General features: G+C 43.9%; 2 protein-coding genes across 5 annotated transcripts; one reads left to right on the top strand and one right to left on the bottom strand.

Moving 5' to 3' along the window:
- Positions 1-45768: 45768 nt before the first annotated feature.
- On the top strand, positions 45769-82709 carry TWF1 (twinfilin actin binding protein 1). 3 transcript variants are annotated; one of them, XR_014175710.1, is made up of 10 exons: positions 45769-45890; positions 48252-48329; positions 49985-50163; positions 51335-51430; positions 51895-51999; positions 52377-52502; positions 53850-54000; positions 56822-56943; positions 77532-80486; positions 80598-82709. XR_014175710.1 is itself a non-coding variant. In XM_081957091.1 (9 exons), exons 1-9 carry the CDS (start codon positions 45866-45868, stop codon positions 77700-77702), a joined length of 1053 nt encoding a protein of 350 aa, XP_081813217.1. In that variant the 5' UTR covers positions 45769-45865; the 3' UTR covers positions 77703-82709. The 3 variants fall into 3 exon arrangements, 2 of the variants coding, with proteins under 2 accessions (XP_081813217.1, XP_081813218.1); XM_081957091.1 differs by having other exon boundaries at positions 77532-82709; XM_081957092.1 differs by lacking the exon at positions 49985-50163 and having other exon boundaries at positions 45864-45890; positions 77532-82709.
- Positions 82710-84197: 1488 nt separating this feature from the next.
- On the bottom strand, positions 84198-114336 carry IRAK4 (interleukin 1 receptor associated kinase 4). 2 transcript variants are annotated; one of them, XM_081957089.1, is made up of 12 exons: positions 114200-114336; positions 112104-112273; positions 111282-111427; positions 109000-109149; positions 106420-106580; positions 95436-95500; positions 94027-94141; positions 92298-92407; positions 91894-92077; positions 90784-90846; positions 89746-89945; positions 84198-84589 (listed from the first exon to the last, which is right to left on the bottom strand). In XM_081957089.1, the coding sequence occupies exons 2-12, from the start codon at positions 112262-112264 to the stop codon at positions 84574-84576; spliced, it is 1371 nt and encodes a 456-aa protein (XP_081813215.1). In that variant the 5' UTR covers positions 112265-112273; positions 114200-114336; the 3' UTR covers positions 84198-84573. The 2 variants fall into 2 exon arrangements, with proteins under 2 accessions (XP_081813215.1, XP_081813216.1); XM_081957090.1 differs by having other exon boundaries at positions 89787-89945.
- Positions 114337-144179: the final 29843 nt, after the last annotated feature.

The raw sequence follows: 144179 nt of genomic DNA, 5'->3' as shown, positions 1-144179 counted from the left end.
CCTCTGATTGGTGATCAGAGTGTTCCCATGTCTTCCATATTTTTGACACCACATATGACAGTATTCTCAACCTTGGCAACTTGAAGATGTGTAGACTTCAACTCCCAGAATTCCACAGCCATCTTTGAGTTGAAGTCCACACATCTTCAAGCTGCCAAGGTTGAGAAACACTGACATATGTAAATACCTGCCTTCATCTCTATGATAATGAGTGGCACAGTGTAAAATGTTTTATGTAAAGGTAGTCCTTGACTTACAAGTGTGAGCCCACAGTTACAGTCAGAAGTTGTACAGTCATAAATTTTGCAACCTTTTTTGCAGCAGTCCTTAAGTGAATGTGCTGTCAAAAAGCAAACATGGTTGTAAAGTGAAGCTATTGTCCTCTCTGGATATTTTTTGCCAGAAACAAAAAATAAACATTGGTTTTCAGCAAAAAAAAAAAATCATAAATTGCAGATACATGACTGTAGAAAGCTGCAAATGGCTGTAAATATGGGCCAGTTATCCAGCCACGTAACCATGGGAAGAAGCCATTGGAACTTTAAATTAGGTTATAAGTTTTTCAGGGTCTTTGAATGATCACTAAGCTACTGGTCATAAACTGAGAACTATCTGTGATTCTTCACTATTTAGAATAAGGGTTATTAAGCCACTACTAGCTGTCTTGCTATAAAAATGCCAAATTGTAAAGGTTCTTTTAAAACCAGTGGTGAAAAAGGTTCTTTTTCTAGAAAACGAATTCTAGAATGATGAGACCATCACGGCTTTTCACCATGTATTCAGTACTCACTGTTTCTAAACCTCAACAACTTGACGATGTGCAGATTTGGAGTCCCAGCATTCTCCAGCCAACATGTAGTGTAGTATCCATTGAAGCTTTCCTTAATTCCTACTAGCCTCCTATTAGGCTTTGTGCCAGACTTGACTTGCAAACTTTTAAAAAGATTCTTTTGCTTAAAAATAATAACATGGAACTCTGAATATCGCAATGCAATAAGTCATCCTTCAGCAGCCTCTTTATTTAATGTCTCTGGGTTATGTTTGACTGGAACATATTCTTAGAAAATAAAACTGGTTTGGGGATGCAAGCCAGTTCACTTGTTTGAAAAATGCATTCTACCTCTTAGGAGAAAATAAAAGACTAGAAAGTGACAAACAATCCTAGAGGCTGACTGGAAGCCATCTAACTTGTTTGTTTCTGGTAAATGTTTTAGTACTAGCAGTACTTGGCCTGTCAGCCATTTTGTGCCTTGAAGTTCATTTAGAAGTTGTAAGTGATTCACATCTGCTCATTTGATTAATGCAGAAAAATGACAACAATCTTGCTGATCTGCATTGGGTATCACTAGCATCTGAGCCAAATTTGGTAGTAATCACCAATAAAACCTAGTTTGATTTTGTTCAGGACCAGCTAGCTCGGGACAGCTTCTATGTCAATTTTGAATAGAACCTGGCAGAAGCCATTTTTCTATTCCTCAGTTGCCACACAGAGGGGGAAAGGGGAGGAAGATGAAATACGTTGCTCGACAAAACACATAACTTTCTCATGGGAACCAAGGTCATCTCTACAGGTGGTGGATAAAGACAGGGAGGAGTGCCTGGAGAGCCCGCCAATTAACCTAATTGGCCAATATTACCTGAGTTATTTCCTGTTTTAATTACACTGAAACTGAGGGAAACATTTAGAGTTGGATTTCCATTTGAATGTGCTAATATGATGTACCCAGTAAAGACGTTCTTAGAGAAAGACCTGAGCCTCAGAGTTCTGATTTGCTTGAGTTCATTAGTTGGGATCTTGATATCCTACTCATGCTGTATTGATCTGTAAAGTGGCTTCTTGGTGACAGCCTCTTCACTTTGGAATAGTTATCATCTCTTTCATCTTCCTCCCAGAAGTTTACATTGACTTATTATCTGTTAGCTTTTTCTAAACTAGTTTAGGGCAAGAAGTATAATTTAACTGGGAGCAGCAAGCCCAGAGAAAAAAATAGTTGTCTTATTCAAAGGCCATATCGTACATTTTATTCTATTAATTCACAGTAATGGAATATATGGATGACCTCGAGGAATGAGCGAAAGACATACTGTCCAAGAAATAGACAACAGAGGCAGGAGCCCCCAGCGTCTTAAAGGTCAGAGAAAAAAAACTTAGGAAGGACCCACCCTAATGGCACAAGCAGTTATAAATTGCTAACACGGACAGTAGGAAATTTGTAGTTTTAGTTTGGCAAGATTCTTTTCCAGCCTTACAATAGTTCTGCTGTAGCTTTACAATAAAGTTAGAATAGGTTTATATTATCATGTTTTCTATCTGGTTTAACTGTGTGGACTGACATCCATTTATAAAGACCACTAGGAGACAGTACCTGGCAGTTTCATCCTAAACTGAGAGTCATCAAATGTTTATGGTCAAGTAGCCTTCGGCTTATAAGAGTTCATTTATGACCATTTTTCACCCTTACAACCATTGCAGCTTTCCCATAGTCGTATGATCAAATTTCAGCTGCTAGGCAACTGACTCATTTTTATGACAGCTGCATTATCCTGGATCATGTGATCATCTTTTGTGATCTTCTCACAAATAAAGTCAATGGAGAAGCCAGATTCACTTAAGAACTGTGTTACTAAGTGAACAACTGCAGCAATTCACTTAACTGTGGCAAGAAAGGTTGTAAAATGGAGCAAAATTCACTTAACAAATATCTTGCTTAGCAACAGGAATGTTGGGGTCAATTGTACGGTAGTTGTAAGTCAAGGACTATGTGTATAGATCAAACTTGAACATGTACTGTGTCCTTATAGTCGATAGATGCATTGCACTACATACACATGTGATATACACTGTAATACTAGAAAATTCCTTCTCCTCCAAGGGAGAGATTAGAAATAATTTGAAGCCTTCTGTATGGAGACTGGGATATATATATTTATATATAAATATATTTATATATAAATATATAAATATAAATATAAATATAAATATATATATATATATATATATATATATATATATATATATATATATATATATATATATATATATATATATATATATATATATATATATATATATATATATATATATATATATATATATATATATAAATAATTTGTTTGCAACGTTTCGGCAGGATCACACCTGCCATCTTCAAGCTGTGGGCTTAAAATGTGATCGGAGCTGCCGTCTTTCTGTAAGTCTTGGTGGGAGGGGATGGGGTGCTGGCTTTGTTTCAGTAAGTGGAATGATTGGTTGTGTGGTTGCATCATGATTGGTAGATTGGTGCTGATTGGTGCAGGTTGTGTGTGCATTGTTGTTTTGTATTTTAACGGCTTGGGTGGTGGGTGGTGTTCGTTTGTTGGCTAGGGCTGGTTTCCAGATGTTTGGTAGGCGGGAGGTATCATCACGTTTGTTCATGCTGTGGGGGTGTTTCTCTATTTCGATGGCTTCCATGATTATTCTCTTGTGGAGGTGTTCTGTTTTGGAGATGAACCTGGCTCCTTCAAAGTTGATTTCGTGTCCTGTAGCTTTAAGGTGCTGGAAAAGGGAAGAAGTTTTTTCTTTTTTTCTTACTGCATTTTTGTGTTCTGTGATGCGTGCATTTATTCTCCTGTTTGTTTGTCCTATGTATATTGCTGGGCAGATTTTGCATGGTATTTCGTAGACTCCTTGGTTTTCTAGCTGGATTTTGTCTTTGGGGTTTCTTAAGATGTTGGCTATTTTTTGGTCAGTGGTGAAGGATGTCCTGATATTGTGCTTGTGGAGAATTTTGCTGATTTTATCTGTGGTGCCTTTGATGTAAGGGAGGAGGGCGATGCCATTTTCCTGTTCTGTATCTTGGTTTTTTGGGGGAGTCTCCTTTTGGATTAGGTTGGTGATTGTTTTTCTTTGGAATCCATTGGAGATTAATACATTTGTGAGTTTGTGTAATTCAGTTTTCAGGTGGTCTTTGTCGGCTAGGCGTTTGGTTCTGGAGATGAGGGTCATGGCTACAGAGTTGATCTGTGCAGGGTGGTGATGGGATTGTGCATTTAAGTAGCGGTTGGTGTGTGTTTTTTTCTGGTAGATGGTGTGTCCTAGGAAGCCATTGGGTTTTTTGTAGATTAGGACATCCAGAAAGGGAAGTTGGTTGTTTGCTTCTATTTCCATGGTGAATTGTATTTTGGGGTGTATATATATGATTTAATGCAATTTATGTATCCCTCTCTGAGTGCTTAAAGGTAGGCAAACTGTATGTACCCTTCTAATAGATTCTGGTAGTAACATTTAATTGTTGCATTGAGTTCACTTTTATTGAACCAGGAAACTTAGAAGAAAATAACATTAAAATTAATGTGTGTGGAAAAAATGTGATCAAACTTGCTTACTGCCTGCAACCTTAGTCAGAGTCTACTCTAGATAGAATAGTTCTTTCTGACTATCATAAATGCCATATCAATTTTAAATATCTAAATTAGACAATAAATTTCAAAATAAATCTAAATACAATTGAATTACTTTTTTTCTAATTAAAGTTTTTTTTATTGTTTTAATTAAACACACACACACACACACAAAACATTCTTCATTACTCTTCCAGAAAGCATGTTGATTGGTTACAAATAAATTTCGTGCGTTACTACCACAATCATTCTTTATACTTCATTCATATTGGATTATATATTTTAAATGAAAAATCTTTATATACCATCAATGTACCATCACTCTCATTTAACTATATTTGTTTAAACGTGGTTTTATCTAGAATCATTTGTATTTAAGGAAACAACCACATACTGGCATTCGTTAGCTATTTCTGTAAATTTCAGGCTTATATCAAATTGCTTTCACCAATGCCAACCCATATAAAATCATTAAACATTATCCATTAACATTTCGTTATTATTATTGTAGTTATCTAACATCTTTATAATAAATCTAGACAAAAATTTATTACTAGAATTTATAAGTACCCAGGAAAGATTACATCTTTATAACAAAATCTAAACAAATATAATTAATGAATATTTTCCCCAGGTCCCATATTATAGTTTATATCTAAATTGTAGTAAAATTTATAGGTACCCAGAAAGAATTACATCTTCATAACAAAATCCAAACTAAAAAGTATTAATAAAATTGATAAGTCTTTTTCCCAGGTCCCAATTTACAGTTTATATCCAAATTGTTTTCACTAATTAGAGTTGTTATTTCACTATTATTATCATAATGAATTATCTGTTAATGAATAAACATTTTAAAAAGAACAAGAACATTCTATAAGCATCTACAAAATCCTACTTATTAATCACAAAAGATTAACTAAGTTTTTAATTATCAGCATTCATTGTCAACCTGTGTCTATCCAGTAACAAAACACTCTTATCTCTTTAGCCAGTCGTTGCGTCAATTCCCTTATTAATTTCTTTATAGAGTTCTTAAAGACTTCTCTCCACACTTTTTTGCTCAAAAAATCTCTCAAGTAGTCTCATTGCCCTTCAACTGGAATTGACATTAACATATCTTTGATTATCAGACGTCTTTCCAAAGCTGCTTCTCCTCCTAGTTCCATCATCAAATCCATATATTGAGAAGAGGGATAGAGCTCCAAATAATCAAATTCACTTTTCCATATCTTTCCATTTTCACTCATAGGTGCTTCATTAGTAAGTTCATCTATTATCTTGCCTTTATCTTCTATATCTTTATTCTCTTCTTTAGTTTTGGGAGCTCCAATCTCTTCCACTTTTTCTGCGCATAGCAATAATTTATCCAGCTTCTTTCCAAATCTCTCGAATCCTTCCAATATATTTTGAAGTCCATCCCAAACATCTTGTAAGCTTGGGGTTTTCTCATCTGTATATGGATACATATTTCCAAAAGGAAAAAAAAAGATCTAAACTCCACTGCCACTCTCGCCTTCAATATCTCTTTAATGTATAAAAATGCCTTTATTTTGGATTTACTTAAGCACAAGTTTCTTCTAGTTTTTTCAGAAGAGGGGGGTTCTATCTTTTCTTTGCCTTTCCTTGCCCAAAATATTTCTCACAGATACTGTAGAGAGACAGTCCATGTCCTTGAGTTGTTATCAGTTTCCATAAACAAGCTGCGTTCCAACTTCAGTAAAATCAAAAAAAGTAAGACAAGGTATACATTGTTTCAGAAGAAGAAAAAAAACCAAGTTCTGGCTTCCGAGTGGCAGATTCAACTTTTTCTTATTTATTTCAGGCTTAAGAACAAAACAAAAATCTCTAAGTGTCTTTAATAGAATTTAATAAACAGTAGGAGGAAGAGTTGTTAAGATAAAAAAAGGGTTTTAGTTCAGCCAAAAAATAAAGTAACAAGAAGTAGAAAAAACATCAATTCATTCACTTGAGAGGAGAAACAGGAAGCAAACAATCACTTCAATCCACAAAACGTTGTTACATAGAAAAAGAAGAAGAAAAACTTTCTAAGGCAGTCCAATTAAGATAAATTTCGCCGCTTTGTTCTTAGCTTAAAGGACTAATTTATCTTAAAAAATAGTTTTTTCCCTTGGGCAGTCATTCTCAAAGAAAAAAAAATCTCACCCGATCGACTCACTTTCATTTTCACTGCCTTTCCTCCGGAGCCGTCTCCGACTTTGTCAGCCCGGGGGCTGTCCATTTACCGCCGATTTGGAGAGCTTCCCTTGGGTCAAACAGGGACTTTGCGATATCCCTGTGACCACCAAGGATTTGTCTCCCTTTCACCGTCTCTTCGGGACGGCTTGGTCCATACGGACCGTTACAGCGGCAAAAGAATCAACGGCGGTCTCGGACTATCGAGACCGCACATTGTGTCGTCGCGACGCCTGGCTCACGAATCCATGAATTGAATTACTTCTGAGGAAACATAATTAGGATTACATTGGTGTGACAAACTTATTTTTCAAGTTTAAGATTTTTTTTATTGTTTAAGTGGAAAAAAGAACATTGTCAATTCTCAGTTTCACAAAACACTAGATTTCAATTTAAATTATTTTGTTATTTTTGCTATCTCTCTTGCTTTTATCTGAACCAAACAATAACTATGGAATACTTGGCATCTTAATTTATTCAAAGTTTTATGGCTGAGGCTGAAGGAAGGAGAGATTAATAATACCTATCTACTATTGACGATTGCAATTTCCCAGGGTCACGTGATTAGTTTTTGTGAAGCAAACCCAATGGGGAAGCCAGATTCACTTAACAACCATGTTACTAACTTAACAACTGCAGTGATTCACTTAACAACTGCAAAGTCCTTGACTTGCAACCGGCACAAAGTCCTATGGCCAGGTGCCAGGTCCTCGACTTACAACCTGACAGCCTGGTAACTGGAGGACAGCGCCCATTGGCTAAAACGCGCCTGGCTGAAGTGGGACTTTTGCTGGACTCTGATTGGTTTTTCTGCTTGACCGCTTTGGTATAAATAGCTGTCAAGCAGAGCATGGTGCTGAAGTTGTTCTGACTTAGTTCTGTTGCTGTTAAAAGTAAATAAACAGGTTTTTGTATTACCTCAGCATCGCCACCTTCAGTTGTCGGCTAGTATTCAGCACTGGCGATGAGGATGGGATGTGAGGAACCTTAGACAACTTCTGGAGGAGAAAGGATTTTCCCCCCTTTCCTCATCCACCAGCAAGCAGACTAGCTCCTCAGGCGAGGCTCTGAGGATGGCAGCTATTCCACACTTCGCTCCCTTCTGCCCAGCCACTGAGGCATGGGAAGCTTTCCTGGAGCATTTTGAAGACTTCCTGCTCGCAAACGACTTCCACGAACTCTCCACAGATTGGAAAAGATGATTTTTCCTCAGCTCCTGTGGCCCCGAAATGTTTAGCACGGCACACGCCTTGTCTGCTCCCCTGCCTGTGTATTCAATACCATGGGACACACTGCTGCTCAAACTGAGGAGCCATTATTCCACAGTTCCCACCTACATTGCCAGGTGACACTCTTTCCAGCAATTCCTTCAGAAGGGTGGGGAATCTGTGAGCCAATATATGGCGTCCCTTCGTGCGGCAGCTATTCATTGCGAATTCCACAACCTCGACGACATTCTCCTGGAGCAGTTTGTCTGTGGCGTTAAGGACAATTGCCTTCAGCGGCGGCGGCTGGCATGCTTGAAATTGACACTGCAAATAGCCATGGATGAAGCCATGGCATCTGATATGTCAGACAAGTCCACAGCTAAAATCCAAAAATGACAGCAATCCTTAGCACTGACAGCCAAAAGCGTTCCAGGTGGCCCAACAAGAACTGCCCAAACCTCAAGAAGATTCCGACAAAGGTCAAATCAACGCCAGCCCGGTGCGGCTCTTTTCCCACCAGATCACCTCAGACAGGGTGCCTGGGTTGCGGTGATGCCCACTACTGGTCTACCTGCCAGTTTAAGATTGCTACCTGCTGGTGCTGCGGCAAGAAAGGGCATCTGGCCCACGTTTGCCATGCTATCCTGCCCGAGATGATCCCCACAATGACCCATCCTGCAGGGGCACGCCCAGACCGCAGGGGAACCAAACAGTGGGAAGATTGCTTCGCTGTCAGCCATGGCCAACAGTGTCCTGCTGCCTCGGTTAGCAGCACGTCGTCCCATTCCTCTGGCAGAGCCAAGATGCACCTTACTCTCCGTATTGAAGGGCTCCCTGCTGCATGACAATTGATACTGGCTCATCCAGATCTATCATCTCCTGGAGCACCTTCCATTGCCTCATCCCTGGTTTCACCAGAGCCAGCTGCTGGAAGCCAACACCAGCCTCGGTTATTACCAGGGCCACTCCATCCCCATCATAGGCAGTGGCACTTTCCTGGTAGAGCATGCAGCTTTCTGCGGGCAATTACCGTTAGTCATCATGTCCAACCCCTCGCTTAGCCTTCTGGGGTTGGACTGGCTTGCCGCGTTGGGACTTTCAGTCTCTGGCATCTACGCTACCTCCACGTCTACCAACAGTTTTGATAATGTGACAAGGGAATTCTCTGACTTTTTTATGGATCCCTGGGTAAATATAGGGGGTGCCCCATCTCCCTCAATCTAGACCCCCAGGTCACCCCAGTCCTCCCCAAAGCCCACTGTATGCCCTTCGCACTGCGCACCAAAGTCAATGCGGAGATGGACAAACTAATAGCTCAGAACTCATCGACCAGTCCAAATGGGAGACCCCCATTGTCATCCCTATAAAGGCCAACAAGTCCATTAGGATCTGTGCAGACTATAAGTCTACTATTAACAAGGGTTTGCAAGTAAACCCCTACCCTGTCCCTGTGGTCCAACACTTGCTCCACTCTCTGGGGCAAGGATCCATATTTGCTAAGTTGGATTTGATGCAAACCTACCAGAAGCTCCCGGTAGATGATGAATCAGCTGAAGCAAGGGTGCTTTCCACTGCCAAAGGCTCCAATTTGGCCACTGGGAATCCGTGGCCACTGGGATCTTCCAAAGTCTAATGGAGCAGTTGCTCCATGGACTCCCAAGGGTCGTCCCATATTTCTATGATATCCCATATTGCTGCGGGCAGCAGGTCAGAACTCATTGAAATGCTCTGGGCCATCCTCTCCCGTTTCCGAGAGGCGGGCCTCAAATTAAAGAGCAGCAAATGTCGCATAGGGATTCCCCAGGTAAAATTTCTAGGGTACCTTATTGACGCTAAGGGGTTGCATCCAACCCCTTCTAAGATTGTAGCCATCAGGAACTTCCTCCAATAAAATGGACTTGCAGGAGTTCCTGGGCCTTCTCAACTTTTATGCCACCTTTCTGTCACACAAGGCCTTGCTAGCAAGCCTTTGCATCGATTGCTTGACCACTTGGCAACCTGGCATTGGGGCAGCCACGAAGCGCATGTATTCGCGGCTGTCAAATCCATGCTGTCAGCGGCAGTCCTTGTTCAATACAATGACAGCCTGCCACTGACGTTAGCATGCAACGTCTCCCCCTATGGCATTGGGGTGGTCCTCAGCCATGTCTTCCCCAATGGCACCGAGGCTCCCATCGCCTACTTCTCCTCTACCCCCTCAAAGACGGAGAGAAACTACAGCCAGAATGACAAGGAGGCTCTGGCTGTAGTTCCTGGAATCAAACAATTCCATGACTACCTTTATGGTAGATCCTTCCAGCTAATAACTGACCATAAGCTGCTTCTTGGGATTTTGGCTGGCAACCGCCAACCCCCCCCCCCCCCAAATACTGTCTCTATGTATGTTGTGTTGGGCAGTTTTCCTGGCAGCTTATTCCTATCATCTCATCTACCGCCCCGGTAAACAGCTTGGCCATGTGGCCACTGTCCCTTGCCCACTGTAGATCAAGACCCCGCCCCCTCTTCCTCAGTCCTCCTAATTGACCTCAACCTGGCCACCTCGGCATCCGACATAGTGCACCATTCAAGGACTGATCCCATTACCGCCCAAGTCTTGGACTGGGTGCACAGGGGGTGGCCACTAGGTAAAGTAGCTACCGAGTTCCAGCCGTATAAACAATGACAGATGGAACTGTCAGTCCTGCATGGGTATTTGTTATGGGGGCCTGAGTGGTTGTTCCCCCTCCTTATGCACCCAAGTCCTAGGCCGCCTGTACAAGGACCACCCAGGCATAGTGCGGATGAAGGCATTCGCCCGCAGCTATGTCTGGTGGCCTAAGCTGGATGACACCATTGCAGCGTGGATAGGCAATTGCCGCCCCTGCCAAGAGTCCCAGCTGGTGCCTCACGCCAGTTCGGGAATGGGAAATGCCCCTGGTCCAGGGTCCATGTGGACTTTGCTGGTCCCTTCCATGGGCAAACCATAATGGTGGTGGTGGATGCCTTCTCTAAGTGGGTGGAGCTGGTTCTCATGATGTACACCATCACCGAGGCTACCATCAGGGGGTTGGAAAGCATCTTTACCACCCACGGCCTACTGGACATACTGGCATCCAACAATGGTCCTCAATTCAAGGTGGCCAGTTTTCAGGCATACCTGGACAGCCTGGGAACCCGGCATGCGCTAACGGCCCCTTATCTCTCTGCTTGCAATGGGCAAGTGGAACGAGCTGTCCACTCAGCCAGAGGCCCTGGGGAGAATGGGCCCGGGCAGCTGGAATGATAAATTGGCATCCTACTGCTGGAGCAACAACCAACAAAAGTCCAGCCAAGCTATTAATGGGCCAGCAGCTCCACACAACGATAGATCGGCTGCACCCAAATTATGCAGCCAATCCCTCCTATAACAGGGCATCTGACACCTGGGAATTCCAGGTGGGGTACTGGGTATACGCCCAAAGTTATTCAGGGGACCCAAGGTGGGTGCCGGCCCAGGTCACCCACGTAACAGGGTTCTGCTCTTACAGGGTCCTCCTCCAAGATAGCCGACAATGGCGGCGCTATGTCAATCAATTAAGACGCTGTGAACCCAGCGATGCCTTCTCTAAATCAGGCCTCTCCTCACCTACACGTCCGGCAGACGCCGCCTACCGGCAACCCGACCAGTTACCAGCAGACACTCCTCCACTAATGCAACCCGCAGCATTCTCAGTGGAGGACTTACCTGGAGAACTGGGTCAGCCTCCTGGGGTGGCATGCAGTCCCAGGCCGGGGAGGAGCAAGAGGCAGTATGTCCTGCCCCTTCACTCTCCACTCCTGAACTGAGGTGCTTGGAGCGGAGCCGGCATCACCCCGCCTATCTGAGCAACTATGCATCCAGGAGGGAAGGGGTGCAAAGTCCTTGACTTGCGACTGGCACAAAGTCCTCGACCTACGACCAGGTGCAGGTCCTCAACTTATGACACCGACAGCCTGGTAACTGGTGGACAGTGCCCATTGGCTAAAACGCGCCTGGCTGAAGTGGGACTTTTGCTGGACTCTGATTGGTTTTTCTGCTTGACAGCTTTAGTATAAATAGCTGTCAAGCAGAGCGTGGTGCTGAAGTTGTTCTGACTTAGTTCTGTTGTTAGAAGTTAATAAACGGGTTTTTGTGTTACCTCAGCGTGTTCTCCTTCAATTGTCAGCTAGTATTTAGCAGCAACTGTAGCAAGAAAAGTCATAAAATGGGGAAAAACTAACTTAAAAAATGTTTCCCTTAGCAATGTAAAGTTTGGGCTCAATTATTGTAAGTTGAGGACTACCTGTGCTTTCTCATTAGTTTTTTATAATGTCCTTGGGACACGTCTTTTCGCTCCCATGGGGAGAGAAAACACCCTGAATCTTTGAAATTTCTGTCAAGTCTCTGTTAATGTCTCTGTCCTTGCCCTCCTTGATCTCTTAAGAATAGGGGAGATCTTAGCCTTAGATCAAACTTCAGGGAACCATAAGATATGATTTCTCCCCATGTCTATTTAACATCTATATAAAGCCATAGAATGAGGCCATTCTCAGAAGTATGCTACTTACATACAGTATTTCTGTCCTCACCACCTAAATAATGCTGTTCCTTCCCAGTGGGAGTCTGGTTGAAGTTCTGGATGAGAAAGAACAGATGACATCAAAGTTCTAGCAAGATGGCGTGGCTATGGGTTTTACTTTCCTGACAAATGTGGAGAGCTTCCATTGTTAATTCTTGACGGTATGCTATTCCCCCAGATCAAGTTGATACATAATTTGCAGTCTTATTCTAGAGTAATAACTCCTGCTCAAGGAGCTAGCTGATGGCAGTCATGACCAAGAGCACATCTTCAGAATTCCTTTTGTGCACCAGTTGCTCCTGTTTCTGAATTGGGAAGCTCAGGCCTTATTCACTTCTCAGTTGGACTATTGCAATATGGTGTACGTGGGGTTCCCATTGAGTAGTGTTGAGAATCTATTGCTGCTCCAGAATACAATGGCAGTGAGTTTTAGATGAATCATACAATACTTCTGGTACATGAGCTGCACTGATTTCCAAGCAGGTTTCCAGATACAATTCAAGGTGTTGTCAATAAAGCCACGCCTGGCATTGGGCAGGATATTTGAGACAGTGCCTGTTTCTGATGCTTATGCCTGTCCAATCAGATTCTAGCAAAGTGGACATGTTCCATTTATCATTTTATGGACCTAAAAACAAGTTTTATCTGTTATAGCACCTGCTTTGTAAACTAGTCTCTCCTGATGATAAGATGGACCCAACACAATTGGCCTTTTGGAAGACCTTAAAAGTTCTTTCTTCAGGCTTCAGAAGTTAGTGAAACCTGATGTGTGCTTCATAATCAAGAAATCTTGAAGAAACCACATGTTTTTGCTAATCAGTACCCTTGCTGTTGCTGTCCCCAGTTGCTGTTGGACAGGGTTCTTTGATCTTAGTTACAACATTTTGCTTATAGTCATGCAAGGGTTTCAACCATCACTCCATCCCTTCTGTGCAACATATTTTTTAATTGCTCTATCATGTACTGTATGCACAGGATGGAATGTCCCCAGTCTTCCATAGCTAAATCATTTTTTTCTTATTTTTTTAATTAATTACATTAAGGTTCCTTATGAGAGAACTTAATTTTACAATCCCATAAGCAGTTTAATTGAAACTAATTGAAAATTCTGTAACTTGATTTTCTATTACCATAAAAGCAGCATATGCCTATGTCTACCAACTTCCCATAGGCAAGAGTGATATCATCTTTAAAACAGATTATATTCAGTACATGAAACCAAAATTGTCTGTTTTTTCTAGGTGTATTTTGTTTTTTTCCATAAAGGCCTGTGCCTCTATGGGTGTGTTAATTCTAATTCTTGTCTCCTCCCAGAATATTAACATACCTTCAGGCATCAACCATCTGAACCACACCCCCTTCTGGTATAATTTATTCGCTAATTGCGAATAATTTTTCCTTTTTTCCCTAAGTTTCTTGGGGATCTGCTTCAAGATAGTTATTTCCCTATCATGGTATGTCAGGGCTTGCCCCCTTTGTACACCCAGAATTTCGTCTGTGCTTTTTCTAAGAAATTTAATATGTACCTCCCTGGGTACATTGTGTGTTCTGGCATAAGCTGAATTCACTCTATAAACCAGATCTATCTCCCATTCCATCTGTTGTTTTTCTTTGTGGGTATATTCAGCCAAGATGTTTATCATGATGTCCCTTATGTTTTCATCATCTGCTTCCATCACGTTTTGAAATCTAAGATAAAAGGACATTCTCTCAAATTCTGTTTTCATTTGTTGGGTATCAAGTTCTTTGTTTCCTTTCTGCACCGCCTCAACCCCCCCCCTCATCTCCGCCACCCCACCCTCCACAAGGTCCAGTCTCTGTGAGTTCTTATGAATTTGGGCTTGGTTCTCTTTAATTTCTTCTTTCATTTCCTTTAATTGTTTCTTAATTTCCTCTTGTCCCTGTAAGAGTTGCTGATCCATCTCTGTACTTTTAGGTTGCATCAGGTCTGTTATCTTTGATTGTGTAGCAGGACTGGAAGTTGCTGATGTCGGGGCAGAGGTAGCAAAGCCAGGCTTTCCAGGAGGTGGTCTTTTAGGAGACATTGTTTATAGAGTAAAGAGATCAGTCAGTGTAGAGAGTGGACAGCTAGAGCGGCAGAGCAGCCAGATGAGTCCAGGAGGCAGAGGATCCAAGCAGGAGAGAGTTTCTCTAATCAGCCTGGCAATAGAGTAAAGTTTTTCATCCCAGAGAGTTCAAAGAGTAGCAATCCACAAGAGATTCATCTGGGTAGCACGGAGACAAAGACCGGAAGCCTGAATTTTTAAAGGTGGAGTCAGGTTTCACAGTTCATGAAGACAACGGAACTGTGCCATCTTGCCCTGCCAGCTTCGGGTTTAGAGGCATAACAAAGTTTTCAAAGTTCCCAAAGTCCTCAGATCATCAATAAATTATGGAGTTAAGTTCAATGAAAGTCACTTTAAGCAAGGGTGTGGCATCATTGGTTGGCTCTCCCCCCTCCTCCTTCCCCTGGGGCTGAGAGCAAAATTGTTCCAAGCCGCCTGTCCGAGGGGGGGGAAATCCCCCTCCCTCCAGCCGCGCCTCCCAAATTAGCCGAAAGAGAAAGTTTTAAGCTGCTGAAAAGTTCTTCAAATCAACAAAGGGAGTGAAGGGGGGTATGCGCCTCACCACACCGCCGCTGTTTCCTTCTATTTTTTCATTCTCCGTGCAGCCTGTCCGCGAAGACGCCTTACGCGCGAACACAAACAAGACTACCTAAATCTTTTTTTGATATGATGGATGACTTTGAACTGAGGGATATTTGGAGAGAACGGAATGTTAAAGAACGGGACTTTACCTTTTTTTCCGATAGGCACCAATCCTTTTCCAGAATTGACTTTATACTAATTACAAATGATCTTTTTTCCAGGATAAAGAAGACTAAGATATGTCCAAGAACCTTAACAGATCACAACCCGGTATGGATGAAATTTGAATATGGAGACTGACCCAGGAGGTCTTGGAGATTAAATGAAAATTTATTTAGACATGAAAAAAATGTTACGGAATGTAAAAAACTATTGAAAGAATATTTTGCTTTTAATAATGCATAAGGGGATATCAATGGGGTTTGGGACACAAGTAAAGCATACATGAGTGGTGTTTTAATAAATTTGAATAATGTTCATAAGTGTAGACAAAGGGAAAAACAAAGGGAATTAGAGGAAGAGATTTAAAAAAAAGAGCAGGAGTTAATGTCTAAACCAGACGATAAGAAGACAAAAGAGATAATTACTTTACTGCGAGGACAGTTTAATATGTTAATGTCGGACCAGATAGCCACTAATCTTTTATATGCTAAACATAATACTTTTTGTAATGCCAATAAACCGGGTCGATGGTTAGCATACATGCTAAGGAAAAAACAAAGATCCCGTAATATAGAGAAAGTAGAATATAAAGGGAAGGAAGTTTTCCAACAGGATATGATTAAAAAGACTTTTTTAGAATTTTACACCAGATTGTATGCTGGTGATAAAATACAAGGGTCAGATATAGACCGATATCTGGAGAGAGAGAAAATTCTTATACTTTCAGATGAGCAAAGGGGAAGATTGAATCAACTTGTAACTGTAGAGGAAATCCTCCTGGCAATTAAGCAGTTAAAAGTCAGTAAAGCGCCTGGCACAGATGGCCTGACAGCGGTTTATTATAAAAAGCTACAACTAGAAATGTTGGAACCTCTTAGGGAGCTATTTAATAAAATTCAAATGGAAGGCAGGGCTCCACCATCATGGAAAACAGCTTTTATTTCATTGATTCCAAAAGAGGAACAGGATCCTACCCAGCCAAAAAACTATAGGCCTATCTCACTACTTAACACAGACTACAAAATTTTTGCTAAAATATTGGTGAATAGATTGATGCCAATTGCGCAACAAACAATTCACAATGACCAGTCTGGTTTTATACAGGGAAGGCAAATGAAAAGTAATGTAAGACAGATTATCAATATAATGGAATACTTGGGAAAATATAACCAGGTCCCGGCAGTGCTTCTATTCCTAGATGCAGAGAAAGCATTCGATCAAGTTAATTGGCAATTTTGGGAATCTGCTTCAGAATGGTTATCTCCCTGTCATGGTCAGTGTTTGCCCCCTTTGTACACCCAGAATTTCATCTCTTGTGCTTTTCCTAAGGAATTTAATATGAACCTCCCTGGGTACATTGTGTGTTCTGGCATATGCTGAATTCACTCTATAGACCAGATCTATCTCCCATTCCATCTGCTGTTTATCTTTGTGTATGTATTCAGCTAAAATATTAGTCATAATGTCCCTTATGTTTTCCCCATCTGTTTCTATTACATTTTGAAATCTAAGATAAAAGGACATTCTCTCAAACTCTGTTTTCATTTGTTGGATATCAAGTTCTTTGTTTCCCTTCTGTAAAGCCTCTACCCCCCCTCTCGCCTCCGCCACCCCACCCTCCACAAGGTCCAGTCTCTGTGAGTTCTTATAAATTTGAACTTGATTTTCTTTAATTTCATCTTTCATTTCCCTTAGCTGTTTCTTGATTTCCTCCTGGCCCTGTAAAATTTGTTGAAGCATTTGTTGAAGGTCTATCTCTGTAGTCTTAGGTTGCATCAGTTCTGTTATCTTTGACTGTGTAGCTGGACTGGATGTTGCAGATGTTGGAGCAGAAGTGGCAAAGCCAGGTTTTCCAGGAGGTGGTCTTTTTGGAGACATGGTTTAAAAAGCAAAGAGATCAGTCAGTGTAGAAACTGGGCAGCTGATTCCCAAAAAAATTAGGGAGAAAAGGAAAAACTATTCGCAATTGGCGAATAAACTATACCAGAAGGGGGTGTGGTTTAGATGGTTGATGCCTGAAGGTATGCTGATATTCTGGGAGGAGACAAGAATCAGAATCAACACACCCATAGAGGCACAGGCCTTTATGGAAAAAAATAAAGCGAACCTAGAAAAAACAGAAGATACCACAATGGTCACACAGGACACGGGAGGGGCCGGAGCTCTGCCAGCGGGGGGTGAAGGGGCAACACCAAGAAAGCTCAGATCACAAAAATGAATAAGAAAACCACAATGTTATAAACAGACCAAAAGTAATAATGAAATTATATCTAGACTATATATCATAACTATATAAACCGATTGAAAATTATTTTTTCTAGAATTAATATGCTGATTTTTTATGATTATGTATTAATGTTTGATATTTAGATGTAACCTATGAGTTTGGAGGGAGGGGGCGTCTGCCACACTTGCAACTGCCAAAATTTGTAACAATTCCACTTACCCTTTTCCTTATAAATGTTTTAAAAAACCAATAAAACTTTTTGAAAAAAAAAAGTTAACTGGCAATTTTTAATAAAAGCATTACAAAGGATGCAGTTCGGAGAGTATTTCATGCAGTCTATCAAAACAATATACCAGAAACAGACAGCACAAATTATAGTTAATGGAAGCTTAACAGAATCTTTTAAGATTGAAAAAGGTACAAGACAGGGGTGTCCCCTATCTCTATTATTGTTTATTTTAACTCTGGAATTGTTATTGAATAGAATACGTGGGTCTGATGAACTACAAGGAATTAAGATTAGGAACTACGAATATAGAGTGAGAGTATTTGCGGATGACTTGGTTGTAACTTTAACTCAGCCCGGGGAATCAGTTATAGGTCTAATGAATATAATTAATCAATATGGTCAAGTATCTGGGTTTAAAGTAAATCTAGGGAAGACAAAGATGATAGCTAAAAATATGACTACGAAAACAAAAAAAGAATTAGAAAGAGTAACAGGATGTGAGATAGTAAAAAAGTTTAAATACTTAGGAATTTGTATTACAACTTCAAATGGGAAACTATATAAGTATAACTATGAACTATTATGGCATAAAATACAGGGAGAATTGAGTAAATGGAAAAAACTACAATTGTCTTTGCTGGGAAGGTTAGCAGTGGTTAAAATGAATGTCTTGCCCAAGTTTCTATTTCTTTTTCAAATGATACCAATACTTTAAAAAGACACAAATTTGGAAGAATGGCAAAAAGGCATTAACAGTTTTGTCTGGGCTGGAAAGAAACCGAGAGTAAAACTTAAAATAATGCAAGATATACGTGAAAGAGGAGGCCTAAAAATGCCCAATTTAAAATTATACTATGAAGCAGCAGTTTTAGCAACAATCAGCGATTGGATCAACCTAACAGAGGATAGAATATTGAATATTGAGGGTTATGATTTGATATATGGCTGGCATGTCTACTTAATATATGACAAGAAGGTTGATAAGATCTTTAAAAGTCATATTTTAAGGAATGCCTTATTGCATGTTTGGAAAAAATATCAATATAGGTTAAACCAGTGACGTGCAGTCAGGTGAGGCAAGTGAGGCACAGCCTCACCACTCTCATCATGAAAAAAAAAAGTAAAAGGAAAAAGCTGAGCTAGTTACTGCCTCACCGTGGATGACTCTGCTTAACTGTTAAAAAAAGCTGGAAAAGGTACGTGTGGGTTGGAGGGAGGGGGAGGAATTCAAACTTCATCCTCCTGGTGCTGTGCAGGGCGTTGGGCAAAGGCTGGAGGGAAGGACCCTGGCTCGCTTGTGCTCTCCCTCCCCAAGAGTAGTTTGATTGCAGGCAGAGCCACGTTGTGGGGCCGGTGTGTGTGCTACAGCATGGCTCTTTGCCTGGCTTCCTGCCTCCTCCTGTGGTCTCCCTCCCCAAGTGTAGTGACTTCCTCCCCAGGCCCCCATTCATTTCTCTCTCTCACACACAGCTGGATAAAACTATATAAAAATCTAGCCCAGCTTCACTGATTACAAGTTTGAAAAGGCAACGTGGCTCCACCTGCAATCAAACTACACTTGGGGAGGGAGAGCACAAGCGAGCACTGAGGAGACCACAGGAGGAGGCAGGAAGCCAGGCAAAGAGCCATGCTGTAGTACACACACTTCCCCCCAGCCTCTTTCTTTTCGAAGGCTCGGATCGACTCCCCTCCGGCTTCTCTGCCTCTCCTCTCACCCCAGCCTGCCAGCAGGAGGTGGTGGGTGGGCTTTATTGTGTTCCAGGCATTTCCCACCCAGACAGCAGGCTGCATTTGCAATGGTGGAGGTGTTTGGGAAAGGCAGCAGGGGAATGGGGGGGATGGCAGAGGAGCTGCTTTCAAACCACTGGAAAAGATATCCAATCCAACTTTTGTGTGTGGGGGGGTTTGTTTGAGAGTGAGTGAGAGAGGGAAGGGGTAGGAGAGATAGTCCAATCCAACTTGTGTGTGTGTGTGTGTGTGTGTGTGTGTGTGTTTGAGAGAGGGGGAGGAAGGGAGAGAGGGAGGAAGGAGGGGAAGGAGAAGAAAAAGAAAGAGCAAAGGAGAAAAAGAAATGCTGTCGCTTTAAATTGGAACTGAGCATGCCTGGCTGTGGAATTCTGGGAGTTGAAGTCCACAAGTCTAAAAATATTTGAAACCCAGCACTGTGTCAGTGCCTCACCAGTCATAAACCTCACCGCACGTCACTGGGTTAAACAACAAAATACCTATGTGGGGAGTGCCTAGACATGCTATAGAGAATATAAGTATAGAACAAAAACAAGATCTAACTACATATGCAGAACTCCTTAGTATGGACAGAGGTGTGCCGCAGCTGAAATCTCTGAATGTATTAAGAGACAAAAGGATAATTCAAACTTGGTTCCAGTATGGTCAGTTACAGGCTAGATGGAAAAAAGACCAGAAACTCGGTATTATCCAAAGTGAGGATAACTTGATAAAACAAATTAGGGATCAGGGCCCAATGCATATAAAAAGGTTGTATAATGTATTGATAGAAATAGATTCAGAAACAGAACTAGTTAAAGATTGTATGATAAAATGGGCACAAAATTTCGAGGAACCAATAATGATGGAAACACGGGAGGAGATTTGGGTAAGAAATGTAAAATTTACACAAGCCCAGAACTTGAGAGAGAATTTCTATAAGATGTTGTACAGATGGCATCTGGATCCAAAAAGGCTAGCCTGCATGTATCCGAACTTACAATCTAAATGTTGGAGATGTGATTGTGTTAATGCCACGTACTACCATATCTGGTGGACTTGTAAAAAAGTTAAAGCATTTTGGATAAAAATATGGTGGGTTATTCAAAATATGTTGAAAAAGAGGATAAAGTTTACACCCAGTTGTTCTTGTTAGGCATAGTTTCAGACTGTACTGTTATAGAGACTAACCTGATTTTGAACCTAACGACGGCAGCAAGATTGTTGGTGGCACAATACTGGAAGAAGGAAGAGTTGCCTACCATCCAAGAATGGACATTAAAAGTAGCAAACTTAGCTGAGATGTCCAAAATTTCAGCGTATTTGAAAGATCACTCGGATGAGAAGTACAAGCTGGATTGGATAAGATGGATTGACTACATTCAAAATAAATACTGGACTAAAAAATTTCAGTTAGCATATGAATGAAGGCATAAAGGACATTACAATTTATTTAAAACTAGTTTAATAAAGAGGGAGTTAAAGCACAAGTATAGTAATAGGTTAAAATTAGTTAGCTTATCTTAGCGTATGGTTGTTAAATGTTTATACCCTGTACTTTGCTCTGGGAGGTTGGAGGGAGGGAGGGCGGGAAGAGGGAAGGGGTGATAATTGTAAAACTTATTGAAAATTTTAATTTTAAAAAAAATCATGCAGAGAGCCAATACAGGTGCAGCAGTCTTAAGCTCATGGAGCGCAATAAAATAACAAGCAGAACAGGGGCTGCATGGTTTCTTTCAAGCAATTTTGGCCAAACTTTTAGCAGTATCATTTAATATGAAAGATATTTATATGTTCATTTATTTATTTATTTTATTACATTTATATGTTGCCCACTTGCCATCAAGTGTCTCTACATATAATGGAATATATCTTGAATGTTATCAAGATAAACAGTATTCCCATCTTTACATTTATGCATATGCCTAGTTGTTCTGACCCCCCGTCTTCATACACCAAACATACCGAGACAAAGATACACGATGATTTATTAACACACAGACTAGACCTTGGCAGCAATCCAGCACAGACGAGACCTTGGGAGCAATCCAGCACAGACGAGACCTTGGGAGCAATCCAGCACCGACTAGACTAGTGATGGCGAACCTTTTTTTTACGGCGTGCCAGAATTGCGCGCATGCTCGCTACTGCACCACCACCCCGCGTGCCCACTCAATTCCCCATCCAACTGTGCATGCGCACGTGACACACACACACATGCATACACTGCATGCACTCCCTCCCCCATGCACCGGAGGCTTTCCTGAAGCCTGGGGAGGGCAAAAATGGCCTCCCCCACCCTCCTAGATGCCCTCTGAAACCCAGAAACAGATCCTTTGGGGTCCTTTGTCCTCTCCAGTCTCCGGAGGCTTTCTTAAAGCCCGGCTCCTCTTCCTTCCTCGGCTGTTGGAAGAGCGCTGCGCCCGTTTCATTTTCTTTGGGAGCCACCATGCTTGGCCTGGCGTGAGTCTAGCGCTGCCGGGGAGAAATCAGCAGGAGGGGGAGAACAACACAAACTTCTGCTAGGGATGCCTTCTCCCCACTCTCCCCCTGATCTCCCCCCAAAAGTGCTCGCCTCACATGGCAGTAAAGTGTGTGGGTCCCATCCAGCCCATTACACAGACACATACACCACTTGTTGCCGCGCGAGACGAGCGCTGCTGGGGAGAAATCTGGGAGGGGGAGAAGAAAACAAACTTCTGCTAGGGATGGCCTTCTCCCCCCTCTCCCCGATTTCTCCCCAGCAGCGCTCACCTTGCACGGCAACAAGCAGTGTGTGTGTGTGTGTGTGTAACAGGGGCTGGATAAGATCGATCACCTGAGAGGCTGGCAAAGAAGTCTTCCCCACTGCCGCGAAAAGGCAGGGATAGTGGCCGGCGCTCATTTCCCTTACTGCTCATCACGGCTTGCAACCTCGCCACTTTCAGCTAAGCAGGGCAGGCGGGGCCTGGACTGCAACCAGCAGGGAGGGGTGGTATGATCCGTCCTGCCAGGGCAGCGGCAGCGAACAGTAAGGGGAGCGAATGCCAGCCAGCATCCCTGCCTTCTTCCTCTGAGAGCCGCTTCTTTGCCAGCCTCTCAGCTGATCAGTCCCAGCCAGCCCCCGTTACACACACGCACGCACACACTTTGCTGCCACATGAAGCGAGCATTGCCAAGGCGTCCCGGTACTGGGGCCGAAGGGGTGGCAGTGGCGAGGATGGGTGGGCAAGGGCTTCCCTCCCTCCCCACCCAAGCGGGCTTCTTGCACAGCTCCAGCCTGCAGCTCTGATGAGGATCCGTGGTCTGGAGTGCTGCCGCTTCCAGCGGTATATATTCTGCGAGGCCCTTGGCGGCGTCTTTATGTGGTTAGCTCGCCTCCCCACCAGCAACTCCTCCGCCAGCATCCCGGCTGGAAGCGGAAGCGCAACAGCCGCTGTTGGGGAAGGGAGGAAGGGGTGGCGGTCGCCACCGCCACCCCTTTGCCCTTGGTAATGGCAACTGTTGCACTGCTGCTTCCAGCCGGGACGCTGGAGGAGCTGCTGGTGGGGAAGCGAGCTACCTGCATAAAGATGCCGCCGAGGGCCTGGCAGAATATATTCCGCTGGAAACGGCAGAACTCTGGACCGCGGATCCTCATCAGAGCCGCAGCCTGGAGCCATGCAAGAAGCCCACTTGGGTGGGGAGGGAGGGAAGCCCTTGCCCGTCCTTGCCACCACCGCCCCCTCGTCCCTGGTGGCTATCACAGTGCTGCTTCTAACTGGTGTGGGAGTGGCTGCAGGGGCCGGCTGGCCGCTCCTGCCCTTCACTTTGTGGCTGCCACTGCTTTTCTGGGGTGCCCGAGCTGGCCAAGCCCTTCGGACTGCAGATGAGCCATGGGCTGGAGGGCGAGGGCCACGCAAGAAGCCCATTCGGGTGGGGAGGGAGGGCAACCCCGACCACAGCTCTGCTCTACTAAGCGATGGCCGGGATCCCCTCTCCACGTCTTTTTAACGCGCGGCCCTTGCTCTTCCTGTTTGTGTTTTTTGCGTGCGCATGTGCGCCAGGAACCAGATCACCAAACGGCTAACGCACATGTGCACACTGAAAACAAGATCATTTTCCTGGCATGCGCATGCGCACTGGGCGGCTCCTCTTCTGTTTTCTGGCATGCCAATGTACGTAAACACCAGGTGGCTGCTGCGCCCAAATCTGGAAGTGCAACTGGTGATGGCTCTGCATGCCAGGAGAAACGGCTCTGCGTGCCACTTCTGGCACACATGCCATAGGTTCGCCATCACAGGACTAGACCTTGGCAGCAATCCAGCCCACTAAGAGGACAAGACCCGACAGCTTCTCCAGCTCTGGTAAATATGTTGATTCCTGCAAACAGCTTGTGGAAAGTCCCTCCTTAAATACAGTCTTGAGAGGAGCCTAATTACAACCACCTGAGTTCAATTATCTCCTGTAACTGCGTAGCTGTTCTTTAGGTTTATTAGCCCTTCATTGCTGGGCATCCAGAACCACCTCCCTTGTCTCCTCCCCACTGCTCCAATGCATGATGTCAGGAGCACACTCCCTTGTCTCCTCCCCACTGCTCCAAGGCATGACTTCAGGTGCACACTCCCTTTGGCTTTCACTGCTGCTCCTCAGGCGCCTCCTGGTAGCCAACCAGCCTCTCTGATCCCTGCTCGGAGTTGGAACCCTGTCCAGGGTCCTCCACATCTTCCAGAGCCGACTCATAAGGTCCCTCACTGTCGGAGTCTGGTTGCAGCTCCAACAGCTCCTGATGGCCCACAACACTATCCCTCACCGCAGGGCCCTTATCCCGGCTCTGACGCTCGGGGTGCGGCCTCAAGGGATATTGCGCATGATAGGCGTGCACCAAAGCAGGGGCATGCACGTCAGTCGCATCAGTCCAGGTCCCCCCATCTGATCCCTCGTTTTTCCAGTCGACCAAGTACTGAAAACGTCCCTTCAGCCATCTCGAGTCTCGGATCCGGGCCACTTCGTGCAGTAGCCGCATCTCCACCTCATGCAATGACGGCTGGGGGGGAGAGGGTTGGTGGAGAGGACAAGCCGACCACTCAGGGATCAGGAGCGAGCAATGGAACACTGGGTGCACTCGCATGGTAGGGTCAGGTGATAGGCCACCGGGTTGATGATAGCCTCCACGGGGAACGGCCCAAGATACCGGTGGTCCAACTTCTTAGTCGGACGGTGGGACGGAAGATGCCGCGTGGACAGCCACAAGCGTTCTCCCACAGCCAACTCCGGCACCGCATGTCAAGACTTATCTGCCACTCTTTTGTAGTCCTCCTTTGCCTGATTCAGATAGCGGCGCACCACTTGGTGGACTGCCTGGAGCTCAGAGAGGAAGTCCTGCACTGCGGGGACCGGGGAGTCCACTGGGGTGAGAGGGAAAAAGCGAGGGTGATACCCGATGTTAGCCATGAAAGGCATCGTCCGTGTGGAGGTATGCTGTGAGTTGTTAAACGCGAATTCCACCACGGCCAGGTACTCAACCCAGTTGTTCTCCTGCTGATTCACAAAGCAGTGCAGGTACTGTTCCAGAATCCCAGCCACTGCCTCTGTCCCCCCATCGGTTTGGGGATGGTGCGCCGAGGACAAAGAAACCTGGACCTCTAGAGCCGCCATCAGCCCTTTCCAAAATTGGGCCATGAATTGTGTCCCACGGTCCAACACGACCCGGTTGAGTAGGCCGTGCAACCGGAAGACGTGCTGGCTGATCATGCGGGCAGCGGCGTGGGCTGTCAGCAATTTCCGACGGGATGAAATGTGCCATCTTGGTGAGCATGTCCACCACCACGAGGACCCTGGTAAAACCTGACAATGGAGGCAGCTCTGTCAGGAAGTCCATGGATACGGCCCTCCAGGGTCTGTCCGGGGTTGGCAATGGCTGCAACAAGCCTGGAGGAGCTTCCATAGCTGACTTGGCCTGTCGACACTGCACACACGATGTGACGTACATCTGCACATCGTGTCGCAAGCGGGGCCACCAGAAAGTACGGGAGACCAGATTCAAAGTCTTGAAAAGGTCAAAATGTCCCACCACTGGATTGTCGTGACATTGGGAGAGCACAAGTCCACAGAGAAACTCTGTGGGCACAAAGAGCCGGTCCCAGTATCTTAAAAGGTCCTTGTCGAAGGTCCACGGGGAAGCCGGCCCTACATCTGCTCTCCGTTGCTCTACCCACTCGTTGCCCCGCTGCGCATCTCGTATCAGAGACCGTAAGTCCATGGGCTCGTGAACTGCAGCGGGCAGAAGGGTCCAGGGTGGAAGTGAGTCTGCAGGGTCAGAGTACTCCGGTTTTCTAGACAGGGCATCTGCCCTTTGATTGTTCGCACTAAGAATGTAAGTCCCTTTAAAGTTGAACCGGGCGAAGAACAGAGACCACCGGATCTGGCAATGGTTCAGCTTATGCGCCGTTGTCAAAAACTCTAAATTCTTATGGTCTGTCCGGACCAGTGGTGGGTTTCTGCCGGTCCACACCAGTTCGGGCGAACCGATTGGTAACTGGACCCGGAAATAACTTCTGGGAACCGGCACCAGCCCTGTCGCTCGATTGCCCATGCCATCCCATTGCAATTCGCTTGGTCCCCCACCCGACCTCAGTAAACTAGGCTAGCCCAGCCCGCCGCACACTGATTGGCTGGAGTCCTTCTGGACTTCCCTAGCAAAAGCCATGGGCTGGCACAGGCGGGGGCGGTGGGAGGGTAGCTTTCGCAAGAGAAGGCCTTCAGGACTCCATCACAGCATTGTGGGAAATTATAAAGGACAGTGCCAGGAAGCTCACAGAACCAGAAACCAGCTCAGAATTACCTAAACAACGAGGGTGAAGCACACAAAATCTGGCAAAGCTGCCTTGCACCAACCTGGCCTGCCCATAGAAAAGCAGCCACTTTCAGACACATAAACCTGGTCTGAACACTTAAAAGCAACCTATTGCATCACAAGGAAAAGATTTGCAAAAAGGAATAATATTTCTTGTAGTAAATATATTTTATAAACAATTAAAAAATAAAAATGCCCTAAAAATAATTTAGAAAATATTCTATAAATGAAAAAAACATCAAAAACCATTGTTAAGTATTCCACCAGCAATAATTTATACTGTAACCATTTTAAGGTATTGTACCAGTAATAGTATACTGTAACCATTATTCCACCAGCAATAATTTATACTGTAACCATTTTAAGGGTACAGCAATAATTTATACTGTAACCATTTTAAGGTATTGTACCAGCAATAGTATACTGTAACCACTATTCCACACACAATAATTTAAAATGAAACCATTAAAATATTTCATACACAATAAATTACAATCAAACAATTTAAAACAATTCTATGCACAATACATTTTAAAGTATTGAGTATAGAATTTTTAAAAATGGTTTATTTTAATTTATTTTTGATTGAGTCTTTTTTAAAATAGTCTAAGACAATTTAAAAAAAGAATCCACAGACAATAAATTGAAGTAAACCATTTTAAAATATTCTATACTCAATACTTTTAAATGTTTTACAGATGGTATTTAGATCCTAAAAAATTATCATGCATGTACCCAAATGTTCAACCAAAATGTTGGAGATGTGGGTGTCTAGATGCTACCTTTTTTCATGTATGGTGGACTTGTAACAAGGTGAAAGCTTTTTGGATAAAAATATGGTGGGTTATGCAGAATGTATTTAAGAAAAGAATACAATTCACTCCGCAAATGTTTTTATTGGGTATAGCTAAGGATTTTACCAAAGGGGAAACAAAATTGGCCTTGTATATGGTCACAGCAGCTAGGTTGTTGATTGCGCAACATTGGAAAAAAGATTTTTTACCGACAATTGATCAATGGATTCAGAAGGTGGCGGGGTTCGCTGAAATGGCAAAAATTTCAGCTTTCTTAAAAGCTCAGAAACAGGAGGATTACACACAGGAATGGGCAAAATGGATTGATTATATACAGAATAAATACCAGACTAGGAGTTATTATGTAGCCTTTAGGTAAGAATGTTTAGACCGATAGATGATCAGAGTAAATAGTATATGGGATGTTTGGAATTGTTAGAGTGGTATACAGCGGAAGTCAGGGGGGTGGGTTTGTGTGGGAGGTGGGGGAGGGTTAGGGTGGAGGGTGGGGCAATATATATGTATGAATAAATTAGAAGATGGGATTAATGAAACATTGTTATGCTAGGAGAAATTTATATTAAGAGTTATAGATGTTTGTTGGGAGGAGAGGGGTTACGAGTAATCTATTTTAAGATGGGGGGAGGGGAGGGGGCAAAGTATTTGGTATAATATTTGAAAGTGAATTTTTGTGGGGGGGTTGGGGGGGTATAGCATTTGTATGAGATTTATATTGTATGGCGGGGGGGTGAAAAGGGGGAAAATCTGTTTGTACAAAACTCTTTTAATAAAAAAAAATACTTTTAAGTAAAATTATTTTTAAAAATTCTATGCACAATAAATAAAATATTATTTTAAAATACATTAAAAAATAAAAGAAAAAAAAACCCGTGTCACTTACCAGCAGGCAGAATCAGCAGCATTCTGATGCGATGGATAGATGCAACAGGGAGCAGGCAGGCAGAGAGGCAGCAGGACAGGTAAGACACTGGACTGGAGGGACAAGGCCAGGGCTGTCACTAAGCAAGTTGACTGGCAGGCTTAGCCAGCCAGGCGAGGCTGGAGAGTGGGGTGGGGGGCTTTCGGCTGCATGTCGTACGCCAGCCCGTGGCTTTCGCTAGGCCTTCCCTTCAGGCCTTCCCTCACGAAAGCTACCCTCCCGCCGTCCCTGCCAGACCGCTGCTTTTGCTAGGGAAGTCCTGAAAGCCTTCCCTCACAAAAGCTATCCTCCTGCCGCCCCCGCCACCTGCGCCAACCCATGGCTTTTGCTAGGGAAGTCCTGAAGGCTTTCCTTCGCGAAAGGGAGCCTCCTCCCATCCCCGCCGCCCCAGCCAGTCTGCGGCTTTTGCTAGGGAAGTCCTAAAGGCATTCCTTCGCGAAAGCTACCCTCCCGCCGCCGCCGCCCGCGCCAACCCGCGGCTTTTGCTAGGGAAGTCCGGAAGGCCTTCCCTTGCGAAAGCTACCCTCCCGCCACCGCCACCCGCTAGCCTGCAGCTTTTGCTAGGGAAGTCCTGAAGGCCTTCCCTTGCGAAAGCTACCCTCCCACCGCCCCCGCCTGTGCCAGCCCACGGCTTTTGCTAGGGAAGTCCAGAAGGACTCCAGCCAATCAGTGTGCGGCGGGCTGGGCTAGCCTAGTTTACTGAGGTCGGGTGGGGGACCGAGCGAATTGCAATGGGATGGCATGGGCAATCGAGCGACAGGGCTGGTGCCGGTTCCCAGAAGTTACTTCCGGGTCCGGTCACCAATCGGTTCGCCCGAACAGGTGCGGACCGGCAGAAACCCACCACTGGTCCGGACAGACCGTAAGAATTTAGAGTTTTTGACAACGGCGCATAAGCTGAACCATACCACCATACCTTGTAGCAAACACCGCACCCATAAAGTTCATGGTAGCCCCGGAATCGACCAAAGCATGGGCCGTAATTCCCTGCGGACTACCCGACAAGAGGATGTGTGCTGCCAAGACCATGTGCCGTAGAGGCCCGTCCACCTCTGTTTCGGCCTGTGCCCAACCTAAGGTCCCCCTCAGATCGGGCCCCGCCCGTTTCCCGACACGTTCCTGAATTGAGGCAGAGGCTGCAGGCTGCGCAGCCTCCCTACCCTTTTGGGGGCAAACCAAAGCCAGGTGTTTAGGAACCCCACAGTAGAAACACAACCCCCCTACACGCCATCTATCCATCTCCGTGCACGACAAGTGGGGTTTGGCAGCACCCAACTCCATGGGCTCCTCCCATGCAACTCTAGTCTTCTGAGGGACCAGCACCCTAGTGGTCTCCTGGGATGCGCAGCAAGGCCTCCGCCTCTGCAGCCAGGCATCTATCCGGAGGCACAAGTGGACCAACGCATCGAACGTCGGTGGCCTGTCCACCCTCACCAGCTCATTCTGCAGGTTGTCTGACAGCCCGTCCTGAAAAGTGTCCATGAGGGCTGGCTCATTCCAAGCTGAGTCCTGACTAAGCAGCTGGAATTCGCTAACATAATCCTGCAAGGAGCCACGGCCCTGCTGCAGTGACTTGAGTAGTGTGGTGGCTGTTTCCCCCTTAATGGGATCATCATACATCAGCCTGAGATGGTCACAAAAGCCCTGGAAATCATCCAGCAGAGGGCTAGGCTGAGATAGCAATGGAGTAGCCCAACGAGCTGCTGTGCCTGAGAGCAAGCTGATAATAAATCCCACTTTTGTCCGGTCGGTGGGAAAGTCCTCCGCTCTCAAGCTGATAAACAGCTGGCATTGGCCCAAGAACACTGCAAACATAGCTTGTTTGCCATCAAACTTGTCTGGTGTAGCCACTGGGCATTTCCTCCATGGCTGGGGAGGGGGTAGCAGGCCCCTGGAGCTGATCTACTTGCCCAGCCAGCAAAGCCAACTGTTGAGCCAAGTGGGCATTCTCAGCATGTAGTTGTTCCATTGTAGCTGAATGGAGCTTTGTTTGGCGCAGGAATCAATCTGTTCTGACCCCCCTCTTCATACACCAAACACGCTGAGACAAAGATACTGCACAACGATTTATTAACACACAGACTAGACCTTGGCAGCAATCCAGCACAGATGAGACCTTGGCAGCAATCCAGCACAGACTAGACCTTGGCAGCAATCCAGCACAGACTAGACCTTGGCAGCAATCCAGCCTGCCAAGAGGACAAGAGCCGAAAGCTTCTCCAGCTCTGGTAAATATGTTGATTCCTGCAAACAGCTTGTGAAAAGTCCCTCCTTAAATACAGTCTTGAGAGGAGCCTAATTACAAATACCTGAGTTCAATTATCTCCCGTAACTGCGTAGCTGTTCTTTACGTCTATTAGCCCTTCATTGCCGGGCATCTAGAACCACCTCCCTTGTCTCCTCCCCACTGCTCCAAGGCATGACTTCAGGAGCACACTCCCTTTGGCTTTCACCGCTGCTCCATGCCTCAGGCGTCTCCTGGTAGCCAACCAGCCTCTCTGATCTCTGCTCAGAGTCGGAACCCTGTCCAGGGTCCTCCACATCTTCCAGAGCCAACTCATAATGCCCCTCACTGTCGGAGTCTGGTTGCAGCTCCAACAGCTCCTGCTGGCCCACAACACCTTGTGATATAAGATCTAACAGAATTCTTTAATTTCATTCTGTATGTAGTATTTATATGAAACCACTGTGAACTTATTTCAGGGATTCAGTCTCGGGTGCTGCTGGTATATAAATAGCATTCAGATCTTCCTTCCTTTTGTCTAATCTAAGAATGGAAGTGGATGCCCTTGATAGGTGCTTCGGTTAAAAATGAACTGAATAGGAATTAATAAACTGAAATTCAATTTTTAAAAAAGGTAATGACCCCAAAACCAAATTATAATTTAGAATAGAATAGAGCAGAGCAGAACAGAATAGAAAGAGACCTTGGAGGTCTTCTAGTGCAGCCCCCCCTGCTCAAGCAGAAGAACCTATACTATTTCAGATAAGTGGCTGTCTAGTTTCTTTTTAAAAACCTCCAGTGATGGAGCACCCACGATTTCTGAAGGCAAGCTATTCCACTGGTTAATTGTCCTCATGGTTAGGAAGTTTCTCCTTAATTCCAGGTATCTTCTCTTTGGTTAGTTTCCAACCATAGTTTCTTGTCCTGCCCTCCAGTGCTTTGGAGAATAATTTGACCCCCTCTTCTTTGTGGCAGCCCCTCAAATACTGGACTATTGCTATAATGTCATTCCTAATTCTTCTTTTCTTTAAACTAGCCAAACACAAAACCTGCAACCATTCTTCATGTTTTAGTCTCCAGTCCTTTGATCATCTTAGTTGCTGTCGGGTCCCAAATATTTCTACAGAGACTCTGGCATTTCGATGAGAGGAAGGGGGGAGGAATGAAGTGATCTATAAATAAAGATATATAAAGTTTCTGTTTCTTGCATTCCTGTGTTAATCTCTAAATGAAGTTTCTGTTTCTCTGCAATGATGTAGTGTGGGAGGGGTTTGGTTATCATTGCTTTAAATAATTGGTTTTAAGTGAGAAGCTTCAGTTCTTGCCTAGATCTCGTTATCACAAACTTTCAATAAAAACTCCTTTTGGAACAACTGCATTTTCAAGAGGCCTGCTTTCTTGGGAAGATTGGAGAGGCAAGATCTTAGTTGCTCTTCTCTGAACTTTTTCCAAGGACTCAACATATTTTTTGTAGCATGGTGACCAAAATTGTTTTCAGTATTCCAAGTGTGGTCTTACTAGGGTTTTATAAAGTGGTACTAGTACTTCACGTGATCTTGATTCTATGCCTCTGTTTATACAACCCAGGATTGTATTAGCTTTTTTGGTGGCAACTACACATGACTGGCTCATATTCAAGATCATCCAATAGGACTCCAAAGTCCCTCTCACAGTTACTGTTTTGAACCAGGTCTCGCTTAATCTACACTTATGCCTTGGAGTTTTTTCTGCCTAAATATAAAACTTTGCTTTTCTCCACATTAAAATTCCTTTTGTTGGACAGGGCTCATTGTTCAAGTTGTCAAGATCTTTTTGGATCCTGAGCTTGTCTTGTGGGGTGTTGGCTATTTCTGCCAGTTTAGTGTCATCTGCAAGTTTGATGAGTTCCCCTTCTATTCCATCTAAGTCATTTATGAAAATTTCACAATCCATTATAGATCAGGTGCACAACTTAGACAATGTGATCTTTAATACGTTCATATTACATTTGTGCATAGAATCTATTTTCCTAAAGCTCAACTGAATGGAGAAGTCCTAGGCAAAATTGCCAACAACCCTAAATCTGAACAAAGAGCTTATCATAATTATAATAGAAATCTGCCAATGAGGAGTTTACCTTTGTAATATTTATAGGAATGACCTGGGAGACAGGAGGAAGAGTGCAGACTAGATAACTGATATGTTAAAGATTTCTGAGTTTGCAGAAGGGGAGGTCGATATGGGAAGCATCTCAGAAAGGACCCTCCCTAGTTTCCAGAGAGTGAAAGGAACAAGGAAGAAAAATACAGTACAGAGAGTCTTAAAATATACTGTTAATGTAATATTACAATGAAGACAAGGTTAGTGGTTATATTGTGTTCTTCTCTGGAGTATCTCAATGGGTTAACACCTTATACATTGTAAACAATAATGCCACAGGATGACTTTGAGAGAGAGGATCTCTCCCCAAAGCTTTTGTTTCCACCATTTTAAAAAATTGTGTTCAACTTCAATTGGCTGTTGGCTATTACTCAGTTCCCCAAACCTATAGTCTCCTAACCCATTGCCAAGCTTCAAGATGAGTCACAATTACAAAGATACCATCTACAAGACTAGACCAGTTCTCTAACTCTAATCATAACATCAATTAAAAATGTATAGAAAAAGTAATTTTAACCCTTAAGTAAAAAAATGAAGATTAAACTATGTTCTGCAGAGTTATAGCTGAAGCAACATGCTGTATACTGCTGAGACAAAATTGAATAACATTATTCATAAAATTTAATAACCAATGTTATTTTGTAGATTCTCATCTTCCTGGTTTAAATTGTCAAATCAAAAGGCAAAGAAAGTGCTGGTCTGCAGCCACTTGCCATTTTTGTTTCTAAAAATACAAGAGACTCAGACACAATTCAGAGGTATTTATGGAAATAAAAACAACGCTGGAGGCTGATGTATTTGTAGTTGGCCAGCTTCCCATATAATAGGGTCATTCCATATCAAGTGGTCTGGGGCTCCCAGGTCGACCATCACAGATTTTGATGAAATTTGGTGTGAACATGCATGCACATCCCCAATGAACATTGGATAAGTGTTACATTTGCCGATGCAATGCTTGCAGAGATATAGTCATTTGTTTGACCCCATACAACAGCCTTCAACAGTATAACTCTGAGATTTCAGCAAATTTGAGACATAATATCTCCAGCAATATTTTGTCGAGAGAAACAAAACTTGGTCATCTTGCACAACTTGTTGTGCTCTATTAAACAAAATAATAAAAACATTCTCGTGAATGATCTCCATCTAGATAATCTGGAGCAAAGTTGGCCAAAAATGACTGTGGCGCAAAAAAAGGGTAAAGTTTGGCTTCGTATCTCTCTGGAAGGAAAAGTATGAGAAATGTGAAACTTTGTGCGTAATAACTTAGCAACACAAAGTTTTTGAATATAAAATTTCAATCTCCTACTGTTTTCAGTAGTTTCCAAATTGAGTTTAAAGTTGATGGTTTTTGTAAAAACGTCAAAAATAGGGTATTTTCAGCCCACTTTACAAAAAAAGATCTTTCAGAAACTCTGTTAAATCATTCTCATTAGAAAGAGCATCTTTCAAACCCTCTAAAAAAGTAGAGATGGTGTTTAATCACTGATGCATAAAGCCCTAAAAATAGAGACAAAGTGGAGGACGGTGCTATGGCAGTGTCACATGCATTCTATTATTGTTTCTTCTTGTTTGTTTCATATAGACAATCATTACTATTATTATATTGCATTGGTCCATGGTGACATTGTAACTACCAGTTGACGCACTTGACTCAGCAACCCCATTGCCATATGGAACACATCTGCTAGCTTTGCAATACCAGCCATGGGTGGGTTTCTTGGTTCAAGATCCCAAGCCTGTAGTTTGGCTTCTTCCTCAAGGTTCCTTCTGTGGGTATCTGTCTGGTTCGCAAGCCGACAATTGGGTAGCTTATCCTAGGTTCCCAAGCCTAAAGTGGGTATCTTATATGGTTCCCAAGCCAAAGTCCGTACTGTTAGTATGAACTGCCAAATTCCAACAATCACTTATTTATTATTGAATTTACATGCCATGTTCTTTAGCGTTGCTTCTGGGAATTGATAGTGTCGACCTGACAGTACTAGGTACTGAGGTACTAGAAGTCCGCAAATAAGATGTGGTTTTGGAACCCAGCAACATCTTGTCTTTCAGGCCAATAAAATGAATGAGCAGCGCCTCAGGGATGCATAAATGTTGCCAGCATCATTTTGTTCGATCAAAATTTCCACGACATTGTCTACTCACCATTTTTTGTCATAAATGCAGGCAACATAACAACCAGGAAATTTTAAATTTGGATCGACAGTATTGGACATTTTGGCCACAAAGTTAATCATGTCATTTGAAACTTTGCTGACAGAAATCAAATTTGAATCAACTGGCACAAGCTGGTGATGATCTCTTGTGCCAGCTATTGTACTGCTAACTTTCCATCTCTTTTATTGCAGCATCCTGCTTTCTTCGATTTCTTTTTTCAGAATGTATATATATTTAAGTCTGTGAATGTTTCTGTCACAAAAGTTGAACAGATCTGTCGGCATCAGTATTTTGTTGGTTGATGGTCACTGGAGGCTAACTCGAGCAGCCAAATGTTTAGTTGTGCTGCCAACTCCATCGCATGATGATTTGAAATCAATCAAATTCGCATGAAATCAAATCACATGGTGAAACATTCATAGTATTAAATATATATACGTTCCGAAGGAAGAAACAGAAGAAAGCAGGATGCTGCAAGAAGAAAGATGGAAAGTTAGCAGCACAATAGCTGGCACAAGAGATCATCATCAGCTTGTGCCAGTTGATTCAAATTTGATTTCTGTCAGCAAAGTTTCAAATGACACAATTAACTTGGTGGCCAAAATGCCCTATACCAGTGATGGCGAACCTATGGCACGCGTGCCACAGGTGGCACGCGGAGCCATTTGTCAGGGCACGTGAGGCACTGCCCTGTCAGCTGAGTTCACCTCTTTTTAAAGCCATTTTTTGCCCTCCCCAGGCTCCTGAGGCTTTATAGGAGCCTGGGGAGGGCAAAAAGAGCCTCCCCCGCCTCCCCGGAGGCTTCATGAACTTCTCTGAAGCCTCCGGAGTGCAAAAAACCAGCCCTATGGGCAAACCGAAAGTTTGGGAACAGACTGCCGGTTTGCTCAGAGGTTCGTTTTGACTGCTCCAGAGGTTTCAGGGAAGCGTCCTGAAGGTCCCTGAAGCCTCCGGAGGGCTTCCGGGGGGAAGGGGGAGACTATTTTCACCCTCCCCAGGCTCCTATAAAGCCTCTGAAGCCTGGGGAGGGTGAAAAAAGCATGCAAAAAATGGACCGTGCCTGTAGTGCGCGCATGCGCACTGGGGGGGGCATACATTGCATTATGGGTGTGGCATGCCAACACATGACCCCCCTGCGCTCCCCCCACTTATGGCACGTGAGCCAAAAGGTTCGCCATCGCTGTCCTATACCATCGATCCAATGGTATAGGGCCTGTTGTGACCGTGGCTCTCAGGAGTGCTCTGGGTCAAAGGCAGAGATGGGACCAGGGCCATCTGACAGTTGTCAGCTGCCTTCGGAGTTGGAGATTAAAGGGGCAAAAGAACAGCTGGAGCCTGTTCCCAATGTGGGCATGAACAGAGCTGCCAGGAGAATGGAACAGTTGAGGAACAAGAGCCAACTCGGGAGTAAAGGCACAGGCGGATGGTGAATGGCCCCTCCCATAGGAAATAAAGATTGAAAGGGGAATGGAGTTTGCAGGAGATAATTAGTTCCTTTTATGAATGTGAAGATTTGTTTGTGACTCCCAGAGATTCCTTGCAAAGTATTTTCTGATACAGAGTTGCTTTTGGAAGCTATTGGCCTGGCAACTCTCCAAGCTTGATAAGGTCAAGTTTGTAAATTCAACCTTGAAAAACTGTTTGCTGGGACTGTGCTAGATGTGAATGAAATCAGACCACTTGACATGGAATGACCCAATATGTTTAAAAATTACCTGTGCTTGCTTGATATGTACCAAGCTAGGTTTTCCCAGGCATCAAACTGGGAACTCCAAATCAACAGGAACGGAAAAGAGTTACATTGGTCAATTTTATTTTTTTGTCCATGCATTTAATTCTACTATCTTCATCATTACAGAAGCTATCTAAAGTGATAGTTAGAATCAATAGACTCTCATCCCAGCTAGTCTTCAATCAATCAATAGAATATAACCCCCATAGTCTTGGGATTAGATCTGTCACTGCAACTTAGGCAGCAGGATAGCTCAAATTGCTTTGGGACAAGCCATATTGCTTATAAAACATGTCCTCTCATTCAGGACATGGAGGAGGAGGTGAAGAAATAAGCTGAAGAAGTTGGTGTGACTTCCTCTGTCACAACACTTCAATTGCTATTGCTTTCTATGAATGTTACATTTTACTTTAGCCCCAGTACATTTGCTTTTAATGACAAATTCTATAGTTCCTATAGGTTGAATCCTACAGATCGGGGGTGTCAAACTTTAAGATGTATGGACTTCAATTCCCAGAATCCCCCAATCAGGAATTAAAGGAAGAAGTTTAAAAGATGAAGATTTTTCTCTTTGAGGTGATTTACTAAAAATGAAAGACAACCTTTGAAGCCCTCTCAGTTGCAAAGGCATCAAATCCTTGATAGAAGAGATGAGAGGTGGCAAATCTTCATTAGAGTCTAAGTAAGGAAATCAGTTTTTTACAATAATTCTGCAGACATGCAAATATTGGCAAAAATCTAAGAGAAAAAAATGTAGCTACAGAATGTAGTATGAGTCAGGAAAAGGGAATGGAAAAATAGGCTTCTGTATGCAGTACATAATGTAGGAATAATAGCCATATTAATAATATAGAGGAATATTAATAATAGCTTAAGCAAGAATTTTTAGCACATTTCTCATAACAAAGCAAGGGGTTTTTTCAGCACAGAAAGATCTTAAGATATTCAACAATATGCGATCAGCAGTGCCCTTGAGGATTATTTTAATTATAAGCTTCTTGCTTTTATTCTTTTTATCCAAGTTAGGTTAGCTTGGCTCATAAACACTAAAATGGCTGATTTGTGGTTCACTCTATTGCATATGCAAACCTATTTCATGTGATTAGTTTTGGGTTTAGAGAGAATCCCCCCTTTTTAATATAAGAAAGGCTCCATGTTAACAAAAAATGCCTCCCACCTTTGGAAGAGAAAAAGCTTCCCTGAAGTAAAACCACTCAAGCGGCTGGCCCCTGTGAATTTAGTTTCACAAACTATTCCATTCATAAACAAAAAGCCTTCAACTATAGCCTCCACAGAAAGTTGGAAGTGATCAGATTAAAAAGCAGAGAGACAAAGACACCTAAAATCTACATTCCCCACCCAGCTGCAAGGACAGGGCACAACCTCTCAACCACAATCAGGCAATAACAATTAGAATATTAAAAAGGCACACTCAAGCAGAGATTAAAATACATTTCACAATAAAATCACAAAGCCCTAGAACCGTGATGGTGAACATATGGCACGTGTGCCACAGGTGGCATGTGGAGCCATATCTGAGGGCACATCCCTATGTCAGCTCCAGCACACATGTGCATGCTGGCCAGCTGATTTTCGGCCTGGGGAAGCCTTTTTCGCCCACCCCAGGCTTCAGGAAAGCCTCCGTAGCCTGGGGAGGGTGAAAAATGGCCCAACACACCTACCGAAAGTTTGGAAACTAACTTCCTGAAGCTTGGGGAGGGTGAAAAACAGCCCAACAGGCCTATCGGAAGTCCGTTTCCGAACTTCCAGTAGGCCCGTTGGGCTGTTTTGCGCCATCCACAGGCTCCGGAGGCTTTACTGAAGCATGGGAGGGTAGAAACGGTCCAATGGGCCTACCAGAAGGCTGGAGGCTTCAGTGAGGCCTGCGCACATGCGTGGGGGAGTGCGGGGTGCTGTGCGTGCAGGCAAGGTGTTTTGCGCATGGCTGTGTGGGAGGATGGCATTGCATTATGGGTGTGAGCATACATACACACGCTGTTGCATGCACACTCTTTTGGTACGCAGAGCCATATCTGAGGGCACGCGAGGTGTTGCCTTATGTCATCTCCAGCCCGCATGGGTGTGCTGGCCAACTGATTTTCGGCCTTTTGAAGGTGGAGGAGGCCTTTTTCAACCTCCCCAGGCTTCAGGAAAGCCTCTGGAGGCTGTGGATGGTGAAAAACAAGCCCAATGGGCCTACCGGAAGATAGTACCAGAAGTTCAGAAACAAACTTCCGGTAGGCCCGTTGGCCTGTTTTTTGCACTCCCCAGGCTCCAGAGGCTTTCCTAAAGCCTGGCGAGGGCGAAAAACGGCCCAACAGGCCTTTCTGAACTTCTGGAAAGCCTGTTGGGCCTGTTTTTCGCCATCCACAGGCTCCGGAGGCCTTCCTCAATGAGGCCTGCAAGCATGCGTTGGGGGGGGAGCACAGGGGGTTGTGCGCGCATGTGGGGGGGTTGTGTGCGCATGCAGGGAGAGGGCATTGCATCATGGGCGTGGGCACACACGGACACGCTATTGCACGTGCATACTTTTGGCACACACAGCTGAGGGCACATGAGGTTTTGTCCTATATCAGCTCCAGCACAGATACACGTGCTGGCCAACTAATTTTTGGTCTTCCAGAGGGTGGGGGAGGCCTTTTTTGCCCTCCCTAGGCTTCAGGAAAGCCTCCAGAGCCTGTGGATAGGTTGTGCGTGCATGTGTGGGGGGAGGACATTGCATTATTGGGTGTGGGCACGCACACAATATCGCGCATGCACTTTTGGCACCTGAGCAGAAAAACGTTTGTCATCACTGCCCTAGAACCACATAAAAAGCCATCCACTCACCAGACTGCTTTGTCAGCTATCCCAGAACCAATTGCTGTGTCACTTCACTTCTGATTCTAAATAAATTGAGACCTCCTTTCCAGTGGTGGGTTGTGTTCTGTCCTGGCAGCCAGCAACAGCCAAGCCGCGCCTGATTGGCTAAGACGCGGCTTGGCTGAGTCAAGGACTTGGTCAAGGACAGCTGATTGGTTAGCCTGCCTGACAGCTCCATATAAATAGCTGTCAGGCAGGAGAGAGCTGTTCCTTTGCTTGTACATAGTTGGTTGTTACGTTAATAAAAGCAGTTGCAGTTTCCCTCAGAACGCATCCTGCCTCCTTCTTCGACCAATATTCTACACTGGCGACGAGGGTGGGATTCTGAGGCCACGCTGACATCGCTGACATCGCTAACAACCAGCACTATCACAACCGGACGAAATTCCGCCATTCCCTCCTCAGACCGGCGATTTTCTCCTGACGGCCATGGCGTCCATGCCACCTTTCGCTCCCTACGGGACAGCCGGCGAATCGTGGGCCGGCTTCCTCGAGCGCTTTGAGTGCTTTCTCATTGCTAATGGCAATCGCAATTTGCCAATGGATGAGAAATGTAGTTTTTTCCTCAGTTGCTGCGGGCCAGCCATGATCAACGCCGCTAGGGCGCTGGCCGCCCCCCGACCAGTCCACTCCTTAGACTGGGACACTTTAATCGCTAAGCTCCGCAACCACTACGCGCCCACACCATCGAAAATAGCGAGGCGCTACGCCTTTAGGTAGTGTGTGCAGAAGCCGGAGGAATCTGTAAGCCAGTTCCTCCAATTCCTCCGCACAACGGCCATCCCCTGCGAATTCCTGGACTTAGACGACTCACTGGTCGAGCAATTCGTCTGTGGGGTGAAGGATCCTCGCCTCAAGAGGTGCCTCCTGGCCAGACCTGAGGTTACCCTGGCCGAAGCCATCGCCGAGGCTAGGGCGGCTGAACTGTCAGAGCAGTCCACAGCCGAGATGGTCCGTTTCCAGGTTCCTCCGCCTCCTGGCCGCACTTGCCTCATCGACCAGCTGGTGCCCATGACGGACCAGGAGGAAGAAGAGCTGGTGGCCCGACTGGCAGCAATCTCGAGACAGCGTCCCCAGCAGCAGCAGCAGCGTTCCCGGCAGCCGGCAACCCCGTGCCTGGGTTGTGGAGACGATCACAACCGCGCAGATTGCCCCTTTAAGGCAGCTATCTGCCGCCACTGTCAGAGGAAGGGGCATCTGGCGCAGGTCTGCAGGGCTTCCGTGCCCCAACGTACCAACACCAGCGGGCAAGCGACCAGGTCGTTCCAGCAAGCCAACCCTCCACACCGGCAGCAGAAACCGCAGGGCGCCTTCTTCGCCGCTGACCAGCCGCAACTTCCACCTGCCACCCCTGCAGAGCAGGTCTTCACCGCGGCTGCAGGTGTGCCGAGAATCCGAATTTCCCTCTTAATCGAGGGCTCGCCTTGCTCAATGGAAGTTGACTCTGGCTCTTCCTGTTCCCTCCTCTCCTGGGCTGAATTTCAACACCTTTGCCTAGCGGTTAAGAAAATCCAGCTATCTACCCCGGACACTTCCCTGCGGGACTATCATGGGGCGGTCATCCCTATCCTCGGGTGTTTCCCTGTGGCGGTGGAGTATGGGGGTTTTAAAGGCCAACTGCCTGTCCTCATAGTGGAAAAACCCCTTCCTGCCCTTTTAGGGCTAGACTGGTTCCCTGCGTTGGGGCTCTATGTGCACGGGGTCCATTTCGCAATGGACACCCCCCCTGATACTGCCAGCTTACTAACTACCTATGCTGACGTATTCAGTGGGGAATTGGGAAGGTATAAGGGCACCCCCATCTCGCTAAATCTCGACGCCCAGGTTGCACCAATCAGGCTGAAGGCCCGCAGGGTGCCTTTTGCCTTGAGGGCCAAGGTTGACGCCGAGTTAGACAAATTACTGGCGCAGGGCGTAATAGAGCCCGTCGACCATTCCAGATGGGAGATCCCAATTGTGATCCCTGTCAAGGCCGATGGGTCTATTCGTCTCTGCGCCGACTATAAGTCGACGATCAACCTTGCCCTCCAGGCAAACCCCTATCCGGTCCCTGTCGTACAGCACCTGCTCCATTCCCTGGGGCAGGGCTGTATTTTTGCGAAACTGGATATGGCGCAGGCCTACCAGCAGCTCCCGGTGGATGACGAGTCGACGGCTGCTCAAACCATCATCACCCACCGAGGGGCTTTCCGTTGCCGCCGCCTCCAATTCGGCGTTTCCATAGCCCCGGGGATCTTCCAGAGCCTCATGGAGCACTTGCTCCATGGGCTCCCTGGCGTGGTTCCGTACTTTCATGACGTCCTGATCGCTGCCTCCAGTCGCTCAGGGCTCATCGAAGTACTCAGGAAGGTCCTCGACCGTTTTAGGGGCGCGGGTCTCAAATTAAAGCCCAGCAAATGTGTATTTGCTGTGCCTAGGGTGGAATTCTTGGGCTTCTTAATAGATGCCCAAAGCATCCACCCTACTCCTGCAAAGGTTTTGGCCATCAGGAACGCCCCCACGCCGGCCTCCAAGGCGGAGCTCCAGGCGTTCCTGGGCCTTTTAAACTTCTACGCGCCATTTCTCCCTCACAAGGCGTCACTAGCCGAGCCGCTGCATCGGTTGCTCGACCGATCCGCGGCCTGGCGCTGGGGCAGCCGTGAAGCGCATGCGTTCGCGGCTTTCAAAGACATGCTTACGTCAGCGGCTGTCCTAGTCCAATATAGTGATAGGCTGCCGCTGACTCTTGCTTGTGACGCCTCCCCCGTAGGTCTGGCGGCGGTTCTGAGCCATGTCCTCCCAAATGGTTCAGAAGCCCCCGTGGCTTTTTACTCTCGGACTCTCTCCCTGGCGGAGAGAAACTACAGCCAGATCGACAAGGAGGCTCTGGCTGCAGTGTCCGGGATTAAAAAGTTTCACGATTACCTATACGGTCGGCATTTTACCTTGTACACGGACCACAAGCCTCTCCTTGGGCTTCTGGCTGGTGACCGACCTACCCCTCCCATCCTCTCCCCCAGGATGACCCGCTGGACGGAGTTCCTGGCAGCGTATTCCTATACGCTGTCCTACCGTCCAGGCAAGCAGCTAGGGCATGCAGATGCCCTTAGCCGCTGCCCCCTACCGGGCGGAGACCCCACCCCGGTTCCATCTACTTCTATTCTCTCTATTGCCTCCTTAGACCTGCCCCTGACTGCGTCAGACGTGGCTACCCATACCAAGGCTGACCCTATCTTGTCCCAAGTGGTCTCTTGGGTTTTGAGGGGCTGGCCCCTGGGCAAAGTCCATGAGGATTTCCGCCCCTTTAAATCTCGCCAGCTGGAACTGGCTATCCATAGTGGATGCCTCTTATGGGGGGACAGGGTCATCATTCCCTACCCACTCCGCCACCAGGTGCTTTCTCGTTTCCACGTGGACCACCCTGGCATAGCGCGCATGAAGGCTTTAGCGTGCAGCTATGTCTGGTGGCCGCACTTGGACGACAACATCGCCGCCTGGGTGGCCCGTTGCCACTCCTGCCAGATGTCCAGACCTGCCCCGCCCGCTGTTCCTGCGCGGTGCTGGGAAACTCCGAGGGGGCCTGGTCCCGGCTCCACGTCGACTTCGCGGGCCCCTTTCATGGCCAGGTTTTCCTGGTCGCCGTGGATGCATACTCCCGTTGGGTGGAAATCGTCCTCATGACGTCCACCACAGCGGAGAGCACTATTCGGGCGTTGCAGCGGTTGTTTGCCACTCACGGGTTGCCGGACATCTTAGTGTCCGACAACGGACCGCAATTTGTATCCACGGCGTTCCAACAGTACCTGGCCATGCAGGGCATCCGCCACACGCCCACCGCTCCTTATCACCCTGCCTGCAATGGCCGGGCGGAACGTGCTGTCCGCTCGGCCAAAGAGGCTCTTGGCAGGATGGCTCGGGGCGATTGGCCGGCAAGGGTGGCGGCTTACCTGTTAAGCCAGCACTCCACCCCTTGCCCCAGTGACAACAAAAGCCCCGCTGAGCTGCTGATGGGCAGGCGCCTGCGGACACCCCTGGATAGAATGCACCCACTCTATTCAGGGGAGCAGCCTCGCAACCTGGGGGCCCCTCCCCGTTCGTTTGGGGTGGGGGACTTGATTTGGGCGAGAAATTTCTCTGGGGACCCTAAATGGGCGCCGACTGTTATCAAGGTCCCTGTTCCTACAGGGTCCTCCTTCCCAATGGATCCAAGTGGCGGCGCCACGTGGATCAGCTAAGGCGCTGCCACCCAACCGAGGGTCCACTCCACCCTGACCCGCATCCAGCCGACGTTCCACCACAACCGACAGAGGTGGTCCTTAATGAGGCCTTCCCCCAGTCAGGCCTCTCCTACCCAGGGCCTGCCGACGGGCTGCCGCTACAATGGCCGTCTCAATCCGCGCATGCTCCTCCAGTTTTGGATTTCAACCAGGCCTTTCCCCAGTCAGGCCTCACCTGCCAAGACGCCGCCTACCGGCCACCGTGTTCTGTTCCGTTTCCCACGGCCGCGCCCCCTCACCCCGGCCTACCTGAGACTGTGTTTCCTCCCTCTGTGGCGGGCCTGGACGACGTCACCTGGAGCTACACTCCCTCCCGGGAGGAGCTTCCACGGGTGCCTCCTCCCTCTGTGACAACTCCGCCTGCACTGACGCGCTCTGGGCGGGTCCGGCGCCGCCCCGCCTATTTAAGCGAGTACGCTTGCGCGACGTTCGCACCTGCGTCCTCGCTGGGGGGGAAGGAGTGTTCTGTCCTGGCAGCCAGCAACAGCCAAGCCGCGCCTGATTGGCTAAGATGCGGCTTGGCTGAGCGCGGGCTGTCAAGGACAGCTGATTGGTTAGCCTGCCTGACAACTCCATATAAATAGCTGTCAGGAAGGAGAGAGCTGTTCCTTTGCTTGTACATAGTTGGTTGTTACATTAATAAAAGCAGTTGCAGTTTCCCTCAGAACACGTCCTGCCTCCTTCTTCGACCAATATTCTACAGGTTGCCAATTTTTTCACAACCATTCGGGCTCGCTCCTTCACCCGCATGCACAGAAGCATCTGGGCAGGTGGGCAGAACCTCCCGCTGCTGCTATTACTGGTTCGGCCAAACTGGGCTGAACTGGGAGTAACCCACCATTGTTCCTTTCCAATTGCAACGTGCCTCCTGTATCTTTCTCTGGGTTTGGAACTGGACCAGATTTTGTTTCCAACAGTACAAATCCAGGCAATTGGGTTAATTTATGATTCAGTTAACCATGTACTAGTATGTTGGGCCAAGCCAGCTAGTGTTAAAGTTTTATTGGTTTTACATCATGTATAAGTTAACCAATAGCAAATATTGTGCAACTAATTTAAATTTAAACTGATAGCATGCTAATAATTTAACATAATGAAATAGTTGAAGTGTCTCGGCTGAAGATTTGAATTGGAACATTTCATGCCATTGTTTGCTTCTCTAATTAAATCATAGGGTCTACTTTACTTTTTTTTAATGGCTAAATTTAAATTTGTTTTTCTTATTTTCTTATATGCTATATCTGGGCTACAAAACCTCAGGAGACTGCTATACAGCAGGAAAGCAAGAATTAATGTTGGTACTATTGAGTTATTCCAAGTAAACAAAACAGCATTTATTGTGTCTTGTAAAACTTAAATTTTGGAATAATAGTGTGATAGTTATATTTATTACATTCCAACCCAACATAGTATTTTTTTCTCTAAAATTAAAACATTTTATTTCAGAAACACTCATTTTCAGGTTGCGGTACTATGAATGTTTGTTTAGAAACCAGTCTCTTAGAAATTAATTAGCTTTTCTTCCAGATAAATTGGAATGACAGGGTTCAGTTAAATGATGTTTAAAAATTTCTATACTATATTTACTCATCTCATTTCTATGCATATTTACTCAAACTCGCCAGAAAACAATTAATGGCAAACAACCTTATGTTCCACTTGAGGGCTTCTTTGCCTTTTCTAGTATACAATTTTGAAAGCTATATTTGTGAGTAAATCTTATGACTGCAGTCTTATTAACTGGGTGAGATTATTTTATAAGTGAATATATAACTGACTCAGGCTATTTCATACAGATTGTCAGGACTGTAATCTTTCTCTCAAATTTTCCTGGAAGAAAAACCTTCCAAGAGATTCAGGGTTAGTGTTTGGACCTACAGTCAACATTATACAGTATTTAGGTAAATAATAAGTCTTGGTGCCATTCAAATGCCTCTAGTTCAAAAATGAAGTATTGCAACAATAAAAACACAGTCCAGTAACACCTTAAGAACTAGCCAATTGATTATTCTAAAAGGAATATTTTGGGGCTGAATTCAAAGTTTTTTGCTTTTAAGCAAAGTGTTCATAGGATTTGTTTTTTGTTAAGTTCTTAGATGAAACGTTTAATATGGCCAGGTCACAAACAAGGACAAGAGCATAAACTAAGTTTCTCATTCTTATGGCTCTATGGATGTTTTTTTTTTTCAAATGACATACAGTTGTAGTAAAGAGGGAGTACTCTGTTCTAGACTAGGATTACGTTGAAAACAAGACTCTGGTGCAATTCTACGAAGAGGTCTTGGGGATGACATGAATCAAAGCTAGTAGGGTTGACTTGGACCTCAAGCGCGTCCGAGATCGCCCGTTAAATGTTGCAAGATGGGTCTCGGATCTCCCTTTTCCCCAGCGAGCGGCACTGCGATGCAGTGTAGTGCACAGGAGGGTAGCGCTTCCCGTGACTCCCGGTGCAATTCCAGCCGGAAGGAGCTGCCGGCTGGGCGAAGGCGGGCGAGTGGCTGAGTGGTAGCAAAGCGTCACGTGAGCGTCCCGCGCCGGTCTGGGCTCTTGGTGGTGTCTCCTACCTTTGCCTGCTGACCAGAGTTGCAAGTGCGAATAGCTGCTATTGTTGAAGTCATGTCCCACCAGACTGGCATCCAAGGTACAGTACAATACAGTACAGTACAGTATCTTTCAGGGCAATCTGTGGTTTCGGATTTCTTCCTTTTATTTGTTTTTGGATTTCATGCTGGGGCGTTGACACCACTAACCCTACCCCCGTGAACCAGGGGGGTTCTGCTAGGGGCCACTGGGGGAGGGACAATTTCTGGCATTTAGATTTAATTCATTCGCCCAATACGCAGATTTGCGGCTCCCGTGTGTGGAATTTACGCCTAATTTTAGAAGAAAGCGAGGGATTCCTCTGAGTGCTTCACTGCTCGGTTGAGGAGTAATTGAGGAAGGGAAGTCTGGGTGAGCAACTTAATTCTGGACAAGGGAAGCGGAGATCTAGCTGATAGGCTTTCAATGTCCTCTCTTTTCTCAGTTCTTCTCACTGGCTATTGAAGCCATAATATGATAGAGTCGTTCCAAAGTCTTCCAAAAAAGGATTTTGTTATTGTATCATAGCAAACACGCAAAACACCGTGCAGCGAAGGGCTTGTAGAGAGGCTCGTTTTTACATTGTCACTAGGTGACGTTGCGAAGGAGTTTAAGAGGAGGAGGAGGGAAAAGAGTGGAGGAGAAGGCTTGCGGTTCCCTCTTGGGAGTCGCACCTGCTTCGGAAGCTTCCGAGCCAAACGATTAGTGCTGGAAACACAAGTGGCGGAGGTTATTTGAACGACGCTTAGTTCAACTCTCGCGGCCTCGCATTTGACTACAGCTCCTTACATGGCAAATGCTAACTTTATCCTCATTTTTTCTATGTGAGGAAATTCAAAGCAAACTCACCTCCGGGATTTACCGTCCGATTGCTCTGCAACGGGAAAGAAACCTTGCTGAAATCCTAATAGCTGGCGAGAGGCTGAAACACCCGCTAGCCAGTCATAATTTAGCTTACAGGATCTTACGAATCGAGTCTGTGTAGTCAATTGATGGCTGAGGTTCCCAAAACCCTTCAGCTCATGCGGTTTTTGATTATTCATCGACCCCGAACATTTATTATATGAAAATAATGTAACAAATACTACTTTAATAGTACTACTTACAAATATTTACCCCTTGGATAGTCCCAACCACCCCAATGGACCACTTTGGAGGCCCTGCTTTATAACCAAGATGTGAGCAAACATTGGGAAATGGATTAATTTCAATAACCCTGCGGAGAGAGGGGGGCAGTATATAAATTTAATAATAAAACTCAAACCATAGTTAACAGCTGGTAAGGCAGTTAGATTGACAAGGCCAATGGCAGGAATTTAAGTGAAGTTTCTTGCTATATGAGAAAGGAATAGAAAGGCCACAATGGAAAAATAGAAATCCATTGAATTAATTGATATCATGTGTAAATTGAAAATTCCAACCAGAATAGAAAAATGAGGGTTGACAAACAACCCTCTGTCCTAAATATACATTTTGTCACTCTCATCTGGAGAAAGTGTTTTAGCTATGAGGAGTAGAAAAGATGTACCAGAACGGATAAATAGATAAGCAAAAATATCTGCAAACCAAAGTTCATTCAATAATTTTTGCTGTCTACAACTGACAACTTCTAGAAACTGAATAAGAATTTAGGATTTTTAATAGGCTTCCCAGAAAAATAAATTATTTTCCCTGATTTTTTTGTCTTTCTTGAAGAAAAGGAGAATTTCTTCCACACTTGTGTTCAGGCTTCCGCTGCTTTCTAAAACTGCTTCTGCTATTGCTTTTCATGTGCCTGTAGAAACTAAATCAGATTGGATTGCCCTCATTGTAACTTAGCATTTATGTGACTCTATGCTAATTTCTGTAGGAAAATGTGTTTTTGTCTTGCTATGTTGACTTATTGTCAATGCCAACAGCTGAAGGCATATGCAGTTTATTTAAATGTTATTTACTTTGTGGATTTGATTTATTACATGTACAGGTAAATTATACAACATAAAATGAAATTTCTAATCATGCTAGTTTATTTATTTTTGTATTCATGAGTAAACAGCTCATCATTTGTGATATTAAATATCTAACAATGCTGGTCATGTGAACATATGTTTCAGTCATAACTGATGTAGTAAAAACTGATGTAGAGCCACAGTGGCACAGTGGTTAGAGTGCAGTACTGCCGGCTATTTCTGCTGCCTGCCGGCTGCCTGCAACTTGGCAGTTCAAATCTCACAAGGCTCAAGGTTGACTCAGCCTTCCATCTTTCTGAGGTGGGTAAAATGAGGATCCAGATTGTTGGGGGCAATATGCTGACTCTGTAAACCACTTGGAGAGGGCTGTAAAAGCACTGTGCAGCGGTATATAAGTCTAAGTGCTATTGCGAAATGGTTAGGTATAAACCAGAATGAAATCCATTGTTCTTTTTCTTTGTTTTGTCTTTCAGCTAGTGAAGAAGTCAAAGAAACTTTTGCCAGAGCTAGGAATGGCCAATACAGGTTTTTAAAAATAGCTATTGAAAATGGTATGTATCATTTCCTTTTCTGATACTTTCTCACAGTTTTGCCTAGATGAATAAGGGAAAATCAGTAAAGTGATTGATGAATGTATTGTTTCTGAGTACTTGGAACAAGGCAGTGCTTGTCAATAGAAATTGCCTATGTCCTAGATGATGTTTTGCTTAAGTCAGGCTTGACTCCTGGTGATAAGGTCCAGCTGAGGAAAGGTGGAGTAGAAGACTTCTAAGCTCCTTTTGAACCCTATGGTTTTATCATTAGTGACAGACTTGCATCAGGATTTTTCAAACTATGTTCCACAGCAGCAGTCCCCAACTTTTCCAATTTCCATGCGAGCAGCAGGTGCACATGTGAGCATGCACAGCTCCATTTGCATAAGCATCTGTTGCTAGCACAAATGGAGCTTCATGCATGAGTGCCCACCATTCATGCAAATGGAGGTGCTTGTACGTGAGTGCCCTTGTGTCCACCACTCACTCAAGTGGAACAGTGCACGCATAAGCACCCGCCATTTGCACAGCCCAGTTCCGGGTAAAAGTCTGAAGGTTGGGGACCCCTGTTCTACAGAATATTAAATTTCACAAGAGATTTCATGAAAGGCTAAGGACAAAAAAAGCAAGGAAAGGTCTTGAACAGAACTAATCTTCTGTTACTAGAGTTTTTTTAAAAAAATCTCAGACCTCTTGATCCAAACTAGCAGGTTCCATATCTTGAACTACTTTGAAAATTCCCGATCTATGTTGCTTTGTAGCAATAGTATTTAGATTTTCTACTGCATTTTTTAACTTTCCAATCTAGACTACAGATTTAGAAACTTGCATCTTATTTTAATATTAAGTGAATTGTTATCTACAAAGAAAGTGAAAGGAGGAGGGCAGAACTAGAAAAAGAAGAAGAGCCAGTTTGGTGTATTGATTAAACTAGTAGCCTAAAAACCAGGAGCCTGAGACTTCTAGTTGTGCCCTAGACTGCTAGGTGTTTGGGGCCAGTCACTTTCTCTCAGCTGACCCCATTTCACAGGGTTGTTGTAGTAGTGAAAATAGGATGAGGAAGGGGAATTATGTATGTTCACTGTTTTGAGTTACTTATAAAGTAATAAAAGACTGCATAACAATATAATTAATCATATTGTATATTTAGTAATTAATAAAAACCATAGTCCCAGTGTCTTCTGTAATTTTAATACCAGGCAATAAAATAGCTGTTCATATGACACATTAATAACGAACCATATTTTAGTTTAAGGTATATAAGTAGTTCATGGTGCAGTTGGTTGAGTAAAGTCGATTAGGCTAATTGTAAGTCATGGCTAAGTTAATAGCATTTCATTCCAATATAGCCACAATTCTAAACTATACATTCTCTTAAATCTTTTCCGTTGTCTTATTGTCCCATTTCAAAAAGGGCTAGAAATTGAAGTCTCTTAACTAACTTTAATTGCCTTTTGTAAGGAATTTTTAATAGCATATTTTGGTTTTAATGAATTCAGCATGACTCCTGGATATTTTTCCTGGCCTGATGCCTTTTGGATATGTTGGGAATGATAGATGCCAACTCTACAGTAGATCTTTAAGTAGTCTTCTGGGAAACATAAATATGTTTCTTTAATATAAATGTTGCTATCATTAATAGTTTGTCATTCATGTTTAATGTATTTTTACAGAGCAGCTTGTTGTGGGATGTGCTAAACAACCTGGTTCAACCTGGGAAAAGGATTATGATTCCTTTATTCTCCCTCTGCTTGAAGACAGACAACCATGTTATCTCCTGTACAGATTAGATTCTCAGAATGCTCAAGGATATGAATGGATCTTTATTGCATGGTCACCAGATCATTCTCCTGTATGTAATAGAATTAAATTGTTGACGACAAACCATACATTAAACTCTTTTAAATACATCTTTTACTTCAAATTATTATTTGATCATTCCCATAGTTCACAGATCCATGTGCTTGTCTTCCACCTTCTCACCCCTAAATCATATCTTTCTTGGCTAACAGGGACCCATTGGAAAGGATAGCACCAATTGAAAAAGAAATAAAATCTGTTCATGTGAATTTGTTATATTTGTTTTACTAGCCTGGCATTCTGATATCCCTCCAGATGTTTTGGACTTTAATTCTGAAGTGCTGTTGTCAGCATAGGCAGTACCACTGAATTCTGTAACTAATAATTCATAAATTTGTGAAGAACAGTGATTCTTATTCTTACATTATGAGGAGCCCATCCATCTGACCTATAAGCGACTTTCAGCCCTCCCAGGTAGACCAGACAGATGAGCTAATTCTACTTTAGCCTAAGGTTATGTTAACAGAATCTTGCAAGTTTGAAAGTATAAATCTCCTGCTGTCTCTCATACAGTCTGAGAACTGGAAGGGGTCTCTTATTAGCCTCTTTCTTGGCCTATTATGCAGTAGTGGGCTGTCTCTTATCTGACCATTTCCTAGGCAGCATCTCTCCCTTCCCTCCCATTTTCCCATAGAATTGCAGAGACTTGTTTCAAGTGTGAGAATATGAAATTTTCCATCTGGGATTGTTGTGTTCCAGACATTTTGCATTATAATTTCCAGCAAGATCAGTAGCTAAAGAATATTGAATCATATTACCTATCTATTTTAATGAAGAATGTATTTAGGAAGTAGTGGATATTGTACCCAAAGTTTTAAACCTTTGTTGGGAGTAATATAACGTCAATAATGTTGTTTTATAAATGATAAATTATACTTTTTGATAAATCAGTAATTTAGTTGTTCATGTTTGCACCTAGCTCAACTTAACATTTTACTATTATGTCTTTCTTCCTATTATCATAATTTGCAATAATTGTGTACCTTTATCATATATACACTAATAAAAAGGAAAATTTAAATAGCAATTTTAAAAATTAAACAATTCTGTAGGAATAGAAGGATGGAAGAATTGTAAATCTATATGAAAAGTAGTTTTAGCATTTAATTTTCATTTAATTCAATTTTTAAAAATCCAAATTTATCCCTTTTATGACCAATCAGGTTCGACAAAAAATGTTATATGCAGCTACTCGGGCAACTATAAAGAAAGAATTTGGAGGTGGACATATTAAAGATGAAGTATTTGGAACAAACAAGGTATGCATTCTATAGAAGCTAACTTAGCCATTTATTTGTAAGTGATAATCTTAAGAAGAAATCAGTTGTATTTTCATGTGTTAATTTGATATTTTGGGGAGGAGCAGGGAAACTTAAAGTGGTTGAAATATTTTTGTTTGGGGAGTATTTTGTTGTTCGTTTCTTGGTTTGTTTTATCTCAGAGCAATTTGAGTTTTCCTTATTTCCTTTCTTGCCACATTGCGTTTTAAATGTTAAACATTAGTAAAGCTGTTTTTGTATTCTGAGAAAGAATGTAAGACACTTGCTCCTCTGAGGCTGGAGCGTTTCTGAATTTGGTGATCTGGAAACATTGTTGTAAGCGCTATAGAACTGCATCTTTAATTAATTGTAAAGCAATATGATTCTGAACTGAACTGCTTCAGAAGAAAATGTTGCAATTGGAAATTACTAGTCATGCAAAACTGATGGCTCTGTTTTTTCAGGATGATGTTTCATTAAACGGTTATCATAAATATTTGATTATTCAGTCATCTCCTGTTCCTCTGACAACAGCTGAAGAAGAACTTCGACAAATCAAGATTAGTGAGGTATTGCATCTTAGTTTGGAAGCCAAACTCTGTTTAGAAGGTTTAAAACAAAGCATGGATGTCAAATTTCCTACAGCCTGAAATATTTTTTCTTAACCGTTAAACTCTTGTGTTTCCTTCCATTAAATAAGATTTATTTCTGATCAAATTTTCTTTGAATAGAAGCAAACCCCCTTTTCTTTTACGATCCAGTTTAGTGACTTTTTAAAAAAAAATTATGAAGATTCTTTCAAACATGAAGCAGATAGAAGGAACATACCATTCAAAATTATGACTATAATTGAGGATTCTAATTTCTTCTCTCGTGCTTTGGATGAAGCACAAATATGCATTACGCAATTGCCTTTCTTTAATCTGTTTTAAATTTTGTGTTTCAGGTACAAACTGAAGTCAGTGTTGATACTAAACATCAGACTTTGCAAGGAGTTGCATTTCCAGTAGCTCAGGATGCCCTTCAGGCACTAAAAAAATTGAAAAGCAAAGAGCTTAATTATGTACAGTTGGTAAGATAAATTAATTCCTTAACATAATACATTTATCAGCATTGCATATTGAATTATAAGATCAATACAGAACACAGACATTGTACTCCAATGAAAGAAAACCAATTCCGCTTACGTCTTATTATTTAAGTGTGTATTAATCATAAAAAAAATGTTGAGGCTCTAGAAGTAGTACATAAAAGACCAGCAAAGATGACTAGAGGCTAAAACATATGAAGATCAATTGTAGGAATTGGGTATGTCTAGTCCAGGAGTGTCAAACACCAGGGGTGTTTAGATCTGGCCCATGGGGCTGACCTGGAAACAGCAAAGGACAAGCCCGCAGTGCCTCCGCCAGCAGAAATGGAGCTCTGTTTTCGCTCGCAGTGGATTACAGGAAGCCGTCACAGTCAAAAATGGGAGCTCGGGAGCCCATTTTCGCTTTTAGTGCACTCAGGCAAACATTGGCACCCCCGACACAAGTGAGGTCAAGCTGGCCATGCCCATCCTGGCCCCCTGAGGTCAAACACAACCATCATGTGCCCCTCAATGAAATCAAGTTTGACACCCCTAGTCTAGTCTAATGAAAATAAAGACGAGGTGACATCATAGCAGTGCTCCAATATTTGAGGAGCTGCACAAAAAATAGGGGTCAACATGTTTTCCAAAGCACCAAAAGGCAAGACAAAAAACAATGGATGGAAATTATCAAGGCGAGAAACAATTTAGAACTAAGGAGAAATTTCCTAATAGTGAGAAAAATTAACCAGTGGAATGGGTTGCATTCAGAAATTGTGGGTGCTTCATCACTGGAGACTTTTAAGGAAAGATTGAACAGCTACTTCTTTGGAATGGTAAAGGGTCTCCTGCCAGAGCAGACTAGAGGACTAGAAGACCTCTAAGGTCCCTTCCAAATCTCTTATTCTGAAATTAAAATAACAATTACAATTAAGTATTGTATCCAGTACAAAAAGAGTATTTGATTCATTAGAGAGTGGACTTTTTATTTTTACTAGAAGTTAATATCCACAAAGCTTGACGTCAAAATCTGTTTCTGCTGGCTGAGAATCTTTCAAACAGGGAAAACACAATAAAGATGGAAAAAGCAACAAAAACTGTTCATGCTTCATTCTACCTTAAACCCTCCTTTGGATCCAACTACCCTCTTGTCAGCAGAGTGAAAATTTGAATTCCACACCTCATTATTTTAAATTTCATTCAACAAGAATATATTGTAGGGGTATTCAACATTAGCAGCTTTAAAACTTGTAGACTTCAACTCCCAGAATTCCCAGGCAACATTTCCAAGGTTGAACACCCCTGATATATTGTATACTTTTTTATAATTAGTATTACATATGTTCACAGCAAATTGATATGAACAATGAAATTATTGTCCTGGCCAGTATACTTCCAACTGAATTAAAGGACTTGCCAAGACGAATTCCTAAGAATTCTGCACGATACCATTTCTTCCTCTACAAGCATTCATATGAAGGAGACTACTTAGAATCCATAGGTAAGTAAATACTTTCAGGCTGTCATGTACCTTATTTTTCAGAGTATAAGACACACTCCCCCCTCCCAAAAAGGTGAAAATTTGGGTCCATCTTATACACCATATGTAGCCCCGCACACCTGCTGGCCATTTTCAGCCTCCACACATCGCGGTATAGACCTGTTCCTGGCTGCAGAATCCCTGCAATCCGCCACAGACCATTGCTGCCTCCATGTCTCGCGCTTTTGGCCTCTGTGCCTTGCGTTTTTGACCTCCACGTATCACGTTTTCAGCCTCCGAATGCTCCATTTTAGACCCCTTCCAACCTGAGGAGATTGCCACAGCACAATTGCCACTTCTGCAGATCACATTTTCGGCCTCCGCACACCCCATTTTTTGGCTCTGCGCATCGCATATTTGGGCAGTTCCACGCAGTGGGGATCGGAGGGGTGGCGATCCCCACCACCTGGAAATATGACGCACAGAGGCAAAAAATGGGGTGTGCTTAGGCCGAAAACGTGATGTGTGGAGGCCGAAAATGCAATGTGCAGAGGCAGTGATCAGCAACGATGTGCTGTGGCAATCTCCGCAGCCTTGAACAGATCTAAAACACAGCGTTTGGAGGGTGAAAATGCAAGGCACAGAGACGGAAATGGTCTATGGCAGTGATGGCGAACCTATGGCATGCGTGCCACAGGTAGCACGCGGAGCCATTTGTCAGGACGCATGAGGCGCTGCCCTGTCAGCTGGCCAGCATGCATGCGCGCGCTGGCCAGCTCATTTCACCCTTTTTTAAAGCCATTTTTCGCCCTCCACAGGCTCCAGAGGCTTTATAGGAGCCTGGGGAGGGCGAAAAGAGCCTCCCCCACCCCCTGGAGGCCCTCCGGAGGCTTCATGAGCTTCCCTGAAGCCTCCGGAGTGCAAAAAAACAGCCCTACGGGCAAACCGGAAGTTCAGAAATAGATTTCCTGTTTGCTCGGAGGGTCGTTTTGAGGGTTCCGAAGGCTTCAGGGAAGCCTCTTGAAGGTCCCTGAAGCCTTCGGAGCGCCTAAAACCACCTTCCGAGCAAACCGGAAGTGACTTCCAGTTTGCTCGGAAGGTCGTTTTGACTGCTTCGGAGGCTTCAGGGAAGCCTCCTGAAGGTCCCTGAAGCCTCCGGAGGGCTTCCAGGGGGGTGGGGGAGGCTGTTTTCACCCTTCCCATGCTCCTATAAAGCCTCTGGATCATGGGGAGGGCAAAAAAAGCATGCAAAAAATGGGGGGGTTTGCACCTGTACTGCGTGCATGCGCACTGGGGAGGTCGCGCATTGCATTATGGGTGCGGCACATCTGCACACAACCCTCTTGTGCTTCCCCCACTTATGGCACGCGAGCCAAAAAAGGTTCGCCATCGCTGGTCTATGGCAATCCCTGGAACATTCTGAAACAGCTGATTGGGGGTATTCCGGAAGGCCAATCCACCTGTCAATCAGCTGCTCATGCTGAATCAGGCTGCGATAATATGCTGAAGCTGACCTTGCCGTTTGCTGCAAGATCACTAGCCAGATGCATACCGATGGATGCTGGTAGACAGAGGCAGATTTTTTCGTTTTCCTCCTCAAAATCTAAGGTGGGTCTTATACTCCAGAGCGTCTTATACTCCAAAAAATATGGTAGATGGACAACTGAGTGATTAGAAGTTTTTTGGCTAGGTCTTTGAGCCAGTAATTTACATCTGTGTAACAGATGTGTTTTCTGATAACAGCAACCTGCACTATCCTACACCTTACTGCTTTGGACAGAGGTGGGGAACTATAGTTCCTTTATGACTTGTGGACTTCAACTCCCAGAATTGAAGCCCTAAGAATTCTGGGAATTTAAGTCCACAAGTCAAAAAAGGCCATCATTCCCCACCCCTGGCTTAGGAAAAAGAATAAGAAGCTATGTCTTTCCCTGTCCTGCATGATAGCCAAATGATCCCGTTCCATAACTCAGAAGTACTACAACAGAAGCACATAGCTACTAAGCACACCCAAGGTAAAGATTCTTCAGAAGGTGCCAGCAAGATTGATGTGCATGTCTACTCCTGCTGTGAAATATCTTTTGAGCTTCCAGGCCAAAATTCTGTACAGGTAATCATTGAATTATGAATCTTTGAATTACAACATCCCCGCCAAAAGTACTTACGTCTGGGTCCCAAAGTTATGTATTTTGGAGCATCACAGTGGTCATTTGTACTTACAAACAATCACAGAGATGCTGCAACATGCTCCTTTGGTGCCATACCTGAGAGCTCTGTGCTGCCCATGCTCGCCTCCTGCGTGGCCTTGGGTGCCAGAACCCTTGTCTACCAAATGGAGAAGTGCTGGGTCGGCCTCTCCCTTTCACTGTTGATCCCCAGCCCCTCTCAAAAGCAGGCACGGCCATGCCACTTGCTGGAGTCCTGAACCTGCCTGGATTTCACAAGTTGCACTGCCGCAGGCTACCTGGATATATTTTGCTTCCATACACATTTCATTTTGCCCTATCTACAGCTTCATTTACCTCCAGTCAAATTGCAGGCCTCAAAATATTGATATACTCATCCCCATCTTTTAATTATATTTTATCTTGATTGGGATTTCAATTCTAATATATTTATTTGTTAGGATTTTAATATTTTAATGCTGGAAGCCACCCAGAGTCATTCATTACAAGATGAGAAAGAAAAAAGAAAAGAAAAGAAAGAGAAATACCTTGAAAAAGTTGGTGTCTGCTACCTGTTTTGAGTTTGGCTACTTAGCAAGTCCTAATCTTGTGATAGATATTTACAAGTTTTATTTTTAAAAATGGAATAACAAATCACTACTTGAAATACTTTGCAGTTTTTATCTACTCTATGCCTGGTTATATGTGCAGTATACGAGAAAGGATGCTTTATTCTAGCTGCAAGAATCCTCTCCTAGAAATTGCTGAAAGACAGCTGTGGATACAGATCATTAGAAAGGTAAGACCGCAATTCCAGACACTACTTCTTGGCAGACCCCTGAGATAAAGATCTCTGCAGATGATATCTTTTTTTCACAAAAAGAGGAACAATTTGAAACAATATTCAGTAGATTTATTACTGAATCCAAATGACTTTTGAAGAGAATAAATATGGTTACTACAATGTGCCACAAACTTTTGCCCAGGAATATTACGCTGCTACATTCACGTCACTGTGAGATAACATTTTCAGTATATGGTATCAAATTATTAAACAATTCAGACAATAGTAGGATAATTCAACAATGCTATATTTGATACCATTCTCAAATTTTGTTCCATTATCTGATGCAATACATTAGGGCAGTGATGGCGAACCTTTTTTGGCTCGCGTGCCACAAGTGGGGGGAGCGCAGGGAGGTCAAGTGCGGGCGTGCCGCACCCATAATGCAACATGCGACCCCCCCAGTGCGCATGCGCGCACAACGCGCGACCCCCCCATTTTTACATGTTTCTTTTGCCCTCCCCAGGCTCCAGGGGCTTTATAGGAACCTGGGGAGGGCGAAAAGAGCCTCCCCCGATCCTCCGGAGGCCCTCCAGAGGCTTCAGGGACTGTCTGGAGGCTTCCCTGAAGCCTTCGGAGAGCTTAAAACCACCCTCCAAGCAAACCGGAAGTGACTTCCGGGTTGCTTGGAGGATCGTTTTAAGCGCTCCGAAGGCATCAGGGAAGCCTCGGACGGTCCCTGAAGCCTCGGACGGTCCCTGAAGCCTTCGGAACGCTTAAAACGACCCTCCGAGCACTTCCGGTTTGCTCGGAGGGTGGCTTTAAGCGTTCCGAAGGCTTCAGGGACGGTCCCTGAAGCCTCCAGGGGGGGAGGCTCTTTTCGCCCTCCCCAGGCTCCTATAAAGCCTCTGGAGCCTGGGGAAGGCGAAAAATAGCTTTTAAAAAGGTGAACTCAGCTGGCCAGCGTGCGCATGCGCGCTGGCCAACTGACAGGGCAGCGCCTCGCGTGCCCTGACAAATGGCTCTGCGTGCCACTTGTGGCACGCGTGCCATAGGTTCGCCATCACGGCATTAGGGTAAGAGATGCAGGGGAAAAAACTTTTAAGCATATAAAATATTGTCCCTGATGTCATCCATGTTCATGTAAAAAAACAAATCAGAAACAGCAATGATGGTCTGTGATTTATCAATACATTTTGAAAATGTGGAGGTGAGGGTCCTCTAATATAGAAAAAGTTTGGAGACCATGAGTAACCCAATATAAATCAGATAAGTAAGTCTGACTGGAGTAGTTTTTAGTCATCAATGTTGGTCAGAGTTTGACAGATAGTACATGCCTAATGTATATTAAGTTCATACAGCTTTCTGAAAGAAGTTTGCCACTACCATAACCATAGCCTTTTTTCCCCCGAATTCCTAATCCAGCCTACATATCCTACCAAGTTTCTGCTAATGGCTCATTCAATAACCTGATCTATACCTGTTAGCTTTTGGGTATCAGTTGAACTAGACATTATTTGACAACACGACAGGGGGTTAAGTGACAGGATTAGGGACAAGGGTCTAAACTTTCTCTAACCACCTCTTCCCCCCATGGGGCCCCTTTGGCTTATCAGAGATTTTTTTGTGAAACTGCTTCACCAATCTATCTGCTTTCATACCCCAGCTTTTCACCCAAGTGGCCTCAGACAAAGGGTACCACTTCCAATGGATAACCTGTGCATTCTAGAGTCCAATATTATCTTCACTTCATAATGTGTTTCCCCTTGTACTACAATTGGCCTGGGAGCTGGTTCATATTTTGGTCTTACCTGTGAGCTAGGTGCTGGTTTCAGCAAGCTGCTATAAAACACCGGATGCACTTTCCCTAATAAGCAGGGAAGGTTAAACTGTAGTTACTGGATTTACTATGGGGAACGGTCCTAGGAATTTTGGACCTACTTTCTTGGTAGGTAATCTTAGCCTAAGATACATGGTGGATAGAGTGACCCGGTCTCCCACTTTAAAGGGAGCTTGAAGAGATTGATATTTGTCTGCCTGCCATTTGTATTTCTCTGCAGCTTGGGTGAGGGCTCGTTTGGTATTTTCCCATCATTGTTTTAACAAGTCTATCCTTTCAGTTAGGGTCATTGAGGATGGAGGCTCTCTGGGTAATTCAGGCATGGACACAAAGTCCATTCCGCTAGTGATTTGGAAAGGGATTAGCCCGGTGCTACTTTGGACCACATTGTTGTACGCTACTTCCGTGAACAGCAGCACCAGTTGTCTTGTTGATAATCCACATAGCATCTCAAGTACTGCTCCACCATTGGGTTCACTCGTTCCGCGGCTCCATTCATGCTCGGTTGAAAAGCCGAGCTCAGTCCTTGAGAGGTGCCAATGGATCATAGGAACTCCTTCCAGAACTTTGCTGTGAATTGGACTCCACAGTTGGAAATGACTCGGCGAGGCACTCCATGCAGTCTATAGATATGCTTGATGAACATTCTCACCAGTTTTTTAGCCAAAGGTAATCCGGAGCAAGCAATGAAATGAGCTTGCTTAGGGAATAGATATATCACTGTCCAAATGACGGTGTTCCCTTTGCTCTCAGGAGTTCAGCTATAAAATCCATGGCAATCTCCCATGGTTGGTTGAGGTCAGCTACCGATTGAAGTAAACCAGGGTTTTTTTCTGGTCTTGTTTTTATGGTCGCACAAGTGGAGCAGCTTTTTTTTTTTATAGTCCTCCACATCTGCTTTCATTTTTGGTCACCAAAATTGTCTCCTTGCTAAGTTAAGGGTTTTCAAAAACCCAAAGTGACCAGCCAACCGGGACTCATGACTGCATTGTAGTACATGTAGTTTTAGGCTGGCTGGGACATATAGTTTAGATTCCTTCCAAGCTAACACATCTGCCTTGGTTGCCCTTAATCCATTGGTCAGCGGAGAATGCAGACTTAAGGTCTCCTTTTGGGTCGTCTCGATTCCGGGCATGGCTTCTAGTAGTCACTTGAGCTGCTGGTTGCGAAGGGGATATGACTGCATGCACTATTTCCTCCCGTTGGCTGTTGAACTGGGATTTTCTTGATCTAGCTTGTTTTTTTCTCCAGCAATCCGTTTTAGCACAAAGTTGAACTGCTTGAAGTATTGCACCCAGAGGACTTGTTAAGGGGACAACTTCCTAGGAGTCTTTAATGCCTCTAGGTCAGTGATGGCAAACCCTTTTGGCACAGAGTGCCCAAGACAAATGCATGTGCATGTGTGTGCCAGAAACCCAAAGACCAGCTGGCTGGTGTGCACATGCCTATTTTGGGGCATTTTCCAGGCTGTTTCCAGGCAGTTTTTCCAGCTGTTTTCAGGCCATTTTCGGCCGTTTTTGAGCTATTTCTGGGCTGTTTTTCAGGCCATTTTCCAGGCAGTTTTCAGGTCATTTGGGGTGGGTGGGGATTTTTCGGGCTGTTTTCAGGCCATTTCACAGAACTCCAGCACCCACAAAGACTAGCTGGCCAGCACGCATGTGTGTACTAGAAACTAGAAGAACAGCTGGCAATGGTGTGTGTGCTCACAGAGAGGGCTTTATGTGCCACCTCTGGCACTCGTGCCATAGGTTTGCCATCATGGCTCTAGGTTCTTGTGGTCTGTCCAGATCTCAAAGGGCATGCTGCTGCTTTCTAAAAAGTGTCGCCAAGAGACCCCATCTGACCTCTTTCTCCCATATGGTCCATCATCATTCTGTGGCTATGAGTTTTTTGGACATGTAGGTGCAAGCCTGCAGTTGGCCGAGGATTTTCTTGTACAAGCACTATGACGACTGCGACATCACTGGCATTGCCCTACACTGCAGATGGCCATTCGGAGTCAGGGTGTCATAGGATTGGTCCCTTTAAATAGTCCCTTTAACTTTTCAAATGCCTGTTGACAGTCAAGGGTCCAGTTTAAGTGTTGATTGAGCTGGGGCTTTGGGCCAATTCCCTTCATCTTTAATAGCTCCATAAGCAGCTATCTCAGTGAACGTGGGAATGAATTGCTGGTAAAAATTTGCAAAGCCTAAGAAGCTTTGAAGTTGCTTGTGGGAACGAGGAGGCTGCCAATCCAGTACTGCCTTAACTTTTCCTCGGTCCATTTCAACCCCCTTGTTTGACACAGTAGCCCAGGTAGTTTATTAACCCAGAGAGGTGGAGGAAGCGGGGGATTAGGGGTTTTTTAATAAAATGTTTTTTAAAGGTTTTAAGGGGTTCCAGGGAGGGGGGGAGAGCTACTTTGCCTTGGGATATGGACATTGCCAGGTCAACAGGTGGGGTCAGGACGGAAGGGAGCGGAGTGAGGGGGGTGGGAGGAAACACCATTCCTACAAGGGGAATTCCAATTGCGACGGTCGTAGGGAGGGGTGGGCGCGAGGACACTAGAAGAACATATAATCGGTTGGGAGACCGGGGCCGCTGGATACGCCCGGTCGCTTGTACCAACCCCCGCAGGCTAGGTGGACAGGATCGGCAGAACCTGGGCCTTAGGCTGATGTTATGTAATGCGAGGTCCGTGATTAATAAGGCCCCCCTCATCAGTGACTTGATCACAGAGGGGGAGCCGGACCTCGCAGGAATAACGGAAACCTGGCTGGGCCCAGAGGGGGGGTTGCCCCTCAGGGAAATGTGCCCTCCAGGTTACCGTGTATTCCACCAGCCACGGGCCCAAGGTAGGGGTGGTGGGGTAGCGATAATCATCCGGGAAGATTTGGCACCGAGGGAATTCACTGTGTCGCAGATTTCTGGTTGTGAGTCTCTGGGTGTGAAATGGGGCCCAGGGAGTCAGCTGGGCCTGTTGATAGTATACCTGGCTCCCCGCCATACATCAGCGGCCCTGCCCGGGCTCCTCGAGCGGATCACGGAGATGGCGGTTGAAACCCCCAAGCTATTAGTGATGGGGGACTTTAACCTGCCATCGACGGGAGAGGCATCCGGGGCAGCCCGGGAATTCATGGCCTCCATGACAGCCATGGATCTGACTCAAGTAGTTCAGGACCCCACACACGAGAGAGGCCATATACTTGATCTTGTGTTTGTCTCCGACCAGTGGACGAGTGATCTGGGAAGAGGGAATTTAGTCATCACGCCCCTGTCATGGTCAGATCACTCACTTCTCCAGCTGGACTTCCCTGGCGCTGCTCCCCACCGCGGGGAGGCGGAACCAGACTATCCCAGATGGTTCCGCCCCAGGCGTCTGATGGAGCCAGATAGGTTCCAGGCAGAGCTTGGGCCACCTCCTGCAGACCTGCCCCACCCCCGGGCAGAGGACCTGGTAGCCGCTTGGAATAATGCGGCCGCCGGTGCCTTAGACCGGGTGGCGCCTTTGCGGCCTCTTCGACGGCCACGTTCTACCCGGGCCCCCTGGTTTAACGGGGAGCTAAGGGCAATGAAACGCCTTAGGAGACGCCTAGAGAGCAAGTGGAGGTCCTCCCGCTCCGAATCCGACCGAGCACAAGTAAGAGCCTACGTAAGGACTTACCTTGTGGCAATAAGAGTGGCCAAACGTCAGTATTGTGCCACCCTTATAGCGTCCGCGGAGAACCGCCCTGCCGCCCTGTTTCGGGTGACCCGCTCCCTTTTGTCACAGGGGCAGCGGGACCCCCCATTACTGGGCCGGGCAGAGGAATTTGGAGAGTTCCTGCAGGATAAAATCGATCGGATCCGAAGGGGATGGACCCACCTCAGTGCTCCAGTGGGGACGTCTGAAGCTAGTCTTGAGAGACCATGCTGGGAGGAGTTTGACCCTGTTGTCACCGAAGATTTAGACAGGTTGCGCGGGCGACTGCGAGCCACTACATGTTTATTGGACCCGTGTCCCTCCTGGTTGGTACTGGCCTCCTGGGAGGGCTCACGAGGCTGGCTACTGGAGCTGGTGAACGCTTCGCTGGGTGAGGGCCTTTTACCAGCCGCCTTGAAAGAGGCGGTGGTGAGGCCCCTGCTCAAGAAGCCTTCTCTGGACTCAACGGAGCTAGCAAATTACCGTCCTGTCTCCAACCTTCCTTTCTTAGCGAAGGTTGTTGAGAGTGTGGTGGCTCAGCAGTTTCCGCGTCACCTAGAAGAAGCTGATTATCTAGACCCGCGCCAGTCTGGCTTCCGGCCCGGTCACAGCACGGAGACAGCCTTGGTCGCGTTGGTGGATGATCTCTGGAGGGCAAAGGATGGGGGTTGTTCCTCCATCCTTGTCCTATTAGACCTCTCGGCGGCCTTCGATACCATCGACCATGGTATCCTATTGCGCCGTCTGGAGGGGTTGGGGGTCGGGGGCACCGTATTACGATGGTTCCGCTCCTACCTCTCTGGCCGGACGCAATGTGTGTTGGCAGGAGAGGAGAGGTCGACCGCGAGGCCCCTTATCTGTGGGGTCCCACAGGGCTCGATCCTCTCGCCTCTCCTGTTCAACATATATATGAAGCCGCTGGGTGAGATCATCCGTGGTTTTGGGGTGGGATACCATCTGTATGCTGATGACACTCAGCTGTACATTTCCACCCCAAACCACCCCAACGAGGCTGTTGAAGTGATGTCCCGATGTCTGGAAGCCGTACGGGTCTGGATGGATGACAACAGGCTCAGGCTCAACCCCTCCAAGACAGAGTGGCTGTGGCTTCCGGCTTCCCGGTTCAACCAGCATATGCCATCGCTGACCATCGGAGATGATCAATTAGCCCCGGTGGAAGGGGCACGCAATTTGGGCGTCCTCCTTGATGCCCGGCTGTCTATGGAAGATCATGTGACAGCCGTGGCGAGAGGGGCGTTCCACCAGGTTCGCCTGGTGCGCCAGTTGCGGCCCCTTTTGGACCGGGAGGCCTTGCGTACAGTCACTCACGCGCTGGTGACGTCTCGCCTGGACTACTGTAATGCTCTCTACATGGGGCTCCCCTTGAGGTGCACCCGGAGACTGCAGTTGGTCCAGAATGCAGCCGCGCGGGTAATTATGGGGAGATCGAGGTTCTCCCATATAACACCTATCCTGCGCGAGCTGCACTGGCTTCCTGTGGTCTACCGGGTGCGCTTCAAGGTACTGGTTACCACCTTCAAAGCGCTCCATGGCACAGGGCCTAGTTACCTGCGGGATCGCGTCCTGCCCCATACATCCCTGCGACCCGTCCACTCACACAGAGAGGGACTACTCCGGGTGCCGTCCTCCAGAGAGTGCCAGAGGGCAGCGCCCAGAAGTAGGGCCTTCTCTGTAGTGGGCCCCACCCTTTGGAATGACCTCCCCCCAGACATCAGAACTACAACCGACCTTCGCTCCTTCCGTATGAAGCTGAAAACCTACCTGTTTCGACTAGCTGACCTGGCATAACTCTACAACCTCCCCAGCCCAGGGCATTTTTAATTGTAATTTTAGTTTTTAAGGGTTAATTTCACTGGGGTTTTAACTTTTTAAGTATTGTAACTTATTTATTTATTCTTACCTCCTCTATACGCTATATAATACCTTTGTACGTCGCCCCGAGTCCCTGTGGGGAGAGGGGGCGACTAATAAGTTCAAGTAATAAATAAATAAATAAATAATATAGAGGTCTTTTGGAACTTGCATTTTGACAGCTTAGCATAGAGCTTAAAACTTGCTGTACTAGTTTGACATGTTTCTCCAATTTTGCTAAAGATAAAAATATCGGTCAAATACACTAAAACTCCTTTGCATAGGTGCTCATGCAGCACCTTATTAATGAGTTGGATGAACACTGCAGGGGCTCCCTGTTGTCCAAACGACATGACTTTAAACTGGAAACTGCCTAATGGGCAATTGAATGCTGTTTTCCATTCATCACCCTCCTTGATTAACACACGGTGGTAGGCTTATCTGAGGTCTAGCTTGTAAACATCTTTCCCTTTGCCAGGTAGTTGAGCGTGTCATTCATGAGGGGGAGGGGATAGGTGTTTTCCACACACACAGTATTTATTCCACAGAAATCAACACAAAGCCTCACACTCCAACCCAGTCTTTTTTCTCTTTAAAAAGTATGGGAGCTGCAATCCTAGATTTAGCGGGCTGGATAATTCCTTTTGCTAATTTTGCGTAAATGTATTTCCTCAATTCGCCCATCTCCTTAGGGGTCATGGAATACATTTTTTGGCTTAGGCAGCTTTGCCCCCTGGCATAAGTTCTATTGCGCAGCATGTGGGCCGATGTGCGAGGAGCACATTGCATTCGTCTTCGCTGAAAACTCATGCTAAGTCTCTGTACTCTTTGGGTATTCTCAAGCAGCCAGGCCTCTGACAGAGGCTACTCCTTCTCTTTGGCTCAGGTTGCATGCTCCTAAAGAGGGCCGATTCTTGGTTTGCGGGAGTGTGGCAGCGGTCCAATACCCACTTTTAGCTTCCAATAGCCATCTTTCCATGTGATGGTCAGGGCCCACTTGTCTAGCCAGGATAGACCGAGGATGAGTGACTCGGTCATTTTTGAGGCAACTATGAATTGTATGATTTCCCAGTGGCACCCCATTTCCAGTCTTACAGGTTCGGTGACTAAGGTTGTGGGTCCACCACCCACTAGTGATCCTCCACCTGCTCCAACTGGATAGGATGGCTTAAAGTTTTCATCTCTAGACCTAGATCCTGCACGGTCTGGGAGCTAATCAAGCACCTGGTGCAACCAGTATCTAGTACGGCCTCTAGGTTCCCGTGGGCGCCTGTCTGGGTACTACTATGCGAGACTTTATGGCGAAGGGACGGATGGCTTCACTTACCATCGGGTCCAGCTCACCACTTCCACTGGTATCTGTGGCCTCTGGAGCCAGAGTTCCTCCCTCCTGGTACAGTGGGGGGGGGGGGGTTCCACGGCTTGCCAAATGAATTTGCCTTTGTCTTGTGGCTTTCTGGGAGTTTTCATTTTTGCCGCCACTGACATCCGTGCCAGAGGGACCTGAGCCAGTGTGAGGTATTCAGAGACTCGGTATCCCAGGTGGTCACATCTGAAGCACTTTATATTGGGTGTGGCTACCAATCTCGTCTCCACTGCTTGCTTAGTGGCAACTTGACATCCCAATAGTTGTTTGGGAGCCTTTTCTGTCATGGATCTTTGGTGGGGGTGAATCTCTAAGTCCATAATCACCGCCTTGGATACCAGTCTTGGATCCAGTTTCCCCTGAAGGCACATGCTTGCCTAAGGTCCTGATCCCTGGATCAGGCCTCTTTGAAATAATGGATGAAGTGTTATTCACACCAGTCCGTAGTTTGCCAGCTACTCTTCTAAACTCCCACACAAATTCTTTGGGGAGGCTGGCTGCGGTGCTTCAATCCCTTGATTTCCACTTTAGTTTCCTCTTGGTTGACTGTGTTCTCATACCAGGCTCTGAGTTTGCCTACACAAACTCATCCGCATCTTCTAAATCTGGTGCTCCTTCATCATGGAGCTAGGCAATGTAGTCTACTGCTTCCCCTCCCTCATATTGTCTGCAATGGCCGAGATCATCTCCTGGTCTGATCGGTATTGAGCTCCATAACAATGTATGTGGGCCAGATGCACTTTAGAAAGTAAGCTAGTTTAGAGAGGCGGGGCTGACGTCGCAACGGTACGATGTGCGATCTTAAAGCTCCAAGATCCCCATCGATATCTCTGCCGCTAGACAGTCCGTGTGGACCTAAACCGTCCCATAGAGATGGTGATAGAGAAGGGCATATCCTGCTGATCCCAGGGACATCACAAAGTCCCTGGTAGATCCAGGAGAAGCCCTTTTTTCCGGCGACAGAGAAGCAGCCATTAAAGCTGCTGAAAGTTGGGCAGCTCCAGAACAGAAGGAAAGCTGGAGAGAAAGTGTGTCGAATTGGTGAGATAATTTTTATTATTAGAGAACACCCTAAAAGTTCAAAAGTAAAGTTAAAATTAAAGACAGAAGAGGTCAAGTGGCGAGATTAAGCCTGAGTCAAACTTAGTGTGTTATTTTTTTTTAATCCTTTTATTGCTGGAATTTTTACAAATGCTTATTTTTTAAACGAGTGGTTTTTTTTCTTTTATTTTTCTTTTTTTAATACTTATTGTTTAAGACTCTTTTTCTTTTTTTCAACACTCAATTGCTTTTTAAAAAAAATTCTTTTTTCTTTAAGTTTGGAATATAAAGAGGGAAGTAAAAGTAGAGGAAAAGAAGTAACACTGCCACTTAGAGGTTGGAGGCTTGTAAACATTGTTTTTCTTTTCCTTCTTTGAGCATGTGATAATCTTGTGCAAAGTAAGAGCTTGTTGTAGGAAAAGGAAGGGACTAGGCCGAGCTCTTCAGTGCAGGAAGGAATTTATTATACATAGGTTCAAACAGCCATAACATAGCAAATCGTTTGAACCCCGAAGGGTTTACAAAAGCAGGTTCTTATACTCCAAATTACGTATACATTAACTGGGTGTTACATTTGACATACATGGTCCTGAAAGGAACTAGAAAATGCCTCGTACAGACATTTGGTTACCGATAACAGAAGAAAAGGGAGTTACACGGATCTCAAGAATTGTGCAGACCTTATCATATTCTAACTATTGCATTTAGGGAGAAAAGCAGAAGTGAACAACAGGATACATCCGTCTGGGTCAGTCTGCACTGCTACAGATAAAAATAGTCATTTGTCATCTTAGCAACTCCTTCCCAGCAGAAGGAGGAACTTAGCCTTAACCAACGTTCTGGGCCCTTAATATGAAAGCTATTTAGCCTGAACCAAAGTTTTAGCCGAGCTCAAGCTGGTGTTACATTTCAAGGAGTCTGAGCTTATTTATTGAAAATGATAGCGGGTTGAGCATGGATTGTTTATACAGGTGCTCTTCCAGGGTACTATCAGTAGCTGGACTGGAGTGAAAAGAAAGCTTGGCGTTGAAAGAAAGAAGATTGCAGTGAACTTGTTTGGAACTTAAGAAAAAAGCCTTGGATTCTATATAGTGGCAGTGTTTACTATCTGGAGAAAATATCAATACAGATGATGTTGCAGCATGAAAAAGAAAAGGAAGTGACATTGCAGATGATTATGCAAGAAATTCAAAAAATACAAGTAAGAACAGAACATTGAAAAGAAAACAGAGAATATTGAACAAAGAACAGGAAAGAACCGATGAAAAAATTGAGAATATCCACCAAACGATGATGAAATATGAGGACAGATTTCAAAAAATTGAAGAAAAAGATGAACAAAGAGATAAGAAAATTGGAGATATTGACAGCAGATTGAGCGTGGTTGAAAAAAACAAGAGTGGAATATTGGAATGGGAGATCGACGGAACAGAATTTTACGTCAGATTCCAGTATATAGAAGAAAAGGGAGAAAATTTGGCAGAAGTAATGATAGAAATTCTGGCAGAAGCATTGGTGATAACCAAAGGGAAGTTGATGGAAGGAACAGACAAGTGGTTTCGAATCTTTACAAGATATGCAGTGAAAAACAAGTTGCCAAGAGAAGTCCATATAAAGTCTACCAAGAAAGCAATTAGAACCCAAATACTACAAATGGCAAGAGATAAAAGATTGCATCACTATTGGATGGATACAGGATGATGTAATGAAATGCTATAAAAAAAAATTAATTTAAATTAATTTAAATTTAGAATATTATGCATAAAATGAAGTAATAGTTATAGTCAAATGATTAACAATGATAATAATGTATACATATATACTAGATTGATAATATGAGATTTTATATAAATTGTTAGTGAGGACTATGGAGAGGATGCACAAAAGTTTTGTAACCAAAGATAAACAATTTTATACAGAATATAATATAAAGATGTACTACTACTGGATGGTGTTAGGATGATGTAATGAAATGCCATAATATAAATTTATTCCAAATTTAGAATATCTCACATAAAAGGAAGTAATAATAGTTATACTCAAATAAATGTTTAACAATAATAATAATTGTATACATATATATCAGATTGATAATATGAGATTCTATATAAATTGTAAGTGAAGATTATGGTGAGGAAGCACAAAAGTTTTGTAACCAATCGACATACTGTATGTAACTGGAAGATGGTTTTATGTTTGTGTTTGTTTAAAAAAAAATTGAAAAAAAGAAAGTAAGCTAGTTTCCCCGCCATACTATCGAAGTAGCCAGGAATGGTATTTGGGCAGCTGTGGGCGGTGCCACTGCAGTCAATGAAACTGGTGGTTGGGCCAGAGCCAGAATCCACTGGCATTGAATCCACCCCTGACCTGGGTAGAAGGCCCATCCCGGAGAGATTTGGTTGACTGGCAGCAGTCCGGGGGGAATACTAGTGGACGTGGACGGGTGGGCCTCAGTAATCTCATTGTTCCTCCCCAATTGTATGGGCTTGAGTCTCCCAGGGGTCCAGGATCAGTCACTGCACCCTGCTGGGCTGCCGTACCGATGGATCAGATTCGAGGGGGAAAGCCAAGGTCCCACTTTGAACCACCATGTTCCCTTGCCCTAGAAAGTGGAACGTAGGCTGGGCTAGGCTCCAACATGGCTCAATGAACTCCATGGGCATTATTGTCCTCCACTCCAAGGTTGTTACACATTGAGGATGATTTAACGTCCCTGGAGGCAGTCAGGTCTGTCAGGCCTGTAGTTATGTTCTTTTTAGGATCTTTGGCCTGCCACACTTTCTTATAATTTTCTATGCTGTTTCATTAGTGTAGTAGTTGGGAGGGGGGAATAGAAAGGAGTAGGATTGTGGAATGTATGTTGTCATTCTTTTATAGAAGCTCAAGGTCATCTTTTGTCTCCGCACCTCGACACCTGACCGGAAGCAGAGGGGTGTAGATGCCAGCGTGGAAGATGATGATTGGAACATGTGATGGATTTGTGGGTGTGGGGATAGATCATGAACTTTCAACTGGGTGGAATTCCAGGATGCAAATCAGAGTTGGAATTCCATAGAGGTGCTAACTTGCCTGTAGAATAAATTGGACTTTTAAAGATGTTTTTGCCTTGGACAATGATTTAATTCTGCATGGTATTTAGAACCCTAACAAGGTCATCACTGCAGCTTCCAATCATAGTGGAGTTGCTGATCCAGTTCCCTCATCCATCAGGACCAGGCCAGTTTGTTAGGACTGCCACAGCCCTGGCTCCTTGGGCCGGGCGCAACTCCGGAGCTCGGTCTCCGCTGCTTCAGCTTTGGCGACCCCCGCCGTAGATAGATAGCAGATGGCCCCATAAATATCCTCTGGAATGGACCCGGTGGCTCCCTCGGGGGTTGCCATTCTTGGCTCCATCTTTCCTTTGCGCTCCACAGTAGATGAGGGTGCCGCGGGGCTCAGGACCCCAGACAGTGGCACTGTTAGCGTTTCAAATACCATGCAAAAGTAAATCAGAGTCCAGAACAGAATCATCCTTAAAGTTCCAATTTAATAATACAGGCATGTTGGCATTGTGCTATGAAATTCCAACTCTGATTTACTTCCTGAGAGTTCACCCACTTGAAAGTTCATGATCTATCACCACCCCCATAAATCAATCACATGCCCCAATCCTTTTCTTCCACGCTGGCATCTCCACCCAGCTTCTTCCGGTCACATGTCGAAGTGCGGAGACAAAAGATGACCTTAGCTTCTAGAAAAGAATCACAACAACACATTCCACAATCCTACTCCTTTCTATTCCCCCCTCCCAATTACTACACTAATGAAACAGCGTAGGAAATTATAAGAAAGTGTGGCAGGCCAAAGATTCTTAAAGAAACCTCTGCAGGTCTGACAGGTGGCCTCTCTTCAAAAAAACCACATCTGCAAAAGAAGTAAAAGTAGAAATTACTATACAAAATTAACCACCTCTGCTTCCCCCAGGGGGACCCTTTGGCTTATCAGGGAACTTCTCATGGAATTGTTTCACTAAATTATCCGCTTTCAGATCCCAACTTTTCACCCACATAGCTTCAGACAAAGGGTACCCCTTCCAATGCACTAAATATTGTAAGCGACCTCTATACAGCCTGGAATCTAAGATTTTTTTCACCTCATAATGTGTTTCCCCTTCTACCACTACAGGAGGAGGTGGAGCTTGGGTGGATGGCCTTATGCTAGACCCCATTACTGGCTTCAGTAAGCTACAATGGAATACCGAGTAAATTTTCCCTAGGAGTCTGGGTAGGCTGAGTCGAACTGTAACTGGGTTAATTATCTTTTCTATTGGGAAAGGACCTAGAAATGTTGGACCTAATTTCTTACTAGGCATCCTTAATCTTATGTATTTAGTAGACACAAAAACTTTGTCCCCCACTCGAAAGGGGGGTTGTAGGGAGCGATGTTTATCAACTTGCTTCTTGTAGGCTTCTGCCGCATCTGCTAGGGCCTTTTTCGTATTTTCCCATCCCTTCTTTAGTGCCTCCAGCCTTTCATTCAGAGACATGGAGGAGGGAGGTTCTTTAGGTAGTTCAGGCATGGACCGCATTATTATATGCTACTTCGGTGAAGGGTAGCAAGTCCGACCAATTGTCCTGCTGATAGTCCACATAACAGCGGATGTACTGTTCCACCATCGCATTGGACTTCTCTGCTGCCCCATTTGTACTGGGATGAAATGCTGAGTCCCTGTGTGGACCCGATCGATTTTAGAAATTCTCTCCAGAACTTGGCAGTGAATTCAACTCCGCGATCTGAAATGATCCTTTTTGGTACCCCATGCAGGCGATAAATGTGTTTCACAAACATTTCCGCTAATTTCTTTGCGGATGGTAGGCCTGAACAAGCGATAGTGTGCTTGCTTGGAAAACAAATCAATAACCGTCCAGATTACTCTATTACCATTGCTATCTGGAAGCTCAACAATGAAGTCCATTGCTATCTCTTCCCATGGTCGGCTAGGGTTAGCAAACTTGTAGTAGTCCAGGGGGGTTTCCTGGCCGGGTTTACATTGTGGCGCAAGTAGCACAGCTTTTTACATAATCTTCCACTTCCGATCTCATCTTTGGCCACCAAAATTGATGCCTGGCGAGATGGAGATTTTTCAGGAATCCGAAATGACCTCCTAGTTTCGCATCATGACTCCGCTGTAGTACTTGCAGTCTCAGCTCTGCAGGGACGTACAGTTTGGACCCCTTCCAGGCTACGCCATCATTCATCGTTAGGATGTCCTTGTTGAACCATGGGTCTGTCCGGAGGGCCGCTTTCAGCTCGGTTTTCAGCTTATCTTGGCTTCGAGTGGTGACTTGAGCTGCCTTTTGGTGAGGAGATATGATGGGGTGTACAACTTCTTCCTTCTTACTGTCAAACTGGGGTTTTCTCGACAGCGCATCTGTTAACAAGTTCTTTCCTGCGGGGATGGGTTTAATTTAAAATTTGAACCTTTGGAAATATTGGGCCCAATGAACTTGTTTGGGGGATAACTTTCGATGGGCAAGGAGAGCTTCGAGGTTTTTATGATCAGTCCATACCTTGAATGGTATATCCCCCCCTTCCAGGAGATGTCTCCAGGTGAGCATACTCCACCTGATCGCGAATGCCTCCTTCTCCCAAATGGCCCACCTTCTTTCCGTAGCGGTGAGTTTCTTGGAGATGTAAGCGCATGGCAAGAGGTGGCCTTCTTTACTCTTTTGCAGTAGCACCGCGGCTATCGTGACATCACTGGCATCCGTTTGGATTATGAAAGGTCGCTCTGGATCAGGGTGTTGCAATATGGGTTCTTGGGCAAAGAGGCGTTTTAATTTCTCAAAGGCCTTTTGACAGTCCATTGTCCATTTTAATGGTTGGTTTGCTTTCGGTTTAGTTGGGGAAGGTCCCGTCTTTAATACTTCAGTCAATGGTAGGGCAATTTCAGCGAATGTCAGAATAAACTGCCTATAAAAATTTGCAAATCCAAGGAAGCTTTGTAATTGTTTGCGAGTGCTTGGAGGTTTCCAATCTAACACTGCTTTCACTTTTTCTGGATCCATTTCTACTCCTCCATTGGAGATACGATACCCCAGGTAATCTAGCGAGGTCTTGTGGAACTCACACTTTGACAATTTTGCGTATAGTTTGGCAGCTAGAATTTTTTTCAGGACTTGCCGTACCAGTTTCACATGTTCTTCCATGGTCTCAGAGAAGATCAAGATGTCATCTAAATAAACGAGTACTCTGCGGTACAGGTGGTCGTGTAGCACTTCATTTATGTACTGCATGAATACTGCGGGTGCTCCTTGTAGTCCGAAAGGCATGACTTTATATTGGAAGCTGCCTAAGGGAATGTTAAAAGCGGCCTTCCACTCATCCCCTTTCCGGATTCGTATACGGTAATACGCCTCTCTCAAGTCCAGCTTGGTGAAGATCTTGCCTTTAGCCAAGTGGTTCAACATATCTTTCATGAGAGGGAGGGGATAGTTATTCTTTTCGCATACCGCATTCAAAGCTCGTAAATCCACACAGAGGCGAAACCCACCATCTTTCTTTTCTCTGAAGAGCACTGGGGCCGCTACTTTCGATTTTGCTGGTTCAATAAAATCTCTTTTTAAATTGGTGTCGATGTAGTTCCTTAATTCTATCATCTCCTTAGGAATCATAGAGTACATTTTGGGCTTTGGTAACGTTGCCCCAGGTTTGAAGTCTATTGCACAGTCTGTGGGGCAGTGAGGTGGAAGATAGTTTCCGTCTTCCTCACTGAATACCTCCGCCAGATCCCAATAGATCTTTGGGACTCGTTGGATTCCCGGAGGTTTAGTGTTTGCTGCGGTTGCTGCAGGTTCTGGATGGGTTGGGTTGTTGGGTTCAACCGTTCCTGGGTGGTTCCATCAGTGGTAACGGGCCAAACCCAATAATCACCTTTCTAACGCCGTCCTCCCACTTTATAGTAGGTTCCCACTTATCCAACCATGCAAGTCCCAGGATAATTGACTCTTGCATTCCAGGGGCCACGATGAATCTGAGGAACTCATAGTGGCGGCCTATCACTAGCTTTACTAACTCAGTGATCTTTGTAGCCGGAGCTCCCCCAATTAGGGTTCCATCTATTTGTTCAAATGGAATGGGATGTTTTAGGGGTCTGGTGCGTATACCTAGTTGCTCCACTATTGACATGCTGATTAAGCATCGGGTGCAGCCAGTATCTATAATCTCCCCAACTTCCCCTTCTATCCCCGTTTTTGGTATTTGGAGTTTGGCTTTTGTCTGGAAGGGGCGGATAGGTGTACTCACCATTGGGTCTTCTTCTGGATTTCCTTCCTCCTCCTCCTCTGAGGTGGCAGAGGCATTTTCAGTGGCTTTGCTCTCTGCTTCTGCTTGCTGTTGTACCAGACGACCCTTTTCTGGGGGTTTTCTGGGGGTTTTCTTGATTGTGCTGGCAGGTGGTTGGTGCGGTTGTGAAACTGGGGCTGGAGCTCGGTATGTTGATGTCCGGTGGCCAAGCTGACCACATTGGTAGCACTTTATTTTGGGGTCCCAGGAACGAGGAGTTGGTGGGGGCTTTTCAGTTTGCTGCCTCTGCGTTCGGTGGGCCAACGTTCTTTTGGCAGGGGTTCTGGTACCAGGCTTTGGATAAGTGTTAATCTTGTGGTTCAGTATGATTGCAGTGATGTACCAATCTTGGAGACGATCTGGGGTCCCTCTTACGGCACAAACTTCTTTCAGTTTGGGATCTAAGGCCTTTTTGAACGTATCGACCAATAGTCTTTCTGGCCACTATCATAGTCTCCCAGCTATTCTCCGGAACCCCCAAACTAATTCTTTGACCGGACGACCACCCTGTCGTAATTCCTGGATCTGGTCTTCAGCATCCACCTGTTGGGCCACATCGTAAAATCGGGCACGCATCAGTTGGATGAACCCCGTTACATCATCTAACTCAGGAGCTGCTTCTTCATGGAGTTCCGCTATCCATTGTGCAGCCTCTCCTTCATTCATCCCCTCTGCTATTTTTTGGATCAATTCTCGATCCGTCGGGTATTGTGGGCCTACTTGGTCAACGTATGCCATTACTCGATTCATAAAGTAAGCTAGCTTGTCTCGGGTCCCATTGTACGTTGCACGAAAACGTGGGGGTATTGGAGGAGGAGGCGGTGCTGGTGGTTGAACCGGAGCAACCTGTTGGCCTGCTGCTTGGGGTGGTAAGCCCCTTTGTTGGGCCACACCCATCGGTTGGGCAAAAGCCTGCTGAGGCATTGGTGGGGGGGCTGGACCCGGTGGTGGTCCCAGTCCCTGGTTCTGCCTAGGGGCAGCTATCTGGGATGGCGCCATTTGTTGGGAAGGGGCAGGCATCCATTGGCATTGAGCCCATCCATGACCCAGGAAGAAAGCCCAACCTGGAGTGGCTTGATTCATGGGTTCAGAACCACCACTTTGCAGAGGTGGGGGGAGGTGAAAGTGCTCCAGGCCCCTTTTGACTGGCTGGCTTTAACTTCCCAACTTTGTTGCACTCCAGGAGGGGGGGGTGCTGATTCACTGGTGGCTGTGTGGAAAGAACCAAGTTCTCCACTCCACTGCGCAGCAGTTTCTCTGCTGGGAAAGGATAATGTGGGCTTTGCCAGGCTCCACCTGGGTGGTCCTGGGGGGCCGAGAAGTTTGATTTCACTCACATTTAGGCGTCTGAATTGGTCTTGAAGGCCCATCAAAGAATGGCTGCGTGAGGGCGGCTGAGACCTCCATTCATTAGATCTTCTCCCCATCTTCCAATCGTCTGTCGGAGTTCCCTTGGGGGGGGGGCTCTCCTTCTAGCAGGCATTCCTGAGAAGCTATAAATCCTGAAGCTTCATCTCGCAGGTCTAATTCCGTCTACGAGGAAAGTGGGTTTCGGTTCCTTTCACCGGGCGCCCAGCTGAAGTTCCCTTTCCCTCGCCTCTGCAAGTTCAACTATTTCTTTAGAAGGTGCATAGATAGTATCGACAAATATAAGCGATCCGTTATCCTTAGCCTTCTCTGCTGCATTCTTTCCTTCCTCCATCTTCACTGAAATTTTGTCCTGCCCAGGATTGGGTCAGAACTGGGATTCAGTACCCCTATGAAAGTAAATTTTTTTATGGGACAGTTGGAATAATGTTAGCGTTCCAAATACCATGCAAAAGTAAATCAGAGTCCAGAACAGAATCATCCTTAAAGTTCCAATTTAATAATACAGGCATGTTGGCATTGTGCTATGAAATTCCAACTCTGATTTACATCCTGAGAGTTCACCCACTTGAAAGTTCATGATCTATCACCACCCCCATAAATTAATCACATGCCCCAATCCTTTTCTTCCACGCTGGCATCTCCACCCAGCTTCTTCCGGTCACATGTCGAGGTGCGGAGACAAAAGATGACCTTGGCTTCTAGAAAAGAATCACAACACATTCCACAATCCTACTCCTTTCTATTCCCCCCTCCCAATTACTACACTAATGAAACAGCGTAGGAAATTATAAGAAAGTGTGGCAGGCCAAAGATTCTTAAAGGAACCTCTGCAGGCCTGACAGGCACCACTTTGTAGGAAGCTGCTGGAAATTTTTTTTTAAAAAAGAAGATTCGGGTTAATGACAATGTTAATTAGTTCCAATTAACTCCTCACTGCAATTCAGAACTCTGAGACAAAGTCCATCAAAGGGACTTCTTTTCAGGGAAACACAGTAGGTGACAGATTTTATAAGATTTTTAAAATCTATAAAATGGTCAGTTCAAGATTTATATCTTTAATAGTGTGTGTGTATGTATATCAGTGACGTAGAGGCAGGGGAGGCACAGCCTCACCAATCATCATGAAAAGAAAAAAAATGTAAAAGGAAAAAAGCGAGAGCTTAGGTCAGGCTGAGCTACTTGCTGCCTCAGCAGGATGACTCTGCTTAACTGTTTAAAAAAGCCTCTAAAAAGTGCCCTCTACTATGAGGCACAAGAACTGCATGCCTCATCTAGTCTGACTTTAGGCATTTTATGATCACTCGAGCAGAGTTAAGCAAGGGTTAAAAGCCTAAAAGTTCCTGACGTAGGTGAGGCACGCTGTTCTCCTGCCTCATAGTAGAGGTCGCTCATTTGGGCGGGGCTTCTTCAGAGGACCCGAGGCAAGAGCAGAGTTGAAATCCTCTCTGAAACAGCTGGAAAATGTACGTGTGGGTCGGAGGGAGGGGGAGGAATTCAAACTTCATTCTCCCGGGGCTTTGGGCAAAGGCTGGAGGGAAGGACTCCGGCTCGCTTGTGCTCTCCCTGGGATGTAGTTTGATTGCAGGCAGAGCCACGTGCCTTTTCAAACTTGTAATCAGTCAAGCTGGGCTGGATCCTTCTGGGGCTGGGGGAAAGTGTGTGTGATCCAGTATGGCTCTTTGACTGGCTTCCTGTCTCCTCCTGTGGTCTCCTCGCTGGTGCTCTTCCCTCCAATCCAACTTTGTGTGTGTGTGTGTTTGTTTGAGACAGAGTGAGTGAGTGAGAGGGAAGGGGGGTAGGAGAGATAGTCCAATCCAACTTCTGTGTGTGTGGGGGGGGGTGTATTTGTTTGTGAGAGGGGGGAGGGAGGGAGAGAGGGAGGAAGGAGGGAAAGGGAGAAGAAAAAGAAAGAATGAATCTTCTTTCGCAAAGGAGAAAAACAAATGCTGTTGCTTTAAATTGGAACTGAGCATGCCTGGCTGTGGAATTCTGGGAGTTGAAGTCCACAAGTCTAAAAAAATTTGAAACCCACCACTGTCAGTGCCTCACCAGCCATAAACCTCACCGCATATATATGCATGCTGGATGGAACCTTTTTCAAAATTACTTATCTCCTCCTTTCATGACAGATTGAAATAAATGATGGAGATGAACTAACTGCTGAATTTCTCTATGAAGAAGTCCATCCCAAACAACATGCACACAAAGAAAGTTTTGCTAAGCCAAAAGGGCCTATGGGAAAAAGAGGAATCCGAAGGTTGATCCGAGATCCAGTTGAAACTGAAACACCTACTGACTAGACATCTATTGGGTAGAAAAGCAAAGCATTATAATACGAGTGGAAGAGTATAAATGTGTATAAATATAACAAACTGCAAGCATTCTGCATTTTCCACTGGAAAATAAGTTACTTTCTATTGCACTTATCTGGTTATACCACTGCACATCTTATAAGGTCCGAAAACTGTGCTTGTAGCGTATTTGTTCAAAACAAAATACAACCTTGAAGAATATTCTGCCCAAGCAACATTAAAAGTAATAAAGAGGTGGAAAAGGAATCAGAAAAATTATTGAAAGTGGAGACAGGAAGGGAACAGATATGCAATGTAAATGAACAAGGAATTAACAAGGTAGAAATGGAAAATAACACTCAATGGGGTAAAGGCACAAAGAGGAAAAAAGGGAAATGGCATCTGAAAAAGAAATTAGCAAAAATAAAGAGAGAAATAAAGGGAGATGGGAAAGAGAAACTTGGGGGAGAGATACTCAAAAAATATATTGAAAAGTGAGAGGAAAGGTACAGAAGAAAAGATACAAGGCATATAAAAAGAAGAAAAAGAAAAAGGAAAATTTAGAAATAGGTAATACGGCTAAAATTGGAAATAATGGAAATATAGTGTAAAATGAATTATGTTTTTTGGGGGAATGTTAAAGCAGGAATTCAGACAACACTGTTCACAAAAGAATTTTTATTATGTAACAAAAATAAATAAACTTTTTTAAAAAAAGAATATTCTGTCCTAAAAATCAATGGTTACTTTTATAATAAACACATGGCTATTCTTCAATCTCTCTTAGTGACTTCATAAAATGTACTTTAATCATTTACCTTGTGTTTATTAAGTAGCCTATGTCTCTAAAAATGGTAAAGACTAAGCCTTGCTTCTTTTCATAATTTCTTTGCTCCTATTTTGTAGGCTTGTATGTATGTTTTGTTACCACATCCTAAAATGCTTAGAGCAAGTTCCAGTTAATTAGAATGTACAAGACTAGTTGATTTGCTATAGGAATGCAACTCTAATTTTCATATAACTGAGTAACACTGCATTTAATATTTCTTCTGAAAGAGCATTTTTTTTCAAAAATTCTGACCCACAAATTTTATTTCTACTTGAGGAAGAAAATGCTATTCATTAGGATGATTCTGTCACTAATGTGCTATTAAAGAACACAGTACAGACTTTCCTATTCTCAGTAAATGAATTTAATTTCTTTACAAAAATTGCTACTTTGTCACTGTTAGTACCAATACTATTAAGAAGCAGGAAAAAATGTGAGTCCTAATTAGGGGTGAAATTTGTTCATTTATTTATTTTTATTTATTTATTTATTTGTCAACATGTACAAGGAAATGTATGAAAACACATGAAAAAATGGCACAAATAAATGGATATAAATAAGCAAAACATAGCCATAAATACATAAAAGGAGTACATATAAATGGGTACAGTAGGACAGCGATGGTAGGCACTCTGGTGCGCTTATGCACCCCCCCCCCCTTAGGGACCTCTTATGAAATGCATTAAGGTCCACGGTAGACAGCTTAATTTAAAAGGTATAGGGGTTTGAGGAACTAACAACAGGATCTGATAGGGTGTTCCACACATTTACTACTCTATTGCTGAAATGGTTTTTCCTGCAATTAAGATTAGAATGGATTACATTTAGTTTGTATCTATTAATAGCCCTTATGTTATTGCAGTTGAAGTAAAAGTAGTCATTAACGGGTAGGACATTATGGCAGATTATCTTGTGCACTAAGCTCAGGTTGAAATGTAGACGGCATAGTTCAAGGTTATCCAGGCCTAAAATTTCAAGCCTGGTGGTATGCGGAATTTTCTTATGAGCAGAAGAGTTGAGTACTCTTCTTGTAAAATACCTCTGGACCAGTGGTGGGTTACGACTGGTACACTCCGTACAGGCATACTGGTGCCTGCTGGGAGCACCACGTACCATTCCGGTATGGTGCTCTGGAGGGCCTGCCCGCCTGCCCGCACTCTTTACCGGTATTTGAGGTTTGGGGGCTTCCACACATGCACACGGTATCTGCGTGACACTCTTTTGAGCTGGAGTGTCGCAGAGGCATTGTGGAGTGTCACGGGCAGTAAATAAGAATGCTGCACACATTCATGTGGTGGGTGCCTGGCCCCGTTGCACCGTACGGGGCCCTCTAATGTTTTCATGTCCAAAATGCAATGTGGGTTCCAGACTGTGAGCAGAATTCAAGTATAGTTTTGTATGCCCTAGTTAGCAACATAGTGTTACCAAAGAGAAAACTACGTGAAATAAGGTTGACAACTCTGAATGCCTTTTTGGCAATGTTGTTACAGTGAGGCTTAGGTCTTTTGAAATGAGTACTCCTAGATCAATTTGACCGGATCAGACTGGATTGGGTGAATTGGTAGGGACAATTTGAATCAGTTCGCCAAACTGGTAAAAACGACTCCTGGTTGGTCCCGCCCATGGTCACCTGTCACCTCTTTTGGCCGCTTGCTCAGCTGCTCAACCTGCCCACCCAATCCGAATGGCAGCAGCTATGCTGTGAATGGAGGGAGAAACATTCGGATTCTCTCTGCCACAAAATTAAACATTAAATGCAGCAGAGAATCCGAACGTTTCTCCCTCCATTCACAGTGGAGCTGCTGCAGCCTGTCCCTTTAAGGTAGTCCCAGGAGGGAGGGGGCCGGGGGGACCATAAAGGGAGCAGCAGTGAATGGAGAGAGAAAAGTTCGGCTTCACTCTGCCACAGCATTCACTTTGAGCCCTTTTCGTGCTTCTACACACATTTTTTCCTATCAGGTTCTGTGGGCGTGGCTTTGGGGGGGCTCCTGTGACTGCATGGGCATGAGTGCAATTGAATTGGCCACACCCACTCAGTCATAGGGCCCCACCACCAAGCCACGCCCACAGAACAGGTAGGGAAAAAATGTGAATGTCACTCCCGGTCCTAATACAGTTCTAGTATCTTAAGAAAATTAAAATATTCCCATTGTTTCCAAGCATCTTAAATTGTGAAACTGTAATTACTTTCTGAGTTCAAACAAATCATTTGATTCTATAGAACATTGTTCCTGTGAGTTGACCTAAGCAATCTTGTTAGTGTCTTCCAGATGAAGGAACATACAGTCAGGTCCAGAAATATTGGGACATCGACACAATTCTAACATTTTTGGCTCTATACACCACCACAATGGAGTTGGAATGAAACAAACACAATGTCATCTTTAATTTGAGGGTATGTACATCCAACTCAAGTGAACAGTGTAGGACTTACAGCAGTTTGCATATGTGCCTCCCACTTGTTAAGGGACTAAAGGTAATGGGACAATTGGCTTCTCAGCTGTTCCATGGCCAGGTGTGTGATATTCCCTCATTACCACAATTACAATGTGCAGATAAAAGGCCCAGAGTTCATTTCAAGTGTGCTATTTGCATTTGGAATCTGTTGCTGTCAACTCTCAAGATGAGATCCAAAGAGCTGTCACTATCAGTGAAGCAAGCCATCATTAGGCTGAAGAAACAAAACAAACCCATCAGAGAGATAGCAAGAACATTAGGCGTGGCCAAAACAACTGTTTGGAACATTCTCAAAAAGAAGGAATGCACCGGTGAGCTCAGCAACACCAAAAGACCCGGGAGACCATGGAAAACAACTGTGGTGGATGACCGAAGAATTCTTTCCCTGGTGAAGAAAACACCCTTCACAACAGTTGGCCAGATCAAGAACACTCTCCAAGAGGTAGGTGTATGTGTGTCAAAGTCAACAATCAAGAAAAGACTTCACCAGAGTGAATACAGAGGGTTCACCACAAGATGTAAACCATTGGGGAGCCTCAAAAACAGGAAGGCCAGATTAGAGCTTGCCAAACAACATCTAACAAAGCCTTCACAGTTCCGGAACAAGATCCTATGGACAGATGAGACCAAGATCAACTTGTACCAGAGTGATGGGAAGAGAAGAGAAGGAAAGGAACTGCTCATGATCCTAAGCATACCACCTCATCAGTGAAGCATGGTAGTGGTAGTGTCATGGCTTGGGCATGTATGGCTGCCAATGGAACTGGTTCTCTTGTATTTATTGATGATGTGGCTGCTGACAAAAGCAGCAGGATGAATTCTGAAGTGTTTCGGGCAATATTATCTGCTCACATTCAGCCAAATGCTGCAGAACTCATTGGACGGCGCTTCACAGTGCAGATGGACAATGACCCAAAGCATACTGCAAAAGCAACCAAAGAGTTTTTGAAGGGACAGAAGTGGAATGTTATGCAATGGCCAAGTCAATCACCTGACCTGAATCCCATTGAGCATGCATTTCACTTGCTGAAGACAAAACTGAAGGGAAAATGCCCCAAGAACAAGCAGGAACTGGAGACAGTTGGTGATGTCTATGTGTTCCAGACTTCAGGCTGTGATTAACTGCAAAGGATTTGCAACCAATTATTAAGAAGGGAAAGTTTGATTTATGATTATTATTCTGTCCCATTACCTTTGGTCCCTTAACAAGTGGGAGGCACATATGCTTTAAGTCCTACACTGTTCACCTGAGTTGGATGTACATACCCTCAAATTAAAGCTGACAGTCTGCAGTTGAAGCACATTGTGTTTGTTTCATTCCACTCCATTGTGGTGGTGTATAGAGCCAAAGATGTTAGAATTGTGTCGATGTCCCAATATTTCTGGACTTGACTGTACATGCCAATTAGAAATTGTAGTCCCAAACGTATTAAAGAGGACAAATTCACAAAATATCCATTCAAAATAAAAACACTGATTAATGTAGTCTTGATGTATGGGTCATTTATAGGAAGTAATATTTCTACATCCATTGGCTTCTGCTTCCTTATAAATATGCAGGTTTTATATTTATTAAATAAGCATTTTATATGCAATGAACGTGGGAAATGTGTAAACTATATGTTTCTAGAGATTAATTTGTTAATTTCAATTTCTTTTCTCCTTGTCTCTATATAAAATGTATATCAATACATTCAGGAAACTGATTAATAAATAAGATTTAATTTGAATGAATAGAGAATCATTTGTGAATCACCACGTTGCTATCCTTAATTTTAAACACATGCTTGGCAATAAAATAGATTTTTAGTTAATTTATAAAACCATGTATTTCTGTAGAAAGCAAACTGCCATTATTTCTGCAGTTTTTCACATTATATGCTGTGGATTGCAACACTATAGTTTCAATGACAATAAGGTCGATTATTACTTAATAATAGTGACAGGATTGTTTATTTTTCTTATAACATACTTTAGGGATTTTTGCCCATAATAATTATTCAAAACCAGCATCAACTGGAACAAGGGGAAGTGTAGTAACTGATCCAAAGTAAATAAAGATTGCCTTGCAAAGCAAAAATACTCGTCTACCTGAAAATAAGCAGTTTTGAATTCATTACAGTGGCAGGGTTCCGACCGATGCCCTAATTAAATCATGAGCTTCCCCATCCCCTTTGCCTATGACAACTTGAGAGAAGGTCAGGGATGCTTCGTGAGTTGACATTCAGTTTATTTCCTAATAATTGTGCATTCACCACTAAACTGATGAATTAGTGACTGAAAAGGTGCTTTCTATTGTATACTTTAAAAATGCATAAGGTGGTATAAGAAGGAAGATGATTGTGTAATCATTATGAATACTGTTAAATAATTAAATAGATGCGTGCTTAAGGATGTGAATGAGGAAAACAATACCTGCCTGTTACATTAATATATCCAATATTAATCATGTGAAATCTATAAATACAAGATTTTTTGATGTGGTATGCTTATAGATATTGTAAGAAGATACTTAATTCATAAGAAAAATTAAAACTCTTCTAAGATCTATAAATACGGTTTGAGACCTCTCAGAACTAGAGCTTTTTCCTCAAAACAGACAGCATGCATCGAATACTTAAACTTTCGCAATTTTCTCACTTTTCTTGACTTTTACTTAGTTCAAATGGTGAGGATAATAATCCTTGCATTAGTCCTTATAATAAACCTTTACTTGGATCCTTTTAATAAATTTTGAGATAATCCATAAATAACAAAGTTCTCTCCTACTTTAGCATCAAATTTAAATGAAACTTTTGCTAGGCTAAAATGAAGCAAATAGAGTTTCCTCCCAGCTATCCATTCAAAGCAAATCTTGCAATACTGAAGAGTATTCATAGATTCTCCAGCTTCACCATTTTTTTCATAGCAATGAGAAATTAAGTTACATAAGCTTATAGCAGAGGTGGGGTCCTACTGATACGGTACGGTTTGGCTGAATAGGTAGTAACTCTGGCAGACGTGACCGTACCGGTTCTATCCTCGGCGGCGCCATCTTGATTTTTTTTTCTGCACATGCACAGAACAATCTTCATTGAAAAAATGTATTTTCCCCCTATTTAAATGATGTGCGCATGTGCAAAATTTTTCGGCCGTCAAATCAGTAGTAATGGTGGCAGGAACCCACCCCTGGATTATAGTATTATTCTCTTAACAAGAATAAAACTCTCAAGGTGACATTAATTTAGGATACGCTCAGTTTAAGAAATTTGCTAAGGGAAAAGAAGCCTACTAGAAAAGAGACATTGTTTTTGAAAATAAAATAAATTTTGTTTAGAAGGTATAATAGAAGCATATATGATTTTTAAAAAGACAAGATTACATGACCTTTGTTGCAGATTTCACTTGGTATTACTGAATACATTTTTATGACTATATTTATGAATAGACCCTAATTTTTTAAATAGATAAATGGGCACAAATCTTATTGTGTTCATTTAAAAACACTGAATAACCATCATAGAGGAACACAAATATTCAAGGCAGATATAAGAACAAGTTTGTTTAAACACCAAGTTAAGATACAGAACTGATCTTATTCAATCAACATTTCTTTTAAATGTTCTTTGACCTGAAACAGAAGAAATATAAAATTCATGCTCACAAAATTAAAAAGTGGGTATATACATATTTACAAAGACATACATACATATCATACATACACATACACACACACATACTGTGTTTCCCCCAAAAATATGACCTCCGAAAGTAGCTTGATTTTTATATGTGAGCCCAATATAAGCCCTACCTCCCTAAATCTGATTCTGAAAGTTTCCAGGTTTTCCCCACCCAAAAGAAAGCTCAAACCCCTGCCCAGCACCCACATGTCAATTACATGATCCAATCAGGCACTATCCAAAACTGGAGATGCCTCCCAGTCACCTCATCACAGCTTCAGGGCAAGATGACCTTGACTTTCTCAGAAATAATGTTATTTTGATTATATATCACCCACACTCTATATAATCCCCCCCCCCCCAGTAGTATATGTGGCAAGCCTGAAAGCCCAAATGTAAAATATGGCTTCCAGGTCTGACAGGCTGCCCCCCTCAGCAGAAAAACGTATATTGTAACGAGAGTAATGCAGGTTAATATCATACAACTAACCACTTCTCCCCTCCATCCAGGGGGACCCTTTGCTTTGTCATGATATTTTTCGTGGAATTGCTTAACCAATTTGTCTGCTTTCACAACCCAACTACCCAGGTAGCTTCAGACAAAGGGTACCCTTTCCAATGAACTAAATATTGTAAATGGCCCCTTTAGTTTGGAACAGTCGTTCTCAACCTTCCTAATGCCGCAACCCTTTAATACAGTTCCTCATGTTGTGGTGACCCCCAACCATAAAAATGTTCTATGTTTTCCGTATTTTTTCAAAAATATGTGTTTTCCAATGGTCTTAGGTGACCCCCTGTGAAAGGGTCGTTCGACCCCCAAAGGGGTCCCGACCCACAGGCTGAGAACCACTGGTCTAGAATCTAAAATTTTCTTCACTTCATAATGAGTTTCTCCTTGTACCACTATAGGAAGAAGAGGTGGCTGGGTCTGAGGTCTTAATCCAGATCCAATGGCTGGCTTTAGCAGGCTACAATGAAAAACAGGATGTACTTTCCCTAGAATGCTGGGGAGACTAAGTTGAACTGTCACTGGGTTAATTATTTTCACTATTGGGAAACGACCCAAAAACTTAGGTCCTAGTTTTTTGCTAGGCAGCCTCAACTGTATATATTTGGTTGATAAGAAACTCCCACAAAGTGAAGCGAGGGGTACTTGTCTGCCTGCTTTTTATACTCTTCAGCAGCTTCTGCCAGCGTTTTCTTAGTATTTTCCCACCCCTTTTTCAGAGAATCCATCCACTCTGTTAAAGACATTGAAGAGGGGGGTTCTCTAGGTAGTTCAGGCTGATAACTTGGAAAGGAGTCAATCTGGTGCTGCTATGCTAGACCTTGTTGTAAGCCACTTCTGCAAAGGGTAACAGGTCCGACCTATTTTCTTGACAAGGCATCTGTAACAGTTTTTTTCCTGCTGGGATGTACTTTAGTTTGAATTTGAACCGTCTGAAGTACTGTGCCCAGCGGACTTGTTTTCTGGGGGTTTGCAGAGCTTTGAGATTTTTGTGATCAGTCTAGACCGCGAAAGGCACCTCCCCCCCTCAGGAAATGTCTCCATGAGAGCAGGGCCCAGCGGACTGTGTAGGCTTTCTTCTCCCAAATGGCCCATCGTCTATCGGTGTCAGTGAACTTTTTGAACACGTAGGCACAAGGCCGGAGTTGTCCCTTTGGATCCCTTTGCAGGAGCAATGCTGCCACGGCTATGTCACTGGCATCTGCTTGTATTATGAATTGTTGCTGTGGATCCAGGTACTGCAAAATCAGCTCAAAAAATATCCTTTTTAACTTTTCAAAGGCTTTTTGACAGTCCATTGTCCAAGCAAGCGGCTACGTTGGCTTCAGCTTCATCAGCAGGGATCCTGTCTTCAACAGTTCTGTTAGGGGCAGGGCGACCTCCACAAAAGCTGGGATAAATTGCCTGTCAAAGTTAGCAAACCCCAGGAAGCTCTGAAGTTGTCTGTGAGTCCATGGGGGCTGCCAGTTGAGCACTGCTCTTACTTTTCCCAGGTCGATTTCCACCCTTCCGCTGGATATCCGATAGCCTAGGTAATCTAGGGAAGTCTTGTGGAATTCACACTTTGACAGCTTTGCGTAAAGCTTGGTGGTGAGTTTTTTCATACTTGCCATACCAGATTTACGTGTTCTTCAAAGGTTTTGCTGAATATAAGAATGTAATCTAGGTAAACGAGGACCCCCTTTGTAAAGGTGCTCATGCAGCACTTCATTGATTAGTTGCATAAAGACTACGGGGGCTCCTTGCAAACCGAAAGGCATGACTTTAAATTGGAAGCTATCGAGCAGGCAATTGAATACAGTTTTCCATTCATCTCCTTCTCAGATTCTTATGGGGTAATATGTTTCTCTTAAATCCAACTTGGTGAACACCTTGCCCTTGGACAAGTGATTCAGCATGTCCTTCATGAGGGGTAGTAGATGTTCGCCATGCACATGGCATTAATTCCACGAAAATCAATGCAAAGTCTCATTCCCCCATCTTTTTTTCTTTGAAGAGTACTAGGGCTGCTACTTTGCGGGCTGGATGAAGCCCCACACTAGGTTGGCATGATGTATTTTCTCAGTTCCTCTATTTCTTTAGGGGTTATGGAATACATCTTAGATTTGGGTAGTTTAGTCACTGATATAAATTCTATCATGCAATTGGTCGGGCGGTGAGGGGAGAGGAAGTTGTAGTCTTCTGCGGGTGAAAACCCCTGATAGGTCTTGGTACTCTTTTGGTACTTGCTGACTGCCAGGTAGCTCATCAGGGGCTGCAGGCTCAGGCCCGTTGGCACTGCTAAGGATCATGGTCTCTAGATAATGGTTCAGTTTTATGGGTGGCAGCAGTCCAATGCCATTAGTTAATTTTCTATAACCATCCTCCCATTTGATGGTTGGACCCCACTTGTCTAGCCACGCAAGCCCTAATATGATCGACAATCATTTTGGGAGCTATGACAAATTGGATGAGGTCTCAGTGGCAACCCATCTCCAGCCTGATGAGTTTCGTGACTAAAGTAACGGGCCCTGCCAATTACCATCCCATCAATTTGCTCAAAGCAGATGGGGCGAGCTAGGGTCTCATACGTATGCTTAACTGCTCAACTATGGAGAGGCTGATTACGCACTGAGTGCAGCCTGTGTCAATAGCAGCCTCTACTTCCCCTTGGAACCCCGTCTCTGGTACTACTATTTTGGTTTTGATAGTGAAGGGCAGATGGCTGCACTTACCATTGGGTTGTCATCACCACTATTTTCACCCGCAGGGGCTGGAGGAGCTTCACCAGCTAGAGTTCCCTCGACTTCATTGGGTAGGAGGGGAACTTCTTCAGCCTGTTTGGCAAGTCGTCCTTTATCAGACGGCTTCCACGGGGTCCCGGCCGTGGCTGGAGGCTGACCTTGGGGAACCAGGGCCGTGTCCAACCACTCTGAAGCCCAGTACCTGCGTTGGTCACACCAGTAGCATTTGACAGTCCCGGATGGTGTGGGGGTCAGCACCTCAGCTTTCTTTACCTGGGCCCAGCGTCCCAGGGGTCTCCTGGCTGGCATTTCCATGGTTGCTTTCCTGTTGGGGAAAGATTTCCAGGTCTAAAATGACAGCTGTGTTGTACCACATCTGTATGCTGTCCAGTATTCCCCTGATGCCACAGGCTTGTCCGAGATCCGGATCCAGGGCCTCCTTAAAAGTATGCAATTGGAGGTGTTCTGGCCAGTCTCTTAGTTTTCCGCCCAGCCTCTGAAATTCCCAAATTAGTTCTTTTACGGGTCAGCTGGCTTGTTTCAATTCCTTAATCTGAGCCTCAGATTGCTAAATCTACTTTGCATCAGCTGGACAAACTTGTCGGTATCTTCTACCTCATCGTGGAGCTCAGCTATCCATTCTGACACCTTCCCTTCGTTCACGCCGTCCGAGATGGCAGAAATCAATTATCGAAGAGTATTGATTCCCAGATTGGTCGATTTAGGACCAGACTCGGTTGAGAAAGTAGGCTAGTTTCCCAGGGGCCCCCGTGAAACGTCACCCAGAACCATGGAGGAGGAACAGCTGGTGGGGCCTGCTGCTGGGCTTGCACAGGTTGCTGACCAGGCACCTGCTGCTGGACTGGCACTTGCTGTGGGACCACCAGCACTTGTTGTGGGCCCAGGACCTACTGAGGGATCACGACCTGGGCTGGAGCCTTCTGTGCAGCAACAACTGGTGGCTGGAAAGGGCCAAGTGGTTGGAAAGGCAATGGTTGCTGGATTGGAGCCAGCGTCCACTGGAACTGCACCCATCCTTGGCCTGGTTGGAATGCCCACCCAGGTGGGATATTGCTTGCTGGCGGTAGTCCAAAGACGGGTTACGGGGATGGGGTAGGGAGACCCCAGAAGCCCTGTTGTGGACCCAGCATCCCCTGGACAGGCTGATTTAGCAAGCCCAGTAGTTGGGTCCCAGTGGTTGCATCCCAGTAGTGACTGGAGCCATGGCTGGTCTAGTATAAGGCTGTGGACCAAGCCACTCTTTGCGGAGTGGAAAGAAGCTGAGGCTCCACTCCATTATGCTGCAATTTCTTGGCGGAAATGTGAACATAGGCGATGCCAAGGTCCACGTGGACTGCTTGGTGCTGAGGGATTGAGTAATGCGTTCATGCCAAGTTGGCCAAACTGCTCCAGGAGACCCACCAGCAAATTCTCCAAAACGCTTGCTGCGTGTCTGCTTTGGCACTCTCCACTTGAAGGTCAAGGCTTGTCCCACACCCATTTGTGGTTCCAACAGCTTCTCCTGGAGGGGGGTAATTCCCGTGACTTCGCTTTGCAGGCTGCAAACTCCACTCAGGTGCTGGCTCCTTGCATCGGGCTCCTAGCTGGAGTTCATTTTCTGTGGCTCCTGCTGCCTCTACCACAGCTTGGGAAGGGTAGTACATTGTCTCAACATGAGTCGCTGAATCTGATGGCTTCCAGGTCTCACAGAACTTTCTGAAGGCCTCTTACAGTGAAAAGGAGGCCAAGTGAGGTGAGTCAGTGGACAACATCTTTCTCCCCAAAAATAAGACCAGGTGCTTTTTTGGGTGGCAAAAAAAATATAAGACAGGGTCTTATTTTGGGGGAAAGACGATATACATACATTCATACTTACATACATACGTAGGTGTGTTGCATCACATTTAAAATTAGTACCCTTTCAATATCTGGCCTCCTGTTCTTCTTCTCATGCAGACATGGGGCAGCAATTGAATACATATGTTCAATTGAGGTGATGTTCCAATTGCTGATTTTTTTATCAACATAATCTTCAATAGTTTTTTCTTCATCTTCAATTTCCTCTTTGATGGACAACTGAATGGAGCAGCAAAGTATTAAAATAATATTACTTAATAATATAATAAATCCATAAGAAAGGAAGAAAAATAGATTGTTCTTGTGAATTGATTTAAATGGAATAAAGCAAGCTTGGATTTTATGGTAGGATGGGGCAATAGGAGAGGTCATATGTTTGTTCCCATCTTCTGGAGGTATATTTTTAAGTTAAATGGACAGTTATATTTCAATCACATTAAACATTTGCTTATTTGAACTTGCATATTTTTATCTTAGTTAGAATAGAATAAGCTGGAAGGGACCTTGGAGGTCTTCTACTCCAGCCCCCTGCCCAAGTAGGAGAACCTATACCAATTTAGATAAGCGACTGCTAGACTCTTCTTAAAAACCTCTAGACAGGAAGCACCCACAATTTCTGAAGGCAAGCTTTTCCACTGGTTAATTGTGCTCATTGTTAGAAAGTTTCTCCTTAATTCCAGGTTGCTTCTCCTTGATTAGTTTCCAACCATTTAATATCTTAATTTTTATTGATAAGAAATTATTATCTTCAGTTAAGATAATGCCCAATTTCCTTGATTCATATTCAGATACTTCTTTCTTCAGTTTCCAAAAGGAATCAAGAAACTGCTTTATTTTAACTACAATTTGTTAAATAAGCCACAAGCAAATCATAATAAAACTTAGGGCAATATGTGAATTTGGCAAATGTTAGCTTCTACCAGAATCTGCCAAAACCATTGAAGCAATAGACCAGCTTTTCTTAGCCTTGTGCCCTCCAAAGATGCTGAACTTCAGCTGGCATGGCACTGGCATAGCACTGAAACTGACACATGAAACTATATATATATAAGCATACCAGTAACTGGGGGTCCCGATTTTCATCCATAGGACTAAGTCCAGTTATTATTTCGAGTAATACCTGGAAACAGGTAAAAATTAATAAGTGAAATAGATGTCACAGGTTTTCATCAAATATCACTATACAACAATGAAAAAAAGTTACTATTTTATTTCACTGAGAGACACTCAATTACCTTAGCAATAAAGTGAGTGAACTTTGATACAATTCCATAAAGACTTAGTTTATAACTACTGATCAAAAGTGTATATATAAATCAGTGGTGGCTTCCGGATCCCGTTGCAACCAGTATGGTGGAACGGGGCCTGGCGTCCCCTACATGCATGCGCACAGGCGTCCTTACCTCTGCAAAGCCTCTGCAAAGCCTCTGCAATGCTCCAGCTGCTCGGCGGAGGGTCATGCAGGTGTCATAAGCTCCGTGCGCATGCGCGGAAGCGCCAAAGAGCTCAAATACAGGTGAGGAGCTTGGATGAGGGGGTGGGCCCTCCGAAGCACCGTACCGGAACAATACCCGGTGCTCCTGGCAGGCACAGGTGCGCCCGTATCAGGGTGTACCGCCTGCAACCCACCACTGATATGAATATATGAACAAACTGCATTTTCAAAATCTGTATGGCTATCAATAGACCCAGGAATACATCAGAAACTTTTTCAAATTCTACATTTCATAGAGGGGGCTCTATAAAGGCTTCATTTGAAGCCTTTTCATAATAAACCAAAATTTAAATATGATACCTGCCTGAAAAAGAAATATTACCTGACTACTGTATTCCCTCTGACCACTAGGAGTCAGCCTCTTAGGAAAAACTGGCTTGTGATAAAATAATGGGCAATTCCCACTAAATCCCATTCATGACATTCTTAGTCATTAAGAAAAATGAAATCTGTCTTCAAAAGCAGACAATTCAGCAACAGTTCAGACACTGGTATTACAGAAAACCTGGAGTTAAATTTAGTTGTGCATTGGACCATCCCAAAGTTGGAAAACAAGGTGCAGTTTATAAGCTAACAATATTTTTTTATTATGCAAGATGGTTTAAGAAACAAAGGGAAAGGAAAGGAAAACAACCCTCATTTACTGACTTATTTTAAAAAATAGCAACTTACCACGCCAAAACTGAAGATATCTGATTTAGGAGTTATCTCCCCTCTTAATGCCTCTGGAGCCATATAAGCTGCTGTCCCAACTATTCTATCTGTTAGAATAGTGTGTGTAAATCTTACCGATGCTCTTGCAAGCCCAAAGTCAGAAAGTTTTGGTACAAATGTTTCTGTTAGTAAGATATTTGCACTGAGGAAAAAATAGTAAGCTAAGTTATTTTTTGTCCTCTCCCTGAAAGAGAGCCAATATATCAAACAGAAATAACAGCTGGTTGAATCCAAATGGTGGGGAACCTTTCTGGAATTCATTTCACAAGGAACTCAAAGGAGAGGGTTGGATCTTATAGCCTTTTTTTCCTATTTCCACCCTCTAGAATACTTTTCACAGAAATTAATTTTACGGGTTTTACCTTTTAACATCTCGATGAATGTGGTTATTTTCATGCAAGAAGGCGATTCCATTTGATGTCCCAAATGCAATGTTGCATCTTGTGTCCCATGGTATTGGTGAAGAGTTGTCCTTTATAAACAGGGAGAGTAGAAAAATCTCAGTACTTTATTGGGATCACTTATTTTATTCAATAAAATTAAACTAACAAAAGAAGAAAAACAAAGTTGAGAGCATTCCATTCCCAAGAACAAGCAGCACTGACCAATTAAAGCTACAATAACCTCTGATATTTTTTTTCAAGATAAGTTGCTACTTACAAATTTGGATCTTATTTTTTCATGTCAGTGATTCCATGAATTGAAAGGCCATATTTGGCAATTTGGAAAAGAAGTATATTTCTATCTCATGTTTATGTATTATATAAATTATATAATTTAATATATATAATAAATAATATAATTATATATTATAAACTCCAATATTTGGAGACTAGTCACTAGTCAAAGAAAACTGGTCATGTTGTAATGAACTTTTTGACTACATAATTTATGAATTACAATACAGGTAGTCCTCAAGTTACAACTACAATTGAGCCCAAAGTTTATGTTGATAAGTGAGATATTTGTTAAGTTTGCCCCATTTTACAACCTTTCTTGCCTCAGTTGTTAAGTGAATCACGGAAGTTGATAAGTGAGAAACCCGGTAGTTAAATGAATCTGGCTTTCCCATTGACTTTGCTTGTCAGAAGGTCAAAAAAGTTGATCACACGATCTTGGGACACAGCAACGGTCATAAATATGAACCAATGGTCATAACTGTGAGAAAAAGTAATGTCACTTTTTTCAGTGCCATTGTAACCAGCGGTGGGATTCACTTACTTTCCCTACTGGTTCACAAATGTGTGTGCATGCACTACATCTGTGCACCACCTTCTGCGCATGCGCAGTGCTTGTGCATTACATTGGGGCAGGTGTGCGGAGCAGCTGCCGCTACCGGTTCACCCGAACCGGAGACAACCAGCTGAGTACCACCTCTCATTTTAACTTTGAACAGTCACTAAACAAACTGTTTTAAGTTGAGGACTACCTGTATTTTATATCCAGTAAAAGAAAATTTAGAAATACATTAATAAGTCTACTTTAGGAAAAACAGTAAAATATACTTTAGCATTACATGAATAATATGGCTAATATATATACCTTTCCCACTAATTCCAATAACACTAAATAAAGAGCAGAATTCTAGTTTTTTATGCCTTAACTCATTAAAGTACCATGTTTTGAAAAATAAAAGCTAAATTCACCATGGATTATGAACCAACAGATACTATACTTTAAGCTAAGAACATTTTGCTCCTATCCAAGCATAACAATCTCTAATTAATTTTTAAAATAGTGAAACATCTGATATACTCATCCTAACTGTACTAAATGAAGAGTAATAGTTTAACATGTCTGCAAAGGCTACAGATTTTTCTGAAATCTTGAACTGATTCATAAAACATTTATTAGGAATTCAAACAGGAATTACTCTTATGTAGAGAAATGTTATAATATTAAACAAGTTTTCCTCCAAAATAATTAATCAAGAAATAGTTAACAATGTATTAGAAAAGCAATCTTAATGAGCAGAAATATGATTTCTGGTTTTAATGTTAAGTTTTAAACAGTTAAATATTTAAAAAGCATGATCCTTCATGAATGGTAAGTTTCATACCTTTAGACCTGAATACTAAAGAAACAACTTACCAGGCAAGCTAATCTATCAAGCAAGGAGCCGTTGGGCATATAATCATATACTAAGCAAGGCTGATTAAAATCATTTGAGAAACCAAGCAATTCTACTAAGTTCTCATGTTGACACCTGTAGACAAAAGTAGATAGTTTTACATTGTTGGGGCTTTTCTGTTTTTCAATATGTACCATTCTGAAAAACATAAAGGATTTAAGCTACTGTATTTTTCAGAGTATAAGACACACCTTTTTCCCTCAAAAAAGAGGGTGAAAAACTGGATGAGTCTTATATACTGAATACAGCATTTTTTGCCTCCTGAAACCCCACCCCCTTTGCAAAAATGGTCGTACATAGCCTTTAGGAGGCTTCCAAAGTGCTCCTGGGGGCTGAGGAGGGCAAAAATGAGCAAAAAACAGACCGTTTTTTTGCTCATTCCACACACCCCCAGTCCCCAGGAGCACTCTATAAGCCTCCTAAAGGCTATGCATGCCCTTTCTTTGACAAAAAATGGGCTATGTCCGCATCTTGTTTCTACTTTGGGCCTTCCAATTTTGAGAGCAAATTATTTTTAAATCTTGCATGACAGTTGTAAAGATATGAATGCCACCTGTCCATCTGGCCTGAGTTAGGGCAATAACTGATCTAACTAGATACAAAGTAATACGTTTTTTAAAAAAAACAATCCTAAAAATTGAAATCTCAACATTATTTGTATATATAAAATAAAAAAACAAATGTTTAACACGACTGACCTAAAAATGCCACAAAACTACAAAGGTTTAAAGAGAGTAAATTTCATTGCAATTAGTGGAAACTACTTTTTAGTTCATATATCCAGAATAGATCACAGTAATTATTCAAAGAAATCTCCCTAAACATCAACAATTTGTATGTAAAAATAATTGGGAAATATGTTTTTTGCAAATGAACAGTTCAGATCATCAAAATAGATGACTTCCAGAGGTCATGAGCACAAATTATGTTCATTTCCACAGAAATTTTCTCTCATGTTAAAACTGAAACTAAAATTCCCTTAATCTACCATGTCTAATTTTTTAAAAAATTCTAAAAATGTTAAAAGCTACTAGTTCCTTTCCCAAAAGGGATGGCCATTCTATGTATATAACTGTACTAGTGATATTAAAGTACGTGGAAATGAAAAAGGAATTTTAAAATTACAACTTAATTATTTTGATTGCTAGAACAACATTTTCCTGTTACTTATATGCAGTAATATTATCAGTAATTATTTCCCTAGTTTCTAATGTACCTTCTTAAATTTTACAATTTGCAATTAGAAGAAATATCTTAATATTTTTTACATATTTTCTACTGAGATTTCAACTTTAGCACTAAGACCAAATTTAAATATCTACCAATTTATTGCAGATAGATATTGCAACAATATTTTAACAACACTTACTTTGACATAATCTTTATTTCCTGCTCAAATTGCTTTTTTAGGTCTTCGATACTTATATCAGCCAACTGCAATAAAATAAAAATAAATGTATATGTGGTTGATAGAAAATATATATACTTATTTTTGCAGAGCCCTATTATGGTTGTTCACACATGCTATGCCTTGATTTCATTACCTAAGAAAAAGTAAATAAACTGCAATTACCTGGGTTCATATCCTATATTGGCCCGAAACATGGCCTATTATCTATGATATCTTGTTGGAATAATTGATCAAACTGGCACCGTCTCGAGTACGTGCAGGCTGACATGTCAGCTGAAACATGTACAAGGACGAAGGGAGTTTCAAAGACAACATTCCATCCCTGGCCGCGATAAAGGGAGTTTCAAAGAAAACATTTCATCCCTGGCCGCGATATCTCCGACTGTACAACACATGGAAGGTATGATTCGGAATAACCCACTACAAACTGATGGCCCTGGAGCCATTGACGTATGGGGAGCTTTATGGTCCTGGTTACCTGATGGATTTTTGCTTCGCAAGTTGATTCCTACTATTGTAATCATTATTGTTTTGTTCATTTCTTTTTGTTGTTGTATTCAATGTATCCCGTCCTTAATTGCTATGGCTAGGAGTTTTTTCCCAAAAAATCAGCAAATCAATGTTATTACTTCAGTTAATAACGGAGAACAAACCCAGCTGCTGCAGAAACCACATTTCGTGCTCAGCAGTGATGAGGAATTGGAAGAGAAAAACTCTGAACGCCGTAGGTATATGCAAATGCCATTGGACGAAGAAGAAGACGTGCTTTAAAACACAAAAACAGAGGAGATGTTGGAATAATTGATCAAACTGGTGCCGTCTCGAGTACATGCAGGTTGACACGTCAGCTGAAACATGTACAAGGACGAAGGGAGTTTCAAAGACAACATTCCATGCCTGGCCGCAATAAAGGGAGTTTCAAAGAAAACATTTCATCCCTGGCCGCGATATCTCCGACTGTGTAACCAATGATATAGTCACGTGTAAGGTTTTATAATATATGGAAATGTATTTTTCCCTACGTTGTTCCCTTGTTTGTCTTTTGTATCCACCCATTTTTATAACCAATAAAAGGGACGTTCAGAGTCAGATCTGGGCGCTCCCATCCCGAGAAAACTCCTGTGTGTATTCTCTGATTCGGCCAGTCTCATGGGAGGCCCGCCAGATGTTCCTGACAACTGGTGACCCCGACGTGATAGTTCCGAGACTATACGTCCCTTGGACCTCCTGTACTCATCGCCTGGAAGAGGCCGTGCACACGATTTCGTCCGCCACGATAATCCCCTCGTGTGTATGGGAGGAAGGTTAACCAAGCAGCTGGCTGCGTGAACTAATCAAGGTTTCAATTATTATTTTGAAAAATAATGGAAAAATTTTACCCATTTAATCTAAGAAAGAATTGGTCAGTTTCTTAGAATACATTTGGAAAAACTGCCCTGCCTACCCAGAGAGAGGCTCCTTAAAAACGTCTACATGGTGACTTCCGCTTCCGGGACCAAATGACGACGGACGTGTAGTCTGCCGATCGCTCCCTTGGCGGGCTCCGAAAGGAGCACAGAAGACTCGAACAAAGGGTCTCCTGCCAAAAGGCGGCTTGCTGGGACCCCCCACAGTGGCGGCAGCCGGTGAGGGTCTTTTTCCCAGCTTCGCCTAGGCGCCAGGGAGCAGTGGGGGGGGGCGAGTGACGTCGCCTCTTCGCCGGATGGCCCTGGGAGGTTTCAGATCAAAGGAGAAGCGTGGCTGAAGGCTGGAGGCGCGGATCCCACCTGGTGCTCTTTGTTTACTTTGAAAGAAAGCTACAGATGTCCGTGAGTTGGTGTGCTCTGGCTTTTAAAATGGAAATTAGAGGGGGGTGGTTCCTCTATTACCCCCCCTCGGAATAAGCACATTTAAAGGGACTCTCTCGGAGAGAGAGAATAATGACTGATTAGTTACTTGGACAGTGAATGAGAATGGCTTTTTACAATTGCCAGAAATGATTCTAAAGCTGACCATCGCCTTTAAAAAACAGGGAAAGAAAAACTTTTTGTGACTTCTCTCCCTGCGGAAGGGAGGGCCAAGATGGCGCCTGCCCTCCTTCCTTTGTCTACATATGAATGAAACTTATCCTTTGAAACTGCTCCCAAAGAGAAAGTAAAGAAAAGTGGATTGTTTGCTGTACTCTCTCAAAGGGAAGCTGGGACCTCTTTCTGTGGCTCTTCTGAGATTTGATTATTGGAATTACTTCTTGGATTATCTCTCTATTGGAATTGTGGGTTTCCCTGCTTTTATCTGCCTTTTGAGGCCAGCTCCGCTGTGGAATCCCCGGACACCATTTTCCCTGGAAAGGATTTGCATCTCTGAACCTAACCAATGGCTGCAAGAAAACCACCGACTGGCAAGGTGCACTCAGCTCCGTCATCTGCTGCCCCCAGCCCCACAACGCAACAGTCTAAGATCACCTCATTGTCACAGAAAGGAGGGGCTGGAGAGGACACATATCTGTTACGGAAATGTTTAAAGAACTTATGAAGGGGCAGAATGAAATGAGGAAAGAAATGGCAGAGGTTAAAAAGAAGAGCTCAGAGACGTTAAAGAACATATTGCTGGGAATAAGCAAAGAATTATGGTGTTGGAGGAGAGAGCAGCGGAGATGGGGGAGGAGCTTAAAACAACACGCAAGGGAAACGCAGATGTAGAAAATTTTCTGACAAAAATAGAATTTGAAAGAATGTCCTTTTTTCTTAGATTCCAGAACCTGCCAGAGGAAGAAAATGAAGATCTTAAAGAGATTATGAGCACAATTTTAGCATATTATATTAAGGGAGATAAGAAACAATTATGGTGGGATATGGATCTAGCATATAGGATAAACTCAGCATATGCCAGAAGTCACAACGTTCCCAGAGAGGTACATGTTAAATTTGTCAGGAGATCCACAAGGGATGAGGTGCTTGCGACCCAAAGGGAGAGACCATTGAAATACAAAGAGGAACAGGTCACCATTCTTAAACAGATCCCCCCAAAAAATAAGAGAGAGAAGGAGGAAATATTCCCCCTTATCAAAAAAATTATACAACATGGGGGTCTGGTTTAAGTGGTTGTTACCAGAGGGGATGATGGTCTTCTGGGAGGGAAATAGGATCAGAATTAATACAATTCAAGAGGTGGAAGCCTTTATTAAAAAGAATCTTTCCCCCCCCCCAGAGGAGGAATTTAGTGGGAGTAGGGAAAAGGACAGCAAGACGCAAGATAAGGAGGGGGGGCGCTGAGGCCCCTCCGGGGGAGCAGGGAAGAAGCAATATCGAAAAGGCTTAGATCACAAAAATGAATGTATTTGGAATAATTGTAATTGTTGATACTAAAAAAAGTAACAGAGAAAAAATAGTAGAGCACATGTTTGATAATATTGGTTAAATTTGTTCTGATGCTTTCTTTTATATTTTATTTTTAAGATTGTTAAATCTGTGAGTTTCTTGGGGGGATTTTTGCCACCAGTGTGGAAGCTGCAAAAAATTTTCTGTACACCCTTTTACCCTTCCCTATATATTTTAAAACTAATAAAAATTTTGCAATTAAAAAAAAAATCTACATGGCGAAAATTGGGTGCTTACTTCCATGAGACGCCAAGGGCCCCCGGGAAAATACTGTCTTCATGGCGGGTAGTTATGGAGTGCCTTATGATTCACGAAAAAGGCTTGGCAGAGGCATTGAAGCCCTCCGCCCTTCCACTCCCCTACAAAAAGGAAGCCTTGCTTGCTGAGGAAGCTACAGATAAAAATAAAGGGGCATATTCCGTTGATAGTCCCTGCCCCCCCCCCCCGCGCTCCTTTGCCCGATTCCACTGGGCCACCCGCCCATAATGCTATGGCTCAAGCTCGCAGCCAGGGGCTCTTCAATGCCGAGGAGCTGACTCAATGTTCTGCTTTTCCTTTTTTGCTTGTGCCCAACCCTGCGGGGGCTGGGCTTCCAGTGCCGCTATATGAGCCCCTTCCTCTGAAAATGATTAGAGACCTAAAAGCGGCCATCTCTATGTACGGTATTCGATCACCGTATGTCAAGGGTCTTTTTAATTCCATGGCTACATCCTTTATCATGACTCCCCAGGATTGGAAGGACCTACTGAGAATGCTCCTCACGGGGCCTCAGTATGTTGTATGGGAGTCGGACTTTTCACGGGAGGCTCATAGTGCCGCCCGCATGGCAGGAAATCCCACTATCACTGGGGATCATGTTGCTGGCTCTGGTGCTTTTGCTTTGGTTACAGCCCAATTACAATTTCCAGCGGCTGTTTTTCCGCTTGTTAGTCTTGCTGCCTTGCGTGCTCTTGATAAAACATATGAAGCCTCTGGATTGCCTACCGCCTCCTTCTCTAAGATTCACCAGGGTCTGAATCAAGCTTTTTCGGACTTCGTGGATGAATTGCAGAGGGCGGTGGAGAGGCAAATTGATAATCCTGTCGCTAGATCTGAACTATTGTTAAAATTGGCTTTTGAGAATTCTAATGCTGACTGTCGCCGTGTCTTACAACCTCTTGCTTCTAAACCGGGTGTTACTCTGGCAGAATATCTCGAAGCCTGCCGCATTGTGGGGACAAGCGCCTTTGCAATGGACGCCCTTGCTGCCGCCTTGCAGCAGGGCGATCGCCCGGCTGGAAATTGCTTTAACTGCGGCAAACCGGGACATTTTAAATCTCAATGTAGAGCCCCGGGAGGGGGCACATCCCGCAAAAACTCTAATTCAGGGGCTAAGCCAAAAACTGTTTGTCCTAAATGTAAAAAGGGGTACCAGTGGGCAAATCAATGTCGCTCAAGCCAACAAACCGCCCAGTCGGGAAACTAGAAGCGGGGCCGACAGCCAGCCCCACCCAAAAGGCTGTAAGAACAAAGCCACTGCCATTCCCCGCTTCATTTCCTCCTTTGCTGGAATTTGTTGCTGATGTTTCCCTAGATGCGTCGTTTCCTAACACGCCTTACTTTATTTTAGCTACACCCTCTGTCGCCCTCTCACCTCCCACATCTGCTTTACTCTTTCCTCATGATTCACTTCTCTCTTGCGGTGCTTCTTTTCCCCCAACGCTTTTGACATGCTTAGCGGAACAGCAGGTTGTGCTTCAGATTGTTGCAAACCAACCCTTAATAACCAATAAAGGGGATAAATTGGCTAAGGTTTTAATTCTCCCCTGTGAGGATAGCCCCCCAACTTTACATGATCAACAATCAAAAATTAATGACGTATTGGCAGTCACAAAAATGATGGAAAGTAATCGCCCTAACATGGAATTCTATATTAATGGACGCCGTTTTTCTGGCATTTTAGATATTGGCGCAGATGTTTCTGTGATCCGGACTGCTGAGTGGCCTTCCGATTGGCCTACCGAACAGTCACCTGCAGTCCAAGGCGTCGGTGGAACTCAGGTTGCCCAAATTAGCAAAGATTGGCTGCCAGCAACATCGCCCAAGATCTCTACAACTGCTCATATCAAACCGGTAATACTACCCCTCCACATCAATTTGTGGGGTAGAGATTTGTTGCAACAATTTGGAGCAAATCTAAGTCTGGACTGAGCATGTCCCCTCCATCACCACTCCGGCTTTCTTTAAAATCGGAGAGCCCGGTATGGATTGACCAGTGGCCGCTCACCTTTGAGAAGGCCTCAGCCTTGCGAAACCTGGTTTTAGAACAATTAGAATTAAATCACATAGAACCCTCGCTAAGTCCTTATAACACCCCCGTTTTTGTGATAAAAAATCAGGTAAATGGCGTTTTTTACACGACCTTCGTGCGGTCAACGCTGTCATCCAGCCGATGGGGGCGCTGCAATGCGGTCTCCCCAACCCAAATTTAATTCCAAAAGATTTTGACTTGATGATCATTGACCTGAAGGATGCCTTTTTTTCCATCCGAGAGATATGCAACTGTTTGCCTTTACAGTGCCTGAAATAAACATGTCTCGGCCCACTTCTCGCTACCAATGGCGAGTGTTGCCTCAGGGCATGCTAAATAGCCCTACCATGTGTCAATTTTATGTGAATTCCATTTTGCAGCCATACCGTCTTCCGTTTCCCCATTTTTTAGTGTACCATTACATGGATGACATCCTTGTTGCAGCTCCAGGCCCTGAGGGAACAGTAAGAAGCACATTGCCTATTCTCACTACGTTAACAGAGGGGGGACTCCATATAGCCCCGGATAAAATACAACACAAGCAACCTTTTTTATATCTAGGCCATAAATTGCTATCCTCATACTCTGCTCCTGTTGTCCCTCACATTAAGTTATCACAGAAGACAACCTTGGTGCAGTTGCAGCAATATTTAGTAACAATAAATTGGGTTAGACCTTACCTTACCTTGGTATTTCTACCAAGCAGTTAGCGCCTCTTTTTTCAGCACTTACACAAGGCAAACAGCCATCTGATTTGATAAGTCTGAACAAAGCACAATTGGAAATTCTGACGCAAGTCGAGCTGGCATTGCGTAAACAATGGGTGGATCGCTGTATCCCGGACGAACCACTTGTTATTGTCCTGCTTAATACTATGGACATCCCAACTGCTATTTTAGCCCAAAATCTGGAACCACTCCTCATTTTGGAGTGGTTGAACCTTCCACATACTCCGCGTAATACCATTAATCAAAAGCCTTTTCAATTCGCTTCTTTGATCACCAAGGCCCGCCTGAGGGCAAAAGCCTTGATGGGCATTGAACCATCAACTTTATATGTCCCATGCTCCCTTGCCACGTGGGATGTGATATATATCAATTCTGAGCAGTTACAGATAGCTCTCACGGAATGGCCAGGCCACATTTCCTGCCATCCGCCTGCTGATCCAAGAATTCAGCTTTTGAAGACTGTTCCAATCTTTTTGAATGATTTATTGCAGCCACTACCAATAAAAAACGCCATCACCCTTTTTGCTGATGGTGGAAAGCAATTTGGAGCTTGTGCCTGGTTCAGAAATGGCCAGTGGCACACAAAAATTACTCCACCGCAGAAGTCAGCGCAGAGAGCCGAATTGGCTGCCACTATTCTGGCATTTAAACATTTTTCATCAGAATCCTTTAACTTAATTTTGGATAGTTTGTATGTGACACAAATTGTCTCTACTATTTTTCAGTCATACTTGTCACCATCTTTGGATTCTGAATTAACTTCCTTGTTTTTTACACTTCAGGTACTTATTGTTGCAAGGAAGAAACCTTATTTTGTTACGCACATACGAAGTCATCAGCCTTTTCCTGGTCCCCTCCAGGAAGGCAATGACATGGCCGATGCTGCGGCATCTGGTGCTTCACTTTTGACTCTTTCACCTGTTTCTCCTTGGGACAGTCATTCTTATTTCCATCAGAATAAAAAAATCACTTATAAAGCAATTTGGCATCACTCAGGCTGAGGCGACTGCAATCTTACAGCAGTGCCCAACCTGTAGCAAACAAGCACACTCACTTCCCATGGGAGTAAATCCTAGGGGCACAGAGTCTTGTCAAATTTGGCAGATGGACGTGACTCAGTATAATTCTTTTGCCCCTTGGAAATACATTCATGTTTCAATAGACACCTTTTCAGGCTTCATCATTGCTACCCCACAAAGGGGTGAAGCTGTGAAGCACATCATTAATCATTGCATTCGGTTATTCGCAGCACTGGGATGCCCAAAAGAATTAAAAACGGATAATGGGCCTGCTTACACGAGCGCGGCTCTTGCTGCCTTCTGCAACCAATGGTCCATTACGCACAAATTTGGCATCCCATATAATTCACAGGGCCAAGCCATGGTGGAGCGTGCTAATCAGACCCTTAAACACGCCCTGGATAGGTACAATTTGGCTCAGGGAAAACTTCCCCCTAGCCTCCCGCTGCTGCAAAATAGGCTTAACCTTGCCCTTTATACGTTGAACTTTTTGAACCTCACTGGAACCCCACCCACCTCTGCAGCAAGTCGCCATTTTTCTGCTTCTCCATCTGCAGCTTTTCCCCGACCACAGGTGTGCTATAGACAACTTCCTGATCCTGCCTGGCAAGGCCCGGCCGACCTGATTACCTGGGGAAGAGGCTATGCTGCTGTCCGCCACGACGACCACACTATTTGGGTGCCAGGAAGACATGTAAGACCATATCACTCGAAAACAAAAACAACGGACATTTCTCCACCTGGCACCGATATTTGACCTAAACATGATACATGCATTTGTACTCTGGGTTTTTGTACTCCTTTCACACATTCTCATTAACATCAATAGTATGTTCATTAAACCTGGACACAGTGATGGCGATACATTGTGGTTACAAAACAATTACATGAAGGACATTCAAAAGGTGGTCACAGTATTAAATGCCACAAATTGCTGGATTTGTATGCACACACCAGGACAATCTGGCAAAGGAGTACCTCTGCACTCAGTCCCTCTGAATGAGACAGGATGGATGGACTGGGACCAAAACAAACCTGTATATTTCTCCTCTATTCCTGGATTCAGTGACAAGACTCTATTCAAAACACAGATATAATCTCGCGGTGAGGCATTGATTTGCTTCTCCAGACCAAAAGCCGCTGACAACACCTTTTTGGGAGACAACACGAATTGCAAAAAGGTGGTTCCCTTGCCTAAAGATTGCATGAAATGTGCATTTGGAAGAAACACCACTGCAACACAATGCCAAAACTCGTCAACATTAGGTGGAGAAGACTATCCGTGTTGTATCAACAAGATGGTTACGAATGATTACTCTCAGGTTCAAACACAGGGAGGCCTCGTAGCATGTTTTTGGTTTTACATTATGAGGAAATGGGAAAATGACGCCGAAATCTCGGTGCACCCCTTTTACCTCTGCCCTACCACATTTGGTTATTGTGCGGCAACACAGCTTATCGCCAGTGGCCAAAGTATTGGGCAGGTACCTGTACTTTGGGTTGGGTTATCCCCACAATTTATAAAATCGATACACTCCCTCAAATTTGATTGCAGAACAGAAGAGATAGTAACCCCTCTGACTCTGGGTTAACCTTGGGAGGGAACCTAGACAAACAAATCTCACGAGCCATCCTACCAGCTATAGGGGTTGCCATGAATTACCGTGACCTGCATATTTTGAACAACTGGACTGTTGCAATGTTTAATGACTGTTTAAATCTCTTTGATTTATGAATGTTTAAATCTCTTAAGTTAATTAATGAGGAACTGAATGAAGTTAGAGAAGTCGCTCTCCAGAACCGTTATGCCCTTGATATTCTTTTGGCAGCATAAGGAGGTGTCTGTGCTTTAATTCGTTCTCACTGTTGTGTATATATCCACGATTATAAAATTAATATTTCCAGCACTGTACAACACATGGAAGGTATGATTCGGAATAACCCACTACAAATTGATGGCCCTAGAGCCATTGACGTAAGGGGAGCTTTATGGTCCTGGTTACCTGATGGATCTTAGCTCCACAAGTTGATTCCTACTATTGTAATCATTATTGTTTTGTTCATTTCTTTTTGTTGTTGTATTCAATGTATCCCGTCCTTAATCGCTATGGCTAGGAGTTTTTTCCCAAAAAATCAGCAAATCAATGTTATTACTTCAGTTAATAACGGAGAACAAACCCAGCTGCTGCAGAAACCACATTTCGTGCTCAGCAGTGACGAGGAATTGGAAGAGAAACACCGTAGCTATATGCACATGCCATTGGACGAAGAAGAAGACGTGCTTTAAAACACAAAAACAGAGGAGATGTTGGAATAATTGATCAAACTGGTGCCGTCTCGAGTACATGCAGGCTGACACGTCAGCTGAAACATGTACAAGGACGAAGGGAGTTTCAAAGACAACATTCCATCCCTGGCCGTGATAAAGGGAGTTTCAAAGAAAACATTTCATCCCTGGCCGCGATATCTCCAACTGTGTAACCAATGATATAGTCATGTGTAAGGTTTCATAATATATGGAAATGTATTTTTCCCTACGTTGTTCCCTTGTTTGTCTTTTGTATCCATCCATTTTTATAACCAATAAAAGGGACGTTCAGAGTCAGATCTGGGCGCTCCCATCCCGAGAAAACTCCTGTGTGTGTATTCTCTGATTCGGCCAGTCTCATGGGAGGCCCACCAGATGTTCCTGACAATATCTCATTTAAAGAGGAAATCAAAGGGAACTGCTCTAGCTAATGATGGACTTCTAAAAATGCTTTATGATTCAGCATGTCATTTGAGTTCTGTTAATTGTGGCTGATTTAAATATCCATTGATATATTTCAATATAGTGTAAACAAAACAAATCAATTATGCTCTCAGAACCAGTAATTACCTGAATTTCTACTAATGTTTGTAGAACAGTACATTGAAGAATTTTGTCATAAGTAATGTTTTCTACACAGGATTATTAAAATCTGTTAGTAACTCAAAAATTTCTGAAGCATAATTATTTGAAATAATTTTCCTGCTTGACTTGTTAAAGAATTTTGCTCTTCCTCTGATTTTTTTACTAGATACTATAAATGTAGTGTGAAAGGTAGCATAAAATAGTTATTACTGCATGATTTTCTGGTCTCCTTTTATTACATAATTCTTTAAATTAAATAGGCAACTTAGCATATATCGAAGAATACTATTAGGGATGCAGTGGTTCAGTGGATAAGACCCTGAGCTTGTCAATCAGAAAGGTCGGCAGTTTGGTGGTTCGAATCCCTAGCACCACGTAAGCACCCATTACTTGTCCCAGCTTCTGCCAACCTAGCAGTTCAAAACCACGTAAAAATGCAAGTAGAAAAATAGGGCCCACCTTTGGTGGGAAGGTAACAGCGTTCCGTGCGCCTTTGGTGCTTAGACATGCAGGCCACATGACCACAGACACACCTTCGGACAGTGCTGGCTCTTCAGCTTTGAAATGGAGATGAGCACTGCCCCCAGAGTCGGGAACGACTAGCACATATATGTGAGGGGAACCTTTACCTATTAGCAAAATAATTGATAACTTACAGCTGTAAGTTTTTTCACTGCCACTGTTTGGCCGTTGATGCATCCTTTGTAAACCACTCCAAAGCCTCCTTCTCCAATCTTTTTGCCACCAGCTGACAGAGTTTGGTCATCAAAATTATTTGTGACACTTTTCAGCTCATAAAACAAGAAGCTTTTCAATCCTGGGCAGAAACGGGGAGTCAGGAAGAACAAGTTGAGTGTAAATCACAAAACCATTTTAAGCATGGAAATCTTATAATCCAAACTCTATATTAATTTGTTTACATATTGTAAATCACAATGTCCCAGTGCCATGCTATATAGCAGCGATGGTGAACCTTTTCTGGCTCGCGTGCCATAAGTGGGGGGAGCGCAGGGGGGGCGTGCACGGGCGTGCCGCATCCATAATGCAATGCACGGCCCCCAGTGCGCATGCACGTACTACAGGCAAGACCCCTCCCCATTTTTTGCATTCTTTTTTCACCCTCCCCAGGCTCCAGAGGCTTTATAGGAGCCTAGGGAGGGTGAAAAAAGCCTCCCCCCCCCGGAGGCCCTTTGGAGGCTTCAGGGACCTTCAGGCTTCCCTGAAGCCTCCGGAGGTCCAAAAAAGACCCTATAAGCAAACCAGAAGTGACTTCCAGTTTGTTTGGAGTGTCATTTTGAGCGCTCCGGAGGCTTCAGGGACCTTCAGTTGGCTTCCCTGAATCCTCCGGAGCACTTAAAACGACCCTCCGAGCAAACCGGAAGTCCGTTCCCAAACTTCCGGTTTGCCCATAGGGCCGGTTTTTTGCACTCCGTAGCCTTTAGGGAAGCTCATGAAGCCTCCAGAGGGCCACCGGAGGGGGGAGGCTCTTTTCGCCCTCCCCAGGCTCCTATAAAGCCTCTGGAGCCGGGGGGGGGGGTGGCTTTAAAAAAGGGTGAACTCATCTTGCGTGCGCTGACAAATGGCTCCGCATGCCACCTGTGGCACGCATGCCATAGGTTCGCCATCCCGGCTATATAGTAATCTAAATATAATAAACAACATTATTACTAGGGCTCAGAGATTTTCCAATAACTATTATAATGACCCCATTTCTAAAGGAAGCCTATCATATACTGCATTACAATAATCCAACCAATCAGTGATCAATGTACAACAAAGTGGATCAAATTAAAGTTTCTAGACAGTGTTTGGAATCAAATATCTGAATGAGGTTTGTCAAACACAATTAGTTTAATATACTGATGTAGATTTTCAAGGCTGGTATCTGTTGGACTTCAAGGTTTAGTTAGTATGGTCTAGACCAGAGGTCACTAACCGATGGTCCAGGAGAAAATTTTGGTGGTCCGAGGCACACCCAGGTAGAGGAGCTGCTCCAGGATGACCAATGGGCCAGTTCCGTGACTAGAGCTCTGAAATATGGAATTGGCCAGGCAGCTCATGGTGGGGCTGGAAATCTCAGCCATAAGAGGGAGGTACGTGAAACTTGTAACTTTGCAGGAGATGCAATGTGCAAGGAATAGCACAGCCCTTGCCGGCTGGAACAAGGTAATGGTGCTGTTGTGGCGCAGCCGGGCTGAAGCAATGGGTGTCAGCAATCCACATCTCTTTTGTCCCCCTGCTGTGGCTTCCTGTTGGCTGAACCCACTACTGGCTGACCTGGCCCTCACCCTCCCCTCCAGCTCATTCCTCATCTGGCCTAAGAAGGGAAGGGCAGGGGATGGATATTCGCTCCATATTCCAGAGTGGGAGCCAAGCTTCATCTCTTGCTGGATCTCACGGGCATTTCTTCCAGCCTCCCGACTGGGAGACCCGTAACTTCCTCTCCGCCCCAAGACACTGGCTGGCCCGTGAGATGAGGGAAACAGAGAGACAGAGAGATGAGAGATTCCTCTGCTTTGTTTTCTGTGGGAAACAGGTCCAAATGGCTCTGAGTGTTTAAGTTTGCAGAAACAGGCGACCAAGCTAAGTGCCTGAAGGAGCCCATCCCGTCACTCGGAGTCCAGGTGCTTCAATTAGTGGCTCACTGGATTCATATTACTGGTCCGCAGGATTTAAAATTATGAATTTAGTGGTCCCTGAGGTCCGAAAGGTAGGTGGCCCCTGGTCTAGACAACATATTTCTTGAAGTTTTGCCAGCAACCAAGGCTGACATTGTAGGATTAGTGGATATTTCCTTTGTTCTTAGGTATGATATCTTTCCAGCTTAAAGATTTGGTGGTTTATTAGATTACTAATAAATAATTAAAGGCTTTTGTAAACGTTTACATTAATTTTAGCCAGAGCGATTACTTCATTTGTGCCTTTGACTACTAGAAGTAATATTTAATAACATCTGACAGCAAGAGCTGGGGGTAGGGTGGTTGTCCACCACAAATAGTCCATATAGTCCAAATATCTCCTATATACTCCAAATGTTTCCTATATAGTCTAATAAGTTGTGCCTTTGACACTTGCAAGCAAACCTGTTACTGGATTTTTAAAAAGGTATCTGGTATTTAGCTTAACAGCATACTCACTTCACGGCTGCTGCTGTGTTGCAATATTTTCAGGCAGGGCTTATTTTCGGGAAAACAGGGTAAAAGATGAGTTAACGTTTGGAAAGGATAACAGTCTACCTGTATCATTAAGGTGTCTGTTGTTGTTCACTGAACTCAGATCACAACTATTTGATGTTAGGTGACCTTCATTTGGATCCAAGGATAACCATTCAGATGGTATTTTCTTGCCTTCTACGAGAGGTCCTTTTTTATGTAGGAGTACAGTTTCTGGTAAGGATAGAGACATATTTTCATCATACTTACAGAAACTGCCATTAAATAAAATCATATAAATGTCAGAAAATGCATTCATCTTAGAACACTTTAAAAAAGGTGTAAGGAATGAATTATACTTGACTAATCACTTAAGTCTCTTAAGCATACTAAGGGGATAACATAAAGTTATAATGTGAGTCACCTAGAATGGTATGAAAACCTGGGGCTGGTTAAATTGTGAATGATGGCCTTCACCACAGTTTACAACCACAATTTTTCATAATATGTGTCTCTCATAATCTGAAAGATTCCTCAATTGTAAACTTGAAAATTTTGCCATCATTTCTACCCCACTGAATAAAAGAGATTTGTAATATATAGTATAAAACAGAAAAATACTAGCCCGTTCACGTATATAAAAAGCTGTTTTCTTTTCCTAACTACTGATATTTAGTTCTAACTATATGAGTTTCTTCAAATCCAGATAAAAAAATTAAAGTCCTGAAAATACTATCCATTTCATTTAAAAATCATCTATTACCGTATTTTTAAGAGTATAAGATGCTCCGAAGTATAAGACACACCTAGCTTTTGGGGAGGAAAACAAGGAGGAAAAATCTACCTCTGCCTCCCAGCAATTTGCCTCCATGCAGCAAACAGCAAACAATACAGACAATGTACACTGTTTCTGGTGTTACATTTCAGACTATACTTGTACAGATGCTGTTAAAATTGATGTGGCTTTCTGGAAGTATATATCATTCTCTGCTATTTAAAAGAAGATACAATAGCACCGTGCCTCTTCAGATCAAGCATTTGAAAAAGCTTCTTCACTTTGTTAAGTTGTCTAGAACAATAATAAAACAGACTTTAAAAAATAAGTCCAATAATTTGAACATTCTATAGGCATTTATAGTTACTGACTTATCTCCTTGCAGCAAACAGCAAACAGCCTCTTTCAGTGGCAAACCTATGGCACACCAAAGGTGGCACGCGAAGCCATTTGTTAGGGCATGCGAGGTGTTGCCCTATCAGCTTTGTCCTTCTTTTAAGACCATTTTTTGCCTTCAGGAGGCTTCCTGGAGGGCAAAAACTGGCCCTATGAGCAAACCTGAAGTCCGTTCCCAAACTTCCAATTTGCCTGAAGGGCTGGTTTTTCACGCTCCGGAGACTTCAGAGGGCCTCTGAAGCCTCCGGAGGGCCTCCGGGGGGACAGGGGAGGCTGTTTTCACCCTCCCCAAGCTCCTAGAAAGCCTCTGGAGCCTGGGGAGGGCGCAAAAAGTGCGCCAAAAGTGGGGGGAGCGCTGGTCGCACATGCATGTGCACTGGTGTCACCCATGCATGCATGCTGGTGTCGTGCACATAGCATTATGGGTGTGGTCACACGCGCGCACAACCCCCCTGCACTCCCCTGCTTTTGGCATGCGATCCAAAAAATGTTAGCCATCACTGCCATAGCCTATTGCCGCCTCCGCAAGCCCCATTTTCCCTGTTTGCTGCAAGGAGGTAAATTGCTGGGAGACAGAGGCCAAAGGGCGGTGGGGCAGTGGGTGGGCGGGACTACATTTGGTGTATAAGACTCACACTCTTTTGGGGGGGAAGGTGCATCTTATACTCTGAAAAATACGGTAATTCAGAAACATAACCTTACTAACCATATCAGTAAATGTAATAAACCAAGTTTTTTAAAAAATGTAAATTTTAATTGTATCCTTAGTATATTCAGTATACTTAGTATAAAGTAGCCTCACTTTGTGGTAGTTATTCAATTATGCTAGCCAATAATTTTTGACTACAAATATGCGTATTTGATAAAATCTGTGAGAACTTGTGCTTCACACAAAGAAGGCTAATCAGGGGTTACCTGTACTATCTCTTCCACTGTCAAATCATGTTCTAGGACTCTAGGTCATCTTGTAAGAGATAGTGATTTATGCATATTCTCTATAGAAGTTTCAGGCAAAGATTGCTAATAATGTTTGGTTCACTACAGTTTAACCACGGTTTAAAAATGATAATGGCTAGGTTTCATATTAGCAATAAGCCAGAACAAAACATGTACTATTATAGTTTAATTGTATGAAATCAATATTTTAAAGAAAACAAAATGCTTGTGTGAAAGATAAAGTGTAGATCAAAATTACCTGGAATCAAAAGACTTGCTGGTGCCAAGAACTGATTTCTGATGAGGAGATCCACCAAATCGCTAACTGTACAATTTAATGTTCCCCAATCATAAAGTAATTCACAGGTGGGACTTTTTCCTACTTGTTTTAATGCTTCAAATCGCCTTTAAGATATATACATATGTTAAAGAATTAGCTATTATTTATTTTAAAATAGTGACATTTTTAACCATTTTAGTTGTACTTTTGCTATTAAGTTTTTAGTCCAAGCCTGAACAGCTAAACATTAAATATTCTGCCAGCTATAAAGTACTTGTATACATGAACCTACTGTCTTAAATAATTAATATAATAGTGCGAAGCATGCGCTCAGCGAACCGGTAGGACTGCCTGTAGGAACCCATCACTGCTGTTGGACAACCCCAAGCTGTAGACACCTAAGTCTTATTTTGGACACTCAATCTTTCAGTGAAAACCTACAAGCAATACAATATCAATGTGATCCAATACAGCTTCTCACATCTCTAGTCTAGATATACGAGCAGAAGAAAACTCAGACAGGGTCCATCTCAAAGGTTGACTTTTACTCCCTCACCTTAGCGATGTCCCCAACAGCAGCTGTTCTGACAATTTTTTTGATCCCTCACTCCAACTACCAATCACTCACAGTGAGCATGCTTGAGCATCCACTAGTTCTATTGCCCTCATTTTCAATGACCAAATTATTTAGCAAGTTGCAAGATAACTCTAGCTAGAATAAAGGGGTTAGGTGACTATATAAATTTATTAAAAACTTAAATAAATATGTAACAATCTTCCCCTTTGGTTTCCATACCTTACCTCAATTGCATTTGGTTGTATCGTTTTGCACCAGATGAATCAGTTATATCAGCAGCTAATTTCTTCCATCCTTCTTGTGGGTCAATGAAATCTGCCAGCTGTCTCATCATTCCATAGCCAAGGGAACGTACATAAGTAGAAGGTGTTATGGAATTTGTCATTTTTGAATCCTGACAAATGCAAATGAAGTTGCTTTTAAGCGCTCTTTTTTAATAATCCAAGATTATACACTAACCCCAAGGCTGTAATGCATGTTTCATTTGTATTTTAATTTTACAAGTTTTTCCACAGTCCTGGTTATAATGCAGTATTTGATTATTATGTCCCTACAAGTTTTGAATTATTTTAGCAGCTTCTTTTCAAAACATTCAATCATTTATCACACATATTCCCCTGCCAAATAAATGTGAGCTGATCCCTTTAAAGGATAACAAATACAGATATTTGAAGGAAATAAATAAATAATAAGTTGCTCTTTCATATAAAGTGTAAAATGTGACACGAAGGTGTAAAACTGTTGGTGCTGTTTTTCTTCATTATAAATTAAGCACAAATATAAGCAGTAAAGTCAATACAGGATAACTTGCTAACATTCCTTTGATATTGAAATACAGACAAGGACACCAATCAGTGAGATGGTAACATCCGCCACCTAAAATGAAATAACGAAGTGGCACAGATCAGATAAAGGGGTCTGAAGGAAAAGTCATGCTGTCATCTTGAAATGCGAATTAACTTCAAAGAATGATTTTGGAGATGGGGTTCTTCTTAGGCGTCACGCATAATGATTAGAAAGCTATAAATTGTATTACTTGAAATCTGTCCCTGCGCTCCTTGTACTCAAGCCATTGGGAAGAATCTGGGAGGCCGTGCTTGCAACCGTTATTTCAATTGCAATAAACCTTTGAATTTTGAAACAGACTTGTCTTTTGAATTGTGAGTATAAGAATTGGGTTTTAATATCTCACATAGTCCTCGACTTACAACAAAATGGAGCCCAAAATTTATGTTGCTAAGTGAGATATTCGTTAAGTGAGTTTTGCCCATTTACAACCTTTCTTGCCAGTTTTTACACGAAACATTGCAGTTGTTAAGTTAGTAACAGTTGTTAAATGAATCGGGCTTCCCCATTGACTTTTGCTTGTTAGAAGTTTGCAAAAGCTGATCACATGACCACGGGATATTGCATAAATATGAACCAGTTGCCAACATGACCATGCAACAGTCATCAATGTGAAAAATGGCCATAAGTCACTTTTTTTAGTGCCTTGTAACTTTGAAGTCACTAAATGAAGTGTTGTAAATTGAGGATTACCTGCACAAGGCAATCTATTATCCTGTAATACCCTAGCCTTAACCCTCAACTACATATTTATATTCATCCATAGCATTTATTTCGCAAAAGTAACAGGATAGCAAAACTGTTTAGTGGGCAGAGCTGCTATCATAAAAAGTGAAACGCATATAACCTAATTAACTAATCTACAATATCTCCCCCCCCCCCAAAAAAAAACTAACTTCCTGTGTACGTCTGTGTGGGGGACAAAGCTGAGAACTTATTTTAAAGAGAAGAAGGGGCTTTAGGAAACTTCTTAAGAGTCGTAAAGCATTGGGCGGAGGGAAGGTTGAAAATGCTTTACGACTTTTCTCTTCCAACCTTCCCTCCGCCCAATGCTATACGACTCTTAAGAAGTTTCCTAAAGCCCCTTCTTCTCGCTTTAAAATAAGGCGAAGAGAAAATGCAAAAAAACAAGAGATCACTTCCCATGGTTTGCGTCCATTCTTAATATAGTTTACTTAATTTTTATGCTATTTTTCACGTTATGCCAACTGTAAAGAAAATGCAGTTTTTTAAAAAATCTCAGTATGATGTTTAATTAAATTGCCATCCACTAGAAAGAATTATGCAGCTGGCTGCACGCCCAATCACAGAACTGCTGCCGAAAGTCTTTTTCTGGGAGGCGACGCAGTAGAGCATCTCTCAGAGCCCAGCCTACCCCATAGGGTGGTTGTTGTAAAGAAAAATGAGTCGTAAATCCGCCGCCTTCAACTCCGGATGAAAAGGTAGAATCGAAATCTAGTAAATAAATACTCACTTATAACATAAAGAAGCGCCGCAGGTCTCACTTTGCGTATTTGCGCTCCGACCCACCGAAATAGAAAAAAACCAGCCACACCTCTTAGCCTCATCACCCGGTTGCTCAAGACAGGAACTTCCTTACTTGTCTCTTCTCCTTAATCCGGGTTTCATGTACTCTCTCTCGAAACGAGTCTGCGCATACATTTACGCTTTCTCTCAGCAGGCTCGGCCCATTGGGACGGGTGTCGGGGAAGTAATTGCTTGATACCATTAGTGAAACGCGAAGAAGAGACGCTACGCTCTTCTCTTTTTCTACCCCGGTTATTGGCCACAGTGTACCTGTAATGAGCTGTCTCCTGCAATTTAATCGGCCGCTCCAATCGTCTAATTTGCTAGGGTTTGATTGTGGTACGGTCCTATCTGCCTGACTCCCCCTTATTTTCTCTGTTCGGTGGCGGTGGAAAAGCTCGATGCAGCTCTCGTCCGCGAAGAAGCTTCATTACTTTTTATTTACGTGATGCATCAACAGAGGCCGTATGATTGTGTGCACTGAGTACCGAGCCCAAAGGCGTCGGGTAAAATCTGGCAGCTGCACAGATCGGTCTTGAGAGTTATAGGAAACCTTCCTTTGATGCCAGTCGCTGTCCTCTCAGTTCATACGCTAAGGTTAGAATAATCTCCACGTGGATAGCCTGAGGACCAATTGCTTGCTTTAAAAAAATATTTTTATTATACACTTTCCTTTATTATAAATCACATTTCCAGTTTTGCAACGACAGTGTACTGGCTATATCAAGTCCTTTTTAAGCATACATAGTATACACCCTAATTATAACCATTATTCTCGTAGTCATACAATGACTGGGGAGGACAAAAAACGACCCAACGGCCAAACCGAAAGTTTGTTCCCGAAACTCCCATGCTAAGTAATGCACTGTTTCCTCTTTATTCTTAAGTTCCATCGTTAACCTGTCCAATTCGGCACATTCTAATATTTTCTTTATTACCTTTTCATCTATAGGTAAAGTGTTGTTTTCTCAATTTTGTGCATATGTGATTCTAGCTGCTGTTATTACATGTAATGTTAAGTATGTGATTCTTTTATAGTATTTCCCCAGTAATATACCTAATAAGAACAGAAGTTCGGAAATGATCCGTTTCCACCTTCCTGAGGGCCTCTGGAGGGGGCAGGACGGGGGGGGGGGGGAAACTGTTTTCACCCTCCCCAGGCTTTAGGAAAGCCTCCTAGCCTGAGGAGGGTGAAACACAAACACACACACACACACACAGACAGACAGGCATGGGAGGGGGGTTTGCACGCACATGCGCAGGTGGGTGGGGTGGATTCTATTGTGGGTCTAGGTTCGCGCATGCACAATTTTGGCACGCCTTTACAAAAAGATTAGCCATCACTGGTATAGAGCGTTATGGTACAACTATGAAAATAATGGTTATAACTATGACGTACAATATTATGTATTTAAAGGAGACTACATTGTAAGACTACGAGAATAATGGTTATAATCAGCGTGTATAATACTATGTATGCTTAAAAAGGACTTGATACAGACAGTACACTGTTGTTGCAAAACTGGAAATGTGATGTATAATAAAGGAAAATGTATAAGAAAAATATTTTATTACCTTTTCATCTATAGGTATAGTTTTGTTTTTTCAATTTTGTGCAGATGTGATTTTAGCTGCTGTTATTACATGTAATGTTAAGTATGTGATTCTTTTACAGTATTTCCCCAGTAGTATATCTAGTAAGAATAGTTCTGGTTTTAGATCTATTTTTTTCCAATTTTTAATTTATTTTTTTATTCTCTTACATACCATATTAAGTATACATTCACCTAATTGTTATTCTTTACATTTATCATTCTTACACATTTATTGTTTCATTTAATAGGTTATAATATACAGTTTGGGTTGCTTTATTTACCATCCCTTCCTCCTGTTGTAACACCACCTTATTTTCCCTTTTCTCCCTTCCTATCTTCTTTACTTTCTTCCTTCCTCCTCTCCTTTCCCTTCCTTCTTCCCTTACCTTTCTCCTACTCCTACTCTTCCCCTTCCTACCCTCTCTCCTCTTCCTCTCCCTTCCATCCTCCTCTCCTTACTTCTTCTTTCCCCTATCTTCCTTTCCTTCTCTCCTCCTCTCTCTCTTTCTTTTCTATTATTGTAGGTATTTCTTTCAGGTCTCAGGTTATGTTTCCTTGGGATGGTATTTCTGCAAAACCAAATATAATTTGATATCATTTCTTATTCCGGTACCTTCGCTAATCTATCCTAACTATATTTCCCCCATCTTTATGTCTTGCTCTTAGATATATACCTATATATTTAATATTTTATTTTCTATGTCTTTTCTGTTTTCCCCTTCTTCCCCCTTTTCCAGGAGGCGGGGCCGAAGTCGCGACGATACAGCATGCGATCTCAATGCTCTGAGATTGCAGTTGAAACTTTTGCCACTGGGGGGGATCCAAATGGACCTAAACCATCCCGCAGAGACGGTGAACAGGAAGAATACGTCTTGCTGATCTCAGAGACATTGCAAAGTCCCTGATTGATCCAAGAGAAAGTCTTCAAGCCGGTGACAAAAAATCCAGCCATTTGGCTGACGAAGTCGAGGTGGCTCCAAAACGGTAGGATGTGAAAAGAGAAAGTGTTTCCAGCTGGTGAGGAAATTTTATTGTTTTAAGAGTGACTGCCTATAAAAAACTTGAAATAAATTTAAATTGGAGAACAGAAGAAATAAGTGAGGGAATTAAATTTGGAATGGTTTTTGATGGGGTTATTTTTTTTCTTTCTCAATGCTATCTTCACGGACAGAATGTATGTAAGACCTTTAAAACGAACGGACTAAGCTTTCTTCTATTTTCCTTTTTTTCATTACTCTCTGTAAACTATGGTCTAAAACTCTCATCTGTCATTACTGTGGACGTTTTTTTAACTCATTTAAGAATTGGACTTTCTCTTCAACTTGAAATACAAAAAAGACACTTTCTTTTTAAAAAGGTAAGAATTTGCGGCATTGTGGCTAACACTGCAGAAGTTAGGCTTTCTGTATTGGAAACAAAACACCTTTACTTTTTTCATGGACTATCTTGGTTGGTATCTCACGGTCTTATTGCTTGTTTACAGAGAGAGATAAGAAGAAACAGATATTCCTTTGAGGTATTTCTAACCAGAGAGAGGTGATTAAAAGCTACTAAATTAGAATAACAGTATTTACATAGTTGAAAACAATGGCGCTATCACAGCAGGAGAAAGAGGCTTTAAGTCTGCAAAAGATATTTTCAGAAATACAGAAGCTATCAAATACACGCGAGATGATTGAGAAGAAATTGGATGATTTAATCCATTTAACAGCAAAATGTGACGGGAAAGTTGAAGAAGTTCATCAAATGGAGAAAGTGGCAGTTAAAATTCAAAAAAATGAAGAGGAAATGATTATAAAGAAATTAAAACTGCTGATACTTATGATGATAGGTTCGTCTCTGAAAATGGCAAGAGTTGAATATTGAAAGAGAAATTAAATGGAGGGGAAACTTACTCCAGATGGCAAGATACAGAAGAAGAAAAAAAATAAAAGAATTTATGGACCTAAAGAGAGAAATCTTTTCAGCAATAGTTTTATTTATTTATTATTTATTTCTTTAGATTTCTAAACCGCCCCCTCTCCCAAAAAGGGACTTGACTTGATAACACCACTGACAATTATAGATAAGTTGATTGAGGAAACAGAAGAAGGGCATCGAAATTACAAGAGACTGTCAGGGGAAGATTTATTTCACCCTGAACTAGATGAGGTCTTAGATCGGGGCTGTTTCCAACAGGCATATTCTTTAAGGTGCGAAGAAAAAGAAATAAAGATTCTGTAGAAACATATTCTAATTAATAAACAAACTTTAATACAAAAATAATAAATGGAAATAAAACGAAACTAACTAATTGTTACATTTTGATAAAAGAGTTCCGTCTCCCAGTTTTCCTGGCAGCCGGACAAAAGTCAGAAGTAGCTCTCTGGAATGTGTGAAGCATGCGCAGTACATCACTGTCAGATAAGACCTTATGACCTGCGCAATAACTCTTTTTCCGTTTAACTATTTAGTGTCAATTCAGTCAGTTCAGGCTAGCAAACAATTTTAACGCAGTGACAGAGACCGTATAAGCAAAGAGCTGGTAAGAGGAGTCCATACAAAGTTGATTAAAGAGAAGGTAAGAGGACTGATACCATAAACAGCAGAAGATATGAGATTGCCTCGTTATTGGAAAGATACAGGTTGATAGATAGAAGAATATAACTTAAAACTAGCTAAACCTAGTGAAATTTAGTGATAATAGATATAGTTAAACAAATAATTGATAATGATAATAATGTATACTATGTGTAGTGTCATGATAAGTAATAACGGGATATGAATATTGAATGGTACCCATGAATGGAAGATTAGAAAACATCTTGGATTATATATAAAGATTACTAAATAAATAAATAAAAAAGAACTAAGTTCCCCAGAGTTGGGATAGTTGTCAACCTATACATCTCTGCACAATCTAATATCTTTTTTATTATCTCTTCATCTGTTGGTAGCTTATTTAATTTCCAATTTTGGCCAAATACAATTCTTGCTGCTGTAGTTACATGTATAATCAAATAAGTATCCTCTTTCTTGAATTTCTCTAGGATAATACCTAGTAAAAATATCTCTGGTCTAAAATCTATTTCTTGTTGTAACATTTTCTTTAACCATACTCTTATTTCCTAGCTTTTGCACATGTCCACCACATATGATAATAGGAACCTATTGCTTGTTGACACTTGCAACATTTCGCTGATTTGTGTTTAAACATCTTTGCTAATTTTTATGGTGACGTGCCATCTATAAAACATTTTGTATACGTTTTCTTTGTAAGTTGTTGACATGGTTAATTTATAGTTCCTTTCCCATAGTTGTTGCCACTTTTCTAACTCAATCGTGTGACCAATATTCTTTGCCCAAGTAACCACTTCTTCTTCTAACCTAGTTCTTAATAGGTAGCTATATAGTTTCTTAATTATTCTTTCTTCCGTTCCCATAAGTATCTTATCCAACTCTGAACTTCCTAAGTTAAAATCGTAGTCCCTTTTATCTTTTTCATATCTTGATTGTATTTGCAATTGTGAAAACCATCCTATAGCAATCCCATGTTTTTCTAATTCTTGTTTTTGTTTTAGTTCCCCCCTTTCTGTTAAGATATCTTTATATCTAATGATTTTTTTCGTACTACAAATATTTGGATTTCTCAATGCTTCCATTGTTGAAAGCCACATTAGTATTTCTAAATAGTGTTTCCCTTTCACTCTTTCCCATATTGTTCACAATCCATTCCTTACATAATGTCTTTGAAAATAGCCATGTACCTTACTTTTACCATACCACAAAAAAACATGCCAACCTAGTTGCAAATCATGACCTTCCAATGTTAATAAACTTGTATTACTCAGTAAGATCCATTCTTTCATCCAAGCTAGTCCCACTGCTGGATAATCCAATTTCCAGTTTGGTAATCCAAATCCACCTCGAACTCTTGCATCTTGCAGCATTTTTATATTAATTCTTGCTTCCCCCCCCGCCATATATATTTCCCCACTATTTTATTCATACTTTCAAAATATTTTTTTCTCTAATTTTATCAGTATTGTTTGGAATAAGTATAGCAGTCTTGGTAGTATATTCATTTTTACTACTGCTATTCTTCCCATCAATGATAATTGTAGGTTTTTCCATCTTTCTAGATCTATTTCTGTTTGTTTTCTCACCTTATAATAGTTATCCTCCTTTAGTGTTACACATCTTGCTGTCAATTGAATACCCCAACATTTCACCTTTTTCACCACCTGGACAGTTTCCCTATCAACTCTCTTTTCTGTTTTTCTGTCATATTTTTCATCAGAATTTTTGTTTTATCTTTATTAATCTTCAAGCCCGCTACTTCTCCATATTCTTCTATTATTTCAACTAGTTTTGGCCCTGCTTCTATTGGATCTTCCATAATAAACACCAAATCATCTGCAAATGCTTGTAATTTATATTCTTCTTTCTTGACCCTCATCCCTTTTACCTCTTCATTTTGTCGTATTTCTCTATTCCAAATCTCTTGTTCCCTTCGTTATCTCTATCTTTCCTATCATCTCATCATTTACCATTACTTTTGCCGATTGGTTATTGTATATCGTTTTGATCATATTTCTGAATCTCTCACCAAATCCCATCATTTGAAATTGCATTATCGTAAATTGCCAGTTCACATTATCAAAGGCCTTTTGTGCGTCCAGAAATAACAATGCCATTTGCTTCTCTGGGTGGGCTTCATAGTACTCTAGCGTATTCAATACAATTTGCATATTGTCTTTATCTGTCTCTTAGGGAGAAATCCATTTTGGTCTATGTGTTCATTTAAAAGTCTCTTCATTCTTTTTGTCATTATTGATGCAAAAATGTTATAATCCACATTTAGTAGTGAAATAGATCTATAGTTTTTTACTTGTTGTAGATTAGACTCTTTTTTTGGTATAAGCATTATATAAGCCTCCGTCCATGTTTCTGGTATCTTTGCCTCCCTTAGTAAGTCATTAAATAATTCCAACATTACATTGCTTAATACTTTTTGTAGTGTTTGGTACAGTTCTGGTAATCCATCTGGTCCTGGTGTTTTCCCCTCTTTTGCCTTTTGATGCCTTCTATTACCTCTATCATTGTAATTCTTTCTTCTAGTGCCTTCTTAAATTTTTCTGGGATTTTAGGTATTCTAGTTTTCTCTAAGAATTGTCTTATTTTCCCTTCTGGTACCCTCTCATCAACATCTTGTTATAATAGTTTGTTATAATAGTTCTCAATTATTTTTTTCCTTTTCTCCATTTGAATGTTGTAGATTCCCTTCTTCATCCACCAATTGGCTTATCAGCTTTTTTTCTCTTTCCTTTTTCAACTTGTAAGCCAGCCAACATCCTGGTTTATTTGCATTTTCAAAAAAGTTTTGTTTTGCTGATTTTATTTTGTTTGCCAGATCTTCATTTTCTATCAGGTTCAGTTTATGTTTTTGCAGTTCCAACATATTTTTTACTTTTTGTTTTGTGGGTTTTTCTGCAGCTCCATCTCCAAACTTTTATATTCTAATTCCAACTTATTTTGAGTTTGTCTGTTCTGCCTATTCTTTTTCCCTAAGTATGTCATTGTGAAGGCATCTAATATATGCTTTACAGGTGTCCCATACATTCTGCAATGATGTGTCTTCCTTTTTATTTTCCTGGAAGAAATACATCAGTTCTTTTTCCATATATTGCTGGAAGCTTTTTTCATTTAATAGTCTTGAGTTTAAAGTCCATCTCCCCTTTTTCCTCTGTCCCTTCCAAGTCATTGTTATTGGATTATGATCACCCCATGTGCTTATGTCTATGTCTATCTTGAATGTTTTGAGTATTAACTCTGTTGACATCCACATTGTATCTATTCTTTACCAAGACAAGTGTCTGTTTGAGTAAAGTACCGTATTTTTTGCCCTATAAGACGCTCCGGAATATAAGACGCACCCAATTTTAAAGGAGGAAAATCTAGAAAAAAAAGATTCTGAACCAAATACTGTAGTAAAATATTTTATATCAACTCAGGGGAGTTATTATAGCAGCTCAGGGGAGACAATGGCCACAACAACTTCACTCCCCAGCAATGTGAGGAGCCGCTCAATTTTGGGCTCAATTGTGGTCATAAGTTTTCTTTCTTTGTTTGTTTCTTTCATCTCTCTCCCCCACTTTCTTTCTTTTTTTTTTTTTCTTTTTTCATTTTTTCTGCCTTTCTTTCTCTTTCTCTTTCTGTTTCTCTGTGTGTCTGTCTGTCTGTCTCTCTCTCTCTGTGTAGCTCTTTGTATCTCTCTCCCTCCCCCCCTCTCTGTCTCTCTCTGTCATTCTTTCTATGTGTCTGTCTGTCTGTCTCTGTATCTCTGTCTCTCTCCTCCCTCCTCCATCTGTCACTCTGTATGTGTGTGTCTGTCTGTCTCTCCCTCTCTCTCCCTCCCTCCCTCTCTCTCTATCTCTCTGTGTTTCTCTCTCCTCCCTTCCTCTCTGTCTGTCACTCTGTGTGTATATGTGTGTGTGTGTGTGTCTGTCTGTCACTCACTCAATCACTCACTCTGTGTGTGTGTGTCTCTCTCTCTCTCCGTCCCAACTGGAGAACAACCTTTTCTGTCCCCTTACCAGCCCATCCGGGAAGACGAGGAACGCGAGGGGGATCCCTCCCCCCCGCGGATGGGCTCCGAACCAGTGGAGCCTCGTCCTTTTTTTTAAGCAGGCAGCTATCAGAGAGAAGAAGGCAGCGCGGTTTGTGCAGCAGCCAAAGATCACCTGCTTAAAGATCGCCTGCTTAAAAAGAAGGACGAGGCTCCGCTAGTTCAGAGCCCAACCGCGGTGGGGGGGGAGGGTTCCTCATCTTCCCGGATGGGCTGGTAAGGGGACAGAAAAGGTTGTTTTCCAGTCCCAGGTTTCAGCTTCCTGGCAGAAGAAGGAACAGGAGAGGAGTTCGCGCCAGCCACGGCTGGCCAGAGCCCCCCCCCCCCGTTGGCTGCTCCCTCCTGAGCGGTGCCCGCGCCCCTGCCCGGCCTGCTTGCTGAGGAGGAGGAGGAGGCGGAGGCGTGTTGCTGAGAAGTAGGCAGGGCAGAGGTGGGCGCAGCGCTGCTGCCCTTGCCCTTAAGGGACATGCTGGCTGGTGTTGCTTCAGGGTGCCCTGACCGCCAGCTCCTCCATGCACAGCCCGTTCCCCCCCCAAAAAACACCGTTTTCTTTTTTAAAAACGCCTCTGCAGACGATCTTGAAAACCTGTGAGGTTGCTTTCGGAGGGGAAAGACGGGCAGCTGTGCAAAGGCTTGTTTTAAAGCTGCAGGCTCCAAGGCTGCAGGTGCCCAGGGAGGGCAGCAGGGGCAAATGCTGCCGCCTGCCCCCTCCCAAAGCAACATCGCAGGTTTTCAAGATAGTTCGGACAGGTGTTTTTTAAAAAGAAAACCCTGAAAAAGCCACAAGATCTGGAGAGTGATCCAGCCAGCCTGAGAAGACATTTCTGAGAAGAGATCTCACCATTTTTTGCATCGGAGCATGCTGCAAGGGGGGGGGGGAGTGAAGACCTTTTCCAGCTGGCGCAAAGGACTTCCCCGGACTTGCTTTAGTGAGTACAGGCCCGCACTTCCACCACCACCAATCCGGAAAAGGTCTTTGCTCCCTCTCTCTTGCAGCAAGCCCCGATGCAAAAAAACCCGCCAAGGACTTGCGAGTGAGTGACAGGGGCGGGGCTTCCGGGTTCATTAACCAACCGGCAGAAACCCACCACTGCCCAGGTGGCTACATTCGGCCTATAAGATGCACCCAGATTTTCACCCTCTTTTTTGGAGTAAAAACTGCGTCTTATAGGGCGAAAAATACGGTATATTGTCTTTCTTTCGGGTGTCTTATTCTCCAAACAGTTGCAAATTTAGTTCTTCCGCCATTGTGAAAAATGTTTTGGGTAGGGTTTTCCTCGGGTTCTTGTTCATCTTTATGGATTGATGGTCTATTCCGTTATTTACATTTGCATTAAAATCTCCTAGTATACATATATCTTCATATTCATATTGTATTATCTTTTTGTGTAGTTTGCTAAAAAAATCTTCTTGCATATCATTTGGGGCATATATTGCCATTAATAATATTTTTCTCAAATTCATCATTATCTCCACCATCAGTATTCTCCCCTCCCCATCTTCAAAAATTATATTTGATTGAATTATCTTTCTAATGTATAGTGCTATTCCCCTTTTACTTTGGTCAGCCAGAGTTGTGTATAAATTACCTAGTTTTACCTGTTCCAAAACTTTCCTGTGTTTCTTTCTAATATGTATTTCCTGTAAGCATATAATGTCCAATTTTATTTTATCTAATTTGTTGAATATTCTTCTTCTTTTTATTGCGGAGTTTAGTCCGTTTATATTTATTGAGTTTACTTTTATTTTGTCCTCCATGTCATTGGTTTAGTTGATCTAGTCATTCTTAGCTCCCACTGCTCCTTTGTCTCTTTGGCCCTTGCTCCTTCTCTTAGCACTTTCTCTTCCTGTTCTTTCTCCATCTTCCCTTGATCTTTCCCCTTAGCTTCCTGGCATTCGGTTCCTCCCTCTTCTCTTACCCATTCCCTCCTGTGTTACTATATGTTGTTCATAAAATAATTCTGCTTTCTCTAATGTATCTAATCTGTGCCTTTGTTCTTGCCAATTTACCAAAATCCCTTCTGGAACCAGCCATCTAAAACTCACCCTTTCTTAATCAGACTCTTAGTCAGGAAGTGGTATTCTTTTCTTATTTCTCTGACCTTCCTTGGAATTTGTTTCAATACCACTATCTCTCTCGACTTATATTTAATTGTGGTACTTCTTGTTGCTTGCAATATTTCATTTTTTGGAGTTTTTAAAATAAATCTTACATGTACCTCTCTGGGCAGGTTCTCATTGCATATCTTGTATGTACTCTAAATATCTCGTCCATTCTACCTAAAATATATTCCTTACTCATTTCTGTGACACCTGAGAGAATATTTGCAATCTTCTCTGCTAAATTCTCTCCTTTCTCCTCTTCAATGTTCTGAAATCTTAGGCAGAATTCGGATCGTTCTATTTCCCAGAATATGGTGGATTCATCATGCTTTTTATCAATTGTTATCAATCTATAATCCATCTCCTCCAGTTTTTTCTCTGTTATTTCTGCTCTTTCTTCCACCTTCTGCAGTCTCTGCTCATTTCCCCCATCATTTCCTTAACTTCTTTCATTTCATCTTCCACCTGGTCCACTTTCTCTTCTACTTTGTTTAATTGTTCTTTAAGATCTATGTGTATGGTAGACATGAAGGGGGGAGGAGCCATGGCTCAGCCAACAGACAGGGGAGAAGAGACAGCAATGAGACTTAGGTCACAGAAATGATTTAAAAACACATTGCAATTGTTAATACAATGAAATGGTTAGAAGTGATATTAAGTATGGTTGAAAATGTTAAAGAATTTGAAGTAAACCTAAACTGCTAATATGTATGTAATAATGATATTTTGATATATATAAAATAAGAGAGAGATGTAAGACCCCGGGGAAGTACCACCTTCCATATGATGTGGTTCCTTTTCCAAAGCTCTTCTTGGAAGCAATTCAAAATCAGTGGGCATCTCCAGGGGCGGGACCTCTCCCTTCTACACTGGACAAACAATTGTACAATGTCAGTCCAGAGCTCTCTAAGCTTTTGCAAGTCCCTTCCATCGACTTTTGGAAGTCCCTCCATCGATTTGCCTACCGCCGTCCCAGGCTCCCCCGAGACAGGGCCCTCCGTCTCAGGACAGATCCAACATAAATTCCCAGTGTTTCTCCTACAGGAAGTCCTTCAAGGGCAGCTCCAACCGTTCCTTCCGAAAGCAGAAGTAATTCTATCAGGGACCTCCCAATTGGGGGCCATCTTTCAGCTTTCGCCGATCCTTGGGATGACATCACCAACGATGCTTGTATCAGGCATACCATCCGATTTGGCCTTGCCCTGGAGTTTCTCTCCAGTCTCCCACAGACTTTCATACTATGTCTGGTTTCTAGGGACATTACCAAAAGACATCTGGTTGAACTCGCAATTGGCCATCTCCTCCAAATTCAGGCCATTGAGGAGGTGCCCCCTGACCAGCATGCGCAGGAGTTTTATTCCCGTCTCTTTATAGTGCTTAGGTCTTCAGGGGGTTGGAGGGCAATCCTCGACCTCAAATTTCTAAACAAATTTATAGTTTACAGGAGGTTTAAAATGCATTCTCTGCTATCCTTCTTGGAGAGCATTTGGCCTCATGACCTCCTCTCCTCTGTGGATCTCACAGAGGCATACCTCCATGTCCCTATTCTTCCAGATCACAGGAAATTCCTGCGTTTCTCCTATGTGGGAAATCATTTTCGATACCGTGCCCTTCCCTTTGGTTTGTCCTCTGACCCGAGGGTCTTCACCAAAATCCTTGCTGCGCTGGCTGCTCATCTTAGAACTATGCCGGTCAGAATTCTGTTACCTTGATAATATTTTGTTACTCTCCAGGTCCCTCCACCAAGCACACAGAGACGTCCAGATCACTCTTCAGACTCTAGAAGAACACGGCTTCCTGGTCAACTTGTGGCTCTCCCCTGCCTTGAAACAGGGATCTCTATTTTGCGACACACACCCCTTCCATCACTCTAACTACAGATGCAAGTCTGCAAGGCTGGGGAGCTCACATTCTGTCGCACACAGCCCAAGGCCTTTGGTCACGTTCCGACCAGAGGAACAGTATCAACTGGTTGGAGCTAAAAGCTGTCTTTCTGGCTCTTCTTCAATTTGAACATCTCGTGACCAAAGCACACATAAACCGGTCAGAATTCTGTTACCTTGATAATATTTTGTTACTCTCCAGGTCCCTCCACCAAGCACACAGAGACGTCCAGATCACTCTTCAGACTCTAGAAGAACACGGCTTCCTGGTCAACTTGTGGCTCTCCCCTGCCTTGAAACAGGGATCTCTATTTTGCGACACACACCCCTTCCATCACTCTAACTACAGATGCAAGTCTGCAAGGCTGGGGAGCTCACATTCTGTCGCACACAGCCCAAGGCCTTTGGTCACGTTCCGACCAGAGGAACAGTATCAACTGGTTGGAGCTAAAAGCTGTCTTTCTGGCTCTTCTTCAATTTGAACATCTCGTGACCAAAGCACACATAAACCGGCAGGGGGGACGAGATCCCGGCGTCTAATGACCTTGTCTTTCCAACTGAGGTCTTGGGCGGAGGCCCATCTATTGTCTCTCCAGGCCGAGCACATCTCGGGGGTCCAGAACACTCAGGAAGACACTCTCGACCTCTTTGCTTCCCAGGGCAACAATCAACTGCCAAGGTATTTGGCATGCTATGCGACTCAAGGGGCGAAGGGCGTCGACGCTCTGAGGTGTGAGTGGCCTCCAGGCTTCTGTATGCATTTCCCCCGATCACTCTCATACAGCGGGTAATATGGAAAATGCTGATGGAGGAAGCAGAACTGATCTTGATCGCTCCTCACTGGCCCCGCAGACCTTGGTTTGCCGATCTGCTGAACCTTTCAGTAGCTCCTCCATGGCAACTTCCTCAGTTTCCCTCTCTGCTCATACAAGGGGCGTTCCAACATCCCAACCTTCCTTGGTTACGTCTAACCGCCTGGAAATTGAGCGGGAGACTCTAAGGACTGCCAATCTATCCACGGACATTATTCACACAATTCAAGCCTCCAGGCGCTCTTTTACTAACCACATTTACGATGCCACTTGGACACTTGGCTGAATTGGACTCTTTTGCCAATTCTGAGATAAGCTTTGGTCCAACTCCTTAGGGAAAGGTCAGATCAGTGAATGGAGTGGTTTTTTAGCTTTCCTGACTCAGGATACCACTAATGTTTGTATGTTGTTCGAAACTGAGCTCTTGGTCAAAAGTTACGTTTTCTGGATGAATTGAGTTATTTTGCCAATTCGGAGATAAGCTTTGGTCTAACTCCTCAGGGAAAGCTCAGATCAGTGAATTGAGTATTCTTTTACCTTTCCCGTCTCAAGACAGCACTAACATGGGTATGTTGTTCAAAACTGAGTTCTTTATCATAAGTAAGGTTGTATCGCTGAATTGGGTTCTTTTGCCAATTGTAGGATAGGCTTTGGTCTAGTTCCTCAGGTAAAGTTCAGATCACCGAATGGAGTCGTTTTTTAGCTTTCCCGACTCAGGACAGCACTAATATGTGTATGTTGTTCGAAACTGAGCTCTTTGTCATAAGTAAGGTTGTATGGCTGAATTGGGTTCTTTTGCCATTTCTGAGATAAGCTTTGGTCTAACTCTTTTTTAAAAAATTTTTTTATTGTTTTTTCAAGTATTTTGGGGGAAAGGGTACATAAATGTGGAGAAAAATTTTGACAGCTACATCATACGGTAGGTGGTACTTCCCCGGAGTCTTACATCTCTCTCTTATTTTATATATATCAAAATATCATTATTACATACATATTAGCAGTTTAGGTTTACTTCAAATTCTTTAACATCTTCAACCATACTTTATATCACTTCTAACCATTTCATTGTATTGACAATTGCAATGTGTTTTTAAATCATTTCTGTGACCTAGGTCTCATTGCTGTCTCTTCTCCCCTGTCTGTTGGCTGAGCCATGGCTCCTCCCCCCCTTCATATCTTGTGCAGTGTCTCTTGTTTCATCTAGGAGGTTCTTGTGTTTTTCCATGAAGGCTTCTGCCTCCACTACTGTATTAATTCTCACTCTACCCCCCTCCCAAAAAATCAACAAGCCTTCTGGAATTAACCACCTGAACCAGATATTTTTTCCATATATTTTTTTAGTAAGAAAGAAGAATTTCTTCCTCTTATCTCTTATTCTTTTTGGTATCTGTTTCAGAATGGTTATTTCTTTGTCCTTATATCTTAAAGGTTCCCCCCTTTGAACTCCTAGAATCTCATCTCTTGTAGTCTTTCTAAAAAATTTAACATGAACTTCCCTTGGAACATTGTGTGTTCTAGCATATGCTGAGTTAATTCTATATATCAAATCCATATCCCATCCTAGCTGCTGTTTATCTCTTTTAATATAATCTGCTAGCATTGTTATCATAATCTCCCTTAAGTCCTCACCCTCCATTTCAGGTATGTTTTGAAATCTAAGAAAAAGAGACATACTTTCAAATTCCATTTTTTCCATATAATTCTCAATCCCAGCGTTTTTTGTTTTTTGTTTTGTAAAGCCTTCATCTCTTCTCCCACCCCCACAGCACCCTCCTCCAGAGCGTCTATTTTCTGGCTATTTTGTAAAGTCTGTTGTTTATTCTCTCTGAGTTCTTCCCTTAAGTCCGCCAGCTGTTTTTTAATTTCGTCCTGTCCCTTTGAGAGTGTCTGGAACATTTGTTGAAACATTTCTCGAGACTGCTGTTCCCCCCTCGGAGGCTTTTGGTTGTAAAAAGGAAGATAGTTGTGTTTGTTGTGGAACAGGACTTGAAACAGAAGAAGATGGAGCCGATGCTGGTTTAGGAATGGGGGCCTTTTTCGCAGGTATTGTGAAGTTCAGAGAAAGTTTATAAGTCTAGACAGAAAAGATGGCGTCTATAGGAGCGCGCTGTCAGGCGAGGTCTACAGGCAAGCAAGGTCCAGCGTGGGATATCAGTCTTCAATACAGCTCCCCTCTAGTTGTAGTCAATTTTTCCCAATCCAAGGAAGATTTTATAAAGAGATTCTTCTAGGGTTCACCAGGGTTTTATAGTTCCAACCCAGAAGATTTTTCAAAGACAACAGTTCATTTGTAACGGCAGCAAAAACGGGGGAGGAAGCGCCATTTTGGCTCAGCCCTCTCAGGAGATCGGAGAACAATCATTCAAAAGGTTTCCATTCATAGTTTATTAGGTCAATTCACTTTCTTTCTTTCGCAATTGTTCAAGAGAGTCATTACCCCATTGCTTGAAAGAAGTGAATATCAAAGAGTTTTTTCCCAGTTCTCTCTCTCTCCTCCGAGAGAGAGATCGTTTAAAGCCGCTTTTCCGAGAGGGGGGGGAGAAAAAAAACCCTCTCCAATCTTAGCACTTTGCCGAGATCAAAGAGTCTTAAGAAAGTTGCTAATCCTTGTTTACTTAGTTGTTCAAAGAAGTAAGAAAAAGACCCCGGGGGAATTCCCCCCTCACCGCATTTCTGCTGTTGCACCACCCAAAAGCCTCCCGGTGCCTAGGGGAAAACTGGCAGCCCCCCTGCGGCCGCCGCCGCTCCAGGGGGCTCCAGCAAGCCGCCCCCTCGGCCAGATGCCCCTACAAGACACCCTGTGCCCCCACGTGAGTCAGGGGGAGCCCACTAGGATGGCGAGCGGCGGACAGCATGTCCGTCATCCACAGAAACTGGAAGTGGAATCAGCTTTGGTCTAACTCAGTGGTGGGCAACCCGCGGCTCGTGAGCCACATGCGGCTCTTTACACCCTTTAATGCGGCTCTTCTGTGTGCCGGGTGCCCGCTCCCCTCCCTCCTCTCGGGCTTCGGAGGGAAGCTTCTGCAAAAGCTCGGGCAAGTGACAACCAATTTTGGTCCTATGACTGCAGAATGCTGCAAAATACCATAAATGCAGGCCAGTTGTTGAGTGTTTCAAATGTGATTGGAACACTCAACAAGGTGACCACAGTCTGTGTGTGTGTGTGTGTGTGAGTGAGACAGACAGACAGACAGACAGACAGACAGACAGAGGAACAGAGAGAGGGAGTGAGGGAGGGAATCAGAGAGAGACTGACAGACAGACACACACACACACACAGACAGAGAGAGACAGAGAGGGGGAGGGAGGGAGAGAAAGATAGACAGAGAGAGAGACACACACAGAGTGAGTGATTAAGTGAATGAGTGAGAGACAGACACACCCACATACACAGAGTGACAGAGAGGAAGGGAGGGGAGAGAGACAGAGGGAGAGACAGACACACACACACACAGAGTGAGTGAGAGACAGACAGACACACACACAGAGAGAGTTACAGAGATGGGGGAGGGAGGGAGAGAGAGACAAAGAGCCAGAGAGAGAGAGAGAAAGAAAAAGAAAAAAAGAAAGAAAGTGGGAGAGAGAGATGAAATTAAAAACAACAACATACAAACCTGACTTACTCAAACTATCCAAGGAAATGCAAGGCCAATGTTCACATTAGTGGTTGTGACTTTGTCAGTCAATGTCAGGATGTAATTTTCTCTACATTGTAAGGCAAATTTTACGGAATTTAACGTTATCGATAAATAATATCGTTCTAAAGTTTTTGTTTTATTAGTTGTGTTATTTGTATCCTCCCGACCTATGTGGATACTTGCATGCAGAATATTCTCAATAAAAACTTATTGAAACTAAAAACAGTGTGCCATCCTATGTATTTTCGGTTTTAAAAATGTGGCTCTCAAAGTAAATTTCAATCGTGGTTTTGGCGAGATTTGGCTCAGTTGAAAAAAAAGATTGCCCACCACTGGTCTAACTCTACAGGGAAAGCTCAGATCAACGAATGGAATAGTTTTTTAGCTTTCCCCACTAATATCTGTTTGTTGTTCGAAAGTGAGCACTTTCTCAAAAGTGCCGGGCGCCCGCTCCCCTCCCTCCTCTCGGGCACTTCAAAACAAGTGCCTCTTTCCCTTTTTTCTTTTCGACCCACAATGATTAGGGAGGATCCTGAAGTCGGGCGGGGACGAGAAGCGAGGAGGCAGAAAAAGAAACGGAGGCTAAGGAGCTTCCCCCCCCCGCCTCCTCCCAGCAAAAATCTAACCAGGGAGCCGGGCGGGCAGTAGCAAATTAGCCGATCACGCCGCGTGATCAGCTAATTTGCTACTGCCCGCCGGCTCCCTGATAAGATTTTTGCGGGGGGGGGGAGAGAAGCTCCTTGCCTCCGTCTCTTTTTCTCCCTCCTCGCTTCTTGGGGCTCCACCAATGGGGGAGGAAGGCCCGCCCAGCACCAGGCTTTGGGCTAACACAGAGGTCTGCAAAGGCGGCTGTTTTAAGACTGGTGAACTTCAATTCTCAGAATTCTGGGAGTTGAAGTCCACCAGTCTTAAGAGCCAATTTTGCAGATCCCTGCCTGGGCTAATATGATTGATGCCCTTGGTGGACTTCAACTCTCAGAATTCTGGGAGTTGAAGTCCACCAGTCTTAAGAGCCAATTTTGCAGATCCCTGCCTGGGCTAATATGATTGATGCCCTTGGTGGACTTCAACTCTCAGAATTCTGGGAGTTGAAGTCCACCAGTCTTAAGAGCCAATTTTGCAGATCCCTGGGCTAATATGATTGATGCCCTTGATGGACTTCAATTCTCAGAATTCTGGGAGTTGAAGTCCACAAGTCTTCAAGCTGTCAGGTTTGAAGACCCTGGGTTTTTTTTCTAAAGGGTTAGGGGTGCAAGGGTCTTGCAACTTGACAGCTTTAAGACTTGCATGCTTCAATGCCAGAGTTTCTGAGCCAACATGACTGGAGGAGGAATTCTGGGAGTTGAAGTCCACAAGTCTTCAAGCTGTCAGGTTTGAAGACCCCCTTGGGGTTTTTTTCCTAAAGGGTTAGGGATGCAAGGATCTTGTAACTTGACAGCTTCAAATGCCAGAGTTTATTGAAACTAAAAACAGTGTACCATCCTATGTATTTTCGGTTTTAAAAGTGTGGCTCTCAAAATAAATTTCAATTGTGGTTTTGGCGAGATTTGGCTCAGTTGAAAAAAAAGGTTGCCCACCACTGGTCTAACTGCTCAGGGAAAGCTCAGATCACCGAATGGAGTGGTTTCATAAGGTTTTCCACTCAGTACACAATCAATATGTGTTTCTCGTTCGAAACTGAGCTCTGGGTGCAAAGTAACGCTTTCTGGCTTAATTGGGTCCTTTTGCCAATTCTGAGATAAGCTTTGGTCTAACTCCTCAGGGAAAGCTCAGATCAGCGCATAGAGTATTTTTTTAGGTTTCCGGTCTCAGGACACCACTAATATGTGTATTTCGTTTGAAACTGAGCTCTGGGTCAAAAGTAATGTTTTCTGGCTGAATGAGTTCTTTTGCCAGTTCTGAGTTAAGCTTTAGTCTAACTCCTCAGGGAAAGCTCAGATCAGCGAGTGGCGTAGTTTTTTAGCTTTCCCATGTCAGGACACCACTAATATGTGTACGTTGTTCGAAACTAGGCTCTGGGTCAAAAGTAACGTTTTCTGAATGAATTGAGTTCTTTGCCAGTTCTGAGTTAAGCTTTGGTCTAACTCCTCAGGGAAAGCTCAGAATAGCTAATGGAGTAGTTTTCTAGCTTCCCCGACTCAGGACAACACTAAGATATGTATGTTATTCGAAACTGAGCTGTGGGTCAAAAGTAACGTTTTCTGGCTGAATGAGTTCTTTTGCCAATTCTGAGATAAGCTTTGGTCTAACTCCTCAGGGAAAGCTCAGATCAGCGAGTGGCATAGTTTTTTATATTTCCCGTATCAGGACACCACTAACATGTGTAAGTTGTTCGAAACTGAGGTCTGGATCAAAAGTAACGTTTTCTGGATGAATTGAGTTCTTTTCCAGTTCTGAGTTAAGCTTTGGTCTAACTCCTCAGGGAAAGCTCAGAATAGCGAATAGAGTAGTTTTCTAGCTTCCCCGACTCAGGACACCACTAGTATGCATATGTTGTTCGAAACTGAGCTCTGGGTCAAAAGTAAGGTTGTATGGCTGAATCGGGTTCTTTTGCCAATTCTGAGTTAAGCTTTGGTCTAACTCCTCAGGGAAAGCTCAGAATAGCTAATGGAGTAGTTTTCTAGCTTTCCCGACTAAGGACACCACTAATATGCATATGTTGTTCGAAACTGAGCTCTGGGTCAAAAGTAAGGTTGTATTGCTGAATTGGGTTCGTTTGCCAATTCTGAGATAAGCTTTGGTCTAACTCCTCAGGAAAAGCTGAGATCAGCGAATGGCGTAATTTTTTAGCTTTCCGGACTCAGGACACCACTAATATATCTATGTTGTTCGAAACTGAGCTGTGGGTCAAAAGTAATGTTTTCTGGCTGAATGAGTTCTTTTGACAATTCTGAGATAAGCTTTGGTCTAACTCCTCAGGGAAAGCTCAGATCAGGGAGTGGCGTAGTTTTTTATCTTTCCCGTATCAGGACACCACTAACATGTGTATGTTGTTTGAAACTGAGGTCTGGATCAAAAGTAACATTTTCTGCATGAATTGAGTTCTTTGCCAGTTCTGAGTTAAGCTTTGGTCAAACTCCTCAGGGAAAGCTCAGATCAGCGAATGGAGTGGTTTTTTTTAGCTTCCCCGACACAGGACACCACTAACATATGTATGTTATTCAAAACTGAGCTCTGGGTCAAAAGTTACGTTTCTGGCTGAATTGGGCTGTTTGCCAATTCTGATATAAGCTTTGGTCTAACTCTTCACGGAAAGCTCAGATCAGCGAATGGAGTAGTTTTTTAGCTTTCCCGACTCAGGACACCACTAATATGTGCATGTTGTTCGAAACTGAACTGTGGGTCAAAAGTAACGTTTTCAGGCTGAATGAGTTCTTTTGCTAATTCTGAGATAAGCTTTGGTCTAACTCCTCACAGAAAGCTCAGATCAGCGAGTGGCATAGTTTTTTAGCTTTCCCGACTCGGGACACAACCAATACGTGTTTCGTTTTCGAAACTTAGCTCTGGGTCAAAACTAATGTTTTCTGGCTGAATTGAGTTCTTTTGCCAATTCTGAGATACACTTTGGTCTAACTGCTCAGGGAAAGCTCAGATGGAGTGGTTTCATAGGGTTTTCCACTCAGTGCACAATTAATATGTGTTTCTCGTTCGAAACTGAGCTCTGCGTGCAAAGTAACGTTTTCTGGCTGAATTGAGTTCTTTTGCCAATTCAAGATAGGCTGTGGCCTAACTCCTCAGGGAAAGCTCAGATCAGCGAATGGAGTAGTTTTTTTAGCTTTCTCGACTCAGGACAGCACTAATATGTGTTTGTTGTTCGAAACTGAGCTCTGGTTGCAAAGTAACGTTTTCTGGCTGAATTGGATTCTTTTGCCAATTCTGAGATAAGCTGTAGTCTAACTCTTCAGGGAAAGCTCAGATCAGCGAATGGAGTATTTTTTTTAGCTTTCCCAACTCAGGACACAACCAATATGTGTTTCGTTTTCGAAACTTAGCTCTGGATCAAAACTAATGTTTTCTGGCTGAATTGAGTTCTTTTGCCAATTCTAAGATACACTTTGGTCTAACTGCTCAGGGAAAGCTCAGATCACCGGATGGAGTGGTTTCATAGGGTTTTCCACTCAGTACACAATCAATATGTGTTTCTGGTTCGAAACTGAGCTCTGGTTGCAAAGTAACGTTTTCTGGCTGAATTGAGTTCTTTTGCCAATTCTGAGATAGGCTGTGGTCTAACTCCTCAGGGAAAGCTCAGATCAGTGAATGGAGTAGGTTTTTTTACCTTTCCCGACTCAGGACAGCACTAATATGTGTGTGTCATTCGAAACTGAGCTCTGGGTCAAAAGTAATGGTTTCTGGCTGAATTGAGTTCCTTTGCCAATTCTGAGTTTAGCTTTGGTCTAAATCCTCACGGAAAACTCAGAATAGCGAATGGAGTAGTTTTCTAGCTTTCCCGACTCAGGACACCACTAATATGCATATGTTGTTCGAAACTGAGCTGTGGGTCAAAAGTAAGGTTGTATGGCTGAATCGGGTTCTTTTGCCAATTCTGAGATAAGCTTTGGTGTAACTCCTCAGGGAAAGCTCAGATCAGCAAATGGAGTAGTTTTTTAGCTTTCCCGACTCAGGACACCACTAATATGTGCATGTTGTTCGAAACTGAGCTGTGGTTCAAAAGTAACGTTTTCTGGCTGAATGAGTTCTTTTGCTAATTCTGAGATAAGCTTTGGTCTAACTCCTCACGGAAAGCTCAGATCAGCGAGTGGCATAGTTTTTTAGCTTTCCCGACTCAGGACACAACCAATACATGTTTCCTTTTCGAAACTTAGCTCTGGGTCAAAACTAATGTTTACTGGCTGAATTGAGTTCTTTTGCCAATTCTGAGATACACTTTGGTCTAACTGCTCAGGGAAAGCTCAGATCACCGGATGGAGTGGTTTCATGGGGTTCTCCACTCAGTACACAATTAATATGTGTTTCTCGTTTGAAACTGAGCTCTGGTTGCAAAGTAACATTTTCTGGCTTAATTGAGTTCTTTTGCCAATTCTGAGATAGGCTGTGGTCTAACTCCTCAGGAAAAGCTCAGATCAGCGAATGGCGTAGTTTTTTAGCTTTCCTGACTCAGGACACCACTAATATGTGTATGTTGTTCAAAACTGAGCTCTTTATCATAAGTATGGTTGTATCGCTGAATTGGGTTCTTTTGCCAATTCTGAGATACGCTTTGGTCTAACTCCTCAGGGAAAGCTCAGATCAGTGAATGGAGTAGGTTTTTTTACCTTTCCCGACTCAGGACAGCACTAATATGTGTGTGTCATTCGAAACTGAGCTCTGGGTCAAAAGTAATGGTTTCTGGCTGAATTGAGTTCCTTTGCCAATTCTGAGTTTAGCTTTGGTCTAAATCCTCACGGAAAACTCAGAATAGCGAATGGAGTAGTTTTCTAGCTTTCCCGACTCAGGACACCACTAATATGCATATGTTGTTCGAAACTGAGCTGTGGGTCAAAAGTAAGGTTGTATGGCTGAATCAGGTTCTTTTGCCAATTCTGAGATAAGCTTTGGTCTAACTCCTCAGGGAAAGCTCAGATCAGCAAATGGAGTAGTTTTTTAGCTTTCCCGACTCAGGACACCACTAATATGTGCATGTTGTTCGAAACTGAGCTGTGGTTCAAAAGTAACGTTTTCTGGCTGAATGAGTTCTTTTGCTAATTCTGAGATAAGCTTTGGTCTAACTCCTCACGGAAAGCTCAGATCAGCGAGTGGCATAGTTTTTTAGCTTTCCCGACTCAGGACACAACCAATACATGTTTCCTTTTCGAAACTTAGCTCTGGGTCAAAACTAATGTTTACTGGCTGAATTGAGTTCTTTTGCCAATTCTGAGATACACTTTGGTCTAACTGCTCAGGGAAAGCTCAGATCACCGGATGGAGTGGTTTCATGGGGTTCTCCACTCAGTACACAATTAATATGTGTTTCTCGTTTGAAACTGAGCTCTGGTTGCAAAGTAACATTTTCTGGCTTAATTGAGTTCTTTTGCCAATTCTGAGATAGGCTGTGGTCTAACTCCTCAGGAAAAGCTCAGATCAGCGAATGGCGTAGTTTTTTAGCTTTCCTGACTCAGGACACCACTAATATGTGTATGTTGTTCAAAACTGAGCTCTTTATCATAAGTATGGTTGTATCGCTGAATTGGGTTCTTTTGCCAATTCTGAGATACGCTTTGGTCTAACTCCTCAGGGAAAGCTCAGCTCAGCGAATGAAATTGATTTTAGCTTTCCTAACTCAGGACACCACTAACATGTGTTTGTTGTTCGAAACTGAGCTGTGGATGAAAAGTAACATTTTCTGGCTGAATGAGTTCTTTTGCCAATTCTGAGATAAGCTTTTGTCTAACTCCTCAGGGAAAGCTCAGGTCAGCGAGTCGCATAGTATTTTAGCTTTCCCGACTCAGTACACAACTAATATGTGTATTTTGTTCGAAAATGAGCGATTTGTCAAAAGTAACGTTGTGTGGCTGAATTGAGTTCTTTTGCAAATTCTGAGATACACTTTGGTCTAACTGCTCAGGGAATGACCATTGTCTTACCTGAAGGGTCGTTTTCAGGGCGAGTCCAAGCAAGGGTTAAATACAGTCAATCTGCCCAGAACTGAATTGAAACTTTAAGCCACGCCTCTGGTGCCGATTATCTTCACATTTTTTCAATGAAGACGTGGAACTGTTGCGCGCTGAGAATCCAACTGGAAGTCTAACATGAAACAATTCAAAATAGTCCAAAAACAACAGAACAGCAAGACAACTGGAACTCCACACAGTCACCAGCGGAAGAAAGGACCCCAGGATGGGGTGGACTCTCCTTCGCAGCGCCCTGAAAACGATCCTTCAGGTAAGACAATGGTCATTTTCCAGGGCGCTGCTCTGGAGAGTCCAAGCAAGGGACATGCCCAAGCTAACTGTCACTAGGTCGGGAAGACTCAGCCATCAGGGTCTCTCCGCTGGTGTGGATGCCCTAAAGAACTCGCCTCCCGAAAGCCCCATCCGCTGATGCAAAGCTGTCCAACTTGTAATTTCGTACAAATGGGGACAGTGAAGTCCAGGTGGCCGCCTTGCAAATTTCTTCAATCGGTGCCTGGGTAGTCCAGGCAGCTGTGGTGGCGGGGCTCCTAGTTGAATGTGCTGTGATATTGCGAGGCACAGGAACAGACTGTAAGACGTGAGCAAGGGCAATACAGGCTCTCAGCCATCCACCGATGGTAGACGAAGACACCTTCTTGCCTTGGGAGGCCGGCTGGAAGGATATGAAAAGAGATTCGGATCTCCGAAACCCGGCCGTGCATTTGATGTATCTACGAATCGTCCTGCGCACATCCAGCAGGTGCCAGCATCTCTCCCTCGGGTGTCGAGGGTGCGGGCAAAAATTGAGGTCCCAAGACGGATATCTATGAAACACTGGAGGTCTCAGGTTAGTCGCCCCCCTGAGAAAACTGCGGATGGTAGGATTCCGGCCAAGTGAAGAGTGACCTTCAACTGAAAGGATGGTTGACAGAGCTGCCACCTGACGCCTCAGAGTGTTAGGCGCCAGACTTTTGTCCAAACCCTCCTGTAGGAAGTCCAGGATGACAGGAACTATAGCAGAAGAAGCAGACACACCACGAGTAGCACACCAGCTGGCGAAGGTATTCCAGGTGGCGTCATAGATACGCGTCGTAGACGGCCGTCTGGATGCTTGAATGGTGCCAATCATCTTGTCCGACAAACTGCCTCTGCTCAGGAGATCCCTCTCAAGTGCCAGACGGCTAGTTGCAGCCACTGCGGCTCTGGATGTTGAAGAACCCCCTGGCTGAGAGAGATCTCCTATGGAGGGATCCGCCACGGTGGTTCGACCGAGAGACTCACCAGATCCGCAAACCAGGTTCTCCTGGGCCAGAACGGTGCCACCAGCAGAACCTCCACTTCCTCTGACAGGATCTTCCTGATGACTCTGGGAAGAAGAGGTAGCGGGGGGAAGGTGTAGAGCAGTCCCCTCGGCCACGGGCTGTGCAACACGTTGACTCCTTCGGCCCGCGGGTCGTGGAACCTTGTAAAAAACCGTGGGAGGTGCGCGTTGGCCGTGGTGGTGAACAGGTCCACCAGTGGAAGGGCGAACCTCTGGGATAGCTGCTGGAACAGTAGTGGATGCAGACGCCACTCCGAGTGGTCGACCGTGGATCTGCTCAGCCAGTCCGCCTGGGTGTTGCTCGTGCCTGAGATATGTTCTGCCTGTAGAGAGAGAAGGTCTCTCTCCGCCCATCGGCCCAGGAGCTCTGCCTCCTTCATCAGGGATCTGGAACGTGTGCCTCCCTGGCGATTGATGTGCGCTTTGGTGGCTACATTGTCAAAATGCGCACGTGCTGTCCTTGTATGGTGCTCTGGAACCATCTGAGTGCCAACCTGACCGCTCTCAGCTCCAGCCAGTTGATGCTGTGAGCAGCCTCGGAGGGGGACCATCTGCCCTGCGCAAGTTGATTGTGGCAATGGGCCCCCCAGCCGAACAGGCTGGCATCCATCGTGATGGTGAGACGGACTGGCTCCCTGAATGGCGACCCCTTTGACAGGGCCGGAGACAACCACCACTTGAGGGAACGACGTACCTCTACTGAGACCGGAATCAGTCTTGTTGCTTTCGTTGGCCCTTTGGTAAGGAAGCAGTTACCGAGCCACTGAAGCGGGCGGGAGTGAAGTCTTGCCCAAGGCACGATGGACAGGCACAAAATCATCTTGCCTAGGAGCTGGGAAAGCTGGACCACCTTGACCAGGCGTGACTGCTGCACCTGCGAGACCCTTTTCCTGAGACTGGTCACCCTTTCTGGGGACAGGGATACTGTGCACGAGACGGTGTCTATGATGGCTCCTAGATGTTGCAGCCTGGTTGTTGGAACAAGATGACTTTTCTCCAGGTTGATGGAGAATCCGAGGTCTTGGAGTACCTGAATGGTGTACTCCAAGTCTCTGGCTGCCTGTTGATGTGACGATGACAGAATGAGAACATCGTCCAGATAGCAGTGCAGTCTGATCGGGTGCAACCTGAAGAAGGCCGCCACGGCTGCGAGGACCTTGGTAAATGTCTTGGGTGCCGATGACAGGCCAAACGGCAAGGCCCGATACTGATAGTAGCGGCCTGCGTACGTGAACCTCAGGAACTTGCGGTGGCCTTTGCGGATAGGGACATGGAGGTAGGCCTCCTTGAGATCTATGGATGTTAGTATATCGCCTGGTCTGATGCATCCCAAGATGGACTGGAGGGACTGCATTTTGAACCTGCGATAGGTTACGTGATAATTTAACTTTTTGAGATCTAATATCCCCTTCCACCCTCCGGAGTTTTGGGGAACCAGAAATAGGATTGAGTAAAACCCTGTTCCCTCCTGACCCGCTGGAACAGGTTCTATGGCCCTGATTTCCCTGAGGTGCCTGATCTCCTGTTCCATGAGGGATCTTTTGACTATGCCCGAGGGAACTGGACACCTGATGAAGTGGCGGGGGGAGGGACCAGAAATCCAGTGTAAGACCCATGCGGACCGTTTGAAGAACCCACTGGTCCGACATGATCTGCTCCCATTTGGCGTGAAACAACTGTAGACGCCCTCCTATGGGAGCTGACGGTTGATGGTCACTTATATCTCCTAAAGGGACATAAGCTGGAGCCCCCCCGGAATGGTCGCTTGGAGTAATGCTGTTGGCGACCTCTGTCGCGAAAGGACTGACAGTCCTGGGACCGATCACCCTGCTGGGGGCACGCCCGATGAAAGGGGGCGGAGCTAGTGGAGGGCTCATTGTTCCGAAAGAGCTGCCTCCTGTAGGAGCTGGAACCCTTACGGTCAGGCTTTTTTGCGACCGATGGCATTACCTTCTTTTTGTCCTTGTTTTCCACAAGGACAGGGTCAAGAACCTCCCCAAATAGCTTGTCCCCTTTAAAGGGGGCAGTTACAAGCTTCCATTTGGAGCGCATGTCCACGTTCCAATGTCTAAGCCACAGAAGACGTCTGGAAGTAACATTAGACGCCAGGGCACATGAGGCAAATTTGGCAGCACTCAGGGTGGCATCGGCTGTGTACTCTGTGGCTGCCATGATTTTATTGATATCCTGCCTCACTTTAACGTCCTTGGCAGGTATCTTCCTCAACAACTGTCTCAACCACAGGAGAGCTGCCCTGGAGAAAAAGGAGGCAGAAGTGGATGACTTAATTGCCCACGCTGCTGCCTGGTGTGTTTTGTGGCAAGCAGTCTCGGTTCTTTTATCCTCAGCCTTGAGCCCCTCCAACAGGTCAGGAGGGAGCACAGAAGAGGAAGTGAGAGCCGCTACAGGGGGATCAATTGGAGGTAGCTTGAGCAGATCCTCCAGGCTGGCATCCACCGTGTACAGCTTTTTGTCATTGCTGCTGGGAGTAGCCATGGTGGCCGGCTGCGCCCACTGCCTCTGAACCAAGTTGAGGAACATCTTGGGCACGGGAACAAGTTCCTGGACCGAAATAGGTTCCTCAAAGAGGTCCCCAGATAGGTCATCAGGATCGACGGCCTCTTGGGCTGGAGTAGTTGACCCCAGAAGTGTTGAGATTTTTGCCTTGTCTAAAATGGTTTTAAAGTTGTCCAATTTGGAATAGGCCTGAGAAGGCCGGTTTCTTGGATGGGCCTTTCTCATCCCCAGAGAACTCAGCCTCCTGCCTAGGAAAGATATCCTCCTCCTCCTCCCAGTCCGAATCATCGGTAGCCACCGAAGAATGCGGGGACAGGGGTGGAAGACTAGGAGTCATCTCTCTGGGATCCTCCTGGGGCTGCAAATGGTGGGTCTTGCGAGTGTGCTTGCCCCTCCATTGCATGCCTGCCTCAATGCCCTGGGAAATGGCCCTGTTAATAATATCTTGCATTTCGCTAGATAGGTTAGGCCCCTGGTCCTCAATGGGGCGAACCCCTTGAACAGACCCGGGGATCGGCTGTTGAGGGGCCAAGGGTCCCACTGGAGCTGGTCCCTCTTCCATATCCGAAGGACAGGCAAAGAGATCAGCCTGGTCAGCCATGGAGGGACCAGGGGAGGCTGCCATGGCAAAGAAAGCAGTGGGGGAGAATTCCTGGCCTTCCTCCTCACTATCAGAAATGGGCCCTCCCTGGGCTGGAGGAAGTTCCCTGGAGGGCTCCTCAGGAGACACCGAAAGGGAAGAATGAGCCTGCTGTTGGGCCTTGGAGAACTGCTTCTCTAACGCTTTCTGGCGTCGTAAGGCATCTCTATCCAGGCCTGCATGTTTGGGCCCATGCCTGGAGTATGGTTTACTCCCTCTAATGGCCTCCCTGGCAGCTTTCCCGGCCTGCCTTAGAGGGGCTCTGGAAGAGACACCCTCAGAAGTTTCAGGGGCCTGATCTGCCATGGTATTAATGTCTGGACTGGGTACTAGGGGATGGGAAGACCACCACTCACCACCTCCACAAAGCCCACCGCAGCACGATGCTCCTGAGGAGACAAGAACTGCATGTCCTGATCCAATCACTGGAGCTTTTGGCGCGAGCGTAATCAGCTCCCTGTGCCTGCAGGAGATCCAAGGGGGGACCCAGCAGTCCACAACCCCATGCCGCTTTTAAACGATCGGATTGGGGCCCATGTCGCTGGTCACACCGGGCAAGTCTGAATCCAAGCGGCTCCTGCAAAGAGTCAGGCTTCAGGCAGCTGCGACAAACTTTTTAACTTGACGAAACTGAAAGTTGCGCAATCCAAAATGGCGGCCGGAACTCACCGCCGCTTTGCGTGGCAAATTTTAAAGCAAAAACGGCCGAAATGGCAGCCCAGGAAGCCCGCGCCACAATCTGACTTGCAATGAAGCGCAAAGGGCAACAGCGGGCTCCCAGCAGGAAAAGGCCCCCAGAAGGGGTGCTCCGACAGCGCTGATCTGAGCTTTCCCTGAGGAGTTGGACCAAAGCTTATATCAGAATTGGCAAAAGTGCCAAATTCACCCATAAACGTAACTTTTGACCCAGAGCTCAGTTTCAAACAACATACAAATGTTAGTGGTATCCTGAGTCGGGAAAGCTAAAAAACCACTCCGTTCTCTGATCTGAGCTTTCCCTGAGGAATTAGACCAAAGCTTATATCAGAATTGGCAAAAGAGCCCAATTCAGCCAGAAACATAACTTTTGACTCAGAGCTCAGTTTCGAACAACATACAAATTTTACTAGTATCCTGAGTCGGGGAAGCTAAAAAACCACTCCATTCGCTGATCTGAGCTTTCCCGGAGGACTTAGACCAAAGCTTATATCAGAATAGCTAAAGAGCCCAATTCAGCCAGAAACGTAACTTTTGACTCAGAGCTCAGTTTCGAATAACATACATATGGTAGTGGTGTCCTGAGTCGGGGAAACGAAAAACCACTCCATTCGCTGATCTAAGCTTTCCCTGAGGAGTTTGACCAAAGCTTATATCAGAATTAGCAAAAGAGCCCAATTCAGCCATAAAAGTAACTTTTGACCCAGAGCTCAGTTTCGAACAAATTTTAGTAGTATCCTGAGTCGGGGAAGCGAAAAAACCACTCCATTTGCTGATCTGAGCTTTCCCTGAGGAGTTAGACCAAAGCTCATATCAGAATTGGCAAAAGAGCCCAATTCAGCCAGAAACGTAACTTTTGACCCAGAGCTCAGTTTCGAATAACATACATATGTTAGTGGTGTCCTGAGTCAGGGAAGCTAAAAAACCACTCCATTCGCTAATCTGAGCTTTCCCTGAGGAGTTTGACCAAAGCTTATATCAGAATTGGCAAAAGAGCAAAATTCAGCCATAAAAATAACTTTTGCACAAACAGACAAGAGGTTCCGTGGCAGCAAGCCACCAAGACAAAACTCAGAGGAACAGAACACAAAATCAGCTATCCAGCTTGCCAGGATCCCAGACTAGAACTTCTGGCATAAGTCTTCTGTTGACTGCTGCGAAGGGCGTATGCAAAGTCAACCCTTTTATAACCTGAAAAGGGCGCCTCCCAAACAGCAGCTGAGAGCTCTTTACCGCCTATAATTACGCCCACGCTCCTTGCGTCTGTGGGCGTGCCGGTAATGGGCGTCCAAAAACGCCCTGCTGAGTTCTGACTCACTGTCTCGTGAGTCTTCCCCGCTGCTCCAAGGCATGGCATCGGGAGCCCCCCTCCTCTGGCTCTCACCGCTGCTCCATGCCTCAGGCGCCTCTTGGTGGCCGACCAGACTCTCGGATCCCTGCTCAGCATCCGAATCCTGTCCAGGGTCTCCCATCTCCTCTGGAGCTGACTCGTAGGGACTATCACTCT

This window comes from Natrix helvetica, assembly GCF_964273705.1.
Source record: "Natrix helvetica genome assembly, chromosome: 6".
NCBI lineage: Eukaryota > Metazoa > Chordata > Lepidosauria > Squamata > Natricidae > Natrix > Natrix helvetica.
This window is presented reverse-complemented; position numbering and strand designations above follow the sequence as displayed.

Excerpts from the sequence above, each read along its gene's own strand:
- TWF1 (XM_081957091.1), top strand. The coding sequence starts at position 45,866 with ATGTCCCACCAGACTGGCATCCAAG. Across the intron at positions 51,431-51,894 it reads AAGTATTTGGAACAAACAAG|GATGATGTTTCATTAAACGG; the intron begins GTATGCATTCTA and ends CTGTTTTTTCAG. Across the intron at positions 52,503-53,849 it reads AGCTTAATTATGTACAGTTG|CAAATTGATATGAACAATGA; the intron begins GTAAGATAAATT and ends ATATGTTCACAG.
- IRAK4 (XM_081957089.1), bottom strand. The coding sequence starts at position 112,264 with ATGACAAATTCCATAACACCTTCTACTTATGTACGTTCCCTTGGCTAT. Across the intron at positions 109,150-111,281 it reads AGCAAGTCTTTTGATTCCAG|AAACTGTACTCCTACATAAA; the intron begins GTAATTTTGATC and ends TATCCTTACCAG. Across the intron at positions 92,408-94,026 it reads TTGATAGATTAGCTTGCCTG|GACAACTCTTCACCAATACC; the intron begins GTAAGTTGTTTC and ends CTGTTTATAAAG.